This window comes from Oreochromis niloticus, linkage group LG6 (genome assembly GCF_001858045.2).
Source record: "Oreochromis niloticus isolate F11D_XX linkage group LG6, O_niloticus_UMD_NMBU, whole genome shotgun sequence".
Taxonomy (NCBI): Eukaryota; Metazoa; Chordata; class Actinopteri; order Cichliformes; family Cichlidae; genus Oreochromis; species Oreochromis niloticus.
This window is the reverse complement of record NC_031971.2, coordinates 33,249,478-33,369,551: the sequence shown is the minus strand read 5'-3', so window position 1 is coordinate 33,369,551 and position 120,074 is coordinate 33,249,478. Positions and strand designations below refer to the sequence as shown.

Sequence of the window (120,074 nt, the reverse complement as noted above, 5' to 3'; positions counted from 1 at the left end):
TCTTTCCAGCTGGTTCACACCCAGCAAATCCACATCAACCCAAAAAGGACAAATGCCCAGGTTTACCTTCCAGATTTTGCAGATTTCTTAGAGTTTGAGTCCGTTCTCGTCTTTATAAGCATTCGCGTTTACTTAAGTATTTCTTTAAACATTATGCTTTATGCTTTAAAGCTGTGAAACCTGACTGAAACTCTTCAAATATACCATTCCCCTGCAGATGATCTGTTAGCTGTTTTACAATTGATCAAGAAATTTTTGAGATAAAAGGAATGTTGGAGATTGGCCTATAACTACCCAAGACAGCTGGTTCAAGTGAAGGCTTTTTAAGTAACAGTTTAACTGCTGCTAGCTTCAAGGCCTATGGTAGCCGATAAATAGAGATAGGTTGAAATCACATGATGAGGGATGAGGTGCAAATAAGGAATTATCCAAAAAGGGAAAAGTAAGCTATGCAATGGCTTTTCCCTTTAGAAGACACCACACTGAATCATCTGCCTCAATCTTACTCCATCTCTGGCATCATCCTCGGCCACACCAACCCTCTGCATGTCCTCCTTCACTTTCCATGAATCTTCCTCTTTCCCCCTGTTAGTTTCATATCAATGTACAATGCCAGTATATCCAGTATCCCACATCTGCACATGTTCAAACCATCTCAGTCATGCTTCTCTAACTTTATCTCCAAACCACTTAACTTAAGCTGATAGCTTCTTATAGACTAATTTCTAATCCTGTCCATCCTGGTCACTGCCTATGAAAATCTTAATATCTTCACCTATGCTACCTCCAGCTTGGTGGCTGGATAAATATCAATCTGATATGTGTCTCTGACCATTTTATGTGTTAGCATTTTTCACAAAAAGGGAAAAATGTCTAATATTTCTAATTCATCTTAAAGCCTTGCACCATTACTCCCAGCACAGTTCTGTTGCACAGAATTTTAACTCAGGATCTAATCTTTCCAGACATGACTTAGATCCAATTAGGAGGCCAATTAGATCTTCGGCAGCCAGTTAATATACTAAAAATATTGAGCAGAATTGATGAAGGTATGCATTTACTGAGTGTTTTGTAATCCTTCCAAGAGATACACTTACCTTATTTCCCTGTTTATAAGCAGCAGAATGGTATAAAGCCATTTTTCTCTACATCCCCTTTCCTATTGCTGTAAATTGTCCATCATAGCATAAAAAATCCACTTTATCTGCATTTCAGTAACTTAAATACCCACTGAGATATTGTTGTTACATTTAAGAGAATTGTCAAGAAAAACTAGCTAATCCTGTTCTCATTCATGTAGTAATGAAGCCAAAATGTGTGTACGGCAAGGTTTTTAAATCATCATAATTACACATACTAATGTGTTAGCACTGTGTGGCTCTTAAATACGAGACTATTAATTAGTTCTTTGTGTTGGAGGACTCTACTGCACATTATAAGAAAATGTCCTTTACAGAGAGACAGGAAGGGACGAAGTGTAAAGTTTGCTGTGACCTCTGAAGCTTCCTGCAGAAAGCATTTCTTCAAAAGAGAGCATGTGAAGCATCACCATTATTAATCAGCACTCCCAAGAAACTGACTGGTACATATTCAATACATTAGTAAACAAACTTCCATTACTGGTAAATTGTAAACAGTTTACTGGAATGACTGCTGCTGACCATTACCTTGAGATCTTGATCATTTTGTATTAAGCAAATTCTTGGTCATGAAAAAAAAAGTTAAACATTAACTGATTGTCTGACTTTTAACCATGTGGCCTGTTAGCTGAAGAGAACTAGTAAACCCAGTGCTCTGCTGGGGACAGACAATTACTGATAGAGTGAGACAACCTAACAGGATCATTTTTCATTGCTGGATCCCTATCTGCACCCCATCCACGGTCCCTTTGGCATGTGGCCTAGCTGTCTCCCATGGCGCTGTGCCCAGTCAGCTTTCACTCAGCACATCACCCTGACTATGACGTTAGAAAACGCCACGTCCTGTGCGCTCATGGAAAACCTGCTGTTGAGCTTTCGGTGTGAAGGTGAAACACCTATACACAGAAGCGTTCTTCACAGGCGATCACAGGGGGGGTGTTTTAACGGGAGGGGAGGTCACCTTAATTAATGTGGAGCTAGTAAAAGGAGACAAGATGTCATATAGAGTAATTATAAATGTAAGCCTCAAAGGACAGTACAGATGGCCTGTTAAAAAGTAATAAAGCATTTTAAATTGAGTTTAAAAAGCAGGTGCTTTAAATGCATCTTGAAACATTTAATTCTAACATATAGAAAGGACAAAAGAATTTGAAGAAATTCAGGATCCAGTTCCTGTTTTGTAGAATAGAAGCAATAAAGCTAGCTGAAACATTTACACCCCAAGATAATTTCACCATCATCATTTTTCACACATATCTCTACTGCTATAGAACCCTTATATTTGGATCATTTGCTCATTGTTGCTCACTTGGTAGGTATTTCATGCCTTACTATTCAAAAGTCTATCAGTGACATGACTGTGCAGTTACTAAATTGTTTATGTCAACAGTTTTCTGTCATGACCGCCAGCGACTCACTTTGTTGCTGAGCTATAAATTGCCCTTTATAACTCCGTCTGAGGTTGTGATGGTTGGGAACACTGAAAATCCAATTCGGCATGTCACTTTGTTTCTTTCTCAGTTTGAAAGTGTGATTGTATGACCCCATGTGTGCAGCTTTAGGAACATTCACCTCTCCTGGGAAGTGACTCAAATAGTTTTGTTGACCCATCCCTTTCTCTCTCTCTCTCTCTCTCACACACACACACACACACACACACACACACACATACAAAGGCAGTTTGACGTCCAGAGGGCACCTGTCCTAGACAGGCAAAGCAATTTTCCCTGTTAAGTTTTTATTCCACTACTACAAGATCTCTTCTTGATATGTCTTTTTTTTAGTTAAAATTCGAACTTTGTACTCTGTATACTTTTGGGGTATTAATGTATTTGAAACTTTGAAGAAAAAATGTATTCATTAGTATTAGTTGTATTAAAGGAGTCAAATCAAAATTATTTTAAATGTGTAATTTAAAGTAGCAGCTAAATACATCAAAAGGCTAGTTACATCAGGTTGTAGGAACAGCTGATACCAACACTCTACAGCACAAATTGCTTGTTTGATGGGTTAATTTGTGATAAACAGTCCACAAAGTTATGGAATGCTACCACTGTTGCAATTTTTTGCTGTGTGTAGCCTACAGAGTCTGCACATAAATGTTACTTCAAGCAGTTCTATCTTACTATATCAGTAGCGTAATTTACTGACCTGTCTCATAGAGTCATTCTTATTTGCTCCCAGCCATGCAAATACATCTGTTTTTGCCTAAGAGAGTGAATGTAGCAAAGACTCCTCCAGCCTCTGTGGCATAGCTAAATGCTAATACTTTTGTGGCAAGAATGTTACTAACATGCATCTATATAAATGCTGAGTGAGACAACTGCATCTGCTGATTAGCACAGCTGAGGTACACCTCAGGCTGATGGGAGTTTTATTTTTGCAGGTATTTGTTCATCAATTAAACAATGTTTAAATTAAAAATTGCACCGGATGATGGCTCTGCATAAGATTTCAGGGAGTGGCTAAAGTTACTACAGTTCATCATGAAGGAGATATGAAATTTAAAGCATTTTTTTTTTACTGATGAAATTGTTGGTATGTATAACTTAAAATTAGAAAAACTAACACATTTCTTTAAAGTTTACTTAAATGCAGTAGTGCATACAGATGCCTCTTTTATCCGTTTTTGACCTCATATACAGGTCTCATAAACATAACAGACGCTTACCTGCAGTTTGGAGCATATGTTGTTTTGTTGCCATTAGGCATATATTCATCTGTGAGGAAAGAGTTGGGGGCAAAAACAGGAAGGAAAAAGGATTTTACATATTTCATTTTTTCCCCACTGAGACCCTTCTGTGCAATAATATGAGGAGCTCTTAAAGCTATAGCAGAATTGAAACATGGTTCATTCCCCTGGAATAAAGCAAATCTACTGCAGTGATTTAAACAAAGTGGGAATTAAAGAAGACAATTATGCCGACTTCCATTTATATCAATTATTAATGGGAGCTATAGGGCTTTTGTAGATGCCTCAATATTTTCTGAGAGTAGCTGTGAATGCTGTGTGTGTGTGTGCACGCCCGTATGTGTGTGTGTGCCTGCATACAGTATGGCGGGCAGGCATGTGTGATCTACTGAGTCCAAAATATTTGGGGGAGTTTTGCTGCAGCTGTCACATTTACTAATGGCATGTTTCAGCATCGCTCCCTTCTAAGCAAAGACCAACTGCTTGCTGCCAGATGAGTTTTATTCACTTGGCAGATAAAGGAGGGAAATACAGCTGGAAAAGGAAGAGAAGAGGGAAAGTGAGGGAGGGGGAGGAGGGCACTCAAAGCTACGGCTCTTTATTGGCCATTTTGAACAAGAGGGGGTTGGTCTTTCATCTTCTCTCTCACCGCTTCGACTGTAAGGCAGACAGTGAGCAGCACACACAGTTGACACACAAGTACACACACACACACAATCAGCTGCTAGAAGAACCATGTCAGGACACATAACAGACCAGAAGCTGATGCCCACACAGACAGACCTTTCGGGACACTGAGGAACCTGCAGGATGAAGACAAGGACCAAGAGTGAAGACATTAGATTTGAACAGGCTGAGGGCTGGGTGCAAAAGAGAGGCAAAGATGTGTGACTGAGCTCCTGTTTCCCACCTTGTAGTTTAAAGGAATGCTGCTCTCATGGCAGGACCAACCCCACAGGAGCCATTAAAGGTGATGTTTTTCAGCTCTTTCTATATTTAATAGGCAATGTTAGTCTCCCTTTGGTCATAGGTGGATTGTAATGCATGTTTTTTCTTGGGCTTTTTTCTCTAGGTTTCAGTACACCAATGTTTCACTGCCTGATTGATTAAACTGAATTCTTAAATTCCTTATCTTTTTAAACCATATTAAAACTAAAAGCTCATATGTATATCAAAACTTTAGGTTTTCGTCAAAGTGCTTTTAACTATCCAAGATTTTTTTAATATAAATCAGTCTCTCCTTTAGTCTTTAAATGATGCAAAACGGCAAATAACACACCCATCCTTATAGCTCGGTGCACAGTAGTTGCAGTTGCTACCAAAAAACATCTGATGTAAAATTATTTTGAAAAAGAGACTATTATTATTTAAGAGCTGGAAATGTTGCTTTTTTTTTTCAACACATTTGTGAGATAAGTTTATTAATTACAAACATTGTTTTAAATGGAGTAGCAAACATTACAAAAGTTAAGAAAATAACTTAAAAAATTACCGAAGCAATTGCCCAGAACCCAATCAAATGTGTCCAAACTGGAAGTTTTCAGAAGTTGTAACCACTCACATAATATTTGCTTGATAAATAGTTATTTTATCAATAATTCAAATTATTTAGAGCAGCACGGTGGTTAGCACTGTTGCCTCACAGCAAGAAGGTCCTGAGTTTAATTCCACCATCAGGCCAGCGTCTTTCTGTGTGGAGTTTGCATGTTCTCCCCATGTGGGGTTAGGTTAAATGGAAACAATAAATTGCTCATAGGTCTGAATGCAGGAGTGAATGTGAGCGCGAATGGTTGTCTCTGTCTATGTGTTAGCCCTGCAACAGACTGGTGACCTGTCCAGGGTGTACCCTACTTCTCGCCCTAAGACAGCTGGGATAGGCTCCAGCGCCACCCGCAACCCTAAAAAGGATAAACGGAAGTGAATGGACGAATGGATCAAATTATTTAGTAGTTATTGGAACAGCTATCTATTCACTCTTTGCCATATTAGGCTATTTCTTCCTGTATATTAGATGTGTTGTTGTCCTTTTACAGTGACATACTGCATCAGTACCTTCTGTAAGTGGCTGACCTATCTCACACTGTCAGGTCTGTTCATTTCCTCCCAGCCATGTGCACATCCACAAGTTAAGCATGGTCCTTGACTCTGCTAAATGTAATGAAGAGCTCGGTGGCCTCAGAAGCCAACAGAAGAGTGTATGGTGCACCCAGCTAGCACCTGTCTTTCAGCCTCACTGCCCGAGGCAATATTTGAGTCCACAAACCTCCTGCTGTTCATATTTCTATATTTTGATGCTGAATTGCATTTTTTTTTATAAAAGCTGTAGAATTTTTTTCTTTTTAAGGAAAACCCCCTGCTTATGCTGCCAAGCTTATCAGTGGGATGCAATTCATTTGACTGATAGAACACAACAAAAGAGAATATGTAATGTGATGTTGACAGCTCACCAACTGACAAAGCCAAACAGGGCAGAGAATGAGGTGGTGAAAATGTGCAGTCGTAAGCAAAACAGAAACGCCTAAGTGCACTTTTAAAACTGTGAAAATCAAGACTCCTCAGGCTGGATCAGGGCTCCAACATTACAACCTCTGACCACACTGACCGACTGTCACTCTACCTATATTACAAACCCTACAGACATATACTGCACACACATACATGCGCACAAATATTGCCTGCAATATTGCTTAACATAAATGTAACGTTGGCTGCCACCTTGACACAGAGGTCATAAAACCCCTTTTCAGATGGGAATTGCATGGACAACAAAGCAGCTGGCATGACGAGAAGCAAAAACTTGCACTTTCCAATATACCTTATAGACTGGCTTTAGTGTGCATCAATTTGCTGTCAGCTGGAGAATGTTCCACTTCACTTGTCCGGCTCTGTGGCATAAAGTGGAATCGTTGAAGCTGGGGGATTTTTTGCTCCAGAGCATTGAAATCTGCAGTATACTGGTTATCAAAGCAAGGTTTCTGCTGTCAAACGAAGGCCATAGTTTTTATTTTGATCATCATTATTCACATTGCATCAGTGTTAATGTTCCCACAGTGCACAAAAGGGACACAAAAAAAGCTTTAAAAAGTTACTGCAGCGTTGTTCACAAAAAAACCTCCAGAAATAAAACATTGTGTCAGACATTTGTTAGTGTCATGTGTGTTTCTAACGTATCTTCCAGACCCAGCAGAAGTGCATTGCCATCTTTGCCCTTGTTTGCTGCTTTGCTGTTCTGGTAGCACTGATCTTCTCATCTGTGGACATTTGGGGCGACGATGAAGATGGAATCACAGAGGAAAACTGCAGCAAAGACTGCCAGTAGGATATTTTGCAAGATTAAAGGAAATTGTAGAGGTTTCATTCGTCTATAGCACAATGTATTCACAGCGACAGTCTCTACTAACTCAACATAGTCTTAATCTAGACTCATTCATTACCAATTCAGAATTACGTATTACCATTAAATTATTTAATTCTGGTAGAGATTTCTGATGTGGATCTGTACCTCACTTTTTATTGTTAAAATCTAGAGCCATAAAAGGATTTATGTGTAAAGGCTTTGAGCTGCTGGGTTGTTGTGTTGGTGGTGTTAGTCTTTAAAGCTCCAGACACTGAAGGAATCTGTTATTTTCAGCATTGTACTTGTGGAGAACATTCCAGACGACCTCTCTTTCTCCATGGATGGCAGACCCCACCTTCCTGTCTTTGTTGGCTTTCACACACTGTTGGACCAGGCGAAGCACTCAGTTGAAGTGGTGTCATCTGCCTGGGACTTAAACTCCTGGGACCTGGAGACAATCCCAAGCCCTGCAAAACAGGTACAAAGTCATGGTAACCAGTCCGGTAGAACAATGAGCCAATTGCATTTCTCATTTGATCTGTAAAACCAAATGCAATTTAATAGGGTTATTCATGCAATGAAATAAGAGCTGCCCTTCTAAAAGAAATGCAGAAACATTGGTCAGACGCTGCGCCACAGTAATGCAGAACATCATTCTCTTCCTCAGGGTCAGCTTTTGTTCCAGAGACTGCTCAGGCTAAAGTCTCGTGGGGTTAAGCTGAAGATTGCCAGCAGTCTGACAAACTCAACTGAGCTGAAGGCCTTGGCAACACACAGTGAGTGGATGTGGCATTTTTATGTGGCAAACAACAATGAAGATATATATTTACAATTTACCCGACAACCCTATAGAGATTCTCATCCTTGAAGACACGTTTAGTTGAGTTTCTTAAGCATCCCATTTTAGGACAGCAGTATCACACTGTAGGTACGGCATGAAATATCAATAACCTGCCTCAAGGAAAACAGATGCATTTACAGCATGCAGCAGCACCCAGGAGCTCTACACCATATGCATCTGCCAGACTTCACAATCAAGGCCAAAAAACCTTGAATGGATATGAAAATGTACAGCCTGGTTTCCTGTCAAAGACTTTGCCTTTCAGACTGCCTGCGTTGCCCCCCGTTCCTGTCAGACAGTACAAGGCCAACTGTCAGATTTACACAATTTTCTCTTTCTTTTTCTTTTAAACTTTTCATTTTCTCTCTTTTCTGTCTCTTTTTATCCCTCACATGGATTAGATGCAGAGGTTCATTATGTTAACATGACAGTTTTTACCAGAGGCGGACTGCATTCCTCATTCTGGATAGTGGATCGGAAACACATTTACATAGGGAGCGCTGATATGGACTGGAGGTCACTCTCCAAGGTAAAAGCACACATGAACATCTGGTTTGTTGGGGTCTTTAAAGAGTAACACATAATGTAAATTAGCCACGCTTTCCTCTTATACTTCTTTATGCAGGTACTCCAGCACTCCCAACAGAAATCAGGAATGATTTAAGGTTGCTGTCTGAGATGGTCAGAAAGACAAGTAGCATTTCACTTTTCATTTAGTATGTAATTCATAATAGAGCAGGAACCAGAATGTATTAGCATACTGTAACCTGAAGTGATTGCCCGGCCCTTTTTGGTGCTTCAGCACTGGTTGGAGGTAGGACTGCTGTATGAGTGTAAGTCACAATGAGCCAGAAGGAATAAAAGAATAGCACACATACACTGGATGTGTGTAGTAAACACTGCAAGCCAGACAAGTATGTCTGAAATTGACCCTCTGTGGTAACAAACTGAAACCTCTATGTTCCTCCTTCAGGGGCACATATTAAAAAAAGAAACAGACAAAAAACAGAAACACCAAACACAAAAGGAATTTTCTGCCATCTATTTAATGAGCAGACAAGAATGTATTTAGGACATCTGTCTCTTCTTCTTTCGTTTTGTTGTTTTTACCCACATTAGCAGCTCTGTGGATTGCAGTGTTAGTCTGCTTGTGCTCCAGTTATTTAAATTCTTTGGTAGGACTGGAATAATATCCAGTTTATTCCCTTTTAGACAGATTCCTTTGAAATGATTATATATCTGTGATGACATCCAGCTTATTGACTTTGCTATTGTCTTGACTTTTCCTCTTTTTTCTCTTTTAGCATCATTTTATCATATATTATTCTTGGCTAAATATCTTTAAATTAGTGATATTCTATAATAGTACCTTTTGCTCTTCATTCTTATCCTATTTAATCTGAAAATGAATAGAAGATCATCAATCCATGAAACGTTACTATTATCTCTCTGAACTTCTTTTATACCCTCTAAAACGTCTACAGAGCACACTCAATATTTTAACTTTTCTGCTGCATCACCTCTTCCTACTTCTTTCTCACACACCACAGAGGAAAGAACTGGGGGTGGTGGTGTATAACTGCAGCTGTCTGGCTCTGGACCTCCACCGAGTCTTTTCATTTTACTGGCAGCTCCACGAAAGGGACTACATCCCCTCCATCTGGTCAAAGAGAGTAACTGCTCTCTATGGAAAGAACAATGCCCTGCAGCTACAACTTAACTCTACCCCCGCCACCGCTTATGTGTCTGTGAGTTACAGCTTTGTTATGTTACAGGACTTAGTGCCTACATAATTCAATTCTACACAAAATGCCAAAAAAAATAAAAAATAAACTGCACCAAAAACAGCTTTGGTGCTTTCAGTGGTTCATGTACTTCTTGAGGCACCAATTTCCAGCCTCTGGGCTTACAGTGAATATCTTTATAAGAGTTTCATTACATATTAATAACAAACATAAACAGAAAATGATTAATCATCCTAATATCGCACTAAGGAGCAACTTGAGTCTGAATATCTCACTACATTAGCCGAATTTGAGAGTAATGAATCTTGTTGCTCTCAAAGCGACAAGACATTTATCGGTTACCTTTAAGACATTTATCATCTTATAGGAAACTAATGGAGCCATACTGTCAAGGCTGTCGGCAACTCAACCTTGATCTTTTGCCCCACTTATTCTAGTAATGATAATGGTTGTTGAAATTTGCTTTCTTTTTTTCTTTCCCTTTTCTCTGCAGAAATGTTACATTGAAATGTATATACCTATTTTTATTAGTGGGTTGTGCATTCTTTGTTGAATTGAAACACACACATTTTTGAAAGTTATCCTAAACTTTAACCGTGTGTGTCAGTTGTTTCATTTTTGTGATCTTTACATCATTTTGAAGACCAAACATGCCTTGTCCTTTCTGTAGACCTCTCCCGAGCTCTTCTGCTCCAAAGATCGCACCCGAGACGTAGATGCCATCTACCAAGTCATTCAGAGTGCAAAGACATTTATCTTCATATCAGTGACAGACTACCTCCCTCTGGTGAAAAGGAGTTTCAGAGGAACCTCAGTCACAAGGTGTGTGCCGGGGCAAGCTTTGACATTTAAATCCTTTTTACAGGAACACTTTTGAGGTTGTTTTACATTCATATTGTATATGTGTGTCTGTATCAGAGGACATAATTCATGACAAACTAGCCAAAAAAAAAACAAGAATATACCCAGAATATAGCAACTTGGAATTTTTTTGAACTCTATGCCCTTCAGTATCTTTAGACTCAAAAGCATTGTCCACAATAATAACACTAGTTGGATTTTTAGGTATTGGTCGTCTATCGATGAAGTCATCAGAGAAGCTGTGGTATTAAGAGGGGTCAAAGTTCGTCTGCTCATTAGCTTCTGGAAGAAAACTCATCCACTCACCTTTAATTTTGTGACCTCCCTCAAGTCACTCTGCGTTCAGCTTTACAATTGTTCCCTGGAAGTGGTAAGCGAATCACTTACACCTGTAGTTTTAACTACTCATGGACAAGTTTTGATTCATACTGCACTTATTTTCTTTGTTTTTATTGTATATTATACATGCTTTTTGTTAAATCATTGTTTTTTCTAGAGGTTTTTTAGTCACAAGGAGCAGAACGATGACATTCAGCTTGGGCTCAACCACAACAAGTACATGGTGACCGACAATGCCGTCTACATTGGTAGGCAATATAATGTGTGTTTTGGGTTTTTTATTGAGGTACAGGTTTCAAAGTATCCTAATATAAAGTTTTTTATACTGACAACAAAAATACGCATAGACTAACTGGCCACTTCATTAAGTACACATTTCTAGTATGGGGGTGGACCCCTTTTGCCTTCAAAACAACCTTAATTCTTGATGTTAACATTTCCCAAAGGCTTTTGTCCATAATGACATAAAAGCATCAAACAGCTGGTGTAGATTTATCAAGCAGCAAGTGATAAGAATGTCCTGTTCCACGACTTCCCAAGAGGTGCACTACTTTATTTAGAATAGTGACTGTGAAGGAGATTTGAGTACAGTGAACTCACTGTCATGTTCAAGAAGATTTGAGCTTTGTGACATGGTGAGTGCTGCTGGAAACTGCTTTAAAAGCTGGGTACACTGTGGTCATGACGGGATGAAGAAGGTCAGCAAGCATACTAAGTTAGGGTTGGCATTTAACAGATGCTCAACTGGAAAATGCTATGAGGTACATAAGAATGTTGTTACCACTCTCCTTTTGTTTTTATTACTTATAGCCAGGAGGAATCTATCTTATCATAGCTTTATCCAAAAACTGATATGGGACAACGAGCCTGTCTGTCCAAAGGGAAATAAAAGATCATCGTGCATTGCATTTGTTAATTCAATATAAAACAAAACAGTGGGAAATAAATTTTTTGAGGTACAGATTTTTATTGGCTTTTTTGGTAGCTGGGATTAGTGAGTCATACTATTAAAATAAACTTGCAAATACCAAAGCAAAATGTATAAAACTTGAACATTTTAACTTGAGCAATAGCTCAAACATGGTTGTATTGGCTTGCTTTATGTGCATATAGACAAGAGAAGACAAAGAGCAAGGTGAGAAGAAAATAAAAGAGTGTGATTTTCTAATGTCCTCTTTAAGTCAAAGGACAAGTCACACCCACAGGAGTCTCACATATGGCTAGTTCAATCCTTACAGCTACAGCACAGGTTATGGGAAATCATATCATCACAGAGGTCTGTGAGAAAATTCCAGAAAGTTACTGTGCTTTTCCAAGAAACAGTTCAGGACAGGACGTTTTGTGAAACAGGTGACTGCTAAACTAAACTAGCACTGCTATATTTGATTCTTACTCACTCATCCAAAGACACACAAGCACCAAGTGGTACATACACACGCAGACACATATAAAGATTCAAGATACAGTAATGTAAAGCTATTTCTATTTAAATAATGACTTTTACAGGCGCTATCTGACACTGTTGTCTTTGTTGCTCACAGGGAACCATGACTGGGTTGGCAGTGATTTTGCTATTAATGCAGGAGTTGGATTGGTGGTCAAAATGAACGGTAGTTCTGGAGACAGAGGAGTGACAATCCTGGAACATGTCAAAGCTACTTTTGAAAGGGACTGGAGGTCACGCTACGCTCAGAGCCGACATGGAGTCAAAGACCAGCAGGGAAAATACAGAAACTTGCAACAGGGAAAAAAATATATGGAAACTAAGGAGGAAAATGAATGGAACTACCCTTTATATTTATAAGCACAAAATGTCTTTTCCCAGTATGTCTTAAAGCCTCATAAGCCTAAATATGCTAGATCTTACAAATATGTACACAAATAAGAATGTAGACCTACTCTATACTGTATGACTTGCCAAAGTATTGCTTTGACTCAGTATTATAATAATATATGTTTAATTGTTGACTGTTATATAAGCATGTAATACTGCATGCATACCAAAAGCAATATCTCAGTATTAACTCAGTATTAACTATATACTAGCACAAGCAATGTGACAAAAACAATTCTCTCTGTGCGTAACCCACCGGAACAGTTTACATACATCCACTATTTTTTAAGTCTTCATTGCATTTTATATGTTTTTAAATGTTACAGTTTGGCTGCAACTGTAATCAGGTCAGATCCTGAAATGGCACACACCGGCATATGCAGTAGTTTTATTCTGTTCATCATATCACTTAAATTATTCATCTGTCTTCATAAAACATAGCTTTTTCCTTGTTGGTGTTGTTTTTATTTCAGTCTGCTGGTATGTTTAGTGCCCAAAAGGTTTCACTATACAAATTTGTATTGCTGACAGAACAAAAGTATTTATAGGTATGTTTTGCCTTATCCTGTCTTTCCATCCAAGCCAGTAATAAGCTGCAAGTTAAATGCTCAAAAGCCTGCAGACAAAAAAATAAGCCTTGAATGGTACTAGTTTGGTTTAAAAATGTATGATTTAAATAAAGGATTTGAGAGTTCTCAAGTGACTCATCTTACCAGCACTTCACAGTTAATAACTGGAAAAAGTCAAATGTACTAACGAATCCAAGTTTGAGATTTGGGTCAGCAACAGAAGGGTGTTTGATGTTGAACTGGCGAGATAATGGCACAGCAGTGTATCAAACCCACATTTTTTTAACATGACAGCAGGAGCATTCAGGACTGGGATTGTTTTGCCTTGAGCTGGACCATTGGCGTAACTTTGTGCTGAACATTGGGGGGTGTCAAGATCTCTGTCTAAATAAATAAATAAATCTGGGTAAATTCCCAGATGATTAAACATGCAACTATTTTGTTGGTAATACCTGAAATGAGTAAAGAAAATCAACAGCCTATTTATGCAAGATACTTCAAATTTTATTGGGTGTGATTATTGGGGGGGTCAAAAAAACATCTAACCCACCTGGAAATTATGCCCCTGAGCTGGACCTATATCGACTGAGCAAGAGGAATTTCAGTTCTTCAAACACGTCTGAGGTTTACATCTTTAAGGAGATGCATTCTTACTGCAGCAGGTTAGTAATTCCCAACACACAGCTCAGAGTGGATCTAGTATGCTGTATTTTTTTGTTCTGGAAGTCCATTTGAGCAGCCATGTGGGATTTACAGTTCAAAATAAAACATATCTTCTACATGACACTGGTTCAGCCCCCTCAGTCTTTCATTATCTGAAAAAAATTACTCTTCACCCTTTAATCCCACATTTCCTCTAACTGAAGGCCCCATCACGAACAGGACGATAGTGCTGCCATGCTCACAGACAGAGCTTTGTCTGAAAGCCCTGCTAAAGAGATTCTCTGGCTCAAAGGAATTACTTCTACTATATATTAATTAATATATCTAATATTACAATGGGCATCCTGCATTGTAACAGATGATATATATATATATATATATATATGTATATATATAAGACTAATGAACATCGGGGATGGGTACAAAGTAACCTTGTCATCACCCATGATTTTGCTATTTTGAGTTCTTAGTTTGAGGGGTTTTTTTTATTAGAGTTTATTAGTTTCCTCAGTTCTTTCTCTTTGTTTTCCCTCGGTGTCTTTTCCCTTTATTAAATTTACTTTTGTGTCTGAGGTTCCCAGTTTAGGTATTATTATTTACTTCCTGAATTACTTTACTCGTTAATTGTCTTCTGTGTTCAGTTCTTCTTCCTCCCCTGTGATTGTGTTGATTCTGTGCACCAGTGTCTCATTTCCTCCCAGCTGTGTCTCATTCCCTTGATTGTGTGAGTATATATAGTGCTGCCTTCCCTTTGTCTGTGGTTGCAGTTTTTGTTTACTCGCCTAGTGTGTTTGCTTGTATCGCCTGTATTGTTGGATTTATGTAACTTATTGTTTATTGGGCTTTTATCCACCAATAAAGTTGCATTTTTGTTTATTCCACCTGCGTCCTGAGTCTATATTTGGGTCCTTAACCTAAAAACTGTGGCATATCTGACCTCAGCATTGAGCTGGGGCACTTAAAGACTGACAAAGCCAAGCTTGTTGAAACACTGTCAGATCATGCTTGGATAAGACGGGTTATAAGGCTTAATCTATCCATCATTTACTGCTTGTCCAATTCAGGGTCATGGGGTGACTGAAGCCTTTCCCAGCTGTCATAGGGTGAGAGGCCACATTTGAGCTATGGCCAAATAAAACTCCATCTATCCTCTGAGATCAAGTCAGGCTTTGTGGAAAAAGGAAAATATTTTTCAGAATATTTTTGGCCACTCAAGGGTGGACAGACAAACAGCAAACTTACAAGCAAATACCCAAAAAGGAGAGAGAAAAGTGTTACCTGCACACTGAAAACAAAAGTATTTGTTCCTAGGCAATGTATTAAAGGCCAAGTTGTTTTCATTTCTCCTGTTTATTTGAGCCATTTAAAGATTTCTTCCTTAAGCAAAAGTCTGAAATTGAACCCATGGTACTGTGAGTGATGGGAGACAAGAAGAAAAATTCTTCTGTATAAAAATGTATGATAATGTTTATTTGTAAGTAAATGTGGAGGATCAAATATCAGATAGAGTAATTAATTTTCTATATCTTTCTGTAGCAGGAATGACTAAAGTCAAGAGTGCTGCAGCCCACTCAAAAATCAGAAAATTAAATTTGTTTCCTTGAACATTTTACTCAAAAAACATAAACAACACAGGCTGTTGGCTATAAATTGCTAATGCTACCAAGTGCAAAGTGTTAAGGCCAATGTGTGACCCACTTTCAGTACAAGAGCAATAAATTTAGGTCAGATTAATGAGTCATACCACAAACTAACCACCTGCTATTACCGATTTGAATTCTGTCTTATAAATCAAACTGTCTACCTGTACATACTCACTTGAGTGAGTACTTTCAACCACAATTTCTCTTATTTCTGCGGCCAGCCTGCAGTACTTTTGAGGCCTAGCAGGGCGCCTCAACCCACACTTTAGAAACCACCGTTCTACTGTTCTAAAGCAGTAATATAGACTTGTACACATTTAAATTTATTGTTGGAATCATAAATGGAAAAAAAAACATATAGAAAGATCAATTGCACAATTGTTCATGGTGTATCTTACGAGTAATATTGACCAGATATCAATATCACTCAGGGTTATTGTGACACTCTTAATATATGCACAACTTTTCGATTTTAAATTTATAAACTTCAATTTATCTAGAAATTGTGCACAAAAATGTATCACTTAAACACGAGGTGGTGCTGTTACGCCATTATGGTCTTTTGAGTGCCAAAGTTTTGTACTGTGAGTTTATTTTGGAGGTATTCTGATGTATTCAGAGATAAGAACCTCAACGACTTCTCTGATATCTTACTAGATGAGTCTGGCAACCTTTTGAATTTAGATTAACGCTTTTAGTGATTGCTGTGCTTTCTGGGTTGGACTGTGTCTTTCTGTGTAAAATTACCGATGGGATGCATTTTTTTTTTCTTTTTGGGGGGGTGGGGGGATTTAATAGCTCCTACGAGCCACTTAGCATCTACGCGCAATGCTAAATGGCTACAGCTGAAGTGGGAGTATCAGCAGCAGCAGCCTTATTTCTGCTGCCCGCTGGAAAAGAGGCTACTGCTGCTGCTGCTGATATGGAGGGGTGGGGGTGCTGTCACCATGGTAACAGATTAAAGGCAAAGCTATTTCGGCGTTTCTGCTGCAGTAACTTCAAAATATGAACCCAAGGGGAAATATTTTTTTTATTTTCTAGAGTTAAATTATATCAGGGAGGGGATATTTCTATTTGGCTGAAATGCCACTTTTTCCAACTTCTTTGCTCCTTTAAACATCCCTAATACAGCAGTGCCAACTCTTTCAGTGCGACGAGCAGAGAGCAGGGGGGAGGAGGAGGAGGATTGACAGCAGATGCCTTTGCAGCAGAGGACCAGAGAGGATGTATGTCCGTGTGTGCTGTTCCGGGACAAAATCCGCACATGTTTAAACGTTCACTTATCGAAATTTCAACCGCGAGATTTTACGAGTTTGTGAGCGAAAGCATAGACAATTCAAAGCGCAGTGTCAGAGGGAATTCTTCTCTAAAGGAGATGGACGGGACGACCTGAATAGACGATTGGATCACTTCATTTAAAAGATGTATTTCGTGCTACGTGCTATCAGTTTTTTTCTTGATTAAATCAACTTGGATGTTCTATTGAGACCAGTCACTCAAAGCCTAGCTAACGATGGAGAGTGGAGTTTTTCTGCCCTGTCTGGATCAGTTCATGCTGAGCCCACTTGTCACTTGGGTAAGTGATGTACAATGCTCAGGTCTCCTCACAGATACTGTGATATCGACCTCAAATCCCATATTCTCTTTGCTGTTTAGGTGAGGACATTCGTGCCAAATGATGGGGGCATGCACTTGGATTTTTCTGAACTGCTGGATGGAGTCTTTCTAAACGACATAATGACTCAAATGTAAGTAATTTCATCCCAGTTTCAGCCTCTTGTTCATCTATCAGATTTTCAATCTGAGTTGTGTCAAGATAAATTCAGATTTTTTGGCTGGCTGTGGTCAATAAAGAATCTTTTTTTTTTTTTTTTTGCTGATTTCTGATCCTCTTGCTTTATGTTGTAGCATCCACTGATACTGTATGAAGCATCTGCTAACATTCTTATCCAGGGATCAACAGTACCAGCTTTGTTACTCTGCAGTAATAAAGGGGATCTTTGTAGCCAGCAGCAGACTTCCTCATTACTGACAGGTTCGGGTGTCTGACATAAATGTTAGAATTAGCATAAAAGTTACCCAGAGATGTACAGCTTGAGACAGACCAGACTGAAGGCAAGAGATTAACCAAAACATGAGAGACCTCTCATACTGGCAAGATGCTACTTAAGAGATTATGATAGTTTTGCCTTATGTTCTGAGGGAATTACCCTCGTCCTTAGCAAACACTACCAAACATTGCCAGTGTGTTAAGCCTTCATGTGCAAGTTAAATGACACTTCAGAGATTGATAGATGACTCCTAACTAAAACTGAAGCACTCCAAAGAAAGAGGAAAAAAACTATGATCGAGTGCACTTGTGGATAATGCTCTTTAGCCATTGCAAATCTATAGTATCCATTCACCCCACTTATCTCCCCAGGGTCACAATAACCAGTTCTACATGAAAAAACAAAGTTGCACTGAAGGGAGGGGAAGAGGCGGGATAATCTCCTGGATTGGGAAGACCCTCTGGGATTAGGGCCTGGTGTTTAGTGCCACTGGGACACAGATGGGAGGGAGAACGAGTACAGCAACAGGACAAACGGCACACAGAGGGAGACTCGGCAGCTCAGCATTATATTTGTGTCTGTTTCATTAATTATGTCTGACTCTTTTTACTCTTTTTCCGCCTTCTTTTTATCAGCGTTTATAAATCTATTACTTTCTCAGTAATGAAATCTTACCTCTATAACAACCTATAACAACATCAAGCTTTAGAAACACAACAAAACAAAACTCCAGTTTGTTGGCAGGAAGGAATGATGTCACCCAGGCTAAAGTTGGGAATGAATAGGGATCTTGTGAATGTTTCCGAGTCAAGATTTCTATCAGTTGCAGCTTCTTCTTATCTAAACATGTTAATTATGTTTGACTGCTTGTTGGTTGGTTTGAAAATGGCAGTATTGTCAAGTAAAACACTTTTATGTTACATTTTCAGAAATCCTTCAGCTGCGTCTCAGGGTGCAAAGAAAATGAGCAAGGATCCAAGTCAGAGGATCCAGAACCTGAACTTTCTCGTGCAGCAGATCAAGACATTTTACCTGGTGAGTTCCCATGTTTTTTAGAGATACAGCAGGAGCTAAGCTTTCAATCTCCCTTAACATCAGATTATAATATAGTCTGGGTTTACTTTAACTTCAGCATACTGGATGACTTAGTAGCATTTGTACCCTAGCAGATCAACTAGTTCGTCTTAAGATGCATGGCCTAAATTTCAGTCATGTGAACATCTGTGTAATCGGCACAGGAACGGCATTAGAGCACAGCCAGAGCCAGAGTAAAGCGGCAGTCAGAGCCACAGACAGAGCTTTAGACTGACGTATATAGTTTCAAGATTCATGGGCAGACACCAGTGGTGTTAAAATCTTGGATTTTCTGTCTGTGTCAGAGTAATTAAGTACAATTTAACCCATGAAATCAGTCAGAATCACCAGAGAAGCAATTTCACAGAGAACAGGACAATGAAGTTGCGTAGATTATCTCAAGGAAGAAATAGTTTTTTGTTTGTTACCACACAAATGAAACCACAGTAGCAGTATTTCTACTGTAGTTAGCTTTTTGAATACATACAGTTATGTCTGCTAGTTATGTTATTAATAGTACCTCTGCACACCAACACAATGCATTTTAAATCAAAGAGTCAACATTCAATGAAGTTCAGACTTTCATCTTTAATTCAAGGAATCAAAAAAATGCATTCATTGTTTAGGAATTACACTCAGTTTTATACAGATCGTCTATTTTTATACTAATCTTAGAGGCTGAAAAGTAACAGAACAATTGACAAGCTCAGTAATGAGGTCCAAAGGGATGTTCATGCAAGTGAAGATAATCCTTAGACTGAAAAACTAGAATAAATCTGTCAAAAACTTTAAGAGTGGACAAATTATTCTTAAAAAAGGGTGCGTTCTGAACTATACTGGGCTATGATCTCTACTCTGATGTAGCTAAATGCTGCAAAACTGATTGAACAGCACTTCACAGCATAAATAGATAGTGACCCAAACACACTGTAAAAGCAAACCAAGAGTTTATCAAGGCAGAGAAGTGGGATATCCTTCAATGGCCAAATCAGTTATCTTATCTCAACTCAGTAGAACAGGCTTTTCAGTTATTGAGGACATAACTGACGGAGGAGAGAACCAACAGAAGGCAGGCAGGAGTAATGCTCTGTCCTCATGGAGGAAACAGCATTTCATGATCTCCATGGGTTCTAGACTTAAGACTTGCTGTAAATGATTTTTATCCAAATGTTAGAACAATCCTTAAGTATTTAAAATTATGTCAGTTTGTCCACTTACTTTTGAAACTTTGAAAATGAGGAACTATGTATAAAAATGGCTGCAGTTCAGTTAATGCTATACTTACGTTAAACTCATCGAGTTAAAGCTGAAACTCTGCACTCTACTTCTCTATACAGTAACATTTACACAAACTGTGTCACTATCCAAAGTCTTGGGGACCTAACTGTACACATTTTAAGCTGTTTGTCCCCAGTGAATGGAAACAGAGACAGTTTGAGATGAACTGCAGCTTGCCATGTTTATTTCTGCATTAAAATTATTATTAATAAAGCACTGTAGATCTAGGGCATCTAGAAGTGTTGCAGTCTATTTGTGGTTATTTTCATTTTCTAAGATCAGTTAAAAGACTTGACTGCTCCACTGGTTTAACTGGAACTTTCAGCTAAATGTCAGTGTGTGAACATGGTTCAAAGTTACAGGGCTAACATGTTTAATATGTATGACGCTGTCTACAATTACAACACGAGTATAGCATCTAGCTTGCTGTCATTTAATAATTTGTGCTAAACAAATAGTGCAGCTGTTTGAATAAGTGTATTTTTGTTTGATTTGACCTAATGGAGCTAAAGCTTACATTAAGGAGATGCAGTGATTCAATATGAAAGAGACAGAATTCTAACAAGTGCAGTTCTATAGAGGAGCTTTCGCATAAGGTTCAAAAAGAAAGGATGATGGGAAACTTAGGCAGGGACAAGGCTGCACCATGCAGTTTTACAGGATTTCACCACAGCACCAGGGAAACTGGCTCTGTCATTTACCCATTCAGAGCACTCACCATTTGTTGGCAGTGTTTCTATACATGTATTTGAGCAGGTCCTATGTGCTGTACATACTTACATCTCCATCTATTCAAACACTTTGGCTAGAATGCAAGAAGTGTTTTGTCCTTGTTTCACTTTACCCCAAATGTGGTTTTTTTCTCTAACCATCTCTCTTCTCTTTTCTGTCTCTTCTTTTGTAGGATAATCTGAGACAATTAATCATGACTCCTTTGCCAAATGTGTTGCTGCTTGGCAGGACTCCTTACTGTGGTATGCTCTTTAAAACAATTATACATTCCCAATATGCACCGCTTGATTTTCAGTGGTTAGTTATTTCTGAATAGTTAACAATGAAAACCTTTGAGTCTGTAAAATGAAACAGACTCTTTTCAGCTCCTTCTGATAGCATTTTAATTCAATTGCACACCGCTATCAGTCTGATAGCTGCTCTAACTTCTGATGGCAATGCTTCGGCAAGTGATGACCCAAATACACCAACCAGCGCTGTGTTCAGTTTAAATCCATGACAGCAGTCCTACTTCGATCCAGTGGGTTTGTTTTCCAATAATTCCATTTCTTTACTCTCATAGAACAAAGCCTGGATGAAATGAAGAAACTTTTGCTATTACTATTGGGATGTGCAGTCCAGGTAAATACTGAGTGATTCATATTTAAGAATCATGTTTATGGTAAGTTTCTGGGTCAAATTTGTGTGCATTTTTGCATTTTTACAGTGTGAGAAGAAAGAGGAGTACATTGAGAGAATCCAGACACTTGACTTTGAGACAAAAGCAGCAATAGCTGCTCATATTCAGGAGGTATTTGACTTTATATGACATATGCTTTGAATGCTACAGTGCTTTTGTACAGGTAATCATTTGTTTTTGTGCAGTGGTTTGTGAAGTTGCTGTGTTTTGTATTATTCTTTCCTCAACTACGCTGATTGTCATGTCCCGTGTTTAACAGTTTACTCACAGTCAAGAGAATGTGCTGGATCTGCAGTGGTTGGAGTCAAGTGAGCTGCACCCCGATGAGATGGAGGCAGTAGTAAGGAACATGACCACACACCTCCAACACCTGCTGGATCAGAGGGATGCCCATCTGGAGGTACTTAATTTTCATATTTACAAACAGTATTAGCTACATATTTTTATAGGAACAAAGGATATTATTTTATTAAGATGCTTTTCATTTTAGACTGAGCTCAGATATTGCACACTCATCACTAATGTTCAACCTGTAGTATTAATCCTGCTTCCTATCTGCAGACTATAGCAGAGCTAATGCAGGAGAAAGAGGGTGTGGTAAGTGTGCTCAGTAGCCCCTCCAGCCCACAGTCTGCCAGCTACTCTCCTACAATTCAGCAGCAGCAGGTGGGGACCCAGCAACACCTTGCAGTGGAACTGGCTGACTCCAAGGCAAAGATCAGACGACTTAGACAAGAACTGTAAGTATGTGATAGGTGGAAAAAATAATTGTTTTCTTTGTTTGTTGACTAAAATGAGCTTAAAAAGTTAAGATATATTTTACACTAACTGGAGATCAGAACATTTTCATATCAAAGTTACTATATAGATTGGATCAACGTAAAAAAAAAAAAAAAAAAAAAAAAAAGCCAAACTAATACAAAAGAGCTTCTAGTAAGTTGGCATTTTTGTAGCACTTTTCTGCCCAAATTTATTTCGTCTGTTGTCCCCTTCATGTCACCAAAATGTTTGCAGAGTAAAGTGTTTGCTTTTCTCCCACATTAAAAGATTATTAGGTTAAGCATTGTAGAGTTCCTCCTAACGGTGCTGATTGGTAAATAGGTTTCCTCTGTGTAACTGCCAGTAGGGAATAAATAGGAGGCAGAGAGAGAGAGAGAGAGAGAGAGAGAGAGATAGTACAGGATAAGAGATGCCCTGCAGAGTTTGGCCCACATTACTGCCTGCTTGGCAGGTTCAATGCCTATGCACTACCACTGACCCATATTTGCTCTGCATATCTGCAGATACTGCACACACGAACACACGCACGCTAAAGCTGATCCAATCAAGATCTCAGTTCCATCATTGCTGTCCATCCCATCAGGCTCACATACTGTTCAGAAACACAATGTCACATAAAGCCATGCTCTGATTTTTTTGAATGGCCTTAGACTATTCTTTTTTATATAAGAAAATGAACACACTGTTTTTTTCATCAGCATGTGGGAAGGAAAGAAATGGAGCTTAACAGCTAATGCTTGAACCATTTTGTCAGAATTGCTTATATTTCTGTTATGCTTACTTATTATTTAAACATTTTCCATTCATGTTTAAAATGTAGTGCATGCTAACCTCCCAACTTTATGTCTCTCTGTGCTCCACACCTGACACCAGAGAGGAGAAGAGTGAACAAATGCTGGACTGCAGACATGAGTTGGAGAACATGGAGGCTGAGCTGAAGAGAATCCAGCAGGAGGTCTGAAGTTTAAAAAAAAAATCACAGCTAATGGTGACAAACAGTAACCTCCTGACCTCTCTGCAGCTTATGCAGATTATTGAACGCTGTACTTTGCTGCAGCTCCATGCTTAATAACTACTAACTTAAACCTCTGAACACTGACTCAAATGTACAGCTAAAGCCCCTGTGGATTTGTCTGACCGGGAAATCTCAATTTGCATTTGTGGCTTAGATGGTCACACTAGTTAACATGGTTCATATATTTATAACAACTAAATATGTAGTGAAAATAAAAGGAGTATTTAATTTCCTATAGCCATTGGCTTGGCTTTCCCTGATAAAGTTATAACATGACAACAGATTGGATGTTCACACCTTATCATACCAAAAACACAAATCTACCATTCATGTTTACAACTAAAATAAGTCAGTGTTCTCTGCTGTTTTAGCTATTTGATGTTGAACTGATGTTTGATGATGAACTTTAGAGTTTGTGGTGGAAATTTCTGACTATAAAAAGCTATATCAAGCTTAAGACTTTTTTGTTATAAATCATTCCTTTCTCTTAACTTTAACAGAATTCCCAGTTGCTTCTGGATGCACGCACAGCCCGCACTTACCGTGATGAACTTGATGCCCTGAGAGAGAGAGCCATCAAGGCGGACAAGCTGGAGAGTGAAGTGGGACGCTACAGGGAGCAACTGCACAAGATGGAGTTCTACAAAGCCAAAGTGGAGGTTGAGGCAGAATAAATACATACATAACATACATACATACATACATTACAAACATACGATAGACTTTTAATTAACTATTGTAGTGAAAGATTCAAATAAAGAGTAATATGATGGTTGTGTGGGCTTCAGTGTGGTTTAGTATTTAAGGTGAATTTAACTATTTTTTCATGTTTCAGGAGCTAAAGGAGGATAATAGGGTACTCCAGGAGACTAAAGAGGTTTTGGAGGATCAGCTGGAAGGCTGGAGGGCACGCTCAGATAAAATCCACCAGCTGGAGAAACACAATCTGCTGTTGAAGGCCCAGGTTCATGACATGGAACAGGTCAGACATCTCCACAGAGTTTACCAGAAATATCATTTAAAATATCTTTAATGTTCATCTAGCTTGTTCACCAGCTGGACAGGTAGCGCTCTTATACCACCGCTTATAGTTTGGGTTTTCACTTAAGGAGAGGGAGGCAGATCGGCGGCGCGTTGAGGAATTGCAAACGGACAACTTGGCTTTGTGTTTGGCACAGAGGAGGAGTATGGAGGAGTCCCAGCACCTAGGCTGGGAGTTAGAGCAACTCTCCAAGACCACAGAAAGCTCCCAGGGTAAGAGTTGGTGTAAAGAAGGAATAATGAGAGCTTAGGTTAATCTACAATATATTGCCAAAAGTATTCACTTACCCATCCAAATCACTGAATTCAGGTAGTGTGCAGAGGTCACCAACTTTCCGCAGAGTCAGTCGCTACAGACCTCCAAACGTCATGTGGTCTCCAGATTAGCTCAAGAACAGTGTGTAGAGAACTTCATGGAATGGGTTTCCATGGTTGAAGAGCTGTATCCAAGCCTTACATCTCCAAGTGCAATGCTTTATACTGGATACAGCAGTATAAAGCACGGCCCCCACTGGACCTTAGAGAATTGGAGACATGTTCTCTGGAGTGATGCATCACACTTTCCCATCTGCCAATCCAATGGATAAATCTAGGTTTTGTAGTTTTCCAGGAGAACATTACTATTATGACTATATTATCCCAAATGTAAAGTTTGGTGGAGGATGGATTATGGCACGGGATTGCTTTTCATTTGGGCTCGACCCTGTCGCGGCTGCGTAGCCGGTGTGTCTGAGGTGCGGGCACAAAAGCAGACACAGAAGAGTAAACTCAGTATATCAAAAGGCGAGCCATTTATTTGGCTGAAAATACATGAACATAAAACAAGGCAAAGCGAGCTGGGGAAAAGAACTAAACTGAAACCTAAACTGGGAATAAACTAAGATTAACTATGAAAACTGTGAACATTAACATGAATCTGAAAAGGTGCATGCAGAACTATAACGTGAAAAAAACAATGAACATGCACCTGATCAGAAAGCATGAAATCAACCTGAAACCCAGAGTGACGTAATACAAGACAAACAGATAACCCGACACTGAACAGTGGAAGACAGAGGACTTAAATACACAGAAGGGTAATGAGGGAAGTAGAAACACCCGAGGAAACACAGCTAACACAAATGAACCTGACCCCACAGGGAAAACTAAACTAAACTCACTGAACATGGAAATACAAGACTTTCAAAGTAAAACAGGAAACATGGAGAGACGTAGACATGATAACACAAGCTTGACACTGTAAAACAGAGACAAAAAAACACATGACAGACTGACACAGAAGACAGGAAAAGACTCAAACCAGGAGACATAGATAAAGCAAAAACTAGAATAAACTCAACTATATCCTAACTAATAATAGCAACACAAGAACTTACATATTTCCAATATAACATAAGGCACCAAAAATACAAAATAAACTCAAAATGTCAGGTTACAGACCCAGGCCCTGACAGACCCCTTAGTTCCAGTGAAAAGAATCAAGACATATTGGACAATTTAATGCTCCTAACCTATGGGAACAGTTTGGAGATAGCCCAATGCACTCAGATGAGCAGTGCACAAGACAAAGTCCTAAAAGAAATGGATCACCAGGTTTGACCTGAAAGAACTTGACTGGCCTGCACAGAGTCCTGAGACTACAAGCCAGGCATTCTCGTCCAACATCATGTCCAACCTCACAAATGCGTTTCTGGATGAATGGTCAAAATGTTCCATAAACACACACCTAAAACTGGTGGAAAGGCTTCCCAGAAAAATGTGAAGCTGTTATTGCAGGAAAGGATGGGCCGACATCATATTAAACCCTGTGAGTTAAGAATGCTGTGTCATTCAAGTTCATATGCGTGACTACTTTTTGGCAATATAGTGTACTTTCCAGTGAGAGTAGATAAGGATAAGTTATGTAAAGGTGTGCATGCATTATTGTGCTATCTCTTAAATATGTTATTTACTTGAAATACTCAACAATCAAGCTTAAGATGTGACTTTTATTGTCTTTGTTAAATGAATCTCTGTTACAAAAAGTGAATCAGAGGCATGTCTGTACCTTTGAGTGGCGCTTCTACTGATACCAAACTTATTTTTAATTATATTTTTGTAAATAGCAGCATTGCAGAATGTGAAAAGTGAGCTATTTTCATTCGTTTCTCTCAAGCTTCTTGCAAACTAACTGTGTGTTTGTGTGTTTGTCAAAAGGCCAGCAGACCCTGAGTGAGGAAGTCAGTGAGAGGGCCTGCAGTCGATTGCTGAAACTGGAGAAAGAGAACAAACATCTCCTGAAGACCATAGAGGAGCTCAGAGCTTCTGTTAATAACATCACACAAACCAAACATAGCTACCTGGCGATGTGTAGTAACAACTGTACCTCATCAACAGACGAGTCCTCAGTGTTGCAGACCTCCTGCTCAAATGCTAAAAATCACTCTAATGGAGTCTCCCTCAGTATTGTAACAGAGTCGATGCTAAATGGGGATTTAAGCTGCCATCAGCAGCTAGACACCGAGGAGTTGGAGCGAGTCCAGAGTGTGAACCATCTCCCAGATAATCCAGAGCGTAATATCCAGGAGAAAGGACAGCTAGAGGATGGAGACAGTGGAGACCATTTCAAAGAAAGGATGTCCGATTTGGAAGTCTTAGAAAACAATCACAATAGGCGTCATTGTTTTGTGAGGTCACATGATCACTCGCCTGGCTCAAAGAACAGCAGTCCCCGCCATGAAAGCATCTTCACAGGTCTGCCAACACGCTCCTCCTATGCCAGCAAGCACACACAGCGGCTAGAGGCCAAGTGCAGGGCTCTGGACACAGTAAATCAGCATCTACAAACTTCACTTGACAACACTGGTAGGTCCCATAGAAAATAAGTAATGTTTTTGTACTTATATAGCAAAAAACTTCCAGATTAATTTATTTCTTATATAATTCTCCATCTTCAAGACCGAAAGGTTCAGCGTCTAGAGGCAGAGGTTGAGGAGCTGGAAGCAGAGAATCAGAGCCTGCAGGCCTCTTTAGAGGAACTTCGCATCTCTGCAAGACGCCTGGAGCAGTTAGAAACAGAGAAGCAGACCCTGGAGCGTGAAACAACTGCCCTGGAGAGAGACAAGAGGCAGCTAGAGAAAGAGAATCGACGACTCCGGCAACAGGTGGACAATCTTTTTTTACTTTCTTTTTTAAGATAAAAGATATCAGTTTTCTAGCATTAGATAATGTTTGGAAACCTTATCGACTGTTCTACTTTCCTGTATTTCAGGCTGAAATCCAAGAAGCCAAATTAGACAGCAGTAATGTCTGTATGGCTAGCTTGGAAAGGGAGATGCGTTTTCTTGTAAAGGAAGTGGAGGGATTAAGGGAAACTGCTGAGAGGGTCAAAGGCCTGGAGAGAGACAACAGAGAACTGACCAAGCAGGCTGCTATCGACCAGAGAACCCTGGCAACCCTCAGAGAAGTGAGGACTGACTGGATGCATAACATGACCTACAGCGTTTAATACATTTATTAGACCGTCACCCAATCTAAGGTTTATGCCAAAGCTGGCCTAACAGTACTGGTAATTACTAAAATGATTTTATTTTGTGCTTCTGTAATCATTAATACACCAGAAGCACAAGCTTTTTATATCAACATTAAATTTTTAACATCCATCCATCCATCTTCATCCGCTTTATCCGGATGAATTTTAACACTAAAATAAAAATATTGTTGTTATTCATGAATTTTCACATTTACAGTTTTACTAAAAAAACTGAAAAAATAGTAAAGAACATCATTATGTTTTTTACTAAGTTCCCAAATTTTAATTGTTTACTTGCAGTAAAAATGGTCTACTTTGCTGGCTCAAATTTGGGTTTAAGCACATGAATTCATATTGTTATTTACCTAATAAATAACAATATAATTTTTGTTTTACACAAGCTTTTTACAGATTTCTAAAATATTTGTATTTTCTTTATTTTTTATGAGTGGTGGTCTAATAAATGTGTTAAGCACCTTAACGTTTCTTGGCAGTCTTCATATAACTACTTCAAGCCAACTAAATGACATTGCCATCCCTTACATCATTTCCTTAGGGATTAATAAAGTATTCTGATTTTGATTCTGATTAAGCAATACTGCTTTGTCTATTTTTAGGAGCTAGTTAGTGAGAAGCTGAGAACCCAGCAAAGAGACAATGAACTAGAGAGGCTTTCCCATGAGCTGGAAATGAAGGTCCTGAACCAGGAGAGTGCACATCAGGCTGAACTAGAGAGACCAGATAACAGGTCTGTGCATACTCTTTGGAGCGTTCTGTTCCCATCACGTAACTATTTAAGAGAATGTTTTAACACATGCAAAGTTTTATAACGCAAAATAATTTTCTATACACAGCAGGTTCAAAATGCTTGAGTCTGAGCTGGAGACATCTCTGAAAAGGTCTCTGCAGATAAAAGACGACAAGTTGGCTTCTTTGGAGGCCCGTCTGCAGGAATCCTCCTCTCTGAATCAGCAGCTGCGCCAGGAACTAAAGAGTGTAAGGAGTAAAGTTAAGCTTTCCAGACCTGCTAGTTTCTCTGGATCCACATGAACGACTGTCTTCCATCACACAGGTGAAGCTGAGCTATGAAGCCCTGCAACAGAGGCAGGAGGAGGAGAGGACAACATCAAGTTCTACACCTCCAAGAGAAACTGGCAAAGCCATGAGTGAATGGCTACGTGAAAGTCAGGAAGCTACCAAAGAACTGCTGAAGCTAAAAGATCGCCTCATTGAAGTCGAGAGAAATGTAAGTGACATTGTGTGTGTGAGAGAGATTGGGTGAATGAGACTCGTAGTAAAAAGTGCTTTGAGTGCTCAGTTAAAATAGAAAAGTGTCTAAATAAGTAGCAGTCCATTTACATTTCTGTAAACACATAAAGAGGAACATAGAACACATAAAGCTGTACAATATTAAATTACATCATGGGTTCCTGTACACAGAGCTTCCCTATTTTTGATAATGGCACACAAATTATCCTAAAGCTAATACCAAGCTACAGTTTGTCATAATATCTTTCTGCCCTCTTATGCAGAATGCGACACTGGAGGCAGAACGCCAGGCTTTACAAGCCCAGCTAAAACAGCTGGAAAGTCAGTCTGACAGCCAGCAGGCTCAGGTCCTTGCCCTGCAGCGGCAGGCTGCCTCACTGCAGGAGAACAACACAGCATTGCAGACACACAATGCAACCCTGCAGGTGTCATTACAATACACACTAGTCTCTGTAACAGAATTCACATAAAAGCTTCTGTAATTTCCTCTGGTAAGCTTCTGCTCTTGTAAACAGCATACACAAACTATTTATGTTACATTAATTCCTTGGTGTTTTTCTCCAGGTGGAAAAGTCAACACTGAATTCACAGAGCGCCTCCCTTATGGCCCAAAACACTCAGCTGCAGCAGCAGCAGTCTAAGGCAGAAAGTGAACGGGACAGTGCTATACATGAACGTGAAGAGCTGCGTGGTGCTCAAGAGCAGCTGTTACGAGATCATGAGCGCCTGGCAGTTCTGCATGAGCGACAAGCCATGGAGTATGAGGCCCTGATGGGCAAGCACGGCTGTCTGAAAAATGCCCACCGCACACTGGAACTGGAGCATCGCACTCTTCAAGACAGGTAGGTCACAAGAGAGCTGTGGACGATGGTAAAATTTTGCATACAAGTTCATTTAAACCACTTGTCTTAAGGATCATTCATATCTTTAAGCTGAGCACTGTCAACTAACCTAACGCAAACACGAACTTCATATTCATGTTTGGATTTGTTTTTGTATTGGGGAAATATTTAGATACAACAGCCTGCTGCAGCAACGTAGCAAATTAGAAGACCTGGAAAAAGCCCTCAAGGAGGAGCAGATGAGGATGGCTTTGGAGAAAGAACAGCACAGGACAACCGCTGCTGAGTGCTGCAGGCTCCGTGATGAGAAAGACTGGTGAGAACGTGCATGCACACAAACCTACACACACAAATACACTCCAGAGCATGTATATATATGTGGATATATCAACAAAGGAATTTTTTCTCATGATGCATAATTTTTTAAGGCTGAACCAGACATACCGCCAGCTTCTTAACGATAACGAGGCGCTGACATCAGATCACAAGCAGCTCAAGAGCCAGCTGAATGAGGCCAAGCTGGAGCACACGTGGCTAGAGGCAGACTTTTCGAAGCTCAAAAAGGACTATCAGCAGCTCGACATCACGTGCACAAAACTCACAAATCAGTGTGAGGTATGCTTTCAAATCCTGTGAACAATCTGATGGTTGCATTAAAAAACAACTTTCAACCATTTTTTTCAAATGCTTAACCAATTCAGAATTCCAAAGGGGCTGAAACCTATCAAACCTATTTTCACAATTGCATATCAGTGCGTGCTTTTGATGTTTATTTATAAGCATGCATGTTCATCTGACGCTTAGCTGCTGAGCCAGTTGAAGGGCAACCTCGAGGAAGAGAACCGCCACCTGCTCGCCCAGATTGAGACCCTGATGCTACAGAACCGGACTTTGCTGGAGCAGACTATGGAGAGCAAAGATCTCTTTCATGTTGAAGAACGCCAGTATATGTAAGTGCACAGGACAATAGTAAGTTTACCATGATCAAATCTTCATGCTATAGTATTTTGCTAATGGACTTAACAATGTTTGGTACCTGCATATCGCTAATTAGGATATCAAAAATGCCACTTTAGTGAGACCAAAATTCTATTGATGATTAACCTATATTCTCTCTTTTTAGTGACAAGCTTAATCATTTGAGGAGGCAGAAAGAGAAGCTGGAGGAAAAGATAATGGACCAGTATAAGTTTTATGAGCCCTCGCCTCCTCGCAGGTAAGGGGACACCTTTAGTTTCATGTTAATGTTGATGAAACAAGTTTTGTAACTTTTTACATAAATTCCAGTTCATATAGACAGTTATTTGATCAATCAAGGCAATTTCTTAGCAGGGTACATGATTCATTTGTATGTAGTCATATTTCTGGCATGTGGCATGTGAATGCATAAGGATAATGCAAAGTGAAATGTTCAGTGCATCCTGGCAAGACCCTCAGCAGCCTGAGCCTATAGCTGCATAACTAGCTTCAGGCTCACCTGAGCCGCTTAGCCTTGACTTATACTAATTAGAGGATCCTCATACCTGAAGGCTCTACCTCCTGTTCAACTTTTGGAAACCATTGGAACTGGAAGTAAGCCTGCACACTGAGAGTGAGGGTCTCTGTTGCGATACATCTTTAAGATATTCCTGAATGAACTTCAGGTATTGAATGTTTAATCTGATCACAAGAATTTCAAGCTTAATTCGATGGGTAAATGGTGACACTTAACCACCTTGATGCCCAGTGCATTTTCTGTGCAGACCATCCTCTGTGTTATGTCCGTAGAGTATTTTATTTCCCTTGAATTATCTGCTCTTCCACAGACGTGGGAACTGGATCACTTTGAAGCTGAAGAAGCTGATGAAATCCAATAGCCGCGAGCATGGGCCTGAACGCCCACCCACACCCACACACTCAGGCGTTCCTGAGCCTCAGCTCTCCTGTCACGACAACAGTTCTTTCATCAGCTCAGATGGCTCTGGAGGCTCAGCCTCCACATCAGCATGTGATGTCATCTCACCCCAACGTAACAGCAGTGAGTATTTCCTTCTCAAATTCAAAAAATCATCATCAGAGCTGAAACATGCAGATCATACAGGTACGTTCATGTAAGATCCAATTCACAGCCACTATACAGAGATGCATGAGTGAAGTGATGGACAAATCAGGTTCATGTACATCTACATGTGATGGACGCTCATCTTCCCAGAATTTGACAAAAAAGCCATTTTCTGCCTTAAGATTTTCCATCAAGGTGCAAAAACTTAAATAAATATGTGTATTTTAAACTAAACCTGTTTCCACATCATTTATATGTGCATTTTGGTAACTATACATATACCAACGGCAGTGTGTAAACAAATTAGTTATCAGTAATTCAGAAGGAAAACTTACAGAAGCGTACTTAGTATATTAAAAATCAGAATATGTTGTGTGTGTCATGTTCAAAGCATCATTCTTTCCAGTGCATGAGGTGTGTCAAGTTTCTTGAGGAATCCTCAGTATTTCTCCTCTTTGTCTTTCTCTTGTCTTTATATTTTTATTCACTCCTCCCAACACCCTCGGCTCTCTTTTCCCCTTGTCTTTGCCCTTCCTGCTTCTCCCCTCTCTTTCTTTCCCCTTACTCTCTGCTGGCATCCACACTCTCCCTTCTATCTGTTCTGCGTGTCTCCCATGTGGTCACACTTAAAAAGCCACTCTGAAAATGTTTCCCCGTATGAGGAACCGGCTGAAGGACAGAGACAAAGTCAAGTCCCTGTTTTGGCGTTCCATATGTAAGAAAGACTGTGGTCCGTTGTCTGGCTTCATGTTGCCCTTTTTACTCTCTTACTTCAGTAATTCCAACAGCTTTGTGCTTTATGCTTTTTTTAATGCTAGCATACCACTAACTCATATCTGATTTGTCATTGTCCCCAAGTTCTAAAATAACTGGGTAATGTGTTAGCAGTGTGGACATCATTGGCAACCTCATTTCACCAGCCTAATTTAAAGTTATTTGTTATGATATTGCATGTTCTTGCAGATACAGCCTGCTGCAGAACTTATTTTCTAACAGAGTGGCTATATTTGGAACAGTGTGGGGTATTTTATTAGAACCACAGAGGTCAAAGAAATGCTGCATTGCAGGAAGAGACTTTTGTGGCAGTAGCTTTGTAATCCCAGGCTGCAGTGAGAGCGAAACAGATTGAGATTATAATGTAAAAGCGCCATCCTTTACATCTGTTTATATAGTGACCACACTACTGAAAAAAAAAAACCTCATAATCTTCACGGCCGTTTCATCTTTCTGTTCCTTTACGTCATCCACATCCCACTTCTTCCATTCTTTCATCCAACAATGAAGCCCTCAGTAGCTTAGTCTGTCCCTCGCCCCCCATTAGAGGTAAACTGCTTGCCTGACAGCTCAGTACAGCTGGAAGAGTCAGAAGCTGATGTGGAGGAAAGCAGTAAAGACCCACTGACCTCATCATTTACCGACTCCATCTTGTCCATCCTCCCCCTTCCTCATACCACCACTCTGCCATCTGTCCATCTCGACAGCACCACCACTGACATTGTTCCAGATGTTTCTGAGCTCTGGGTGACAGGTAGAGGCATCCATTAACCAGTGTTTGTTTTGTTTTTGTTTTTTCTTTTGTTAATTTTAATTGATTATATAGTAAAATAAAGTGCAGCGTAATTAAATGAAAACACTGTCACGCGCTGTTCTTGCCTAAGCATAGAAAAGTGTCATTCACACAATAATTGTTTTATTTTTTGCCCCACAGATAACCATTCAAATGACAGCAATTTGCCATCTGGACTTGAGGACAATGATGAGCTGCAAAATCACGGTAAAACCTTTGGGATACTCATTTAGAGGATTCAGCAAACGTGCAGGAATTAAGACTAAATCCATCAAATCGCAATCATGACCTTGTTTCATATTAATCTCTATGTTGATCCTTAGTGCCAGCAACTGTTAACTGCTGCTCCCTATTGGTCATTTAGCATATCAAGATGAAAGAGCAGAGAGATGTTTTTTAAAGTTTTTTAAAATGATTTTCATATAAATTTTAGCTCTGAAAAAACATTGTAATCTCTTTTCAGGGCTGAATTGCGCTGAGAGCAGAGCCCAAAGTGAGAGCAGTGTCGAGTTCAGCCTAAGCCTGGAGAATGAGCCGTGGTCAAATGGAAGCAGCCCTGTCCAGCACCCTCCATCACGTCGTTCCTCCTCCTCCTCCTACCAACCACCCAGTGATGCCTCAACCCCCCAGCACACAAAGCAGCAGCACAAAGAGAAAGCCTCTACCATGCCCACTGCTAACAGTAAGATTTTAGATATCCAATGTGAACCAAAACAGAGAGATCCTGTTCTGCCTCAGGACTTCTGGCTTAGAAGGGGCACAAAAAGTATTCGAAGAGGGTCAAGGGGGAAGATGACAAGGCGCGCATCAGATTCAGGAGGTACAGGCAAAATCAATCCAGGACTCAATGGGATGAATCCTAAACTGAGCACAAGCAAAGCTGAAACTACCAAAGCCTCTGCTTGTTCACCAATCACAGTGTTGTATGTTCAGGGCAAGTCATCCTCAATGTCTGGCTGCCTCAACTGCTTCTCTTCCCCGATGGGAAAAGAAGGGCGACTGAAAGGGCCGTGGTCTCCCAAAAGTCTCCCTCGCGCAAGCAGTGTCATTTCAACAGCAGAGGGCTCGTCCCGACGCTCCAGTGTCAGCAGTGACTACAAGGTGATAGTCAAGACTGACCTGCTCCCTGTCCAGGTTTCAGAGTATTCAGAGAGCAATATTAAGGAAGAAGCAGCAAGCCCGAATCAACAACCAGAGCCAGAGATTAAGAGCAGTGAGCCTGCGCCCATTCCTCCTGTCAAACCTCCAAGAGACCCAGCAGCTGTGCAGGAGCCACTTTTTGACTCCTCATTCACTTTCAAATCTGTCTTTTCCAATACAATCTTTGGTGATTCTGTGGCTACCACCACAACTAGTCTAGATGGGCTTGACACCAACCAAACCGTCCTCTGTCAAAATTCACCTCTGGATCAAATCTGTTCACGAGAAGTCTCAAAATCTGTCGAAAACACACCTCAAACAGTTCTTAATATGGCAGATGAGCAAAATTCAGAGCATGCAGCTGGGCTGGAAGGGAAAGACGAGCAGCTCACAATTGCATGAAAGCAGCCGTCACTGTCACATCACTGTACAATTAGTCACTCAAATAAAGCAGGTGGCTATGAAGCAATTATTCATCACAGCACACAAGGATTTTAAGCAATCAGTATGTTTGCACTGTATTACACTGGCTACCTAAGTACATAACTCTTATAAAAGTGTGTTCAATAAAAAGACATTCAGATATTTTTTTTTACATTGCTTTAGTAATCAACCTGAGCAGCAGATCAAAAGTGTTATAGTATTATTTACACATTGGTTATTGTTTTGCACAAATGATGTTTAATTTCATTCAGTGATGCGTAGATAGATCTCCTGTTTAACCTCTAATTAATTAGATTTGTGCGTGTTATTCAGACCTTAGCCATACTTGTAAATATATTCGTGTTTGCCAAAAATATTCTATTCATTTTTGTAACTTCTATTTATGTTCTGTTCCTCATACATGAGTTATAACTTATTATGCACTGCTTTTAGAGTCTCTTTTATTTTGTATTTGAATCTGAGGTGGGAAGTGTTGTTCATATGTAAGACGTGTATATCTTCTACCACGTGAACGCTATTTTCCCTTAAATAAAGAAACCTGCGCAAAATGTGAACATTTTTTGCTCGTCATTCTTTTGTAACCTGGGCCCGCCCCGTGCTCTTATTGGATGTGAGATCAGTCACGTGAGGACATGCGGAACTGGACCATTTTCGGTCGAAAAGCAAAACATTCGGGGGCGGTGAGTTGAGTGACTCAGTCTGCTGTAACGTTACGCCGACCTGCTGGAGTGGTTTCATAAACTACGCCGTATAAGTCGACTGTTATACCCGGGGTTTGGCACGATGCTGAGCGCCGCCGCCGCGGAGAGGAACAAGGAGCCCATCCTGGCGGTGCTCCGGGATAGTGTGCACACCGGGAGACCCCTGCTGGCTCTGGAGATCTCCTCCGGTACTGGGCAGCATGTCACACACTTTGCTCAGGCCCTGCCGAATATAACCTGGCAGCCATCTGAGTATGATCGCCAGTCTATAGTCAGGTAAACCAGAGATGTGTGTATGCGTATAAACTATGAAATACAGATAATATACTGGGACATCTGTGCACCTATATTAGCTGTTAATATCCAAGAAACGTTAGTGTTAATATTTATCTCTTATATTTATATCTGTTTTTTATTCATCTATTTATATCTGTGTTTATAATCGTACTTTTTATATACGATTGTTTTGTTGTATGTTGAATGAAAACTCACATTTCTCCTCGGGTCAATAAAGTTTCTCTGATCTGATCTAATGCAGGAAATTATAATTAATTTAATTGTGTTTTCACAGCAGTTCTTATCTGATGGAAAGTTTTATACTTCGTATTTCTAATACCACTCTACCTGCTACAGAATGATGGCCTGGAGGGTTCCCATAATGTCTTTTGTTTCCATTAGTATAGAAGCATATAGAGCTCGCTACCGGCTGAACAATGTGAAGCCTGCCATCCACCTGGATGCTTCTCTGCCCTATCAATACTGGGGAGGAATCCAGCCAGAGAGCCTCGACCTGGTGCTCAACATCAACATGATCCACATTTCTCCTTTGGCTTGTACAGAGGTAGGACTGCTGATTCAGTGGTTCTCTCAAACTGTGTGGCATGGAGCCACTACTATAGGCATGGAGGACTAAGGGGAAAATGGAGTGATATGATTTATGAAGAGAAAAAAAACAAAACAAAGAAACGTTTGATAATGCCATCCTGCTAACTCGTTTTCCACTGATATTCAACTTGAATCTTTTATTATTTCTCTTAATTAAAAAATAGGGGTTCTGGGATTTTGAAGATTTTTCAGCCTGTTCACCACTTAAGTGAACTGTTGTCTCTGGGTTTATAAGTAAGGGGGATTTTATAGCACCTTTCAACATAACAAAAAAATGCTAAAACATTAAAACAAACAGTTACTCAAAATCAAGTTAAAAACTATGAGTTTTTAGCAGTTTTTTAATAGAGATCCCTGAGTCCACAGATCTCAGGCTCAGAGGGAGAGTTCCAGAATCACCGTTACAAAAGCTCTGCTTCCTTTAGTTCTCAGCCTTGTATGATGCACATCCAGCAGGTCCTGATGACATGACCTTGGGATTATAATTTAATCCTATGGACCTACAAAAGGATCATAAGTTAAAATGTGGTTGATTCCTTTATTAGTAGTAGTAGTAGTAGTAATATCGATGTATTTTGTGCTTTTCAAATGCATATATAAACACATTTCTACTAAAGAAACTCAGCACAATTCCTGAAAGGAGAAGCTTAAATTGCTAACATAGTCAAGACATTTTTCATATTTGCTTAAACTGACTCTTTGTAACCTTTGCTGAAGAGAGACCCCTGTGACCACGAGAGGCAGTTGCAGGTTAAAGATAATTAGTGAAACAAAATGTAATAGTAGCCTAAATGTAGAAGGCTCTCAATCTCATACATACCAGCCACACAACACATTGAAGTTAGCTATAACTGGCTACTATGAAGTGAGGTTCAGTTATGATTAAAGCTGCAGCAGCAAAACTGTTTTGCTCCATTTTATGATTGTTTTAGATAAATAATTTGCTATTTCTACTATAAAATTCACCTAGTTTGGCTTGACATTGTACTCACTGGCCCTGATATTTATGGTGCCATAAGTGTAAATAATACCACCTTAAGTATGATTGCACCACAACCCTTCAGATAATCACTTTAAGCCTGCTTCTGCACAATATCTGCCTCACTTATTTCAGTAAAACAGAAACCAAAAACAAAATGTCCTCCTGCCTGCGATGTGATTCTCAAGATGTTATCTTCTCTTAGGGTTTATTCAAAGGGGCTGGAGTAGTGTTGAAACCTCAGGGCCTTCTACTGACTTATGGGGTGAGTAGCAAAACGATTGCTGTCACAAAACATGACATAGATCACAAGCCATTATCAAGTCTAAACTTAGCGTGTAATAGTAACATGTTTTATTGCTTTTCTCAGCCATATGCAGTGAATGGTCAGATTGTCCCTCAAAGCAATGTGGACTTTGACTACAGCCTACGGCAGAGGTAATGTCATCTGTATTTTATGGCTCTTTTAGAGTTTTGTTTAAGCCAGTCATCTTATGAGGAGGCTTCGGTGGTGGACTGCCTGTCAGAACTACCAGAACATTTCCTGTTGGCCCACGGTTTTTAGCCTGCTGTGCAAAGTAAACCTGAGCAGTGATATTATAGGTCAACAGGAGTGAGGGCTCAGAATTCATGCATCATTTGCGACTCTGTCACGCTTGCTTAAATACACTGCTTTCATCACAGCATCTGAGATAGGGTGCCATAATTGACAGTGAAAAGAATGGTGGACGAGAGAGGATGAGATTAAAAGGAAATGCAGCTAAATGTGCTAAAATAAGTGTTTACTGATGGTCTGACTGCTGATACAAGTAGCAGATGAATTCTGAAGCGTACAGGGCTCTACTGATTGGACAGCACTTAACAGTGGAAATGGTTAATGAATTAGAGCATACTGCGTTAGACATTAGATTTTTTTTTCAGTGGGCTAGGCCTTCACTTGATCTCAACCCACTTAAGCATGTTTTTCATTTACTGAGGACAACACAGTAAAGTAAAAGTGTGGCAGACGATGTCCAGGGAAGAAACGCAGCATTTAACGATTTCTATGGGTTGTTCAGGTTCTTTCGTCAAAACAACAAAAAGAACACTTACTATAAAACTGTTCAATATAAAGCTTGTCTAATGACGTGTATATATATATATATATATATATATATACATATATATATATATATATATATATATATATATGTATACATCCAGGTGGATGGTAGGCTGTAGTACAATAAGGTGAACCCTTATTGTACTTACTGGTATTGATATTTGTGATATTTAAAAATCAAATGTTAGATGTCATGTTATTAATATGAATAACTGTTCCTTTTGCACAGCTTTTGTAGAGATGTGGATCAGAATTTGTCCACCCTCCTACACTCTTATTTTGAATGTAATTCATTTGCCAGATAGAGACAAAATACACTGCTGACAGCACTGCTGTTCTGTTTAAAATTGTGTAGTGAGCCAGTAACATACTGCAACAGAAAAATAGGATTCTTGTTTCTTGGTGGTAAGGGGTATATCCAGATTGCTTAGGACTCAAAAGTAGATAAAATATATATTATTCTTTTCAGAATTTGCTTTTGTTACAACCATTAACTTGTAACTGATTTATAAATAAGAAGAATAGATTTTTTCTACCTTTCAAGCATAAGCAATCAGGATTTAACACTTATTGCACAGGAAGAAAAACTGTGTTACATAGTGTAATATCAGTAAAGGGAATTCTTTGGCGGTTTACTGTCATAGTGAAGATGACAGTGAAAATTTTGTGGCAGCCCTAAATAACACATGGGTAGTCTATTGTTTCTGTGTGAGCAAAGTGACTTGAGAAGGAGTCGGTTTGACAGCCTGAATTATTGTGTCAGTTTGCTCATAGAAGGCTTTACACAGTATATTTAAAACTAACTAAGATCATCATAGTCTTTTGAAAATGTTTTTCCTTAAGCACACAGTAGAATTAATAAACGTGTATAATGTGTGAAGCCAAACTCACAAAATACATGCAAAGAAAAAATGTTGATTGTTTTTGTAATTACATAATAAAGATAAGCAAAAGTGACCAGGGGATTTTAAAAATTGTTGTTTAATTTTGCAGAAACCCAGAATGGGGACTCAGGGATATCTCGCTCCTCAATTCTCTGGCACAAAGCAATGGTTTGTACCTGGAGAGAATAGTAAGTAATGAACCCATTTAAGCAACCAGCATATCTTAAGTCAGCATGTGAAATATGAGAACAGTTTTGTAGTATACTGATTTACTGATGCCATTTTTTTCCAGGTGGACATGCCAGCAAACAACAAATGTCTTCTTTTCAGGAAGGAAAGTTTGGTGTGAAGTATCCTGATGCAGGATGGTCAAAATGCCTTAACTCGGAGCTCAGATACATTGCCAAATTTTCAAGAGCCGTAAACGGATCATGTTTTCTCCACATTTTAATACATGCTGGTATTAGATTAACTAAGTTAATGTAAACTGTTGTGCTCTAACCTATAACCTATATTCTTATGTATTGCACATGAGTTAAATTAATAAATCTCACAAACACATTGCCTTTGTGCTATATAATCTTTAAGACAATGACCTATTCTTCTTTTTCTGTTTTTTAAGCGTGAAACTGACTTAGCAGAAGTGCATTGAAGAGGGAAATAATAAGAGAATATACTGTACTTTATATAAAACAAAAGAAAAATTTTATAAAACAAAGATGGAGAAACTAAAGTGAAGAGCAGAAAAAAATAACATTAGCAAAAGTAATTATAATACAAATGTCTATTTGTTTAGTATTACAAGCTAGGGATTTTTGCAACATGATCAACATGTGTGTCTGTTATCCTGGCTGCTGTTTTCACAATGCAAAGTTCACAAATAAGAAAAAAACATCTTAAACTTATTTGAAAACAGCAATTCAGCATTAGTATTAATACAATGGGAATCAACACATCTGGAATGTTATTATATCTGTGTTGGGATAAAAAGAAACCTCTCATACCTACATCAGCATGCAGTATTTGACTTGTTCTATTCTGTTTTGATAAATAGTTATTAAATATCAGCTTTTCTGTTGCAATTCTGATGCTTGTCTTCATTTCGAAAACATATACATCACTACAACCGTTCTGTGGACAGAATGAGTCTAATTCATAGTTTCATGAGCTGTCACAGGCTTTTTTACCCAGAGCATCACGCAGCTTTTTCAGTTTGCGTTCATTTATGGCTCTTACATAGCTGTCTGAGTGGATGATAGCCATGCCGTCCTGCACCATACCCATCACCAGCAAAGGGTTTTCCTCAACAGTGATGTTGGGACAGGGACAGCTCCAGTCTATCTTAGCAATAGTCACCTCCAAATGTTTGGTATTGAAGAAAGTCAAGCCCATCTTCTCGTCCCTCAACACTTCTTCCAAGCTAAATCGAGCTAACCCAGAGTCCAGATCCTCAACAAGCTCTGTCAGTCGGCCCACAATAGCAAAGTCACTGCGGCATAAGCTGGGCACCATTTTCCCCTTCACGCGACAGGTCTTGCAAGGTTTCCTTTTTGGTTGCGGGCAGTTGGCCTCACACTCCTTTTTGGTGTGGAAGTTGTTGGCATTCCCATGGCAGCCGCCATAGACAAACGCTTGGCACTGTTTTGTTATGGAATTCCAGGACCAGCGTGCCTCCCAAGCTTTACAGGGACCTTGAACAGCAGGCAGAGAGCAGATCCCCATGTCTTCTCTCTGGCAAGAGGCTTTGCACTCTTCATAAGTCTCAAATCGGTTTCGGCTGTCTTCGCATCCACCACTGCTAAAGGTCACACAGGAGCCCAGCTTGCTGTCATAATACCAGTCAACATGACGCTCTCCACTGCACACACTCAGGTCGACTTCCGCCAGGCAGTCTGCTGGAGAGAAAGGCCGTCCCATGGGCATCTCAGGATCTTCAGAGAAGTCATCATCTGACCGGCGAATAACAGACAGAGGATAGTCTGCGCGAAGAACTCCTGCAGAATTCCGTGCTATACAGGTGTAGATGCCGGTATCCCAAACCTGGGCATTATAAATTACTAGCTGTCCAATATTGGTTATAACCACATTGCCATACATCTGATCAGGCCTCATGACAAGGCGTTCACGCCGGTCACTTTGCTTTTCCCATGTAACATCTGGTCTGGGGACTCCAATGACATCGCAGTGGAAGTTGACTGTGCCTCCAACATAGATGGACTGGTGGTGAGGGTTGGAGTACAGCGTGGGAGGCATGGGATCCTCCTGGGAGGATGCTGGGGTTGGGTGAACTGTAGTGTCTTGAGGTAGGGGGCTGGTGGGGGGGCCAGCGAGGTAGAATCGACAGGGGACCACAGTTAGCGTCACCCCCCGGATGCAGGCTTCTGCATCCATATAGCAGCGGTTGAAATAGGTGAGGCCATCTGATGCACAGGTGAAGTTGGGTTCCTTCTCACACCGATCCTGGCACTTACAGATGGGCTGTCCATCCCAGATGTCACAGGTTGCTCCCTGCTGGCTGCAGATAAAGCCCTCACAGGTAGCTGTGGAGGCGGAGGTAGCATCACCTTGCCCTTCACCCTGTTCATGTGGCTGAGCAGGGGTGCCATCAGAGAAACGAGCAGCAACACAACTGTTGAAGCCGCACACATTGGTGCAGCATTTCTCAAAGTCAGCACAGTCCTGAACATACAATATATAAATCAATACGCATTTTAACATTTAAATGAACAAATCGCAAAATGTTTTGATTAATAAAAGATTTTCTTATATTAAAATTAACATTTATAGATTAACTCACCTCATCGATGTCGCATTCCCTCTCACATGTGCTTTGTGCATCAACCCAAAGATTAGCGTTCAGCTTGTTTGGACAAAACCCTTCGTGTTCAACTTTGGTTCCTGCCACACTTGCACACAAAGAGACCTCGAGTAAATCGCAAAAAAGGAGAGTCAACAAATATGCACGTGTCCATCGTACTTTGCTTGAGTTTGGTGCACTATGGCAATTTGCACCCTTTATATGCCTATCCGCGAGGAACTGTAGGGGAAAATTACGCATATTTGATCTTTTGTATGAGTAGACCACCAAGTAATTCCATTCCAACTTTGGGTCTTCACAACAGGAATACGATTATTGTCGATTTTCAAATGCGTCCGCCCTTTTTGTGCGTAAACGTGCACTGAGTCACTTTTCTTTGCGCAGAGAGAAAAGTTGTATTCCCAATGATCAAGACGAGTTCCCGTGCGCTGGACATTAAATTACCCAAATGTTTCCAAGTAATAATTAATAGGCTGTATAAAATATTCGCCTTGGTAATCAAAACTTGTGCAATACTGAGGAAAAATCGACGTGCGTTTTGTCGAGCAGCTAGACAAACGAACTGAACTGCACAATGAGCGGATAACGCAATATCAGCTTTAAAGCGTGTGAATGGAGGTGGAAAGGGCAGTCCCTCTATCCGCCCCCATGGTCATCCAGTGTCTCAAACCTTTATGAAGCAGCACTATGCGCTAAGCAACTGGACAAACATTGTAAAAACATCAAAGAAAACGTGTAGCCGTGGTTTCAAGCTGTCTCAACAAGCGTGCGCACAGACATACACATTCCGGTGAGAAATCCAATGTTAAATGTGTCCAGACGGAATTTATAGAGATGGCAATTGTAAAAAAAAAAAAAAAAGTTAACTTGCTGTTTAATTTCATGGGAGCCGGTAGTTATGGTTCTTCTTCTTTGCTTTTTTGTTAGTTACATTCAGATGTTATACACATTGTATTTAAGCAGGTTCCCTGCACAAATGAAAAGGAGTAAAATGTAATAAGTCGTCGGTGGCGCAAGGCGGAAAGCGTGAAAACCAAACACGGGGCGTGTCGCATCATGTCTCGCAAAACATGTTGTTCACGTCCTCCTTGTCTAGACTTGGGTCAGTTTACTACCATCCCTCATTTACGCGGAGTTCAGAGATGCCACGGTCAGGTGGGAAGACATAAAGCGCCACATTTTCATCTGTGTGCGAATCATCTTTGTCTCGCCCCAGCTCAGGGGCAATGAGAAGCAGCTCCCCTCGTCTTTTCATTGGAAATGACCCTGAAACCTTTGGGTGACATTTGACCGCTGTGCATTCATGCGCTCCTAGCCATGTTAGACCGATATCCAAAGCTGGCCAATACCAAGAGAGCAGCTAATCAATTCAACCCCCCCACGGGATTTAATGCCTCTGACCTGACAAAGAGGACAAAAATACTCCCACAATTCCCACAGTGAACTTGATAAATGTCTGAATGAAAAATTTTCCCCAATCTAGAGCACACAAGTAAGTGAAAATAAAAATGCAACTCCTTAGTTTTACCCTTTATTTTGACTGTTTTTGATGGAGACAAAATAAGAATTAAGGCTTCATCCCAATACACAGCGCTGATAGCAACAATCATTATCAAACATTTACATATAGTGCTTTAGATGTTCACCCAAGAGTTGTTAATCCATTGTTCTGGTCTCAATAAATCACATAGAACAGGAGCCAACAGCAAACATGCACCCCATTAGCCGAATACATGTATTTAACCATGAAAATGTTGAAGTGGGAATTCAGCAATGTTCTTTGAACGTGGAACAAAAATGAGAGTACAGATTATAATTAAAATATTTGTTTCAATTATTCAATTAATAAAAGAAAATATCAGTAGCCATGGTTAAAATACTTAACATCCTTTCTGAAATCTTTATCCAACCTTACATTGTGCTTCCATTGTATCGACAGTACATCTGTAAAGAATGACTGTAAGTTCTTCTAGTATTCACACACATTTAAAAATGCTGGAAAACTGCAGAAGTGCAACCAAATGTATGAAACTACTAAAGAAAATTCCAACCACCAATTCTTACAATCTCAAATATAACCACATGGCCACAGAAAGGTAGGTGAATAAAGTTTTACATTCAGAAATACATATCATGTATATAAAATATCTGCAAAGCAACCAAATTAAAAGATTCTTCTCACCAACGCCCGTTACTTTTATGAAATATTAAGAACCAAGACACAAATGTTTAATGTTTTTTAAGATTAAACCCCTAAAATGAGCAAACAATCTGTACATGTTTTTGTACAAGGTTTCCTAATGAGCACAGAGCAATTGTTTAATAAGTTAAAAGATTAAACCTGATCACGCTCTGGATGGTTTAATCCAGTTAAGCAGTGATCCAAGAAAGAAAACAAGCTTTAGAGGTGTAAATTGTCAGAGCAAGTGACAGTTGCTGAAAAAAATGACTGATGGAGATGCAGGATTATTTCATTTGGGCTGAAATTTAAGTCTTGCCAACAAACCAACTTGGCTTGAATTTTTTCAGACAGTTTTACAGATTAAGTAATGGCTCGACTAACATCGTCTTTCAGTTAATAGATCCTAAATTCTCTTTAAGCCCTTGGCTGCTTGTAAAAAGATTTTCTCATGACATTCAATCTTATTTTAGAAACTATGTGAATTTTGAATAAGTTATGACAACTGAGGCTGGAAAAAAAATGTCAATGACAGACAACACTGAAGCAAGTCTCCCCAAAACATTCAAAACAAAACAAGCATAAGAAATTCCTCCCCAAGACATTCACCACAGAACATAACAAGAGCACGTAATGTATTTACAGTTTCAAGTCCGATTTTAAATACCAATAAACAATCCTTAAAAAAGAAGCCCCTCTATTTGTTTGTAGTGTTAACCGGTGAGTTGTAATCCTCGATTCACATGTGTTGGTCCCAGGGAAATCTTATTCTACTCGATCACAGTGAGCCTCTGTAGTAGAGTACAGGTAAACGAACATCCACAAGATGGCACCAGCACGCGGAAAGAGATAACAGAAACCAACCATCCAAGTCAGTTCCCAAAAGGTCAAGGAAAGTTCACAGCTATATCCATTGCTGGCAGGCCTCCGTACTTTTCTCTGGCCTCATGACCTCTTGGAGCAACAACACTTTTAACACTGGCTCTATGGAGGAACCATCAGTCTGCTCTTTCACTATGATATCTTACAGTTTCCTTTAGGGGACAACGACGAGCTCTTTGGAGGACTCTGTGGAGGCCTGAAGGACTTTGAGCGCTTCAGGCTGTTAGCTTTGCTTCCACCACTGCTACCACCTGAGGCGGCACTGTTAGCCACAGAGTAAGAGCGTCCATGCATCATGACTGCATTCATGCCATTGGCCATGGAGAAAGACTTGAGGTGGGACTTGATGGCCACAGGGAGGGGCAGTTTGTCAATGAGGTGCACCGGTGTGCAGGAGACGATAGAACGGCAGCACAGATCTTGCAGACTGAAGACTGTGGAAACACAGGAATATGGATGAGCACGTGTCAGAGATCTGCAGTACTTATTAAGGCTCTTCATTGTATCCATAAAATCTACTAAGTAAGTGAATATTCTGCGTAAGAAGAGATAGTAGTAAAGCTTTTCACCCCTGCAAACTTCTGTGTAAATTGTGAATATACACAAACCAGACTATTCCGAGTAGTTTACCCAGAATTAGTATCTTAACTAAGAATACTTTTAAAATAATAATCTTATATTTTCTCCATTTGGGAAAAAACACACTTGTGATGTCATGACATTCAAAAAAAAAAAGAAAAAAGAAACCCACTATAAGCAAAAACGTATTTATGTAAATGAGAGTATATTTAATAAAACAATAAAAACTTTACAACAGAGAGTGTTTTAAATACAACAAAAATAAAAATATTAGTTTTCTTATCAAAGAGCTAGCTTGATTTATGTAAGGGCACAGTAGAGACTACCCTGCAGTAAATGCTATGAAAACAACTGGCAGAAATGCAGACTGCAGATGACAAGGTAGAGATCACTTCTTAAGTCTTATCTCTTCTGCCTTTGAGGAAAATTAATGGCTGCCTAATATTTATTAGGTCCAAGTCCCTATGATATGCAGAGTTTAACCTTTGATCAAAAAGTAATCCAGACACACCAGGCACAAGGATAAATGCAAACAATGATGATGTCCACTACAGTGTATGATGTTCTGGGATTCAACACAGGATTCAGTAATGAAACTGATTTATTCACATCTGAGTAATAGAAGAAGAAATCTTGTAGCAATGCATCTACATAATTCACTTTCTGGAAGGATTTGTGTAACTATTACACAAAGAAAAAAACAAAACAAAAAAAACCAAACATGTTTTCTCCCAAGTCTGGTTAGAAATAAATAAATAAATAAATAAATGAAAAATTAGTAACCAGCTCACCTCTATTGGGCCTCCAGAATTTCTCCATCCCATGCCTCATCAGCACGATGCGTGAAAGCTCTGTGAAGGACTCGATGACGTTGAAGTTGCAGAGCGGACTGACCTCGAAAAACGTCATGCTGTTCTTTTCTGCGTAAGCTCTCGCCTGCTCCGTTGGAACCTGCCGCTTGAAAGCCAGGTGAAGCCGGTTTCCCACAAGAATCCGGGGCACACCCGGGGCATGCTGAAGAAAACAATATAATGTCACTGTAAAAATTGACCTGTAACGTGATACATGTGGACCAACATTAATAGTGGGTGCTGCAGTGATAGGCTAACTGTAGCTTGCATGCTTGGATAAAACACTGTCTGCAAGTTCCACAGATTTACAAACCAATGAGACAGATGGTTTGTTACACAGAACCATCGAGGAGACATCTATCTATTGTAATACCTAAAGACCTTATTATCTAGGTCCTCATAATTAACTCAACTGCCCACATCAACTGTGATTTGGCAGCAAGTACATGGTTTTCAACATGGATTCTCTCTGGACCACCCTTACAAAGTAATAATTTAAAAATCTACACACAAATTCAAAAGTATTTTGAAGCCAGGCTTCTTTTAATTGCTTGAAATGCAAGTCACTTTCTCTCCAGTCCAGCTGAGTTGTGAAATATCTGTCCCATTACCACAGGTTTTTGCTGAAAATCATGTAATGATGTTGTTGCTCTACCATCAGTCAAGTTGGGTTGTGAAACGTCCGCTATATTACCACATGGTTTTGCTGAAATACTGGTTTGTTTAAGCTTGAGCTACATTAAAGTTTTCTTCAATTGAAAAACTCAATAAATAAACACGTTATGCTGTCATACCCGTCATCAGTGCAGAGACTGAGATAGATGGCCTTGTCAGTGCTGCTCCTTTTCCTAAAATTCATTTTTAAATTTGCCATTTGCCATAAATTTGCCATTTTTTGCCATCATTTGTTTTTTAATTACCAATATAAGTGAAGTTAATTTTGGTGCCTAGTTGCCTGAGGTTAAGGTTAGTTGTTGGCACTTGCATAACAGACGGTACATGAAGTACACTTTGTCCTATTGAAAGAGGCTGTAACAATTGGCCTGCACAACTCTGATACACACTCTGTACCAGAGATTTTCTCACACACTGCTGCTCTCAAATACTGCTTTGAGTATTTTTTTCTACTCCAGAGATTAGCTGAAGGAAATTACCTCATCAATTTCTCTGATCCAACGGTCAATGCCATCAAATGACCAGCCATTTGTGATGTCATACACCAGCAGGATGCCCTGTAGAAGAAATGTATTAACATAAATATTGAATTCCACAATAAGAAAAAAAAATATATTTCTAATGGCTTTTCCAGTCACCTGTGCTCCGCGAGAGTAGGACCTGAAGATGGTGCAGAATCTGCCTTGACCTGATGTGTCCCTGTTGAAGAGGCACATAAGCACAAACTAGAAAAATAGGCCTACTCCAGGTTTGTTCATTTCTACAGCCATTACCAGCTTAAAACACTCTGCAGAACTCTTGAAATGCCTCTTATTTCTTTATATTTTCCAAGAGAAATGGGAAATGGATGCAGTGATTTTTTGTAAGGTGCATACATGGAAATACAGTGCACAATATAATGAGTTTGAAAGTCAACGTTTGGCATGACCACCTTTACTCTTAAACATAGCCTGAACTCTCTTAGGGAGATTTCTTGTAATTCCTTTAGTTCGGGTATAGTTCTCCAGGCATTTTAAGAACATCCCAAAGCTCGTCTTTGGATGCTGGCTGCCTTTTGTTCATTTCTCTGTCAACATGATCCCACACTGCTGATGACAATTTGAACAAAATATCTACATTAATCCCTCTATGAGCCTTGTTGGCACCGATTTTTAGTGCAGTTCTTGTGTAATGTGGCACACTTCAGCCTTATCTCCATTTTCCTGACAGCCACCCTTCCACTAAGCCCATTTCAGAGTAGGTTTTGGTGAAAAATAAATGGATCAACTGAAAGGCCAAATGCATATATCATGTAATGTGCCAGGTCTTTGCTGATTTTTTCCATTTATTTCTTAAAGACATAACTTTCAGATATTGTTCATCAGGTGAAAATATTTTTCAGGCCTGCTACTCCTTCTTTTGTCCTACACTGGTTTAACTCCCTGAATGTTTTAAAGAAGTACTACACAACATGCTCTGATATGCAAGGTTTTCATCTAATCACTTTTGGAACCACCTTGTTGGTGAGAAAAATACTACTGTATGCCTGTCAAAATGTATTCTCTGGCATCTCTGGCATTTTTGGTAGATTACTAAAGACATTGATTAAATTCTGTGTGTTTTGCAACAGGCTACTAATTTTTTAAAAAAGTGTCTAACGATACAGTTTAAAATCACTTCTTTAGCAAGTTGTCAGTTGTGGAGACATAACATTAGTTCAACCCTTTAGTTAAAAGGCTTTTTCATGCTTGGATGATTCATAAATCAGTTTTAAATGGCTTGACATACAAAAAAAACAACAACAAAACAAAACAAAGAACAACATTCCTCTAAAAATGTTTCGGCACAAGGAGTGGAATAAACACGAGTGAAAAAGCAGCCAGTGTTTAAAGAAAACTTTGAAAGACCCTCTGAAAGCCTAGAAAACTACTGCCAAAAAATACTCAGAATTTTGGCTCATTTAAAGCAAAATATAAAGAACTGAGTGGTTGCTCAATAATTTTTTACATCATTATTCTTAATATTATATATTTATGTTAAAATAGTAATAATAAAAATAAAGAAATAAAAAACTTACCATAGCTCAAGTTTCACTCTCCTCCCATCCAAAAGAATTGTGGTGGTCTTGTAATCAATTCCTAATATCACAAATCAGATTATCCTTGGTCATATTTGGCTTTAAAGTCATCTCAAAACAATTAAGAAAAATGGATATTGATATTTACCACTGCTATATGCATAGGGAGATTCTACTGATCCGTCTTGCAAGCTGTCCAAGATTTCTCCCTTTCCAACATCGCTGTCTCCGACCAGTAGAAATTTCAGGAGATAATCGTAGCTCTTGACAGGACTACTCTGAGTTCCCATCATCCCACGCATTGGATCCGCTTTGCAGAGAGCCTTTTAAGCTCACCAGGCATCCACTGGAGAAACCAAGCGGTCCCCGAGTGTGGTACCGAAGGGAAGACGACCGCGGCTGGGCTTAGCTAATGAGTTAGCTTGTGCACTACTCACGATTTAAATTAACGATTACCTTTTACTTCGCACACACTTTGACAAATCCAGCTATTTCGTTATTCCACTGAATGTAATGGAAAATCAACCCCGCGATTTAGCACTAGAACCCCAACGTAGATCCCGTTGATGTAACGTCAATATTAACTGATCCAAACAACCACGGGTGCTAGCTGGCTTGTTAGCTAGCCAGCTAACAAAAACGACAGTAACGCATTCTACTACAAACTACAAGTACAAAATAAAAACTACTGTTTTGTCCTACATATAAATGTACTCTAATAAAATCAAATAGCGATTGCTTCCCTTTGTTTATAAAGTAAATACCTACGAGGACTATTCCGCCTGAAAACGTACATCCACAGTGTACTGTACTATGTACTATGTTGGAACTTCCTGGTAAGGAACTGCGTCAGCATCATCAACTGCGTCACATCCTTGCACGATTTAGAGTTATAAAATAACAACAACAACAAAATTCTATGTTAAATCACCATTTCCTAAATACGATACGGTTATGAATCAGCCAAACATGTGGACTGGTAAAAAGTAGGATATACATCTGTATGAATACTATGAATTGATTGAACATAGGCAACTCCTGCCAAGCTGTAGCCTGTGTTGATTTAGCCAGAAGCTAAATAAAAGCCAGAAGTTAAATGAACACCGTTTCCCTGTATGTAACAATTTGGTTGTGGCTATAGTTTAGCTTTCAATTGGGGGAAATCCCCAAAAGACCAACATTTAAAAAAAAAAAACATAATAAAGAAAAATGGTGTCAAACTGTCAACCAGAAAAAATGGTGAGAAATGTAATTGAATGTGTGGCTTTATTTTGACTATGTTTAAATAATATAAAAATAAATAAACAAAAAACACAAGCAAACAAAACAAAACAAATCATAACAAAACATTATCATCATAAAAACATCAAAAGGGATTAGGAAGAAGCATAATTTAACACCACCTGCTTTCCACTAAAAAAAGATGATTATTGCTGGCCACCACTCATTGGTTGGTACTGATTGTCATTTCTAGCAGGTGTGTGAATTCTTTCTGAACTGAAGAATACAAAAGCAGGGTGAAACACTGCTATCTGGCTGAACTTTATTAGGTGAAGGACCAGCAGTGCGAGGCAGCCACTGGAATTTAAAATAATAATAATGGGGCTGATGCATGCTGGGTTTTTATTTCTGCTGTTTTGGTCTGCCTGTTTTCAGTTTATAGACAAAGCTGAGTATGGTGTGTTTGGGCAAGATCCTGAATTAGACCAGGAAAAAATGGAGACAGTGGCAGATAAAGACGAAACAGAAGATTCTGCACCTACAGATAAACTCAAGAGGAGCGCGTCAGATGGCGATTTTTCAACACCTGAAGCAATGAAGTTACCCAAGTATCTCAATGTCCCAGCTTCCTATGACCAAAAACAGATTTTCAAGCCGGAAAGAGGAGTCCGGCCCCTTCCTGAATTGGCCAGGAAAATATTGCTTGCTAGTGCTCCTGCTGCTCCTGTAACTGGAGGAGCAGAAACGGGCAGAGACAAGTTGGTTGAAATTTTGTGCCATGTGGATAAAATGTATGTAAGAATCAGGAAAGAGGTCTTTAAATCCAGAGATGCATACAAATATTTGAAACTAGGTACATGCCCTGTTAACCAAGAAAATGAACACTATTACTACTTACTCTACTCTTTTGTAACTGGCTGTGGATTCAAGCAAGAGGTTGGTGAATGTCGTAATGTATGTGTTTCATATTTTACTATGACAAACCAAATGGAAATGTTTATGTTCCAGAGTCATGCAGATTACTTGTCCATCAGCAATGTTCTCCGCTTCAGACAAACCACTCCAGTTTTAAGGGAAATGCCATTTGAAATTCCTCTGCAGTGTCGGTTTCCCAGGTAAGACTTTTTTTTTTCCCTTTTTTTAAGATTATAAAAGACTTCTAATCAGCCATGTGTCCTTAATTTTGAATGGTCTCCAGTTAATTAGTTTTAACTATTGCAGGTTCTTTCACTCGTACAAAGTTGGCTTCCACCCCAAACTGCGAGGAGGAACAGTTTTCAGAGCACTGAAACCAAAAAGAATTTTCAGCCTCATCCTTGTAGATGGTAAACATTCTAGATTAAATTTCATTGCTGTCCAGAATTTGAATTCTTCAAATGGTAGGCCTTAAGTATGTTTTAAAGTAAAGACTTTCAAATATGGCTGGTAACACTAAATATTAAACTCCCAAAGTCTTCTATCAAAGTGGAAAGTAGCATCTAAACCACAGGTGTCAAACTCCAGGCCTCGAGGGCCGGTGTCCTGCAAGCTTTAGATGTGTCCTTGATCCAACACAGCTAATTTGAATGGCTAAATGACCTCCTCAACATTACCAGGCCTCATTACCAGAGGCCTGGTAATGAACTAATCATCTGATTCAGGTGTGCTGACCCAGGGTGAGCTCTAACACCTGCAGGACACCAGCCCTCGAGGCCTGGAGTTCGATACCCCTGATCTAAACCTTTTAATTTCTACGTATGAAGGAGGAAACAGAGATTTGACAAGCCTTTCTGTACAAGGACATTTTTAGAAAGTACACCAGAGACAAGTTTAAGTTCAAGCAATTGTTTATTTCATATACCACAACAGCTGGCTGTTTTTTATTTTGGCATGCAAATGTACACTATAGAGCTACAACAGCATCCATACTGGTAAAAGCTTAGGGAAGCATAAAATGTTCCACAAACATTTTTTCAGAACTCATCACAATTCACTCAGTTAGCCAAACATATGCAGCAGCCTGATTTATTTTTGCCTTATATTGTGCTTTGCCACTTTCACCCTACTAAAGCATCTGGAAATAATGTCACTGGGACCAAAATCTACAGCTTGGGACAGTCGATGTACTTTGAGGCCAGTGTACTTTACCACACAGCAAGCTCTAGAAATAAAAGGCTCTACATCAACAAGTGCTTCATGACCCCTTCCAGCAACCCAGACTCAAATCCTAAATATACAGTCGTTGACAACCATGGGTAATATTTTTACAGTATCATAATTAACACTGAGGTGACTTGCTGGGAGTGGATAAACCTGTCTGATCTCCAATTCTAGCTGTATGATTGATGGCAAGGTGATGCTACAGTCAAAGTTCCTTATTGGTAGCTCGAAGATGGTCCAGAGAGTGACTGTGGGAGCTGTCCTCTTTAAGGACCCTACTTCCATGATCTCATCACAGGTACCCCCAATAGGTTGTATAGAAATGGATGCCATGAAATGCATTATGTAAACACTAAATGCAATGTCTCTTTAGGAACAGTACTTGCACTGTGAGATCTTTATGGGGTCACCTACTCCAACTCGGAATTCGAAGGCTTGTAACTATGATCCAGTTACTGGAAGGTGAGTTGGCTAAACTGAAATTCTACAAGGTGTTACGTTTGTGCTTGCTGTCACCAAATTTTTTTTTTTTTTTTTTTTGACCCCCACTTTGTGTTTTAGCTGGAAAGAGCTCTACGGGTATGACACTGTGTGCGCGTGTTGTGAATCAACTTGCTCGTCACCACAACAAAGGGGTAATTTTTAAATTTACATGAGATGCAATAGCTTTTCACTCAGCTAAGCTTGGCTCAGTGCAAGCTGAATGAAGTCTTTTTGAAGCAAACTGACAACCAGACTGTCTTGCAGAACACTGAAGGCATGAAAGTGGTCTCACACGTGAACAAATAAAACTTCAAACTTTTTTTCCTCATCAGCTTCTAGGAAGATAATTTCAAGTCACTCTTGGATGGTTGACTTGACCAGTGAAGATGAACATGTAAAGTCTGAGCCCAAGATGAAGTCCCGTGATGCTGGCATGTTCAACTTGGATGATCCAGATACAGAAAAATGAGGACTTCCTAAACCATTGGGACCAGTAATTTAATGTTTAAATGATCAGAATTGTTTTAAAAATAGCTGCTTTATTTCTTGAACTCTGCACAGTATGCCATTACTTTATGAATGTACAACAATTTGTTTACTGTCAACGGTTCAATTGAAAATTAAAACTCTAAATTACACTGTCTTCAAATTTTTCAATTTGCTCTTTCAGTATATTTTGCGTAATCATCAACCATCATGTATGCATTTCTAAGCATCTCCTGGAAATGTGTCATAGCATTCCTGTACATGCAGTTATGTACCACAAGAGGATGGAAGAGATTCACTGGCTTTGCTCTGATTAATTCAACAGGAAGTTCAATAACTTCAGTTAAAGGATTGCCAATGAGAATGTGTTTGAGTACCTTTTTCTCAAGACTTCTTTCTATAAAGGATAGCAAGTCTCGTAACCTAGAATCAACACAGTTTGCGTTCCAGTGTCTTGGGTCTGTGGTGAGAAGCAGATGCATTAGGGCCGTTTTGAAATGAAAATCCTTCAGAGCACTACTTCCCGTCATTGCCGTCTGCCTCTTGTGAAGGAAACGTGCAATTTCAAGTGCTTGAATATGACAAGCATTTTCAGGCAGGCGTTTCGAGAGATGTTCTAGGAGATGGTCTTCATAGCTGGTTAAGGATAGTCTCCAGAAAGTATCTAAATCACTTGAGGACAAAGGTGTAATGAAAAAATAAGCATCATTATTAAATGTAACCACAGGATTCATACTGAAGGTGATCTTCTTGCCTGACTTGAATCTGATCACTAGAGCACCAGGAGCATCAATATAGTGAATGTTGAGCTCAAACTCATACTTGTGTGAAATCAGTCTCCATGCTTGTTTTATAGTGCTCTGAAACCATCTGGAGACCAGTGATTTTGACAAGAAAGGAGTGTTCTTTGAGCACAGAAAACCATCACAAACCTCAGTAATTTCTGTCCTTATGTTCTCATTGTGGTCAGAATGCAGCAGGCAAACCATATCCTCATCTGCATCAGAGTTCTGACAGTGGCAGTCTTGGGTTTTCTTATTTTCCAAAAGTTTTATTTGACCGCACACTGGCATATTTGAAAAATCCCTCCCTTTGTGGTTACAGAGCTGAATGTGAAAACTAAATGGCTTAGGTGGGGTCAAAGGGACAATGATATTACAGGCACTGAGCATCTGAAAGTCCTCAATCACCATACTGCTATTTCTACCACATATGGTCCTCATAGCATCTAGCAGGTCATTTGCAAATCCTTCCAGAAACTCATCCTTCCTCCACTTCTTTTGAGATGATTCTTGAACATATTTAGCATAAAAATCGTGAAGAGTACCAATGTCTGGTAGCTCCACTTTATCAGCAGCGCACGTCACAGGGGAGGCTGCTACTTGTGTCGTTTGGGAATTCCTATTCAGGTATTTCCAACAGAAACGGATCATGGAAATGACTGAGAATGTGTTCCAAATGTACCAGAGGTAATCTCTTTCCCATTCTGCAATTGATTTCTCTGAGGTTTCATTTTCTGATGTCTTGACATTTTTAAAAGGTGTGTCTTGTCCTTTGGAACTTGATATTTCCTTCTCAGGTCTTGCATGCTGGCCCTGTGGTCTGCCAGGGTCTCCAAAAGGGCTGTCAGTATGGATATCTTTTCCCTTTAGCTCATTAGCATCTTGTGATGTCTTTAAAGCAGCCTCAGTGACATTTTGATCAGACTTCTTCTGTTCATCATGAATGTTTCTGTCATCTTCAGTCTCATTTTTGTCTGTGTGTATTTTCTCACTGACAGGTGGCATTTCCTGGTCGAGTTTCTCTTCCTCTCTCGGCGGCAGCTCTTCATGCCTTTGCATGTCCTTGTTGACAATATCGTCCCATTCCTCAACTCCAGGGTCATCCCTTGGACACATTAAGAGACCGAGACCCACCACAAACACTCTCAGCAGAGTGTCTTGCATCGTCAGTATTGTCTATGAGTGAATTAAATGGCAGCATTCAGTCAATTATAAAAATGCATGTGATTAATTAGTGATTAATAAAACAAAACGCTACTGAATCTAAAACCTTGCAATTATCCATTAAAATAATTCAAAACCAATGTTCCTGCTAGCAAATTTTACAGTGATGTCAGAAAACAGAGAACGAAGCAACTTCCTCTCTTTACTTATTTCTTTCTGTTGTTACTTTATATGCTAAATACTAGATTACTTTTTGCACATGACATTAAATGAGAAGAAGAATACGCACCAGAAAGTGTGTTTATCTCAATAATGCAACGCACTGAATAGGTATAAAGACGGAAGAGAGATCAACCTTGCACAGCCACAGGTTCTGTGATCTCTTCCTATTTTAGATGTAGGTTGCCTTCTGTGACTTATTTCCTGCACACCCTGCCCATGTGCTCTGCTGTGACATTTTCCTGTGCAATAGACAGAAGAAAAGATAGCACAGACTTCCTGTAATTTCAACGGCAATTTCAAAATGTCAGAATTGAGCAATTACTTTGAATCGTTTAGACAGTTTTTACCAGTAAGCAGTATGAGGTTGTTTAGATCATTTCATAGTATACTATGAAATGAAAGCATTTAGCCACCTACCTTTGTTCAAATAAAAACAATGGTGTTTTATATGCATGAATAGCAGAGAGTGCCTCTGTCTTTTATCTTCTTGTGGGTTTCTAACTGGTTTGTCAAGCTCTATTACATTCAGTGGGTCCAGGTGCTCTGAAAGAGTTATGTGAAATAAAGTAATCAATATGTGATAACATTAGTAGTTATATTTTAAAAGTGAAGCTGTTGATTTGATTCTTCTGGTTTTGATTACACAAGTGAAAACAGGCTGAACCCTCACCTCTTAGACAACTACATTTTCCAGCCAAAGCCACAGATATTTGAATGGGTTGAAAGTGTTTTTGCATGTCTTCGTTGTTACGACTGCACATTAACACAACTACACCCTCGAAGTTCGGGTTTCTCGAATAAACCTCACCACACACTGCATGCATATAGCAAATAAAGGCACTCCCAGAAATGATGGAAACTATATTTTCCCTTTGACAGGTGTACTTTTGAGAATGTGGGGTGAATCAGAATTTGTTTTGACATCACACTAAAGACAGGGGCCTACGAAGGGAGGGGCATGATGACAGATGATGTGGCTCGCTTTGGACAGAGAGTTCGAGAAGCACCTTTCAGTTGGTCAGGGCTATGATGATTGCTAAGTACAACAGCAAAACTTTTATTATGGACACTGTCCTTATATGATTTTTTTAAACCTTTGATCTATTCATCGACTCTTGTTTAAAGAGGTAAGTGTATTTTATGTATCTTTTGTATTTATTCCTCTATATTAAACCGATAACCCAGTCCACATTAAAGCTGATTTAAGGTAGAAGTCATAGTTTACAGAGATTATAATATCACTTTTTAACATGGTGTCTTTAATAAAATACGTTTTATGGCCTAATTAATGAATATGCAGTGAGTTACAAATGCTTTAAAGATAAGTAATAACCACTTTTAATAAACTTTGAGAGTCCAGTGTTGTGATATTTCTCTACCTACTAAGCCTCTAATTCAATAGAAAAAGGAATGCAGAACCAAAAGTCTATTTATTACTTACTTGACTGCTTAATAACACATATAGCTTTTGGCCTCATTTTCTCTTAATAAGAACTGGTTCAATACAAACTGGTTCAAAGTTTCACAGTATGGCACTCCAAAAGTTGTTCTTTGCCATCTTTGATAGCTTTCTATACCATATGTAAAATATTTGCAATTATTTTTTAACCATTAATGAAGATTTTACTAAAACCTATAATAATTTCTCATAAAAATCAGATTTTATGCGTTTTTTTGCATTATCTTAAACATGTTACTGTACTTTTTTTTTAATAGGTTTAAGTACTTGTGAACTAAAGACCCAACACATCTCTCAAGATGGATAAGTTTCGTATGATGTTCCAGTTTCTCCAATCCAACCAGGAGTCTTTTATGAATGGAATCTGTGGTATCATGGCACTAGCTAGTGCTCAAATGTACTCAGCGTTTGAGTTCAGCTGTCCCTGTATGCCAGAATATAACTACACCTATGGGATCGGACTGCTTCTTATTCCTCCCATATGGTTCTTTTTGTTAGGTTTTGTATTGAACAATAATGTGTCAGTGTTGGCAGAGGAGTGGAAAAGACCCACTGGGAAAAGAACGAAGGATCCAACAATCCTGCGCTACATGTTTTGCTCAATCACACAGAGATCTTTGATTGCCCCTGCAGTGTGGGTGTCTGTCACTCTCATGGATGGGAAGAGCTTCCTCTGCGCTTTCAGCATCAACTTGGATATTGACAGGTTTGGGAATTCCAGTGTCATTCAAGGAATGTCAGAGACGGAGAAGTTAAAATTCCTGGCACGTATCCCTTGCAAAGACCTGTTTGAGGATAAGGAATTAAGAGAGGCAGCATCAAGATACATCAAGTGTATATCTCAGGTATCCCATTGTTTATTTGCAACACTGTGTGGGTGGTTTCTAGATATGACTTTCTGACAAAATCAAGCAAGATGTGCAATTTCCCTCACCACATTTATGAAAAATATTAATAGTAGCTAAGCTGGTGGCTATATGCCGTGATGGTTGTTTGGTAAGCCACTTCGATAGCAAACAAAGAACTTAACTTGTATAGCACTTTTCCAAACACATAGTTACAAAGTGTTTATCAGTTTGAAAAAAAAGGCAGATACCACATGATCCAACATAGAGACAGTCAGGCATTCATTCCAACATACACACTTCCATACACGCAAATAGATGCAAACTATGGCCCAAATAATGGGAGAAAGATTAGGGAAAGCTACCCTCAATCAAGACTTTTCTGCAGTGGTTGAAAAGAAATCACTGAATCGGCTGACCTCGTAGGCTGACAAAGGCTGTACCAAGGTTGTAAGCTAGATCACCTCTGGTTTTAATGTAAAGCACACGGAACAAATAGGAGACCTTGATCAAATGATCTGAGTAAGCTCCAGTGATGAGGTCTCACCAGCTTTGATATACGCACTGTATATCAAAGCTGGTGAGACCTCATCACTGGACCATAAAGTATCCTTTACTTGTTCCACATTTTTTCATATTAGTCTTATTCCAAAATGGATTAAGTTTATTTTTCAGTTCAATATTCTGCACACGATATCCCATAGTGACAAAGTGGAAAATTGCTTCATATGTTTAGCAAATTTATTAAAAATAAAAAAACAAAAAATATAACATGCACACAAGTATCCGCAGCCTTTCCTATGTCATTCAAAATTCAGCTCAGGTGTATCCTATTTCCACTGATCCTTTGTTAGACGTTTCTACAAGTTGATTGAAGGCCACCTGTTGTAAATTCAGTTGATTGGACATGAAATGGAAAGGCACACACCTGTTAAGCCAATGAAGAGAAGCCACTGTGGGAGAAATATTGACTTTTCTCCATTGGCTCGCTGTCAAATCTAGAATGAATTAAAAAAATCCTTTAACTCACGTACAAGGTCTTGATTAATCAGGGCTAATCTTATCTTAAAGATCTCAGAGTACCACCCCCCCCCCCAGTAAAGCACTTTGCTTTCAGACTGCTAGACTACTTTTGTTACCTAGCATTTTTAAAAGTAGAATGGGAGCCAGAGAATTCAGCTTGGTTCTTCTGTGAAATCAGCTCCCAGTTTGGATTCAGGAGACAGACACCCTCTCTACTTTTAATATTAGGCTTAAAACTACTCTTTTATATAAAGCATATAGTTAGGGTTGGATCAGCTGACCCTGAATCCTCCCTTAGTTATGCTGCAATAGGCCGCGGTTACTGAAGTGATGATGCACTGAGTGTTATTTATTGTAGGGTCTTTATCTTACAATATAAAATGCCTTGCAGTGACTCTCATTGTGATTTGGTGCTATATAAATACCCAGAGACAGGATTCTGTCGAGGCACAGATCTGGGGAAGCGTACAGAAAAAAGGTCCAAATGGGCAAAGTAGATCCCATCATCCATAAATGGAAGAAGTTTGGAACCACCAGGACTCTTTGTGGAGATGGCCACATGGTCAATCTGAGCAATCGGGGTAGAAGGACCTTAGTCATGGAGGTGCCCAAGAGCCCAATAGTCACTCCACAGAGCTTCAGCCTTGCTCTTTCCCTCAACCCTGACTAGATTAAACAAATATGAAACAAATATTGAACTCTTTGGCCTGAATGCCAAGGATTATGTCTGGCAGAAACCAGGAACCACGTATCACCTGGCAAATGCCATCCCTACAGTGAAGCATGGTGGTGGTAGCATCATGCTGTGGGGTGTTTTTTGGCAGCAGGAATTGGGAGACTAGTCAGGGTCAAGGGAAGGATGAGTGCAGCAATCTAGAGAGACATTCTTGACAATAACCTGCTCCAGAATGTTCTGGACCTTGGACTCGGTTGAAGGTTCATCTTCAGAAAAGATAACTACCTTAAACACAGCCAAGATAAAAAAAAAAAAAAAAAAACAAGTGCCAAGCTTGTAGCATTTTACTCAAAAACACTTGAGACTGTAAATGCTGCCAAATGTGCTTCAACAAATTATTGAGCAAAGGCTGTGAATACTTATGTATATTGTATATTTTTTTAATGTATTTATTTATTGTGATAAATTTGCAAAAAATTCAAGCAATTTGTTTCACTTTATCATTAAGGGGTGGGTAGAATTGTGTGTTGAAAATGAATTTAACGAAATGTGGAACAAGTGAAAAGCTGTAAATACTTTCCTGATGCACTGCATAAGCAGGGGCCTGCTCATGTAGAGCTTTATATGTTAATAATAGGACTTGTTATGAAGAACTGAGAGATACAAGTGAAAAGTGACTTAAAATAATCAAGGCGAGAGAAAATTAAAGTGTCGACTAAAAGTTCCAGATGACTGAATCATAGTTAAGGTCTGACTTTTGAAATAGACTGGACTGGATGAGTTTAGACATTCTTAGAGAATCAGAGATTAGACAGCTTAGAGATTCAAAGTTTAGATGTTGTTCAAAGATGATACCAAAAGGCTCTTAGAAGATGATCTAATGTTAGTAGAATTGAGAAAAAAAGATAACATTAAATATACAAGTGTGAAATAAACAGTGAAAACACTGCATTTAGAGAACACACTAATATATCTTCACCCAAAAAGCATATTAATAGCCAAAATGGGAACTATACAACGATCAGCCATAATATTATGACCAACTAATATTGTGTTGATTCCTCCTTTGCTGGTAAAAAAGCCCTGACCTGTGGATACATGGACTCCATTAGACCCCTGAAGTTCTGCTTTGGTATATGGCACCATGATGTTAGCAACAGACCCTTTAAATCCTGTAAGATGAGAGGTGTGGCCTCCGTGGATCAGATATGTTTGTCCAACACATCTCACAGATGCTTGATTGGTCAACACCTCAAACTCCTTAATCTATCCCTGAACCATTTTTGCTTTTTAGTAGGGCTCATTATCCTGCTGAAAGAGGCCACAGACATCAGGGAATACTCTTTTCATGACAGGGTGCATCAATGCTTAGGTTGGTAATATCAAAGTAACACCCACGTGGTTGGCAGGGCCCAAGGTTTCCCAGCAGAGCATTATCAAAGCATTACACTGCCTCTGCCAGCTATCCTTCTTCATAGTGAATCCTGGTGCCAGGTGTTCCCCAGGTAAGCAATTCACATGCACCTGGCCATCCCAGTGATGTCAAAGAAAATGTGACTCATCACACCAGGCTAGCTTCTTCCATTGCTCTGCGGTCCAGTTCTGATCCACACATTTTTGGTGGTCGACAGGTCTCAGCAATAATAATAACAATAATAATAATAATAACAATAATAATAATAATAATAATAATAATGATAATAATAATAATGTGAGGCACTGTGTAACTGTGTATTCTGACACCTTTCTATCAGAATCAGCATTAAGTTTTTTGAGCTACAGCAGCTCATCTGTGGGATTTGCCCACATGGGCCAGCCTCCCCATCCTAAACTCATCAGTGAGCCTTCGTTGCCCGTGACCCTTGTTCACAACTCTTCTTTCATTGAACTTTTAATAGATACTGACCACTGCAGACCAATAACACCCCACAAGAGCTGCATTTTTGGAGATGCTCTGACCCAGTGGCCTACCCATCACAATTCGGCCCTTGTCAAACTTGCTCAAATACTAACACTTGCCCATTCTTCCTGCTTCTAAAACTTAGCTTTGAGAACACTAATATATCTCGCTCACTAAAGGGTGAGACGATGAAGAGATAATCAGCCTCAAATGTCAGCTAGCTAAATGTTATGTCTGATCAGTGTATGAGCCGATCATGTTATTCCATTGACACAAGTGCACAATAGAGGCTCCTGAAAGTTTTAACATATTATTTTTTTTCGGTTTACTGTAACAACAACATGAATTTTATTCTGTGCTCTAGTGCCATAATCCAAAGATGTTAACTGAGTCAACACTTTGGACACTTTTGCATACTTAGCAGCCTTAGTTGTTAGGTTGTTTTTTTTTTCAGGTTTGTCCCTATGACCTTAAAAATAATAACTTTTATGGCATTCTCTCCAGTCTTGGTAGCCGGGGATCAGTCCGCCAGGGCCTCCGCTCCTGGCCGCCGCCCAGCACACAATGCACCCGACCCCTACGGCGCCTCCTGCGGCTGGTGGGCCTGCGGGAGGATGGGCCCATGTCCCCTTTTTGGGCTGTGCCTGGCCACCAGACGCTCGCCCTAGGGCACCCTCCCTGGGCCTGGCTCCAGGGCGGGGCCCCGGTAACCCTATCCCGGGCAGGGTAAACTGTTCCCTCGATGTTTTTCTCATAAGGAGCCAGTTGAGGTGGTTCGGGCATCTGACAAGGATGCCTCCTGGGCACCTCCTGGGTGAGGTGTTCCGGGCATGTCCCACCAGGAGGAGGCCCCGGGGCAGACCCAGGACACGCTGGAGAGATTATATCTCTCGGCTGGCCTGCCGGATAAGCTGGAGGAGGTGGCTGGGGAGAGGGAGGTCTGGGCTTCTCTGCTTAGGCTGCTGCCCCTGCGACCCGGCCCCGGATAAAGCGGAAGAAGATGGATGGATGGATGGATGGATGGATGGATGGCATTCTCTCCATTCATTTAGCCATTTAAAAATAAATCCCCACATACCTGCCTAAAGAGTTTGCTAAGATGGGAGCCAAGCGGTGAGCTTTGCTTCTTGAAGGACTTTGGTATCATCCTTGTTGATTTACACCAACAGTAAATAAAAAGACATTTATCATTGTGAGTGGCCAATGTTTGTGCTGACTACATCTTCAAACACAGCAGAATGAAGAGCTGAAAGATTTCAAGCTGTTTTAAGGGATCTTTTAAGGGAAGGCTGTCTCATGTGGTCCAGTTTTTAATTATGCAGATTTCTTTTGTTTTCCTGGCAGAAAAAATGTGGATAAACAGGCCAAAGCCAAAATAAATAGAACACAAAATGTTGGTACTGTCCAGCTGCTTGGTAGAAACGCTGGTATCAGTCAATAATTTCTCAATTAAAAAGTAATGGTAGCTGAATTCCACAGTTTTGGTATTGTTCATGCTGACTCATTGTCACGGGTGACTGGAGTAGCTGAATAGAAAAGATGTATTGTTACTGTTATTAGTACCACCTGCAGTTTTTCTCCATGGAAAGTCAAAATGACTGACAACAAAATGACAACACTGCCCTTAGCTGACAATATTTAATAAAAAAAAAAAAACATTTGGTGAGTTTGTAATTGGCTGTTTCAAGTATTGTTAGGCTGAACAGATTTAGATTTGACTCTTAAGCCAGATAAATGAATAGCTAAATAAGGAACCAAAGATTCACCATCTTTGTACAGTGTAGAGAGTTGTCCTTTAAAAAGCATTTACGCATTCAAATTAAATTCACAAAAAAATTATAATATGAATAATCTAATTAAATAAAACCATCAAAAGAGTACCAATGTGGGCCCTTGTGACCTCAGTGTCTCCAAAATCCTGGCTTCAGCCCTGGCTGTCATTTCACTGAACTATTTTAACTTCAAAACAAGGAAAACTAATTTTAGTTTCCTCGCTTTATTCCTCAAAGACTGCTCTTAACTTAAATCTCCCTGCCAGACTATAATTCACTTTACAGTTTGAGCTCACTGAAGCTTTCCTGCTGGCTTATTAGAGCAATAGATAAGCCTTGAAATTTATTATTCATGGAACTGGGACCTCTTCCACTTCTTCCAAAAACACCCACACTGTTATTTAGGTCTTTGATCAGCTGAAGGGCAATTATACAGGCTTAAAAGTAAGATATCTCTAAAAAGTCAGTTGATATACAGATTCTGTTAATGAGCTATGACACTGTCAAGAAGCTGCTAAATATGCCTTCTTCACCACATCTGATTTTCAGTATCTGCACGAGCACAGATAAACCAGAAGGAGTCAAGATTAGCAGGATGTCTATGTGTGATCCTTCTATCTAACATCTATAGTTTGTTCATAGAGCATCATTAGAGAGCTCAAAATAGTGGTCATTTTGCTAGATTTATCATTTCTGCATTTCACAGGCATGCGGATGGATGGTTTTGCTCATGATGACCTTCACTGCCTTCCTGATCCGAGCTATTCGGCCGTGCTTCACCCAGGCCGCCTTCCTCAAAACCAAATACTGGTCCCATTATATTGACATTGAACGCAAGATGTTCGATGAAACCTGTAAAGAGCACGCCAAGAGCTTTGCCAAGGTTTGCATCCAGCAATACTTTGAGAACATCAGCGGAGAGATGCGAAGCTTCCACCGCCATCACAGCAAACATGACAGCGACAACGAAGATGAAGACGCGTGGAAGAGTGATGAGGAAAAGCTGTTGGGTATCAGAGCCCAGGATGATATGAACAAAGTTTTGTGGAACTGGCACACCTGTAAGCCACCTCTGGCTCTGAGAAAAGAACATGAAGATGGTGAAAAAGAGGGGGAAATGAATGGAAACATTAATGGGGAAGTAAATGGGTTTGTAAAGAGCCACACTCACGATGTGGAGAAAAAAGAGTGGGCGGTGTATTACAGTAAGGTCTAAAGAGTTCAAAGAGAAATTATTTTTTTCCAGAGTATTTTATTTGCGAAAGATAGAATATATATTATTGCATTCTGCACTGCAGTTTAAGCTTTATTTAAATGCACACTATTTTAACTGACTGGTTGACTGATGGTATAATGTATATGTATGTAGCTATGTATAATAGATTTTAAGAAAACAAAAAGTGACATATTTCTGGTTCACACACAGTTCAGTTTACACAGAACATGTCTGGCACTGGGTGTAATCCAAAGTCTGTTGTTTTCATTTCTGTGTTTTATCTGTTTGTCATGAATTATTGTCGAAAACACACTCTCATCGTTTCCCAAGAGACTGAGCTTGGCGGAAATCTGAAGTCTGTAAATTCTAGGCTGCTAATAAGTGCTGCTTTATCAGGCTGATAGTAAAGCATTATTAGAGCACACTGGAGAGTTCTCATTGATAACACTAATGAATGTTTGTATTGCACTCAAGTGCAAGGCCACCATAAATACTCCCAGAGCAGAACTAGACAGAAATTAAAACATAGCTCAGAAGAGCTCCGTGTACGTCAAGCACCCACTGTGTCTCGTGCAACCTCTATCTTAAAAAACAATGAAAAGTTGATCTTGTTAGTGATAAAGGACACTTCTTGCTTATTTCTGTGTACACAGAGATTTTTCTGATTGCTCTGATGCTTCTTGCCTTTTCTGCTGTGGCCTGTAGACTAATAATGGCAGCTAACTGAGGCTGCTGTGCACCTGAGATTACTACGTGTATTTTCTCTGAATATAACGCTACAGAGATACTGCATTTGCAATAAAGCAAACCTAAGATTTATGCAAAAACTAAAGGTTGCCGCAGTCAAAACAATTTACATGTCACTGCGAAAACAAGGTCTACATTTGCATCTTCTTTATTTGCTTGCTCAGCCCCAATTCTGTCACTCACTCCTTGGTAAACCCACTTTTACAATCACTGAGCAAACACTTTGCTTCTGTTCTATTTGAAAAGGCTTTTAAATATTTATTTTAGAAAAATGTAATTAAAGCTGAATATGTAACCTTTTTGATATACTTACCTATATAAAGATGGGTAATAAAAACCAACATGAAGTGTCTTATTACAGTCTTTGGCTATCATATGCCACTAAGACAGCATTAATGGAGCTTCCAATGCTGCTGGAAAGCTGGGTTAACTTTCTTTGTATATTGTTGTCCTGATGGCAGTGGTAGAAATGGTATCTACAACACTGGTCCAACATCTCCAAAATGGTTTAATTGCATTGTGATCCGGTAACTATGAAAATATGTACAAAAAACATCTAATTCGCATAATTTTCACATAGGGTAAGGGTTAGGGTTAGTGACCCCTCGTGCCCTGTGTGGGTACTGTCATCCCTGAAGAGACCATTCCCTTAGAACAACAGAAATTTCCATAATTTCAGAAAATCTGTCAAGATGGAGTGACCCTTCTCCCTAAAGGGATAAGCAGGTCAACGCAATAGCAGGAAAATGCTCCAAACATCCTAACAGAGCTGCTGGACTCCCTCATTGTAGAGGTGAAGAGTTCACGTTTTTCCTTTAATTTGTCTCCTGTCCATATCTTCAGCAAGCTGTCAACACAATGGTGTTTTCCCCATATTTCACAAGAGGGCGTCCTGTTACCAAAAGCGCCACCTTTCACATGCCTACAGTGGCAACACAACCTTTAGCTACAACACATCGGGTCAGTCAAACTTGTAAGAACCCAACAATACACGCACTGTATTAAAGAGAGTATTTAGGCTCGTGCTTCTGTGCAGCCAATCCAGCTGTTCCCCTGTACTCAGGAGTAATGCCATTTCTAGAGCATTGTGGAGGAAGGAGGAGAGGAGGGGTAAATGAAAATGGCATGTATCCTATTGAACTCCCCTCCCTTTTCCCCTGCCCTTAGGGATTAGAGGAACCGCACTCCCCTTGACCGCCTCGCAGCTTGCCCAGTAGCCCAGCAGCTGTTCTCTCCCTCAGCGAATTGGCAGCCAGGGCTCCTGGTGTGGGGGTGGCATGAACACAACGTCTTTGTCTGTCATTTTTCTCTTCCCACTTTTTTATCTGATCTATACAGTCTCATATGCAGACGTACTTCCTGATTCATGTTCTTTCTATTGGTTCTCTGGTCGCAAAGCAGTGACATCATCATTTATATATACATGTATAATATTAGATCAAACAAAGGAAATATTCAAAACAAAAACGGGTATCACACTATTACAAAAATACCGTTTGAGTATGTGTGAAGTGAGGAATGACGATGAATCATTTCTTCTTTTTCTGACCTCCATTTCACACAAATGGCTTTGTTTTGGTTGTCAGGACATCAGCCATGCGCATATCACTGACCGGGGCCTCCCTTGACTTTGCTGCAAGTGTCTCTTTTCTCTCCCTCTCACATATACATGCACAGGGGTGTGCGCATACAGACACATACACATCAGCATGCTTGCAGGAGCCCTATTCGTCAGTGTCTGGCTCATTCTGCCTTCCTTCTGCCTACAGATTGGAGGACAGAGGTAGCAAGGGAGGGCTGAGGGAGAGGAGAGTTGCGAGGCAAAACGGCTGGTCACATGAGCAGAGATCTGTTTACAAACCCAAGGCAGAGCAGAGCAAGAGGAGGAAGGGAAAGGCAAATCGCAGGCTCTCTCTGAGCACCATTATGGATTGAAAGAGGAAGAAGGGAAGCCTGCCATGACAAAGCCAGCTGGAGGTGCAAGAGGCTGAATGCGACACACGCAGACACACTCTTGCGCACACACCGCCTTTGTCTCAGATTTTTTTCTTCTCAATTGAAGCAGCAGATGGTTAGAGGGAGAGTAGGATCCCCCCCTACGCGCACACACATCCACTGACTGAAACACAAACACACACTCGCAAGCAAAACACCAAACCCAGCAAGAGGACTGTTGTTGACTGCATGGAGCTGTCCTCACTTTGTTTGGGCTTTGAAGGAAGCATATCTTTGCCTTCTGTGCTGAGGAGAAATATCAACTGCAAGATCAGAAGACTGGAGGAGGAGACAACAGAGGAGACAAGAGGGGGATGAGACTTGTGAAAATCCCCTGTTAAAAAAAGCAGCTTTTCAAGGAAGACAAAGCACAGATTAATGTCAGATAATTGCCTTCACTGGGTGAGGACTGTCATTTTGAAAGCTAGCTGTTACTGAGTTTCGTGAAGGGACGACACTGCAGACACAAAGTGAAGTCAAAGAGGCCCCTTTCTGGTGGAAATGTAAGTATTTCCTGTTACAAAGCAGCCCGTGTTGTTTACCACACTGCGATCAAGCGAGAATCAGTTTCTCACAGTAGCAACTGCTGAACTGCACATGGTGTGAGATATATGAGAAACAATCATGTCACCTAAACAGGTTTTCTTTGTCTCTTTTCTCCTCTGTGATGACATCATTCTCACTGGGATCCAGGAGCACATGAGGTCTCCAGTCCCGGTCCAAACCTCAGTCCCAAATCTCCCAATCTTAACACGGAGCGGTTAATCCAGATTTGGGAATGTTGGGCAGCACAGATTGCTGAGCCAACAAAACCACACCTCCAGAGGATTTGTGGAATCTGAGCAAATCTGAGAATCTTGATGGTTGTTGTTTGCGGGAGCTAGCACAACCCAACAAAAAGAGCAATCCAGCTCAGTGTAACTGAATCTAGACTCCAAAACAGATTTCAGTGGCCGAAGCTCCAGCCCACGAGTTTGGCTTGTCTCCAGCCTTTTCCTGACAGGGCCTGAATTTACTGCGGCTGCCTTGGGAGTCACATTTCATGCAACCATTCCAATGGTGTAACGGTAAGTGAGTGGATTCCTTGGCACTTCTCTAAATATATGAGAGATGGAAGCACATGTACTTACTTCATAAACTAAGTTACTTAGTTGCTGGCTGTTGGCTAATGGGATTCAGATAATGGATGTGCTTGTGAATGGGCAAATTGCTGAGAGTGGAGGCCTCAGATAGTGTTTTGAAGAGTGAGCTGAGAGCACTTAAAATAAGCTGCTTTCCAGAACATGTTGTTTCATTTTGGGGTTTTTTGTTGTTGTTGACAACTGTATCCTGTGACATTTTATTCTGTTACCTTGCTCCATATTTTCATTTTCTTTCTTTGGGGTGATTCCTAATTGTATCTTTCATTATGCTACAATAGGTCTTTCCTATGAAACCCTCCACCCGGCTCTTGTAAATCCCCCAACCCCCAGCCATGTCAAATTACCCTTCCCATACCCCCCACAGTGTGCAAGCTGTACCCATTCATTCACTCTAAAGAGAGACACATGGACATTTAGAGGCTGGCAAAGAGCATCCTCGCTACAAATTAATAGGAACACATGTGGCCTGTGGAAGTGGGGCTTCCTCTGCTATTGTTTTACCAAATGGCCCTTGTCCCCCAAGTTCATTCTGTTTAGTGCATCACACCCCCCGCCACCTGCAACGCACACATATTTCGATTGTACCACACAGACACCACGCAGCTTTGCTTTTCCATCCCCGAGCGCTGCCTCTCTTAAACGCACACACACACACACACACGCTCACACTCTACCAGTCATCTCTGTAGAGTCTGTGGAACAGATGGTGGTGTGGCGGAAGTGATGTCTGCCCTTCATGTTTGTCTTGTTCACAGCAAATTAACGCACACTCCTATGAGCGTCTCAGTTGCCACCACAGTGCCAGTCACAGTTCCCCAGACACACCTGCAACTAAGCACTTACTAAATTTGAAGCGTTAACAAATGCTGTGAGTAAAGCTTGTGATTTTTGTGGAGTTTACCTAGAGTGTCACATGCGTTTGCAATTTATAGTTCCATATCAGCAGACACACTCAGTTTTACTGGCACTAGAAGCTTGTCCATGTTCTTGTTAATGATCGACGTTTGTGTACTTTTCTTCAATGATTAATCTTTCTTTTCATTTTATATTGGAAATAAAGTGTTTATGATTTGCCAATAAGAGTTTGGGCGTTCCCCTTATTCCTTAGAAAGGAAAATTGCCTTCAGCTGTCTACCAGAGTAATTGCTCGAACAAACTGCACGGTCTAATGTTTATGCTATCAGTTTCACTTTAAACTGTCGGTGCTAACGGCTGCATACTTTAAATCTTTGTAGATAGCTGAATATAGTGGGAGATTAAACAATGCTGCAGTCTCTTTTTCAGCGTCTCTCTATTTAAAACTGAAGAAATGCAGCTTAAAAAAGACAGCAACCCTAAACCAATTTCAAATTTATGACCTATAAAAGAAAACAGGATTTTATTATGTTTTTCTGTGTCATGGGCATCCCATCAAAGAGTTGAAATGAGAAAGTCCTCTAATTCCTCAAACTTGATTTTACATGTTGGACTTTTACCTTAGAAGGTGGCAAACAAGTTAAGTATATCATCTGTTATTTCAAAACTCTTCCTGGCAGGATGCCAGTGTGGTTTGGGTTCTCAGCGTTCTGAACACTACTGCAGCATGGGGTCGGACATCTATCACCTGCCGCTCAATGTCTATGTCATTGTTCTGGGCATCGGCCTCTTCGTCTTCATGCTCAGCCTCATCTTCTGCTGCTACCTTTTCAGGTAGGTTGGGCGAGTCTGAGATAAACAAACCAGTAGTTCGAGATTTTTGGGCAAGTTTGAGCAAGCTTTGGAACACACTACACACCACAGCAGCTTCAAATTAATTCCTAACCACCCTGGCAGTCAGCTATCTTCACGTATTGATGTGTTAATGTTAGCAGCGAATGTCATGCAAGTTTACCAAGCAAGTGTTGAGCTGCCAAAGGTGTGACATGTAGTTTAGGACTGTTAAAACACAATTTATGCTTGGATTTCTTGTGTAGAACATCAGATATTCTCTATATAAGGCAAAAGCAAAGCACTTAGAAAAAAAAGGTTGCTGCTATTCATGAACTCCGATCATTTTTACTAACTCTGCAGTTCACCGCAGAATATTTTAGCACATTCTACCTCATGTCTTTCTTTTTTTTGGTGGGGACGTTCAGATGAAGCTGTTTTTAGTGGGGGTAGGGGAAATAATACAGCAAAATACTGCATTGCTCTCTTTTGTTTATTGATACATTATACCCATATATTGATTGGTTTATTATATATTGTGGGCAACATACTCTAACAGCATTCTATCATTACTTACCCTCTGATTCCCTAGATTTCAGGGACAGGCTGTTAAAGCCACTATATACCACGTGTCCAGCACCGGTGCAGAAACCTTAGTGACCACTGGCCATCTAAAGCAAAACAGAGAAACAAAGTTACTGGAGTTTCATTTACAACATTCCAAATCAATATGAATGCTGTGTGTTGTATATAGTTCATGTGTTTGTTAAAGCAAAGCGTATTTCCTTATGCTTAGTGTATTACATTCATGAAATGATATTGTCAGGATGTCAGCACTGTATTTATGGACCATTGTGCTACACCCGATAAATGCAGTTAGTGTCTTTTTAAAAACAAATAATTTTTAAAAAGACATAAATAGTACAACTAATACTGTTATCAGATTTTCTTCAGATAGTAATGAACATCCTGCTAGGCTCAACATGATTATAAGTAACATTTTGAAATATTAGTCGAGAATAAAATTGCAAACAAGTTTCTATAAATGTTGCTAATTTAACCACAGTAATGGACTGGAGGAACAGGAAATGTGAGCAGTTCTGTGAAATTAAGTTAGGATTGAGTGATGTGTGTGTGTGTGTGTGTGTGTGTGTGTGTGTGTGTGTGTGTGTGTGTGTGTGTGTGAGTGAGAGAGAGAGGCAGAATTGAGATTTATCTTGCAATCACAGGTCAGGATCCACAGAACTTACGTTACAGTTGTTACAGATGTTGTTTTCTTTGTGTCTCCCAGGTTGAAACAACAAGGAACTAGGGAGCAGTTCAGTTACAATGAGGTATGTCAATGCAGTATCTGCCACTGTGGGTGCACATGTAACACCAGCTTCCTAGGCCTGTTATAAATACAAGTCTAACATCTTAGGCCGATATCGCCAACTGTGAAATCTAACACCCCCTTTTTTAGATGACCTTGAATCCATCTACGTCTCGCTACGTTCTGGTTTTAAAATGGTAATCCAGTTGCGGTGTGATGAGGCCCCATACACTAAACTGGTAGCAGAGTGTTAACAGTGTAGCGTGTTGACAGTTGGTAATAATGCTTTCAGACAGGGAAGGTTGAACAGGAACTGCAGGTTTTTTTTGTTTTCTCTGCATTTATAATGATTTTTTCACCATGTAGGAGTAAATCAACACATATCAGTTATGTTTTCAGCAAAATGCCGTTTTACACTGTATCTTTCCTGCTGTGTAACACCACCATGGACCCATGATGCTGACACATAGATCACATGACCCAACACATTTCTTCTTTCTCTCCCCTTTTATTCTGCAGGTGGTGCTGAAGGGGGCAAGCAAAAAATTAAGCCTTCTTGGAGTAAGTCATAGTTTCTGCAGACGCTTATAAAATGTGAACCAGACCTATGTTAAACAATGTCAGCTGTTTGTTGCCCACATTGTTTATGTGCCAGTTTAGATGAGATCATTATGTGCTGGGAAGGTTTGGCTGGTTCATTCAATCAGTTTCTCCTTCAGACGTTATTAGCATGCTGCACGTACTCAGGGTGGAGATGTGCTGAAAATATCTTAAATACTGTCAGTGTGAGAGTGCCTGCAGAATGTAGGGCTCCAGGAATAACTGCACTCATTCAAAATGCATTATAAAAAACATCTCTTTCCTGCCTCTTGTGATTTTGTTTTAAAAAAAAACCCAACTTCTAAGTATTTTGTTTAAAACCAAGGCTTAGGGCTAATTTTGGTTTTAAATTCAATGTCCAATTTCTCTTTTTAGTTTGAAATAGCCCTGCTGCCTGAAAACGCAGTTAAGATAAAAGCACAGTTTCACAACACTGACATACTTGCACTTTAAAGTAAAACTGAAATTAATTTACCACTTAAATTTAGCTACAAAAAGGCAAGTGCATTAGGTTTGTGGAGATATATATGATGTCTATAACAAGAAAAAAGCCAACCAAACTAACCCCGTGTTGTTTGTGCTCTGCAGCAAACCTGTGCAGTGTGTCTGGAAGAATTCAGGACCCGAGATGAGCTGGGAGTGTGTCCGTGCTCACATGCATTTCACAAGAAGTGAGTGTTAATAAAACAGTGATGTGAAAAGTTCAGTAGAAATAGTAGCTACAATTATTTGCTGTTCTCTTCGGTTAAGTTTAATTAATGTCATTCTCATCAGGCGTGGCGAGATCACAACAAACTAAATGCTTTTGTGTGGGACACACTGAGAGGCAGCCTTTAGTTTAATCTTAACGAAAAGAATAAACACAAACAGGTTGCAATGTCACAGTGATCCTCTGAGTACAAATCTACTTAATTTGAATTTAATTTCCGCACTAGATTAATAAAATAGGCATCAGATAAAGCTACAGGTTGTTTTGCAATAGCATTTACACAACTGTTTATTTCCCCTTTTTATTCCAATAACTGTAAAACTGTTTTTTAACTGTTAGCTTGGCTGCTTGTCTGTATGGTTTGCAGTATGGGTGTAAATATGATGACTATAATCAAATATCGATACTATCGATTGATATTAGTGTGATTGGATCAATGCTTTGTTTCTGTTCTCTCAGTTCAAAATGCAGCCCTCTGAATTGTGCTAAATAAATTATTCATTTATTTTTTGGAAATAAAAAAAATATACCTCAAACCAAACCTTACTTCACAACCCCGCTTTAGAGACAGGCACATTTACATTCCATGCCTTTTTAAAAAAATCCAGTTTCGTAGTACAGGAGAATCTAGAAGGTGTGTTTTGCTAACAACTTATTGTGGAAAGTAAAAAGCCAAGTGATTTAGTTGTCATTAAAATGAGCCCAAAATTTGCAGATTGTGAAATTCTACTTATGGAAGGTTGACTTCAAAGTCAGTGGGCATAAAGTTTTCAGATTCTTCTAGAAACACACAAAGAAAAAAAGACGTAAAACCAAACACTGGATGTAAAATTTTAATTGGGGGGATTTTAGTGTTACTTAATATTCTCACCTGAGGACAGAGCCAACCTGGTGGACTGGTTTTCCCAGCTTCCTGTTTTTGTATAACATTGGTTAAGCTGTTTTCAGGTTAACCAGTGTTACACTAAAGCAGTGGTTCTTTAACTTTCTCTTTTTTCTGGCGTGCACCACACTGCCCATTCTGTCATCAATAATTAACTCTAAAAAGGATCCAGTTAGAATTTTTGTGTGAGTGTTGTTTCACCACTCTTAGAACTTAGATGGCACAAACAAAACGCTGCTTCACAGTATTTAGACATGGTCACAAAATTTGGTAGCAGTGAGATTATTTTACTCAATCCAACAGCTTCATATAATTTGGTAGAAAATTTGACAAATTACAGATTATATTTGCGATCATATCTAAATACTTTAGTATTGATGTGTGCAAATGCAAAAATTATGTGAAAAACATTTGCAGCAGTTTAAAATCTCAAGGAAGTAGAGCAAGAGAGTACTGTGTGACATCTGCTGGTGGCACTTTTAAATGACAAAAGTTACTTTACTTTCTCCAAAGATTGCGGGGGCGTCAATTTAGCTCAGTGGGTGAACAGGTTACAACATGATGCATGGCTGAGATGCAGCAGCCTGGGTTCGAGTTAAACCTGCGCCCCTTTGCTGCATGTCTTACCCCTCTCACTCCACTCATGATCCACTACAGCAGTATGAAAACTCCTGCTGTAGGAGATGTTAGCATTTTTCATTTAAACAGGAAACAAAGTTCTTTTCAGCTATTTTAAGCTTTAAAAGTTAACTTGATAGGTTTGAAAAAAAATCCCCCAAAACTAAACCAAACTCAAGCAACAACAATAGTGTCCAGCTAACGAAGCCTGAGTAATAAAAAAACAGCAATGCAGTATTATTTCAGACTGTTATTTTTCTTGTCCTGTCAGGTGCCTGCTTAAGTGGCTAGAGATCCGCAGCGTGTGCCCCATGTGTAACAAGCCCATCCTGCGGCTACACTCGGACGCTCCCCAGGGTGCCGAGGGGCCTATGGACCCAGAGGAGGTGTGAACGAGCCGAGGAAGAAGAGAAAAGACTCCCTTTACAGAAAACACACACATTAAATACACTAGAGAAGATGAACAAAAGGGTCATCTTGAAGAAATGTTAAAGAGCCCCAAGTAGCAGCGTTGCTGCTGACCTTTGAGCAGTTATGCTTTCATGGGAACTGAATATTGATAGCACCAACATGATTTGGTCAAATCAGTCAGAAAGGGTGAATGAATAGGATCTTTCATTAAAATGCTCCTAGTTCTACTTCCATGTTGCACTGTTCACCAAAAAAAGAAAAAAAAAAGACAGGAAAAGGAGCAGCAATAGAAAGTTGGATATCATTGCCACTGTCACTGGACGACTGGTGCAACACTGCCGGAGAGAAATGACTCTACTGGTATTGAGCAGGACATCAAATTACAGGATCAGTATGGATACCTCTAATATCTCAGGGGTGTTACCAATACAGCCAGCACAAACCATGTCAATCACCCTATAACCCTGTGCCATACATGCATCTTCAATACTGCCAACTTAGGTGAAATGCTCCAGGAGCCAGAGGCAGCTACCCCCTCTGGCTGAAACAGACCAGCCGGATTACAACCACGACGATTTAAGTAGATGATGTTGTTACCGATTGTGTCCCAGGCCCTTTTCCCTTTTAAAAAGAGACTGATAGAAAACTAGTCTTGCCTGTATGTATTGTATGTAATGTCTCCCTATATATATTGTTCTTTTGTATTTTAAATAAAGCGTCATGTAATGTATTGTAACAGCGTTGGATTTATTGAAAGGTCAACAAGTCAACTGACAAAGGTTTTATTGAACCTTTTATAAATCTGTTCAAACAGTCAGCAATCATCGTGACATGAATGACTCATTATCATACAAAACTGTTGTTTTATAGACCCACAGTATTGTAGCACACAAGTTCAACACTCATGAGTCCACAACTATTAGAAAAAACTTAATTACAAGCTAAAATATTGGTCATTTTGAGGAAAATGCTCCTCCTCATCTGAGGATACAAATACACTGCAGTCACATGTGGCAGACTGAAGTCCACCTGCATTTATAAGGTGTTTGCCTGCATATATTTGGACTTTACTTGGTGCCCTCTGTGCCTTTAGCCTCCACAAACTCAATGGCCTTTTCTTTTACTGCTTGGACGCTCTGAGGGGTGCCATGTGTCTTCTCATATTCCAGGTAACGCTTGAAGAAGAACTTGATCTTCTTCACAGAAACACTCAGGTGGATCACTCGATCAAAGAGCGCTCTGAAAGAGGTAGGAGTTAGAATACGATATTACACACTTCACACACTTATCCATCTCACATGTCAGTTTTTATGAGTGTGTAACTGTTTAGGAACACAGACGCTACAGCATATGGAATAACATATGGTAACCATGACGATGAAAAGAACGTTTCTGTTCACCTGATTTCCTTCTGCGATCCATGTTTGACCATGAGGTCGATGAAAACAGACCACAGGTCGGTACGTTTTGGGTAGGTGGTCAGGACTTTGTCAAACATGTTGCGACCTCTCTCAACATCACCGTAACGAAACTCCAGCTGAGCGAACTTGGCGATCACATCCACACCTGAGAGAAAAAGATGAGAACACATAAAAGGTTACTTCCTGTAGATAAACACAGCTTTGGCAGGTGAAAAGAATGGGAATTGTTAAAAATATTGCATTAGTTTCAGTGCTAGTGGTGGTGTTGGGTGGTGGGATGCAACTGTACTAACAGCCACCCTAATATTTAAGAATAACTGCAAAAACCATGAGCGTTAAGTTATTGGTGGACAACATACATTAAATGTACATAGGAGGTATTGCACATACAGATGCTAAACAGATCCACTTACTTTCTTTTGGAGGGAGACTCTTCAACGCCCTCTGCAGGAGAGTACTGGCAACATCACTCTGACCCTGCTGAAGCAGGAAGGTCCCGTAGCTAAACCATACTTCCTTATTCTGACGGAAGCGCTTCACCATCGTCTTATACAGGCCCTCTGCCTCCTGAGTACAAAAAAAAACAAAAAACACAATGAGTCAACAACACACAGATCATGCATATATCAGATGCTTATTTAAATATGCGCACCTAAACATTTTGGTATTTTCTGACAAAGTACCTTGATTTTGTTGGACTTGGCGTAGATCTCAGCCAGCTTCTGGTATACAGGCATGGGCTCACAGAACTGCACTGCCCGCTCAAACACCTTCTTGAGACTCTCCTCTGTGCCATACATATTCTCCAGGTTCAGCAGGGCCACCCACACATTCAGCTTCTCCTGCTCCTCCCTGAACCACAACAGGCACAATTTTACACATCTAACAATCTTTAGTTAAATTGTATACTGGATGTATAATTGTATATAACTGGATGCAGAGATCGCTTTATTAGTTAAACAAATTCAACTACTCATTGTTGTAGCTGACTAGTTGACTAAACTACGATTACTTAGTCAACCATTTTTAGAACAGACTTGCAGCATTTGGGCATGTAAATATAGTTCAAAAGATCTGCTGCAGTTAAAAGTGAACATCAAAGTGCAGAAAAAAGGTGATCTGAATGCAGAAAGGTGCTCACGTGAGAAAGGCTGGTTTGAGTATTTTAGAAAGCACTGGAGTTTTTACAAACAACTATCTACAATTAAGGTGGTGGCTTGTTGCAAGTAACCATGTCTTGCACTTTAAACCGCAGCTGGCCTATTATTAAATACCTAACACTAAGCAGTGAGTCAAGAGAGGACTTGCAATCAGAGAGAGGAAAGCCCCTGTGCAAGAGAGTCACTGTTTTAATAGCATGTCAGTGTGTTTGTGGCCACTTCATCCTTGTGCATATGAGTGTGCTTGATAACTTCTGTTTAACTTGTTTCTTTTTTTGACTAGTTCCTACGTCTCTCTGTTTAGGTGGTGGCAGCAGGGGTTAAAGTCAAAAAGATAGCTAAAGCTTTAACAAAACCTTCACTTGTTCCTGATTCTGCCTCCCTACTTCCACACATCTCCTTGTCTTCCTTGGGAACCCTGCTAGGAGTAAAGTTCTTGAAGCTCTTTTTTGAACTGAGGAGTTCCTGCCATATTTCAGGCCTGCTAATTGGATAAAATGACTGGTTTTGCATCAGATGTTAGTGAGATGGTCTCTGCCTATACACATGCCCGTTGGGGAAAACCCTTAAACTGTTCTAAAGGTTGTCAAACCACATGTTTATCATTATATACTAAGGTGTCAAAACTCATCAGGTGAAGTCGTCAAATATCTCCTATATGAGAGAAAGCATTAGCATGAATTGACTGCACTCAAACTGCTTCTAAATCCAACAGAAAGCCTTTGGGATGAGGTGGATTAAAAGAACTGCACCATAATAAAAGAACTTCTTATAAATAAGCAGCACTTGAGTAACACTATGATGTCAGTACCGCAATGTTTCCAGCACCTTCCTGAATCTCTATCATACAGACTTAAGCCAGCAGTACTGTGCGCCACGTGTAACTAATAAAGTTGCTAAGTGCGTGTATTCGTCTACAAGTCTACCATTACCTGAAGGAGATAGTTTTCAGGGCTCTTTCAGCGACACTGCGGGCCTGCTCGATCTGTGTAGCCTGCAGATGGTGAGCCATGAACTGGAGCCACAGCAGCGAGCTGTTGGGTGACGCAAGGAGCAGACGCTCGAAGGCAGCTGCATCCTTTGGCCGCAGGTTTGGATCCATCAGCTCAGCCTCTCTCTGTATCAAAGCCTTCTCTGCTTCCTTTTTCTCCTGCTCTTGCTCATGACGAGACTTCTTCTGGGGCTGGGAGGTGGAAAGAGCACATTTAAGGTAAAACACAGGAAAGAAAAGGAGACGGGATAGAGCCGAGAAAGGTTGAGAATGGATAAATAATGAATGAGGTCTTTTAAGGGCTAAACTGATGTGCTGAAAGTTCTTTCTCCACTAACTCTAAGAATGTACATCTTTTTTTTTTCACCTTAGTGCTTCCCTCTTGGTCTTCTCCATCACTCGAGTCCTCCTCCTGCACTGCAGAGGCAGGCTTCAGGGAGCTAAGACCCACATCCCAGGAGAAACCTGCTGTCACCTGCAGCCTAGATGGACACGATGCACTGGATATAACCTGCTGAGGGAGAGAACGTATTCATAAGATTGTGGTTAAGTGTATTCAAATCACCCAATCTACGGAGATTTACAAGACTGGAAAAGTTTATGAGCAGTTGCTTACTTTTGCAGGTTTTCCTTCATCTTCCTTATCCTCTTCTTCTCTGAAGTACACCTCTACTCCACTATCATTATCATCAGTTCTTGCCTTCTTTGATTCCTTCTTCTTTTTCTTTGGGATCTGCCAATGAAGGACCATTAAGACACAAATAAACCACAATTCAGTACATGCATAAAGTCACCAAGGCAAATATCAGTGCAGGATTTATTATTGTCACACCCAGAGATGATAAATGGAAGATGAAAAATGGCCTTGTTTTTGGCAAAAATGCAAAGTGATGATTCAAAAATGTCAAAATATAAAATGAAAGAGTTAACTATGTAATAGAAAACACAAGGAAATGAGATAAATTTAGATGTGAAAGTAAAAAAGAAACTGAATGCGCCTTTTCACCTCTTCGCTCTCAGACGCTGGGCGTTTCTTGCTCTTCTTATCTTGTTTCTTCTTCTCCTCTCCGACGAGACGCAGCGGCAGACCGAGCGATTCTGGAAGGACGTCTGGCTTCCCGGTGTCCTCAGGGAGAAGCGAGAGGTTGATAAACTCCTCCTCCTCGTCAATACTGAAGACAAGAATAGCAAAAACTAAAATGGTAGGATGGCAGTTTGGAGTCTGAAAATAGTCCCTACCTGAAGCTGTCCCAGATAACTTCTGAAACTTGCTATGATTATGAATTTTTTCCCTTTTATTTTTAAATGCTACATCAATGGCAGTTAAGATATAATTCTAAGCTGGATCAGTGTATAAAATTGGAAACAAAGCATAAATTCTGAAGAGTGATTTCTGAACTCTGAGCTGACTTTACCTGAGAATTTTGGTGGTGAGCAGGGTGTTGGGAGGCAGGTGCTCAGAGACGATTTTGTGATTTTTAACAAAGTATTTGGTGGTTTGTTGGAGCTCAGCTCTTCCAATGATGCTTCTTGACAACCTGAAAGACAATTATATAGAACAGTAAGAAGATATAACAAGTAAGAACATAAATGTTAGAATAAATGTTGAAATTTTTCTAAAAACAATCATTAGCATGCTGTGGATGGATCTCTTTACCTGATGAAGACCCCCTGCTCTCCAACAGACTTGACATAGCCTCTGATGATCTGGCCTGCCTTCAGTTTGTTTACGGACAACACTTCTGGGTCTTTTGCTGGCTTGGCCTTCTCTGGGTTCAGCCTGGAGGAGCACGTTGTAACAAGATACATTTTTAGTGCTTTATTAAAAAAACGTCCCAAATCAAACTTTTACAACGATGCCTTGTCATACCTCGATGGTCGCAGAGACAACTGCCACTTGTCATTTTCATTATCTAGAAGGTAACACCTGAAAAAATATTTAAAAAATATAAATATAATAAACATATTAAAAAATAATCAATATTTACTTCACAGTCACTAAACATTTTTAATCAGAAAGTTTTGGGATTAAAGTTGTGACGATATTTTAATATTTTCATATTAGTGACACATAACTGAATTCTGCAGACTGAATTTCGACTCCAATTCAAACAAAAAATGTATTTGTATCGACTAAACCACTGAAAAAAGGTCTTTTCTATTTAAGCTGGCACAGCAATATTACAGCTAATAAAAAAGAGAAATCCACAAGGTAAAGTGTGGGTTGATATACTGAATTTAAAAAAAAGCTGAAGGGAAAACAGAACTTCCAGGTGCTGCTCCAAAAGAAAAGTTCTCTCATTTTTTCTCTGATAGAAAAAAAACATTTTTTTAGATCTAACTTTAGGTTTTCAGATTTTTGCTCCACAGATGTGGGCCAACGAGTGTCACATTACTGTAACAGCTGGACAGAGAGAACTGAACACTGCAGCAGACATCACAGCTATAATGTTGAAAAATCGGTTTTATAAGAGAAGAAACCAGGTTACAGTTAAATCTACTGCTGCTGCAACACTTGCATTGTTTTATCATGGAAGCTGATGGGAGCTGTAGTGTTTCAGTGCCCACAAAATAAATATAGTTTAACTTTGTTACACTCAAAAAGTTTTAACTCTTAATTTGCTTACTGGTAATTTAGAAAAACAATGAAATAAATGCAAAATTAAAGTTTGCACTGGATTACAGAAGCGAGTGCACATCAGGGTAGCCTAAAACTATTCTTTTCTGCACAAGGTCTATAACAGAGATCATCCACACTCACCTGAGAAACTGATCCTTGTTGTAAACAGCCAGTGGGTTTGGCCTGTAGGCATCAGCAAGGTCTGTGACAGCAACAGTCCCCATCCCCCCAAAGGGAAGTTTGACCAGCAGGCCAGTTTGTGGCTGAATATTTGTTACTATCCCCAAAGTAATGCTGCCTTTCTCCAGTTTATGGACACCTGGAAAAAATAAAAGGAATCCAGAAATTAAATTAACCCAATTTTATGTGATACAAATTTCAAAACTAGCAGATCCAACAACAATAACATAACACAAAGACACACGCTCTTACTAGTCATGTAGAAATTTTCATGTGATATGTAAGGATTATATCATTGTATGAGAGATAATAGTGATGCAATGTGTTTAAGTTCCCCAAGTTCCCTTGCACAACGACGATACAAAGCTAAGCACGTCTGAGAGCAGCGTGTCAGACAGATATGTTCATTTAGTAGCTAAAAATGGAGCTACATCAACAATGAAGTTAAGTTACTTCAGTTACTGCTAACTAAAGTGTTGAGCTGTTATGTTACACTTTCACTAAAAATTCTAGGTAGGCTACTTTTGTGCTTATATTGGACTTATACTGTGTCACTACTACTGCTATAATGTTGCCGCTGCTGCCACCTTGTGGCAATAGATTCAAACTGTGACTTCAGTAGTCTGATAGCAGCTTATTGGAAGAGGAGGATGCAAAATGCCCTTTATTTTGTTTGCAGATATTTTTTCAATAAAATAACATTTTTTCGTTATCATTATAAATGTCATTATTGCACATTTCCTAGAAACATCTTAATCTATATGTTGAGGCTATATGGTGCTCGTGTAGCTCTTACCTGTGAGTGACAGCACAAAGCGATGAGGAGTGAAGCTCACTTCTACCACTCTGGCACGGACTGCTTGGCCCAGCTTGTGCAGTTTCTCTGGGTGGCCGATATCCTCGAATAAGCACAAAGTGTTAGATGATTGACCTTTTACAAATACCATTTGCTCTTCCTATACATTTGCAAAGACAGAAACTTACTTTAGGATCAGTGGTCATTGCCAGCAGTTCAACCGTTCCAGTAACACTGGGATCAGTCGTGACTTCCAAAGACTTTCTGTCTGAGTTAAACTGGAGAGAGAAACATGCAGACATTGAAGAAAAAGCAAAGAGGACATAAATTCCAAGCTTCCTTTTTGGCTTTCTTTTTCCTTTGAAATTGTTTTTGGATTTTTTCAATGTGCCATCACTTCAAGTTTAGCGGAAAACTTGTAAAATAATATAAAGCCAGCCATCTCGATCTTCAAAGCTTACCTTTGATACAAAGCATGTAATTTCCTCCCCAGCCTTATAGCTGCTCAGTTTTTCTTTTGCTGTAACTGGTTTGAAATCTACACTCTCGTTCAGTTTGCTGCAGAGAGGAAAAAAAGACCACAAAGATGAAAAACAGAAAAAGCACAAAATATGCACGAGTGATAGTCCCAAACAAATTATAGTGCAACGAATTTTATTCATTTTAAACACCTGTGCAATATTTTATTAACAGAATGATGGTTGTTTTGATATTTTAGGATTAAATAATGATCAGGCTCAGGTGATGCAATATAAGAACCAGAATGCAAGTTTATTTGTGTTATACATTTACCTGGGTATCAGCGTAAGCTCGGAAATGGTGTATGTGAATTTTGGATGGGAGAATGGCAAGAATCTGAAACAGAAACAGTTGCGATTACATCTACATTATTACATAACACAAAGAAAGTGAATACACATCATAAAGAAGGAGAAATGTCTACTCCAGTGGGTAAAATGAGGCACAACAGCCATCATTACCTGTGACTGGAAGCTTCTCGTCCTCCGATAACCCTGGCGGTGACCACGCTGCCCACTTTTACTGATGACGTGGGGAAAGATCCCAGGCGCACTTCTGCAGGCTCCACCACTTCAGACACATGCACGCTACCTGAGCTTCCATCCTCTAAGGTAACCTGGATGCAGGTAGGTTTTACTGTCCGCACCGTGCCCTGCAGGATTTCACCAAAGCAGTGGCCCTTGCGGCCAGTCTGGTTTTCTGAAGCTGTGCGCTTTCGTTCTGGCATACTGCGCTCCCACGACACCAAAGGGAGCCCTTGCAGCTCTTGACAGCTGGGTTCAATAACTTCAGCTGACAAAGTCATGCCCACCTTCAGCTTCTCTGACTCAGACAGGAATATCTCGTTCAGGTGGCTGTAAGTCTGGATCACAGTCAGCTGTGCCGTGTCACCCAATGAGATGACGGCAAAGTCTTTGTCTATGTACTGCACCATTGCTGTGTGTTTCAACCCTTCAGCCAGCTATAAAAAAAATTAAAAACATTACAATCAAATGGTGGATTTATATTTTTATATATCTGATTTAAAAATATATATATATAAATATGAACACTCACAGATTTCTTCTTCCCCATCAGCTTGGAAAGGATAGAGACATGGACACAAGCAGAAAGCATGTCAACATGAAGGACGACTGCACCGACTTTCTGTCCTTCGGTCAGTTTAACACCTGCAAAAAATACAGTTTTTGGTTACATATAAGCTCATCTTTCATACAAAATAACTTCTCTGTAACCTCCTGATGTTATGAATCGGTAAACTTCATACTTCCCTTCATCTGTTATTAGATATAATATAATATTGTTTTGAATATTGTGAAAACAACATACACACTAAACAGCCCACTCGTCTCTTTGACCTTGTGCTTTTGGCCCACAAGTTCCACTCTATTTAATATTTTCTTCAAAATTAAAAGCTTCACTGACCAAAGCAAAGCAAAAAATAATAATAATGATATGATAAATATTTAGTTTTTTCCTGTTCAGTACATACCCATCATGTGGTGCTTATTGGCCAGAATGGTAGCACCAATCAAGCCATCAGACTTAAATCTGGCACCGGTGTCATTCACAGTATCCACAGTCAGCTTCAGTTTCTGTCCAACAGACAGAGCAGCCAACTGCTGCTGAAGTTCACTGTTATCTAGAAAAAAAAATAGATACAAAGTGAACAAAAAAAGGGAACTTAAGTCTCACTTAATGTCTGGAATTCTGCAACTCAAATCTTATTTGGCCTTTTGTTTAACTAGCTCCCAGCATTTATTTATCACACATACCCTTCAAAACCAACATTTCAGTCACTGCTCTTCTCTCCTGAAGACCATTAATGAGTCTTGTCTGGGCATCCCCCTGTGGTGATATGACCTCTGAAATCTTCAGTGTGACCAGGAATCGCCGCTTCTCCTCATCGAGGTTTGTCACTTTAGCAATGACCGTCTGGCCAACCTGGAAGCTGTTTGTCGCATCTCTGATGAACTTGTCAGTCATAGCCTGGAAAAGCAGAAAAATTGGAAAATTTAACCAGGAAAATATATAACTGTTGTACACATATGCGCCTTTCGGTTTACAAATTAAAAGTTCTTTACTTACTGATTTGGGTGCAAGTCCAACAAGGCCATATGGAAACTCCACAAAGACACCATAGGACATGATATTCTTGATCCAGCCAACCAACTGAAGTCCAACAGTGATCTCAGAGAAATCTTTGGCAACCACTCCTTCCTCCAGTGACCATCTCACTGTTGGTTTCTTGGTGAGAGTCTTTAAATGAGAAGCAGCTAAGGAAAAACACATTTTTTCAAATAGAAGATGTATGAATTTCCCAAGAGGACACAGTGAATCAATCAAACCTGAGTAAAGGTTATCGGGTGGTCAGATCTGCAAAATATCTGCAGGCTACTCAAAAAAAGGATACAAGATTCTGCTTGTTCTTGCTTGAACAGATGAGTTTTGAGATGATATCTCCTTCCTGCAGGCTCTCCCACAGCAGAGGGCAGTTGGACATGTGATCAGACAGGTGGATCATAGGCAGTACAGCACGGATCTCATCCGGGAGGATGGCCACTTCCAAACCGTTGAGTGACTTTTTCAGCACCTTTGCATCCAGCCTCTACAATAAATAAGACAAATTAATAAGAATAAGACAAAAGATTATATTTTCAATGGAACAAGCCACAGAGACGACTTCTTACCTTCCCCACTTCACAGTCAAACTCAGGTTTTTCAGTCTCCTCATTTTCTTTTTCGCCCACTGCCTTAAATGAAAGCACCATCTTTCCCCTTTCAGGATCACACTGAAGAACTTTAGCCTTTACCACCTGGATTATCAATCAACACGAGCAAACTTGTGAGATACATCACAGAAACAACACAAATCAAGACCATAAGACCACCATGACCATACAGGAATCTCAGTGTACATGACATTAGATCACCTTACCTGCCCAACATAGAAGATGTCCCCAGGACGAACGATGGGCTCAGAGCTCAGCTCACTGAGCGGCACCAGACCCTTGACGCCATTGTAAAAACGGACAATGCAGCCAAAGTCTTTTACGCTCACGATATAGCCGTGGGACACACGACCAGGACGAGTGTCATTATAGCTCAGGAACAACGGCAAGGAGCTTTCAACCAGAGTCTTTTTTCTGGTCAGGTACAGCTTCTTATTCTCTGCATCTACTGACAGCACCTGAAGACAAAGTGTGCAGACACAAATATTCAGTGGAACAATAAAAAGCAAATCAGTGCTCACAGCTGAAACTTCACATCAGAAGTTTTATAGCTGTTTGTTAGCGTAGAAGTGCACTTACCCGACATTTGACCTTCATGCCCTCCATGTACTTTTTCTCCGGATTCTGCAGAACAATGTCAGACAGATGGGTTCGAGGCACCAAACCTTTAATGTGGTCAGACAGATGCACCACCATCCCATGACTCAGCAGGACTGACACTGTCCCCTTGGAGAAAGAGAAACATTGAGAGAAAATGTAACACAGACAACAGGGAACAATAAAGAGAGGTGAGGATTTAACTGTGCACAGTTTAAACCTTCTGTTTTAGGCTCATTTACAGCAATTCTAACTAATGTTCGTCATCTCTCCATTCAGCATCACTATTTTAAATTATTAAACTGGAGTTCCTAAGTCAACGATATTTTTAACATGTCTGCCAAGGAGAGTTTCCATTCCTGGTTTGACGCAATGAAAAATTAAATCAAACTGACTAGACGGATTTTTTTAAAAGGGATATTTTGGGAAATACACGTAGTTGCTTTCTTGCAAAGACAAGTTCCAAAGTAACCTCACAGCAACACCACAGGTGTGGTCAAGAAATAGAAACAAGTGATATTTGTACCATTTGCTTCTGTATAGAAGCAAACTTATTGTGTAAGACTTAATACGTTACATAAGGAGTTCATTTGAGTGAGTGTTAATTTAAGTTTTCTCCAAAAACAAACTAAAATTTGTCCCAATAAATAACACACCATGATTTTGCCTTTTGCCTAATAAAGTCCATGTTATCCTCTTAATGCACTGAAAGACTTCATTGACACAAACTTTCATAATCAAAAGTTACATGTAAGTCAAGTTTCCAACAAAAGATGATTCTGTGTTCCTACCTCCACAACCTGACCGGCCTGAAGATCATGGTATCTGTAAAAAGGCTTCCCAATCACACTCCTAAAATCAAAAGAAGAGAGTCATGCAAAGATTAGAGCAGTGAGGTCTACATTTACTGTGGACACTCAAATGAAGTGTAACATACCTGCGTAAAGTAGCAAAATGAATTTGCTCCATGGGGCTGAAGTCCAGGATCCTGCAGGTGTGCTCAGGCTGGGCAAACACTCTGTTTTCATTAGCTTCCTCATTAGACTCCTTCAGGTGGTTCCGCTGTCAACACAGACAATAAAATTATGTTAATCTCATCTTATGATGAAAAAATATAGAAATACAAGACTTATAAAAGTTAAAGTTTGTCCAAAGCATCACGCTGACTTACATGAACAAAGGCCAACGTTTTGTCCGGAAGTTCCAACACTCCTCCAGACAGGTGGTGCATAGCAGTCATCTTGCACTCCTTCACCACCTCTCCAATCCGTTCCCCACCTGCAGGAACGGGGTCAATCCCAGTCTCAAGATGAATAAGGTGGCTGCGCAGGCTCATTCCCACCAGACGAGTCTGTGGCTCGATGTACAGCACGCGCGCATTCACCTGAATGGGTGGATACAAAAGGAGGTTTGTACTCTCAAATTATCACATGGCATCAAAATTTCTAAACCCTTATTTATCATAGACGCTGTGTTAAACATGCCAGGTCTAGTTTACCTTAAGTCCCTTAGTGTAGCTGGAAGCCTGTTCTGGCTCCATGTGGAGAAAATCCACCTGGCCATTAAACGAGGACAGGAAGTCCAGGATCAGGCCGTGTTTGGTCACCTGCAATACCAACATACTGGCTTTTACATGCAGTTCAGAGGTTATATTTCAATGGTGATTGTTTCATGTTGTATTAATAACAGAACACATATAGCAGATAACATAAAAACACTGTCTTTACCTCCTTGATGGTAGCTTTGACCAGAAGGCCAGGAAGAAGTGTTGTGAGGTTCCAGCCCTGCTTGGGTTCAGCACAAGTCTGAGCAATCGTAGTCAGGTTAGCAGAAAGCTGGACCACGCGACCATCATTCTTCACCTCTTCTACTTGGGAAGTCAAATACTGACCCACTTTCAGCTCTGTACATGTGGAGAAACCACAAATGCTTGAGAGATCCTTTTTTTAAAAAACTGATTACATTTGTTTCACAAAAACTGAAAACATCTGCAATGTCCTGATGAAACACAACCAAATGATGCATGAAAAACAAAACAACTATTTCCCAAAATGAGCGACAAGTTATTTTTTCATACCTTGAGCATTGTTGTGTTTGAATTTCAGGGATTCCTTAGACAGAAAGGCCTTGGTTCCACTGACACCAATGTCAATGATGTAGCCGTAATCCTCTACGCTCTCCACACACGCACTCAAGACCTACACAAAAGATACAACCATTTATGTAAATGCAGGTTTGATGGATGTTTTTAAATAGTTACTCTCACTAATGGCTCACCATGCCAGTTTTCAGTGCACTCGGGGTCAGATTTTTGTTGACCAGTTTTGGATTGATCGACAGCTGGATGCTAAGCGAGCCTCTCTTCGTTACATCCAACTTGGCAACCACACACCTGAGCACCATGCCGGGGTAGAAAAGGTGTGGCAAAGAGCAGATTTCCTACAAAGTATAAAGTAATTAATATGGCACTTTTCACAGACCTAAAAGTCACAAAACGCTGCACAACAATTAAAATACAGTTAATACAGAGTTACTATGTATGAGGGTCAGCTAATACATTTTGAGTATGTGAGCGAAGACAGTGTTATAGAATATACAAATATAGAAATGTTGTCTTGATTTTTTAAAAAGATTTTATGAATATTGTGGAGCGAATTACACTGTTGCACACTCACAAGCAGAAATGTCCTCAACACCAAGCCCAATTCAAATCTCCTACAACATTCAGTTCATTACTATATAGGCCAACCTCTGTGTCAGTTGAGTCCAGTTGCTCACTCAGCAGCTTGGTGTATGAATCGCAGATGTTCTTAATGCTGAGAAAGCCTTGCAGGCCACTAGGCAGGCTGACGGTCACCTCAAAGTCTGTCACCTCTTTCACACAGCCTAGCATCAGCATGCCCTCCTTCACATCCTGGGAAAAACACACACAAGCTGTTACTGAGACGAGCACCTCCCAAGAGCTTAAAAAAATTGCTTATGTGTGTTATTTTTTTAGATGCAGAAAACACTGAGGAAATTAATCTATCCAACACATAAAAAAAACATTCAAATACTGTATATGTACTGTATAGGTTATTGGGAGATCGATTACCTTAACATGCAGAATTTCCACACATTTGACTGGAGCGTTAAGTGTCAGGCCAACTTTCTTTTCCTCTGCTTTTTGCTTCTTGAGCTTTTTGCTGTCATCTTTGGCTCCTGCCTTTCTTTTCTTGGTTTCAGTTTGTTCATTAGACTGCAAGAGACAAGCAAATTATTGCCAAATGTGAAATATGTTTTAATAATACACTCTAGTGTTGTAGTATACAATAGCCTATTTAAGACCAGGTGATATCAAGGGATTTTTTTTTTTACAATATTGGCCTAACCTCATAGCTAAGAAGCTCAGGTGTGGCAAAGAGCAGATTTCTTTGCCAGGTCTGTCCTGTGCTAGATACATCAGGGGCAGTAACGATCAATTCTGCCTCACTGATGTCTGTTTCATTTATAATTTGATTTGCAGTGGAAGCCAAAGAGTTTCTGAGCCAAAACAGAGCCAACTTTGAGTTTTTGTGAAGTACTTCTGTGCGGAAGTGATTCCAGATGCAGAGTTGGAGCCAGAAGGGCTGGGATCGTGATATGGATGGCTTCACTGTACATCTGGCAATGCCTCTCCACAGGATGTAGGCAGCAACACATTCGGGTCAACAAAAGATAAATTCCAATTTAATTCTCATTTGTACATGCCATTGTCACATTACACAAAAGAAACTCAGACATGAAATCGATTAACTAAAAAGATTTGATTTGTTGTGAAAAACATACCTGTGGTTATTAACTTTGATCACTTTTGTCTGCACTCTGAACCCAGATCAACTCTTTTTACACTCAGCAGGACAGACAAAAACACACAGAAGTGAAACTCTACCTGAAACAGATTGTCCGCTTCTGTTCGATGAACCACTGTCTTACTCCCAGTGGACTTCTTTGCTGTCCCTCCTCGAGGGAAGTCCTCCTCCACCGATGCCATCTATGAAGTTCTTTAAGACGTCTAAGAAAAATAATGTCGCCATTATAAAAGAGATCTAATTGTTATTAGTTCACATGTGCACAAATTTCAAATCATTGAGACTGCGAGAGCCAGATTATTTTATTTAGTGATAAAAGTACATCTGTATTCGTGGATCTAATCACTCAAAATGCACGACATAACGAGCTAAATAATACCAGGTATAAAACGAACAAACACTAGCAAAAACCTCCACCAGACTGAAGATTTAAATATCTGATGTATTGCCGAAAACGTACATTTAAATATACTACCGGAATTATGAAAAGTTTCTTACATTAAATCTCCGGTTTGTGGCTATCCAAACTCACATGCTGTTCAGCAACACGCCATGACCTTAACCCGGAAGAAAAACTCAGGTGGGCGTTTCAAATTTTGTCCAATGACCGCGAAGAACGAATAATTGTCACCGACATTAGCCATTCAGTGAACGCGCTCGACCTTAAATTTGAGTGACAGTATTTTTAACAAATAATGCCGCAGTCCGAGATCACTGACCATGGGCGGGACTTCCTAGCGAGTTTAGCATTGCGGCCTCTGCTGAAGGGCACCTGTCTCATTCTGGTTGTACGGGGGTCGAGTGTTTAAGGTAAGCCTCAAGACCTTGAGAAAGAAGTTAGACCAGTTACTTTGCTTTGAGCAGTTATGAGTAGAGTCAAGTTGTCTTTACAATGCATTTGTGATGTTGTACTGCTTAAGCCATTGATCTGAATCTAATAAACTACCTAGCAGGCTAACCTAGCAAGCTAACGTTAACGACTATAGAGTGTGCATTACTCGCTAAAATGTCTCGTATTAATGCATTTGAATTGCAGCGTTGTTTTACCAGAAGCAGAACCTGGCATTCTAGGTGTTCATGCGAAGACATGTCCTTCACGTCGGTCATATTTTAATGACGTACCATGTTGGGCTAGCAACTATAAAGGCTGTAACGTCTCTTATGTAACTATGATGGTACTAACTTTAAGTAGCTACTTTACCGATAGGTTTTTTTTTTGTTGTGCATCAGAGTAGTAGTTGCATAGCACCCATAAAGTCTACCCAGTACTAGGAATTAATTTATTTTAGCTATAGTTTCTGTTAGGACCTTGATTATTTCTGAATTCACCTCTCTCTACATTTACAGAAAATGATAATATATCATGTCGTGTCATGCCTTCTCTGATCAATAGCTCCCAACCAAATCACTACCATAAAATGTACCTAAAATATTAAATAGAGACATGATTTGCTTACAAAGTGTAGTAATCATTTGGGAGAACTTGTTCTTTCAGCAAGAGTGAAAAAGGGGTTTTAGACGATGGTGGTGAGATGGTTGCGTTAACAGAAAGACAGGTGGGCAACCTGGAAGTGGCAGTGTTAAAGATGTTAACATTTTCATTGGGCGTAACCAGGATTTACAGAATTAGAAATGAATATATCAGAGGGACAGCTCAGGTCAAGCGCTTTGAATGCAAAGTTCAAGAGGCGAGGATGGGATGGTTTGAGTGTAGAGAAGAGAGTGGTTAAATTGGGGAAAAGATGCTAGAGCTGCCAGACAGGAAGAAAAGAGGAAGATCACAGAGAAGATTCACAGATGTAGTGAAGGAGGTTATCCAGAGGGTTGGTGAGATGGAGGCAGGTGATGCACAGTGGCAACCCCTAAAGGGAGCAACTGGAAGATGTTATTTTTCTGTACAGTCACTATATCTGCTTTTCATATAGTATACTAATTATTTATTTGCCATTTTTCTTGTGTAGGACCATCTGATATCCATCATGGCAGGACATGACGCTGGAACCCAGCACCAGTTCACTGGAATTGCCAAGTACTTCAATGCATACACAATCACAGGAAGGAGGAATGTGAGTTGTGTATATAAACTGCATAATTGTATAGCTGTTTAAAAGCAAGAAGCTCTACGTCCCTGCTGCTGTCATACTTTGTCATACTGCATTGCTCACAGCACTTATATACTTTCTCCCCCCGCCCCTTTTTAGTGTGTTTTGGCCACATATGCTAGCCTAGCAGCCATCGCCCTTTTCTTCAAATTGAAGCCTAAGAAAAAGCCTGCTGTCACCGAAAAGTGATTATGTAAGTATGTTAGTCTTTCTGCATTTCAGTGTTTACACTGTCTGTAGGCAAGCAACAAGATTTTGGGGACAGAAAGCCACCAGCTTTCCAAGTACTATGGTCGAGTCAAATTTTAGCAGAATGTTACGGTTGTGTCTATCCATTTCTCATTAGGTGATTTATTTCTTTTAAATATATCTGATTTTCATAATCGTGATTGTGACTCTTCTCTACTGCTTGCTAAACCAAAACATTAATGAAATTCTGATTGTTAGCTTTAATTATGTTTTATTACACAAGATTTTATTCTGCTCTTAATGGTAGAATTTGACCCATATTTATATGGGAATATGGAGCTGTAGTGAAGGAGGATATGCAGAGGGTTGGTGTGACAAAGGAGGATGCTAGGGTGGGGTGAGGTGGAGGCTGGTAATCCACTGTGGTGACTCCTGAAGGAAGCAGCTGAAAGAAGAGTTATGATCCATATTTATCACCCATGCTTATTCTGCTTGTCTATTATTGCACTTACATGTTTGCACTAAATGTGTATTTTGCCTGTAGTATGCAAACAATGTTTCTGCTGTGCATAAAAATGATAAATTACTAAAGAATAAAAATACATCTCTTGCCGTTTTGAAAACTATTGGGGAGGCAACTGTGGCTTGCGTGGCAAAGCAGGTCGTTTACTCTGCCACATGTGAAAGTGTTCTTTGGCACCATGTTGTAGTTATTCAGTTGAATTGATTGACTCTCTTTTGTCCTTACAGGCTTCCATTTGCCCATCATTTCCAACAGCTTGGAATGGAAAGAGCAGCTGGACATGCTTGTAATGAAATTTGAGTGTTTGGTTTTCCAATGTTAACAATAAAAACATCTATGCCCAAAACATAGAAAACACTTTTCTTTATTTACAGTGTGCACCAGTATAAAAGACTATAGTACAGAAATGTCAGCCATGTATTCAGTAAGGCTGTACTCAACACAACGACTTAAACATACAGTCCTCTGTTTGGCTCTCATAGTTGGCTAACCTAATTGTTATGCTAGCCAGATGTAAACTGATAAATAGTTATTTTCACTGTGCCATAACCTTCCTCAGTTACTTGTGGCAGTCAAAGTTTTGCATAATTTCTAGCTTCCATTGATTATGTTCTCAGAGGGAAATGGTCTCAAGGATTGAAGGCTCCAGCAGCCAGAAGCAGGTTCCTCCGGGTGAAGTGAAGGTGTATAACAGGTGTTGATTTAGTCGTGTAGGTGCCTAGCAGAAGCTCCTGGGAGTTATCTTGTAAATGGATGTGTCCTGTAGCTGCCGTGAAGTCATCTGTTTCCAAGTCATCGAATGCTTTCATTGCATCCCACAGGCGAACCGTGTTGTCCATAGAACCTAGAAAACATTACACTTTGTCACTCCGGCTATAGTGCATTTTTGAGCCGTGATCACGCTGTATATTTGTTTGAGGTTAATCACTTAATGGAAAAGTATAAAGAAACCTGGAACACTCACCAGAAGCAAGGATTTCGCCATCCCTGCTGAACCTGAGGGAATAGATGGTATCTGTATGGCCCTTGAGCTCTCCCACCATCAATCCATGGCCAATGTCCCACAGGAGGACTCTGCCATCAGTGGCCCCTGATGCCAAAAACTTCCCATTGGGGGAAAAAGCGAGTGAATGGATGGGACCCTGGAAGATGACATTAAAATATTAGACTCACAGATGTTTAAACAGCATTTACTATTTCTAACTGTGCTGCACTATACAGCATTACATGAACAATTATGCACATTTCAATATAATGTGATTAAAATGACATTTTCTAAATGATGTCTGTTGAACTCTAACCTTATGACCAGTGAAGATGCGCACACAGTTTCCACTTAGGACATCCCACAGGCGGATGGTACGGTCAGATGATCCTGTGGCCACATAATTGGAGTTTGGGTGAAAACGAGTGCAAGTGATGTCAGCCAGGTGACCAGAAAATATCCGCAGAGGCTGGTAGTGATCTGTCGCCCACAGTCTGTTTAAAAAGAAAAAAAACCCCAAAAGAGCAGAAGGTGAACCAATGAAAAGCACCTCTAGAATGAGCCAATGAGGATCAACAACAACATGATGTTCCAATATGCTATCACACAATGACAAAACAAGGTCTGTAGTTTCTTACCGGGCTACCCTGTCGTGTCCTCCAGACACAAAATAGTAGCCATAGGGAGAAAACTGTGTGTCCCACACTGGGTAGTTGTGCCCTTTGTAGGCCACCAGACAGGTAAACGTTAGGAGACTCCATAACCTCACAGTACCATCTTCTGAACTGGACAACAAGTAGTTTCTGAAAAGAAAAAAACATTTTCATGACATATACAGCTTGACCTGTTGTATCAATAAATAAATAGTGTAATTATTAAAGGATTTTACAAAAAACATGTAATTTCCATTATCGTCAGGTAGACGAGTGGCTCTACCTGTCCGGGCTGAAGCTGATGCCATACACTGGTCCACTGTGTCCATACATTATCTTTGATTCGCTGGCCGTTTTCTCATCCATGATCCTTTCCAGCACATCGTCTGACTCTTTGTCAATCAGGTTCAAGTCTTAAGAGAAAATAGGAAAAAATTCAAAGGCAATGTTTTAGAAAAATAAGCATTTTATATCTGCAAGTAAAGATGTTGTCAGTATAAAATAGTGTACCTGCTGCAGACTTGACTTTGCGGAGCTTTTTCGGTGTGACACTCCACACTCGTACTGTGGAGTCAGCAAAGCCTCCTGCGATCAGGCTGGAGTCATCAGTTAAGTCCACTGCAGTCAGACCCTTAAGAAAATAAATACAATTAATTTATGTCATAGTTTTCACTGCTACAATGCACAAACATTAGACGTATGAAAATTCAGAAACTACGACCGATATCATATCCAAACATCCACAATCAGAACGCAATCCTACATATTTCCCTACACTGGAAACATGGAAATATGTCAGAATAATGAGGTTTTTTTGCTTATTAAATTCATCATCACTCATGAACAAGTCTCCAGGTGTGGGATAAAATAATTTTTCCCCCATTTTTATTTGTCCCCTCTATGGGAAAACGTAAGTCAACTGAAACTATGGCCAAAAAAATAGGTATTGACTAACCATCGTTTTGGAGAATAGCCGCTCCTCTGGCAAACAAATGAAATGCATCATAAAACTTTACCTGGTATGCATTGAGAAAAGTGTAGAAGCAGACGGAGGGGAGGTTATCTGGTCCTAGACGAATCCTTTTTGTGGCCTCCTTCATGTACATGATCTTGTCCAGCTTGTCTGAGTCTTTGAGTTCTGGCAGGGGTATCCTAAATAGGACACATTTTATCAGACTTCTTTCTGAGTTGATTTAAAAAGTATGACATTCAAAATATATCTGACCAAGAAGATTAGATTAGCCTCTACAGTAGTGTGCAACAAACCCACAGTACAGTACTGTGTAAACAATCCCTACCTATTCTGGGAAGGAGCATTTGGATCCTGCTTTTTGCTCTTGGAGCCCACGCTGTCCTTTTTTGGCTTCTTCTTCTTGGGTTTACCCTCCTCATTCTCTGCCTCCTCATCCTCATCATCAAGGGGCAGCTCAATTTCTGGTTCCTTCAGCAAACCATAGTAAACCTGCACATGATGAGTGACAAAGGAACAAGGACATGTCATTTCAAAAGGTCTGGTATATAGGGGAAAGAAATAAAGTAATTGCTCAAACTGGCGGCAGATACATGTGAGGCTATCTTAATTTTAAAAAGCTTTTGGATGCCCTCAGTCTAGGGGTCAAGGGTTCAAAATTCGAGTTGTCAAACGTCCAAATGTGTGGTGTATAAATCCAACCTTAGTTTTATTGGCTTCACGCTTGGCCTCTCCTGCCAAGCTGCCAGACATTGCATCTATCTGGCTCTTGCTGCGTGGCATGCCATCAAAGATATCAATGTAGAGGTGCTCTTGGATAATATTCCAGATCTGGTTGTTCTGACGCTCCTGCAGGTGTCTCTTCAGCAGCTGATAAGAGTCACGGGAGATACGCAGGACAAACTTGCTGGTGCGGAAGTCCAACAAAGTCTCGTTGCCTCTCATGTGCTCCTTCTTGGTCAAGCCAGATAAAATGCGCAAGTCCTCTTCATAGTAGCACTCCTGGTCCCCACTGAACCTGAGAGGGAGGTGAACATAAAGAAATAAAGTCATTAAAGTGCACGGAAAATAGAGTGTGGCTGATATTTGGAAATATGTACAATTAGACTCACTTTTCAAAGAAGGCCTTAGCCTCGCTTTCATGGTTGTTGTACACCAGCTCCAGATACATGTGGACAAAAAGTGGGTAGAAGACCTGGGACAGTTCGGCTCTGTGACAGTCCAATACTGTTTCTATGAACTTCTTGAGGTCCCTGTAGTAGACCTTATACAGAGTTGGATCTCCCTGCTGGCTGTAAGCTGACAGTACCACACTGACATCTGGCTGGTCCTCTGCAACTGCTGCTGAAAAAGTCCCAATGAGATGGGTTGTATTAGCAGTGTGTTGGTTTTATCCACGTGGGAAAAAAACATTTTTAAGATTATCTAAACTGTCAGTGTAACTACAAAGTAAATACAACTTTGCCTTTTTCAAAACTTTTTTTACTAACAATGCACGACCACTGCTCTGAGGTCAATGATCCCGCTTTATACTGGTGATTGCTTTTTAACTGACTGATAATAGTAAAAACAGTAAAAATCCATCCTCCTTTTGTCCTGTGTCATCTAACTAGTCGCCCAAATAGAATGTCTTGCATGATTTGGGTATTCCATATGCTAAAGCTTTGCACATTTTATTCCACAACCCCTATATCTTTTGGCATGAGCAAAATACATGTGCACAATCTACATCAATTTGTCCACACAGTCTCCAGCATGCAGCATTCCTCCAAGTTTTTGGAGTTTTAAAAAAACAAAACAACAACAACAACAACAACAATAGATCATATTTCCAGTTAAATTCTCTCTTTATCCTGGAGCTAGTGGCCATGCACTGTGTTTTACAAATTAAAGTTATTTGTTCTTTCTTTTCTTTTATCCTATTTGTCTTTAATATACAGAAAGGAGGTCTTTCTGCATGACCTTAAATCTCTGTACAAAGCAGAGATTTCCCTGCATTTTCTTCTGAAATACCTCAATAATCTCATTTTATTTTATCAGTTTTAACCTTCTCATAATAATACCTTATTTATCTTAGGTATCAAAATTCTTCATGTTCACCTAGTTCAAATTTTTCCTTCAGTCTTTCAAAACCCAACATATTTTCATCCTTAACCATTGTGCATATTGCTGTGATGCCTTTATTTGCCCAGTGCTTGAACTTTCTGTCATGATTGCCAGCTATAAATCTCGAGTTTGATGCGAACCACCATAAAAATTCCCTGTTTCCAAACTTTTCGATTTTGCAGTGTGTCCATCCCATCACCAATATATCAAAGGTCTGATTTGTGCTGTTTTTAAATACACTTTGATGCTTGGTAAAGCTAAACCTCCTTTTTCTTTAGAGAACTGCAGAGTTTGTATCTGACCCTGGCTTTCTTTCCACCGCATATAAACTCAAGTTTACCTCTCTTTTTTTAAACTTGAAAGGGTATTAATCAGTTAATTACAGTTAATACATTTAACTTTTACTTTCTATTTGCAATTACAATTTCACATCCTATAATGGTACCAATACATTAAAAACACATTATCACTGCAATCGCTTCACTGAATGAACACGAAGTAACCCTGCCGTAAAACGTAAGGCTATATAAACATATAAATATGTTAGTACTCGAAGTTAACACACCCTGTAGTATAAAAGTGCTTAACTCTTAGCGCTCTGAGCATTATCCCTAACTGATACCACTATATTAGGCTGTTGTGTCAAACTCGTGGTTGATCAGGAGACGTTTGTTAAGTGTTTTCATACATAAAAGCGGCAGCACCCCGACTGTACTGTACCTTTGGTTGGCGCCTGGGCTCCGGCGGAGGATGATCCGGTAACTCGGCTGAGAAGAGAGCTCGCATCCCCGCCTTCTAAGTCCACAATACCGGCTGCACCTCCCGATCCTGCCCCGGCCGATTCATTCGCCTTCGGGTCCAGTGAATTTTCCGGTAATCCCGCCTCACGACGCAAAATCTCGACGGACTCGCTGAGTTTGTTCTTTTTGAGGAATTGCAGGACTGCCAGCAATGTCTGCTGGTCCTCCGGGGTAACCGCGGCTGTTTGTTTGTTGCTTCCAGTCGAAGAGCTGGAGCCGGGAGACGCAGAGAGCACTCTACCATCGTTAGCATTGTTATTTCCAAAGCCATCGGCTGATGGTTCTGTTTTAATGTCTGTTTTTATGTCCGCGTCGCCCATACCACCTTGTACGGCCGCCATTTTCAGAATGAATTGCGCATGTGCGACGTGAATCAACGGAAAACACAAACCGTACAAGACCAAGACATATGATTGGTTCTTACCAGTGAGCGCGATCATTTACGTTACAGAAGTCCCGCCCTTCGAGTGAATATGGTAGTGTAGCGGTTTACGCATTAAGGAGCGAAAGGTCCCCGGTTCGATTCCAGCCCAAGATGAGAAACTATTTTATGGTTTGTGTTTGGAGGAGCAGCTGACGTCAAAAGTCTGCCAAATCAAACACGTGGAATTACCTCCTGTGACACAGCCCTCTTCATAACTTGATGCTATAATAATATAAATATCTAATTGTACCCCAGCATAAAGACTGCATTCACAAGTGCATAGGTTTCACTTGAGAAACGTTTTGTGTATAAAGTGACAAAATAATCAGTACTTTGTTTTGCCAAAGACATATCTATAACTATCTATAACAATATAATATCTATAACTAATGATATATATGTTGTTTTATAAGAACAGCAGTCCAAATTTCAAAGACACTATATAGATTGTAATTTATATCAAACGCAAGCATTTGATCCCCACATGAAAACCTAGAAAAAACAAAGTTGTGCATGATTTAATCTTACAATCCAATTTATATCATTTTTTACCAGGTGGTGGCACTTAGTTCCCACACAACAGCTGGCCAGCGTCCCAGCCACCTCCTTGGACACTGTGTTGCTGCTATGAATAAAATCAGACATTTTTTTAATAAAATCTATAAAACATGGTGAATGAAAACAAAAAGAAAATTACTTTGCAAATTTCTATGTCATCTCCTCAGTTATACTGTTAATATAGAAGTTTATTGACACATCAGTCTTCTGCACCTTTAAATTATCTTATGGACCATCTGCCTCTTTCAGTGCCATACAATATTTTATGAGTCTTCAGGAAATGTGTGAGACAGTAAGATGAGGTATAAGTAGCATTTTCATAATAAGTGACAACTTGTACCAGTGAGGAAACACAAGAAGGACAGTAACTGTGTATGAGTATGAGTGGTGTTTACTTTGCATTCTGCTGAGTCCGAATTTTTGTCCATACAATACAGCACACCTTGCTTGAGCGAACAGTCTGTCAAATACATTCATGTACAGCTGACTTTGCATCTTTTGAGGCAGTTCGGCATTTGTTTTTATTTCAAGGAGCCTGTCAGTAAAAAATTCGAACTTGATCTTATTTCATTGTGTCTCTGCTGGAAATAGTGCAAAACCTGGATTTGTTTTTTGTTTTTTTATTTGACCCCACCCTCAAGTATAATACATGTACTGTAAATACAATAATACTGAGTTCTAACAAAAATTCACACAAACATATACTTGCAGTGTATTATTGAGTATAGCTCCGGTTGTAACTGATCTCCACTCTATAAACCTGGTTAATACATTCTCGACATTAAGACTGTGATAACTCAGCAGCAGGTTCAGCACGCAGGCTGCAGTCGATTTTAAAGACTGGGACAAAAGAAGGGTTCACGGCACAAGAAGCGTTGTATAACACTGCGGCTATGTTGCCCCTCGTGGAGGAGAGATGGGGGTGGGGTTAGCTGGTGAAAGTGGGAGACATACATGTGAACACCAGCAGCTCAGGGTGTGGTCATCAGCGCAGGGTCATTGTAAAGCTGCTAATTAGAGAGAAAATCCATTCCTTTCCTTGGTGTAAAGATATCAACAACATTACTCTGTACGGCTGACATATTTATGTTTTCATTTTCACTTTAAAACACATGTCAGACTAAAGGTTTTTGATCTGTAAGTGACTCCTTCATATAGCAAGTTACAAAGCGCCTGCCTGATTACTTATGCACAACCATATGGCCTAAATTTCCAGTGTCTGCATGTCTATAAAGGAAACAGCGGCATGTGCTTTTGTACTTGTATTGAATCACTACAGTTTGTGGTTGTGCGTTTTTTCTTTTCTGTTTTTTTTTTTTCAAATGACAGAATAATAGTTCTACTAGGATTGCTAGGATTACTGTGATCTGACTGAAAATCAAATTAGGATTTGTAAAAAGTAATAAAGAGAGAAATCTCCTCTAGCTGTTTTGATACTTTATTATTCTTTACAAATGTTGACACTGATGCGATTACATGAGGCTAATTTGTGTAAAAGTGCCTATTTTTATATACTGAAGCTTTATGGTAAACTGTCTCTGAAATAGGTACGATACATCACCTAACATTATTATTTTTATGCTCACACAAAGCATAACAGAAATTTTCTTCACAATGAGAGCTGTTTTACTGCAAAAAAATGCATTTATATTGCATTTGTCTACCCTTTCTGTTATTTAGCCACACATAATATGAGTAAAAAAGGTTTAGTAGTGTTTATAAGACTGTGTTTACTCATTAAAAAATTTTTCATGCTCAGTTCCAGTTTATTTTTGATAAGTTTCAGTGTTATTTTTATTTTCTGTTGTTTTAATAATGGCGTTATTTGTCAGATTGTAAGATTTAAGAAATTCAGAACAGTACTATCGTACAATACAGCAATACTTATATTTGACATAGTCGTGTAGGTATCCCAGTCTCAGTAAATAAGTGTACCAAACCCTACTAGTTGTCAAAAATGTCCCATATGTTGTCATTTTGGTATAAATTTTTAAGTGCAAAATATCAACTAATGCTTTTTTCACATCTAGTTCTAGTTTTTACCTCACAAAAATCACCCTGGTGAGGATATCTGAAACAGTTCTAAACAAAGAAGCTTCCTGTGTTTCCATTATTTTTCACGTGTCAGTGTTTCACAGCGTGATCTTTTTGTGCCCCGCCCTGATCCACATGAACCTCGGTTCCCCAGTGTTGCCAGGTTAGCAAATGCAGCTGGGGATAAGAAGCCACTTGTTTTCTTGCCCAATTTTCCCTTTTTAAAATTTTATTTTAATGACTTAAATGACCACATTCGAGTGAAAACCCCACTTTTCAAGCCATTCGTTTGATTAAGTGGTCTTTTATTCATTTTATGTGAAGCTGCTCTAGAGCTCTTTGCAGTGATAATGAAATGGGTGAGTGAGGTGAAAAGAGACGCGTGTTCAGTCTCATCCTCTCTTCACACCTCAGTGATGACTTTGCTCAGTTGTCTCTCTCGCTTTCTCTCTCTCGCCATAGTGTGTGTGTGTGCTGTGTTGGTGTGTATGCTGGAGGACTCTTCCACCATCCCCAGTTTCTCTGTCACGAGGCAGCAGGGTGTGGCTTCCCCCAACAGAGACAGGTTTTCTGGAGCGAACACAGACCCTCAAAGAAAAAGCGACTGTTTCATGTGCACTTTAAAGTCTGATATTCACACTGCTTTAGTGCCATGATATACTATTTGAATTAAAAAGCTTACCATAAAATCTAGTCAGTTGCAGCATTTAGCAATATTTATGCTGTATTTCATCATTATTTCGACTGCTCTGGTTTTCTCTACTTGCTATAAACCCTTACATTTCTATGGCACTAATAAGCAGAGTGCTGATACGACTGACATGCATCAGTGAGTTAAATTAAAAGGGCGTTGGAGTGCGTTTGCATGGTTACTGCACACAAACAGAAGATGTGCTTTATGTTTATATAACCCAATAAAACTGGGGAGGGTGTTGGGGGGTGTTTGATGTGATAATTACAATTGGAGGCACCAGCAAATTCAAAAAAAGAATCTGCAGGTTTGCAGGTTCAGTGATGGTGTTAGCAGATGAAAGTTTCAGTCACATTTGATTTATATTAATTTATTCCAAAAAAAGATTTATGGCAAAGGCCATCATTAAAAAGGCATTCACTTTGCAGGGAAGTGTGTATGTGCATGTTCATGCGATGCAGTCCTGCAAGTGCGGAGAGGGGCGAGGCAGATTTCTAATCACTTTCTTTCTTTCTTTTTTGTTAATATTTCATTTCGGTGGATGTGTGTGGAGGATATCTGTTTCTTGAGATTTACTTAAATGAATCCAACTACATGAACATTACTATTTATGCATAAATTATCCAAATGATGATGTAATTTTGGCTTGATCACTGTTCTTTCACCTTGAATGTCCTTATGGCTAACACTTTGTGCTCCTGCGGGTTTCACTGTTAATCTTTCCTTAATTTTTTTTGACAAGTATTCTGCTGTCAGCTGGGGAGAGAGAGAGAGTGTGACTGAAAGGACATCCAATGATCACCTTTATTAAAAGAACCATTAGTTTTCTTCCGCTGACAAAACACTGCCTTCCTGTCTTTGAGCAATAAACGGTCAAGAAACGGATTTAAATCCCCCACTGACATGCACGAGTAAATAATTCATGAGGTGTGACTCTCAGAAGAGGTGGAAAATACCCAAAGAGATGGAAAGCGAAAGAGAAAGAGAGAGAGCGAAAGAGAGAGTAAGGGAGGGATGAAAGGAGAAAGCAGAGAAGAGGAGGGTGGAGGTAGAAGCACGGTGTGTGGGATGGGGAGAGGGTCGGGAACCAAGAGGGGTGGGGCAGCACTTGGGGAGCGGTAACAACGCAGGAAAGATGGTAAAATGAGAGTCTGTATGGCTGAGACAGGGTCGAGGGAAAAACATTACATGATCGTGAATGTGAAAAGTGACATATACAGGTGAGAGGCAGGTGCAGAATAAGGTGTGAAACATATGAAGTATAAAATGAATCTGAAGCAGGCTTGATACAGTAGGTATGAAGTAAGATTTCTTAGTAGCTATTGGCAACAGATAAGAACTTCATTTTTATCTGGTTTAATTACACAGATATGATACAAAACATAAAAAGCTGCAGTGTTTGATGCCCCTAATAAAAGGCTGATAAGTGCTAACTGAATATAGTTATTTGTCACAATAACTATTCCCTCAGAAACACTAAAGTCTCCATTTGAGAAGACTGGATAAACATTGTTTTACACCCAGTGTGCAACAAGCTTTGAGATGGCTACACATGCACCACATTAGGTAGCTAACAATTGCCCTGAAATCCATCTTTTTGTCAGAGTAACGCCTTCAAAGTACCAACTAGCCTGTCATTCCTTGTCTGGCAGAGGCCCTGAATTTATTTGGCCTGTGTCAGGAAAGTTTGTGTGTGCGTGCATGAATGCACCGTGGACCTTTTGCCTATCCAAGCGGAATAATGGGTGTGATTGCAGAGATGTGGCGCTAGAGATCTCCATTTCAGGGAAAGGAAATATGGGGAGTCTGCATTATTCAATACTGACCTAACTGGAGAGCTGGATTCTGCACGCAGACATCAGCTTTGCTGGATATATGCTTTATTGTCTTGTAGTGTTGTTTCTGGTTTTTGTGTAGATAAATCTCAATAACAGGGTTAATTTAGCAGTAGCTTGATATTTAACATTAAAACAAACATGCAGTAAAAGTGAATAAATATATTTCCCAAAATGCTGAACTGCACTTTTAAGATAGTTTCACTTATTAATGACGTGCTGAATGTAAAGTTAAAGGTTTTAGAAAAGCTTTCCAACATTTTGCATATGACCTGTATGTCAGATGTAACTGCAGCCAGTCATCACATACAGATGAAATGTGACCAAGCAAGATTTTAAAAAGAAAGTCAGTTGGAAACAGGAAGTCTAATGAAGTCCCAACAAATTCTTTTCCAGACTATTTAGAAGTGATTTTATTTGGAAGTAAAACGAAGTCTGAAGTTGCTCTCTAAATTATGATTTAGAATGTTTTATTTTTCAATCAATGGAAAGAGAGCATATTTATCCTTAGGCTTCTAATACCACATATTAGGGGTGTACAATTATGGCCAAAATCAATATCATAATTACTTTGATCAGCTTTGAGATCCCTTTTTTTCATGAATATTCATTGATTTTTAGCGAAAAAAACGTTTTAATTGCCCTGTCAGGTAAACACAAAACTGCATTCCCATTCATGTTGTGCATTCCTGTTAATGCACAAGTCTATGCAGCAAAATAAAATTCCCCTAAATTCAATGCATGTAAAGGAAAATTAATAAATATTGAAATAAAAAATGTACCAAAACTTTACACAAAATTTAATCAACAGGGCGCTGCTTTCAACTTTATGTTGCTCCTTTTTCCTGTTAACTAAAACCTTTTTTCAGACAAATAAGGTGCCTTGAAACATGATATAGTCTTTTTGCTCAAAGAGCATTTGCTTGTTTCAGTATTTTTTAATCATAGTTGTGATTAATCACGTTCATTTAGATGTGGGAAGCCAAAATTGTGACTGACATTAAAATTCACTTAATTTTGCAGCCCCGCTATGTCTACTAATCACTGTCATCATTATCGTTCTCACCATCCTAGCATGTTAGTAATTATTGCATTCTCATCTAGTGGCTGAGATTTCAGCTAAACAGTTAAACAACCTGATTTTTGTTTAGCTGGATAAAAATTCTTTCTGTATTTTGTAAATAAAGTTGTCATCCACAGTATTCTTGTAACAGGAAAGTTTGGACATTCATTGGATATGAAGCACACGTACGAACCAGTGATTTTCCAAAATGCTTGTAGTCCTATCATTTAACTAGATAACTATTAAAAATGAGTTATGTTTTATACTAGCAAGCCCCAAAGTCAGTCCAACTTTTTTAATGTGGTGGCATTGAGGCAGTTATTTTCCGCAAAATCTGATATCTTTGGTTTTGTTCCTAACTGACCAGTGATACTGCTTGAGCATTCAGTTTGCATTAGCCAAGAAGTTAGCTAATGCTTAAAAAACTATCACCAACAAAACAACAGAATTGACCTTAATGTGGCTAACAGCAAACATAACTTGATGATATATTTATCATATTGTATAAATTATTGAAGAAAACGCTTGAAACACTTACCTTTAGTTCCACAGGAGGGTTTTATATAAGGAAGGGCATTTTGTCCCTTTTTCCTCACCCTGCAAAGCTATGACATCACAATATCGTGAATGGTTGGTTACAATGTTGATCCTGCATTAACAGTATTATGATGATGCAGAACAAACCAACACGGGGATACTAGAAACACTGTTGTTGTCTGGTGGATATGGTACAAATGTTGGTCTCAGGACGACATCCACATGGTAAAATATGCATATGAACCATATGCCCAGTCTCACCTGGGGGGAGGTGCTTAGAACAGAGAGGAGAGAGCTGCAGGTGGAAGGTGTTTTTTTCTTTTGCCTTTTCTAGACTTTTTTTTTCTTTTGGAACTTTATGCTTTAGTTACAACCACACAAAGGATGCAGTTCTATAAATAGCACCGGAATTACAATAAAGTTGAATTATACATAAGATGTGCATTCCTGTCGGTGTGTGCCTGTAGCCACTGGATGCTGTTCAATACAAGGCTTAAGCAGAGATTATAATTCTTTGCTAGATAAAAAAAAAAGAAAAGAAAAAATGTGTGGAAAATGCTGTAATTACTTTTGATATTTTACCAAATAACATGTTGATTTTATATTTGAACTTTTTTTTTTCCTCTTCACAGCTCACACTGTCTCCTTCCTGTTTCTCCTTGTTCCCTCCCACACATTTTCTGTCAGTAGAGGTCTAACTAGGTGCTTAAACAACCCCCTGCTCCAGGCCCCTCACAACACGGTGCTGTACATTACAGTTTCTCCATCACTATAAATAACACAGGTTCTAATTAACCAGCACAACACAGTGAGGCAAAGAAATCGGTTCTATTAAAGCAGTTGATGATTCAAGTTGTTTTATACACTCTAAGCTGTATGTCTTTATATATCATAAAACATTACACATGATTGTTGACTCGAATGTTATTCTCACAGAATGAAAAATCCTTTGTTCTGCAACCCAGACGTCTTTACATTACATTATCCCTCTCTGTGGTCCAGTGACTACATATAAAGATTATCACACACACACACACACACACACACACACACACACACACACACACACACACACACACACGCACACTGACACAATGAATGACAGGGTAAGATAAAGGGATGACTTCTAATTTGCTAAAGGTCACAGCCTTGGTACTCAGAGCACCTTTTGAGAAAAATACCAAATCAATAATTGCATTTGCTAAACAGCAACATACATTTTAAAGACAAATAGCTTGCATAATTTTATAATTTACTTATGTAATGTGCTTTTGAAAGTGCAAGGTGACTGTCTTCTGTTTTAAACTAAAGGTAAAGTAGCAGTTAGTTTTTTGTGAGAGGATATGCACATTGATACTAATGTGGATAACCAAAAAAGATTCGATACAGTAGCAGAGGTTGCCTTTCTATAGTTTCATATTTGTGAGAGGTACAGTATGCTCCATAACACCTGGTATGAGCCTCATTGGCAGGGAATTTTCTCCTAGGACATTAAGGACAATAGAGCAGCTGATAAAGATCCCTTCCCGTATGGATAGCAAGCTTTAGTAAAGTCCTAAGATCTGTCAATAAGACGTGAACTAAATCACAACCTGCTCTGTAAGCCCAAGTGTTCTGGAGGACCTTGTTATTGTACTTTATCAGTTAATTTGTCATTTGAAAGGATACATTGATTTTCATTCAGCTGTCTTTTTTCTTGGCACAAGAGGACTGAGGTTGCTGTACAGTCAAGCTGATGCCCTCATTTTCTCTCTAACTTAAGAACATATAAATATATAGAAAAATGGCATGGTGAAGAAAAGCCTTTATTCACCTTGAGGTGTGTCTGTATGTGTGTCTGAGACACAAAAGAACAAATGGGGGAGGACCCGGTTTTCTTTTGTTACCACTATGCCATGTCACCAGGAGGGGAGGGTGGACAGGATGATGGGAATGTCCTTGGGGACTGGCCAACCTGTGCAAAACAAAACAATCGACAGACGCGGTGTTGCCGAAGCCCACACTGTAAAATTCACATGAAAAGACAGTAATAGCCAGATTTCATGCACAGGCTTATGTGTGCTTATATTCAAATATCCTGGAGCCAATATGTAAATTGCCGTCATCATCAGTAATGGGTCAAATTCTCACACCTGAAGTTACAGACAATTTTTTTTAATACTAAACTGCTGAGTAAAAAAAAAAAAGAAAAGTCAATTAATGTCTTTTTATTGCTTAAAGACATTTGCATAAAGCTGCTTATCTCCAGTGGAATCTGAATCTACTCAGTTTCCATTTATTACAGGATTCAGATTAAGGAAGCAAATTATTCAGTGGAATTAACATGACATTTCTTTGCCAATAACAGGGCGTTTTCACACCCAGACAGCCTGTAATTATGATGCTTGATGAAAAAAGACAGGCTCGCTGAGAACCAATTGGAGAGTCAATTAGGTTATTATCTCATACAGCATGTGGAGGTACAGTTCATGTAACATTCTGGCACAAAACATCTTAACCTTGCAGACCTCTCTGCCCCCCTTAAAATATAGCTAAGAACCTTTAGCTTGAGGTTCTGGTGTTTCATTGGACCAATGCGTTCTTATCCGTGAGCGTAAAATGATGCCATTTTGTCAGATTCTGTACGTGTGTCTCTTCTTTACACACAAGGTGTCCTTTGGCACTGGAGCCCATCAGCTGCAGCAGTACTGGCTGCAGAAGCATTATGACATTGCTCTGCTTTGATCACTGAGCTCTGAGCTGTTCATATTGGACTAAAAAATCTTGAACAGTTTCTTTTATTCAAATACAGGATGAAGAAATGGCTAAAACTGATTGAGCCAGTTTTAAAACGGAGAAAAACAACATATATTTGCACTGGCCAAATAACTACAGCGATATAGTTACAATAACTTTTAATTTTGTTTCACAGAGGTTTCATTCCTGTGCTAATTAAAAGTGTTTGCATTGTGTGTTAACAACTAAACAGACCTATCTGTGCTGCCAGGACATGTAGTAACATTTCTGCAAAGGCGCATAGGTCATGTGGTAGAGTATTAGGCCACCTCCAATGGACACACGTGTGCTTCAGTGTAGCACTCTTTATATACTCTCTATTTTAGGAACATTAAAAAGGCCATTACACACAAAAATAAACATGCAAACCAATAAGTAAAGCAATACACTGTAGATTCTTTCCAGAAATAGAATTTACAGTAGAACTGCTGTATTGGATTCCAGCATGTTCCTAATAAAGTGGTCTGTGTGTGTATTTTCTCTCAGTCTACACACAATGAGACCACAAAAGCCTCTAAACTGCTTTTTAATTAATAGCTCATGATGCTCCATCGATTGTCTCTCTAATTATGGGGCCATTGATTACTATAGGTTAGCTGCCTTTGCACACACACACGCACACTCCAGCACAACCACATATACAACACAAAGACACTTCTATGAATGCCTCCACACTACTTAGCCGGATGTTTTTTGTGTCCACTTAATTGTGGCTGGTAAATATTTTAACAGATTACCAGTCAGAAGCATTGCCTGAATGAGTCCTGCATCTCAAGTCCCTCAGGCTGAGCATGAGCTGACATCTTTAAATATGGCCATGCCAGGATAATGGAATACTTTGGCTGTTTTCTATCCGATCAATAGTTGTTTATATGTGTACTGTGACACAGTATATCAGGGTCTGGGCAGACTGCCAGCAGGTGGGGAATGGCTTCAGTCAGCACTTTGGGAGATGTGGGATTGGGGGAGGAGGGAGGACCAAGTACACACACACACATAGAAACCCATGCAGACAGACTGTGGGCCTAGAGGCAGGGTACCCTGGGATTGCATGTATTTGTGAGGCTGATGAAGAGCAGCAGTAAGGGTGGAGCCAAGAGCGCTGAAGTATTGACGTTCAGTGCATTGTGAATTTGAAATCTATGATGGAGCTGCAACCTGCAACACTGCAGTGAGAATATGAGGCAGACACACAAAGACAGGAAGAAAGATGCAAGCAATGCTTTTATTTTGATCAGTTGTACCTGAGTGTTTATGCCATCTAAATCCAGACACTGTTTAAAGTTTATTTTTTAACATGATTCATATGTATATTTCCAGATTTCTATCAGGCTTTGCCTTCACAGCCTGGCTGCAGATACAGATGCTCATGGTTCAAAGATATTCAAACCTTTCATCAAAAATAAAGTAACTAACATGTCATAAATAACATGTTTTTCTATACACATGCCCACTATAGAAAAACCCTTCATTTCTTTTTTATCCTTCGTAGCTGGTGCAGCCATATAGTATTTTTCACATCTGTCACACTGTCTGTGCAGCACTGCCAAAATTAATTGACCCAATGATCCAACAAAACATCTGTCCAGAGGTTTCTCTCACTCCACCGCTGTCAGTAAGGCAATGTCTTTGATTAATGACAACATTTGATTAATGAAAACAGCCATCATCTTCCACTAACTGTCTCTGTTTTTATTAAGAGAGCAACCGCTCCGCTAATTTAAGCTAGCCATTTCATCTACGTGGAATGACAATGTTATAAAATCATAACACCGTGAAGCCATTCTTTGCTGCCTTCGTAATGATGAGATTTTGAATTATGTCTTGTAATCACCCTGCACTCACCAGTGGCTGGCAGGTTAGAGTGAAAGACTCGGCAGCGGTCTATAAATCCATCTTTGCAGCCTTCAAGTTTGAAATAGCTTTTGCTACTCAAATGGGCTTAGGAGACTAAGGTGATGATGACAACTAACCACACATCACATGCAAAGACTAACCTGGATGAGGGCTGACAGTATGTAACATTAAAAACTTGGTAAGCATGTCATGGCAAGCCCCCCTAAATGTTAAGATGAGAAGAAATGTAACAACATAATTACGGGAAAAGTCTATTTATGTCAAACTGAAACAGAAATCTGACTCTGAGAGTCCTCTTATTACTGTGCAGAGAAAGTCTTTTGTTTTTTCCACTCCATTCACAACACTGTTTGCTCTACAGAGATTTAAAAGGGACCTAGCGGCATTAAAGGCGAAAGCTGAACAAATTTGCAAATATGCAAATTTCCTCTCAAGCTATACAGCGACAGCTCTGTAAGAGCCGACCGTGCTTCCATTTAATGCTTGAAGAAACAGAAAAATTATGTTGTTTACTACTGAACTCAGCTACAGGAGAATGGAATATTGGACCAAACTGCTAATGAGATTTACACCTCAGGATTCAATATATATTGCTTTAAAAAAGAACCAATGAAAATGCAAAAACTGAAAACAAAGTAGATGAAGAGGTGAAGAAGTTCATTGTAGTGTTCGACATAAAAACAGGAGTGGATGGAGTTAATGTATCCAGTCTTTATGCTAAGCTAAGCTACTGTAAGTAAACCTGCTGGCTTTATATTTAGAGTACAAACATGAAAGTGCTGTCTTCTCATGTAACCCAAAGCGAGAAAGCAAACAAGCCTATTTCTCAAAATTAAGCAATATAATCACTTGGTTTTGGTAGGGTTATGTTGTAGCTCTTCTCCACTGAAAATATTTACTGGTCAAAAATACGCCAGCAAGTTTTATGTTTCATTGTTGTACCAATTTTGATCTGAGAAACCCATTAGAAAATATTTAAAAATCTGTTTGTATCATGTGTGCATATCATTTTTCTCTGCTTGTCCTAAAGCATTTTACTTTGTCAGGAGGACATTTTCAGTCATGACTGACCTTCATGCTTTAAACAGCAGTGATGTGCCTTGCATTTTGATGAACTGCAATAGAGAAATAAGCTAGAGTAATTTCAGATTTCAGCCTGGTGTAGGGATTCTCTATTAGGTGTTACTGCTTTTTAGCAAATGAGCATGGTAAAGGACACTCGTGTGTATTCAGGTGCCAGTGAAAAAGAACTGAGAGAAGGTGGGATAATGCGTATACACAAAAAGAAGTGCAGAGGAGCCATTATGTATACACTAACAAAAGACTAAGATTCCTAAGATTATCCTGTAAGTCTGCCTACATATAAGTGCTTCAGTCAGTCATTGCTAGGGGAAGGTTGACTTGCAGCAGCTGACAATCCAATATCTTACCCTCACCTCTCATTAAGGGCACATGTCACTATTATTCCTGCACCTAATAGATGAATGGTAGAAACAGAGAACTGAGAGGATTAGGGACGAGACCTGCATCTTTCTGCCAGCCCCCAGCCCCCACCTCAAAGCTCCCCAGTGTGTGCCTGCATGTTTGAAGACTGCAAAGGCCTGTACTCTGTGGAGCATGGGAGATTTGTCAATAATTTGGCCTCTGGAGGAAGGTAATCTTTACTCTGCCAGCCTTCAGGCTCCACAGCATTTTGTGGGGGGAGGAGAGTGTCCCTTTGTGTCCCTTTTATGTGTTTACCTCCTCTGTTGACATCCCTACAAAACCACGGAGACACTCTAAGGATTCATGTATGTCTCATACAGTAATCTCCTTCTTAGTGTGATACCGGACAAGAAGACAACCTCAAAGCTGTTCTATCGTGTGGTAAAGAGAAAAACCACCTTATGATGTTTACTCTGTAAGTAGAGCTGCTGTATCACAGGAGTTTAAGCCACAGTTACAGCTTCAGTTTTAATAAGTAAGAAATGTCTATTTGACCAGATCTGTAAGAAAGCTGCAATGAAAAGATTAACAGACAAATAAATCAATCTTATGAGGGCTTCCCAAGGTTGCACAGTAATCCTTTCCCACATATCAGGACTTTAGAGGGAGCTGTGAAAGAAATAACTGAACTATTCAGTATTTTTTATTTGAACTTTGAGTCAAATTATATATTAGGAAAACCAAAAGCTGGTTTAAAAAACAACTACCAGTAGCGTTTCTCTGCGTATCCCTCGGGTTTCTATAAGCACTGTACACCAGCTCAAACCTTCTATGCTGCCAATTGTACTTTACTAATGAGCTGACCTTTGCATAAAACTCACTTTCAAGAGAGTATGAATGAGTAAATGATCTCAGATGCAACCAAGGTATGTATCTCTAATGTGACTTGCCTTTATAATATGTAACTTCTACACAGGGATACAGTAATAGTGACATTTTATTAACATATTCCTGATGTTCTGTTATTAATGGTGACCATAATATAATCAGTCCTGTTTTTGTAAGTCATCTGGATAGAGAGCCTGAAGATTAATGATAGAAATTTGCTCTTTCTGACCCTATTTCCACACCTGTTCAGCTGCAAAGGAAATCAATGCTCTCTGATGAGACCCAATTATGCTAAGCAAAGGCTATTATTAAACTACCTGATTTAATGAGTGCATCTTTTAATATTACCTCTGGAAATATGTTCATGGTTTTCTTCGCCTTTTCTTTTCTTTTCCTTTCTTTTTTGAACCAGATTTAAAGAAGGCATTCAATATCCAGACTTTGATGATGTAATTTTAATATTTCATCACTAGGGCTGAGAAACAAGAAAGAGAAAAAAATAGAATACATTTCTGAGAAAATTTGATCTTTTATGAAAACTTTAAACCGATCAGACCATCTGAGTATATCCTTAAAGCTCCCGGATAAGTAAGAAAGGGAATTCTCAGCAACAGTCACAGGAAACGATTCGTCTGAAACTGATCAGAGGCATCGTCCTCACTCGTGCTTTGAGCTTCTTATGATTAACTATTCCATTTGACACCCTCACTTCTCTGACTGATCTTATGGCTCGAGGATGGTCTTCTTAACATCAGGTTTACTTCATCTTTGTTGCATTTTTCTGCCTTTCTTTTTCTCTAAATGCTGTGTCATACACTGTAGGATAGATATTGAATGAAGCCCCTGTAAGGGCGCGGCTGCTCTATTATGGATTAGATGGCGGCAGCACATAGCTCTTACCTCATAAATAGCTGAGGGAACATTTTAGGACACTGGAACATTGTGCACACTCTTCAGAGATGTGCATTTTTCTAAAAATGTTGTAAATATACTCTTCTGTGTTATACAGGGCCAAAGAATGCAGATAATGAATTGCTTTGTCGTTAGAATTGGTCCTTTGTATGATGATTATTAAATGCAGTAAAGCAGCCTCGAAATGGTGCTGCCAGGAGAAGAATTATTTTTGAAATTGGCAACAATTTTATGGGTATATTGATTTGTTATAAATAGAAACCAGAGGATCATCATCGTAATTGTTGTCTTGCTCTGTAAAAGGCTGCTGACCAAGGTTACCTTACGGACACATCCCTGTGGGGTGCACATGTTTTGCTGCACCTCCACATCCTCCCTGACCTAATCCAAAATAATCAGCCGTATTTGAATAGAGCACCTTGCTTCAGTGAGGTATAGAGTAGATCACAATAGATTCCATTAGTGTATTACTCTATTTTCTGTTCTTTTTTGTTCTTTAGATTTTGAAATCTAGCAAAAAGAGGCACAAAAAGCAGTAAACAAAATCTCAAGATTTTTAAAAATATTCCTGTGTGGTTTCAAATTTCTGAAGGGCATACACATTTCTTATTTATTTATTTACTAGATGTATCTCCACAGTGACATTTTGTGCCTAAGGTGCATCCAGTGCAGCATCAGTAGCAGTCTGCAGAGCTTCAGTTCAGCTACTTATGATGCACACATCAGCTTCTCCAAGTACCTTCTCCTCCTCCTCCGTCTTTTGATCCAGCCGCCTGAAAGCTAAATATAGACAAATTTTACCATTTCATCTCAAGTTTTCCTGTCTTATCTGTGAAACTTTTTTTTTCTCCTTATATCCTTTTAATCACTGAAGGAAGTGATGAATCACACCTGAAGAAAAGAGAAAGTGATTTCACACAAACAGGAAGAAAGAAGAGACTCGTGGTGTAATGCTTTTTATTGTGTGTTATTTTTGGCTGTTTGATAGACAACTTCTTTCTTTAAAAACAAAAAAAGTAGGAAGGTTTGAATTTTGAAAGCCGCTATGAAAATGTAATCGATCTTATTTGATCTTGGTTTTGTATCTTTCTTTTATGTATATACATACATTATATCAAAAGAGATGTTGTAATTGCTTGATTTATTAGGCTTTCCTAGAGTTGTATTTAATGTATAAATACCTTTACTGTCAGATATAGACACCAGCAATTATTCAGTACGTCGTATATAATTTAAAAATGAGCCAGACAAAGGTAGAGTGGTGTTCAAAGGGGCATGTCAGCATATTCAGCAAACAAGCACTAGTACTCTTGAAATCTTAAAATATATCATATATCAATATATCCTTATCCACCCTGTGACAGACTGGCGACCTGTCCAGCCTCTTGCCCTACAGCAGCAGGGATAGGCTTACTTATATCCAGTATCGTCAGTTTCTTCAAAAGGTGAACAACTGTGCAGTCTGTATACAAGAAGAAGTTAGTAATTTAGCCAGAATGTAGACTTAGGTGGTAGGTGTAAAATATAAACATTGATTGATATATATTTTTATGTAGGTTTTAAATACATTAAAAAATCAGTAAAAAAAAAACATGGAGCAATCTGTAAGAGACTAAGACAGTTAACCGTTACTTTATATATACAGTTTTTACCTGTAAAATAAGTAATCTTAAAATACCTGAGGAACACAGCCCATTCCGTTTTCTGATTACTGAAACAGACTTTGCACTTAATGTAATTATAGTCTCATGTTGAACATTCCCAGTACCACTCATCCATCCTCACAGAAGCTGAAAGTGAGGTCAAAAAAAGCTTCGACGTTCCTCTTTGTTCAGGGAAAAACATTTTCCTTCACCCTGTCTGTCTGGCTGTCTGGCTCTGTTGGCTGTGTCTCTGCTATTATTAGCACAGAGGAAGCGAGAGAAAAAATACGCTGTCATGGCTTGGTTAACAGAGAACGCCAGGGAATGATTCAGCAATTTGTGCCAGACAGGAAAATTGTTACATTTCAAGCAAAATTGAAATATATGTCTCCACTGAACATTAAGTTGTTTAATTAATTGCTAATTAATGAATTAATTGTTGCTGACATACAGTTTAGGATCACTCACTTGGTACCTACCTCAATGATCCATTATCCTAAATGTGGTAAAATTATGCTCAATAATTTGTTGATTTTCTTTGTCTTATTCACATTTTTTACTTGCTTTTCATCTGTATGCTCTATGCCTCTATTCTGTCTAGACGAGAGGAATCCTGTCTCTCTGAGAGCGGTCACTCCCTAAGGCTGCAGGAGCACAGCAAGATGCTAGCAACAAATTCCAAGGCAACAGCAGCACTAACTCAGATTAACACTTTGTTTACTGGTACAATAACTAGGATGTATGTGCATATCCACCATATTTTTTTTGAACGATAACCAATGCACTGACTCAGAAAAGGCAGAGATTGTGAGCATGGCACTGCATCTGCTTTTTGTGTTCATCTCACAAGAACAGGTGATGTTACTGCGTTACCTGCGACACTAAACCATAAAACAAACAGATCTGTCTGTACACATTGTAACAGATTTATTTAGAAATTGTAAATAAATAGGTCAATGCAATGCTGGTGATGTTTGGTTTTCTGGATGTCTATTTCTGTGTGAAAGGTCACACGCATACAGACTTCAATATGCCTGCAGAGCTGACACCACAGCCCAGTGAAGAGGAATGGCTTTGATCCAGAGAAGCTGACAAACTGGTGAAATTTATGGGCACAGCTCGCTTGCTGCACAGCCTGATTCTCATTTCCACTCCACACCACACCCCCTACAATCACCAGACAGTACATAAAACATGCCTCTCCCTCAGCAAGGGCCCTTCTATTCTTCAAGATTGCAAAGATGAAGGCATGAATAAGAAGAATTGCCAGTCAGTGAGGAATCTATATGTATATATAATATTTAGTAATACTTCTCAAATTAAATAATTCAGAGGGAGAGCCTAAAATGACTTTATATTAGAGGGTTGAATGATGAGTAGTGTCTAAAATGCTGTCTAAAAAGTGTCTAAAATGCTGTATGAGACATCTAGAGACATTTTTCTTCACAGAGAAAGGGTTTATTCAAGGTCCGCATTTCATAGCATTATATTTAATAAGTGTTTTACAGTCTCATTCATTCATTCAAACAAAAACTCAACAGCAACATCTTACAGGCATTGGCATCACATGGAGTGACTGGGAATCAAACTTTTAACCTTGCTCACAGCAAAGTTCTTTACCACATGAGTTATGTAAGTGATAATGTTTTAATAAACAATGGCACAATGGCAACAATGTACTATGTGTATTTTAAAACAAATAAAGAATTTGGAGACAATCAGATGCTTCCCTGATTGTACAGCATGATGGATGAGACTGTAATCTTTCTGTGCCTAAACTTTTCACAGCTTAACTCTATGTATTACTGGTGTATTAGTGATGCCATAATAAAATGTGAGGAATCACTGGAGGAACTGTCTTTTTCTGTGTATTGTAGGCTTTTTTAGTAAAACAAAGTTTAAACAGCACTGCAGGTATGTTAATATAAGCATGTGTTCAATCATTACAAAATGACACACTTGAGAAATCAGCCAACTGCAATGCTTATAGATTGCAGTGGGACTGCAGGCACAACCTGCTCTCATAGCATTCAGCAGTAAATTTCAAATTAATCCCAGATCGGACGCAGTTTCCACAAGAATCCTTTACACAATAGAAGGCAGTACAATATTTCACATGCTTTTATAGCCTCGTAAAGCTCTTATGGAAGGTTTTTTCTTTTTTTTGGTGGTTATGAAGTGGGGACAGGGTGGCTAAGGTGCATCTCAAAATAGAAAGTTGAAGCACTCTTGAAGTTTGAAGCAATCAGAGGGAGGGCTGTTTTGTAACAGGGCTTTTATAGTAGCATTTCACCTCAGGACTTCCATTCAGCAGCATTGCAGAGGTATAAATCTTTGAAGAACTGCAATGTGCATCATGCATGCACACGCAGTGCTGAAGCTGTCCCGCCCAATCAGTGCGCAAAAGGCGAGATGGGCTAATTAAGGACAATGCGTGAGGTCCAAAGACTCCAAGGTCAAAGGGTCTGGGTCTCTGTTTGTGTGAGTGTGTGGGGCAGGGATTGGGGGTACAAGGGTCAATGCACAGTACAGCCTTAGGTAATCCATCATATCTCTGTGATGCACAGCTTCCTGGTCCTGGGCCCCTTAAAAGCTTCAAGGTGACATTGCTTTCCAGCCAGACAGATAATCTTTTTTTTTTTCCTAAAGAAATATTTATAAAACAATACTGACCCTCAAAACTGATTTTCATCTGTCAGTCAGTTGTTGTTTTGGGATTTTTTTTCCTGTGATTTCCTTTTTTCCTTATTTGTTAGTTATTAAATTATTTGTTGATATATTTTGTATTAAATACCTACGTTGTAAGTGTAACTAGGATATAATTATGATATTTTTCCCACTAAAAATGCTGTGCAGAAAGAAAAATCTGACTTCCCATCAGGACTGTGTTTAAGAGCTTGTTATTGATCATAGATTATCACCAATTAAACTAGCATGGTATGGATCTAGGAAATCTCCAGTTCATCAATAGGGTGTATAAACAGTCATGAATGATGTGTGCATAGATCAATAATGGCAACTATGTGAGTAGAAATATTTTGTTTTCATCTTTTGCATACCTTCCAATATGAAACCCTTTCCCATCATTTTTAAGAGACATAATGAAATCACATGCCAAAATTATTTCAAGGTTTTATTGATATGGTGTCATACAGCAATACAATAATAATAATAGTAAAGAGAAAAGCATGTCAACTACATTCAATCCATATGCTTTTGTTGTCACTGCAGCTATAATAAACACTATGAAAGAGAATATAACGGTTAAACACCCCACTGAACAGAGTCGTACGCATCAAACACATGGTCAGAAGCTGCTGGTGTTTTAAGGCATTTTACATCCTACAGTTTTTCTTTTACAGTATGGCTAAATATTAATTGTTGGTTTTGAATCGGTGATGTACTGATCATCATTTTCCAGAGCATGTGCATTTAGAAAAGTTTGGCAGTGCTGCGGACGTGATATTTTTCTTTAGACATCCATGAAAGCTCTTTTGGTTTACAGTGTAAGGATAAAGGCTTGACGTTTGCAACCACTAGCAATTCATTCAGTGTGTTTATAACTTCTTCTGTTTGACGCTATAATTCGTACAATTCATTATTCTACGAAACAAAATCAAAATGCCCAGCTTTCAGACTTGCTGTTCTCACTCAACACATAATTCCAGTTATGATAGGCCACTGTGTAGAGACACGAACACACTTAGTACAGTACTATCAGTAGGTTTTGTTACCATTCTTAGTGTTAGTGCAGTTTGTCAGGGCATTATTCACCATGACCAGCAGCAAGAGAATAAAGATAGCTGTGTTAGAGTTGGCAGTGCACGAGCAGAGAAAACAAGCTACAAGTCTCTTTTAAGCTACTGAAGGATTTCTAGTGGTGAGGTCACACTACAACAGACGTTTTATCCAGTCATGGCCACAGTTAAAAAAAAGAAGTTGAGATGTTCTAAACACATCATGGCATGGCAAGTTTCAACTAAATCATCAGAGTTTTGTCAACACTGTTTTCTTCAGGGTGAGTGATATGGTATTAATTCTTGGGTTGTGCTTCATGGGAAATGTTGTTATGCAGCAAATGTGTAAAATTTATCACACCTCAATCGCTGGATCATTATGAAACTCATGCATTTGTGCTACAGCATAATTTATAATTCAGTCTTCAACTGACTTTATAAAAGACTCTTTTATTATATTTCCTCCATTCTCTAAAGTCTCAAATCTAACCTAAAGGCCTAACAAACACATGTCTAATGCGGTCATTAAAAGGTGTTGTACATGATGATGCTCGACATAGTCGGTAGTTTTAACTTCATACAAAAAAAAATCTGTTGAATGAGTAATTTGCTGATGAATTCCATGCAAGCATGACATCTTCATACACCATGCAAGTTATGCCTGAATAATATATTTTTGTCTTTGTCCTAAGTCTTGATCTCACTCAAAGAGCTACAATAATATATTGTTGTTAGTGAAACTTTTCCAGGAATTCGAAAAGGTTCGGTGCTCGACTCCTTCAGCCGTTTGGGTTGTGCTCAAATCCCTTGCGATGAAAAGTGAACTGTCTGTGCAAACATTTGATTTAAGCAGGATAGTATTTGCACTAAAAAGGCTCAAAATGTTGGCTCAGTAAGACATTATCATTTATTATTGTTCATATTATTAATTATTGTTATTATTGTTAGCTGGTTTCTTATGTAGACTGTGTGCTTACTTACTAAAGAGAAATCATTATATTCCTATTGTATGAGTGGGTAGAGACCCATACCAGCTGATGTGTTTTAGATCTTTTTGCCATAGTGTGGAATGTGTTGAGAATAATTCACAGTTTGTGGAAGAAATGCACAACCGGAGTTTTTATTATTATCTACTGTGTGTCCGTACATATTGATTAGTGAGAAAGACCATACTCCTGTAAGAGATGCTACCTAAGTGCTTGATATTGTTTGAAGCTGAGAACAAGAGAGAACAAGAGAGAACAGATGTACTGGACCTTTGCATGGTGTGTCGATTATAATAGCGGTATAATGGATTTCCCTTGACGGGGGG

At 39.5% G+C, this 120,074-nt stretch overlaps 13 protein-coding genes across 24 annotated transcripts in view; 7 read left to right on the top strand and 6 right to left on the bottom strand.

Annotated features, from left to right (window-relative positions):
• Positions 1-4,450: 4,450 nt before the first annotated feature.
• On the top strand, positions 4,451-13,483 carry pld5 (phospholipase D family member 5). The gene is made up of 10 exons (XM_005458547.4): positions 4,451-4,801; positions 7,010-7,146; positions 7,463-7,646; positions 7,836-7,944; positions 8,411-8,538; positions 9,560-9,757; positions 10,425-10,576; positions 10,820-10,985; positions 11,112-11,202; positions 12,496-13,483. The coding sequence occupies exons 1-10, from the start codon at positions 4,769-4,771 to the stop codon at positions 12,756-12,758; spliced, it is 1,461 nt and encodes a 486-aa protein (XP_005458604.1). The 5' UTR covers positions 4,451-4,768; the 3' UTR covers positions 12,759-13,483.
• A 2,761-nt stretch (positions 13,484-16,244) lies between these two features.
• Positions 16,245-35,681, top strand: ccdc88aa (coiled-coil domain containing 88Aa). 8 transcript variants are annotated; one of them, XM_025908172.1, is made up of 28 exons: positions 16,245-17,239; positions 17,320-17,411; positions 18,644-18,749; positions 20,971-21,040; positions 21,361-21,419; positions 21,505-21,588; positions 21,737-21,877; positions 22,039-22,217; positions 23,131-23,212; positions 23,773-23,931; positions 24,108-24,254; positions 24,451-24,526; positions 26,510-27,157; positions 27,251-27,456; positions 27,564-27,758; positions 28,442-28,572; positions 28,679-28,820; positions 28,897-29,070; positions 29,357-29,518; positions 29,658-29,935; positions 30,108-30,251; positions 30,364-30,550; positions 30,740-30,885; positions 31,059-31,151; positions 31,741-31,952; positions 33,298-33,504; positions 33,685-33,750; positions 34,007-35,681. In XM_025908172.1, exons 1-28 carry the CDS (start codon positions 17,177-17,179, stop codon positions 35,083-35,085), a joined length of 5,328 nt encoding a protein of 1,775 aa, XP_025763957.1. In that variant the 5' UTR covers positions 16,245-17,176; the 3' UTR covers positions 35,086-35,681. The 8 variants fall into 8 exon arrangements, with proteins under 8 accessions (XP_025763957.1, XP_019215153.1, XP_019215156.1 ...); XM_019359608.2 differs by having other exon boundaries at positions 16,246-17,239; positions 24,382-24,526; positions 28,682-28,820; XM_005458541.3 differs by having other exon boundaries at positions 16,247-17,239; positions 24,382-24,526.
• A 63-nt stretch (positions 35,682-35,744) lies between these two features.
• On the top strand, positions 35,745-40,591 carry mettl26 (methyltransferase like 26). Its single transcript, XM_003453835.4, has 6 exons — positions 35,745-36,104; positions 36,507-36,669; positions 37,898-37,957; positions 38,063-38,130; positions 39,788-39,866; positions 39,971-40,591. The coding sequence occupies exons 1-6, from the start codon at positions 35,911-35,913 to the stop codon at positions 40,025-40,027; spliced, it is 621 nt and encodes a 206-aa protein (XP_003453883.1). The 5' UTR covers positions 35,745-35,910; the 3' UTR covers positions 40,028-40,591.
• Positions 40,156-43,504, bottom strand: wfikkn1 (WAP, follistatin/kazal, immunoglobulin, kunitz and netrin domain containing 1). Its single transcript, XM_005458539.4, has 2 exons — positions 42,476-43,504; positions 40,156-42,357 (listed from the first exon to the last, which is right to left on the bottom strand). Exons 1-2 carry the CDS (start codon positions 42,734-42,736, stop codon positions 40,840-40,842), a joined length of 1,779 nt encoding a protein of 592 aa, XP_005458596.1. The 5' UTR covers positions 42,737-43,504; the 3' UTR covers positions 40,156-40,839.
• Positions 43,505-44,014: 510 nt separating this feature from the next.
• LOC100700672 (ras-related protein Rab-40C) lies at positions 44,015-50,576 on the bottom strand. The gene is made up of 6 exons (XM_003453833.5): positions 49,867-50,576; positions 49,719-49,779; positions 48,301-48,361; positions 48,142-48,219; positions 46,928-47,150; positions 44,015-45,991 (listed from the first exon to the last, which is right to left on the bottom strand). The coding sequence occupies exons 1-6, from the start codon at positions 50,018-50,020 to the stop codon at positions 45,690-45,692; spliced, it is 879 nt and encodes a 292-aa protein (XP_003453881.2). The 5' UTR covers positions 50,021-50,576; the 3' UTR covers positions 44,015-45,689.
• Positions 50,577-51,213: 637 nt separating this feature from the next.
• zp3c (zona pellucida glycoprotein 3c) lies at positions 51,214-54,199 on the top strand. Its single transcript, XM_013276650.3, has 8 exons — positions 51,214-51,875; positions 51,948-52,054; positions 52,161-52,264; positions 52,990-53,173; positions 53,253-53,376; positions 53,452-53,540; positions 53,640-53,713; positions 53,894-54,199. Exons 1-8 carry the CDS (start codon positions 51,318-51,320, stop codon positions 54,028-54,030), a joined length of 1,377 nt encoding a protein of 458 aa, XP_013132104.2. The 5' UTR covers positions 51,214-51,317; the 3' UTR covers positions 54,031-54,199.
• LOC100711228 (inositol 1,4,5-trisphosphate receptor-interacting protein) lies at positions 54,081-56,419 on the bottom strand. The gene is made up of 2 exons (XM_003453788.5): positions 56,283-56,419; positions 54,081-56,005 (listed from the first exon to the last, which is right to left on the bottom strand). Exon 2 carries the CDS (start codon positions 55,991-55,993, stop codon positions 54,215-54,217), a length of 1,779 nt encoding a protein of 592 aa, XP_003453836.1. The 5' UTR covers positions 55,994-56,005; positions 56,283-56,419; the 3' UTR covers positions 54,081-54,214.
• Positions 56,420-57,973: 1,554 nt separating this feature from the next.
• calhm1b (calcium homeostasis modulator 1b) lies at positions 57,974-65,127 on the top strand. Its single transcript, XM_003453787.2, has 2 exons — positions 57,974-58,519; positions 64,597-65,127. The coding sequence occupies exons 1-2, from the start codon at positions 57,974-57,976 to the stop codon at positions 65,104-65,106; spliced, it is 1,056 nt and encodes a 351-aa protein (XP_003453835.1). The 3' UTR covers positions 65,107-65,127.
• A 2,536-nt stretch (positions 65,128-67,663) lies between these two features.
• On the top strand, positions 67,664-75,939 carry zgc:175214 (RING finger protein 122). The gene is made up of 7 exons (XM_003453832.5): positions 67,664-68,351; positions 68,542-68,915; positions 70,526-70,679; positions 71,968-72,010; positions 72,508-72,549; positions 73,177-73,259; positions 75,070-75,939. Exons 2-7 carry the CDS (start codon positions 68,891-68,893, stop codon positions 75,188-75,190), a joined length of 468 nt encoding a protein of 155 aa, XP_003453880.1. The 5' UTR covers positions 67,664-68,351; positions 68,542-68,890; the 3' UTR covers positions 75,191-75,939.
• On the bottom strand, positions 75,936-90,661 carry pdcd11 (programmed cell death 11). 4 transcript variants are annotated; one of them, XM_005458535.4, is made up of 36 exons: positions 90,554-90,661; positions 90,136-90,258; positions 89,320-89,463; positions 88,975-89,139; positions 88,503-88,664; positions 88,303-88,423; positions 87,953-88,128; positions 87,724-87,831; positions 87,397-87,609; positions 87,163-87,287; positions 87,017-87,077; positions 86,208-86,354; positions 85,835-86,086; positions 85,587-85,712; positions 85,310-85,504; positions 84,985-85,155; positions 84,672-84,885; positions 84,389-84,538; positions 83,953-84,065; positions 83,358-83,857; positions 83,170-83,232; positions 82,839-82,935; positions 82,566-82,655; positions 82,378-82,480; positions 81,543-81,720; positions 80,652-80,708; positions 80,439-80,561; positions 80,197-80,319; positions 79,788-79,953; positions 79,398-79,514; positions 79,149-79,295; positions 78,723-78,973; positions 77,314-77,482; positions 77,044-77,197; positions 76,610-76,775; positions 75,936-76,448 (listed from the first exon to the last, which is right to left on the bottom strand). In XM_005458535.4, the coding sequence occupies exons 2-36, from the start codon at positions 90,235-90,237 to the stop codon at positions 76,277-76,279; spliced, it is 5,421 nt and encodes a 1,806-aa protein (XP_005458592.2). In that variant the 5' UTR covers positions 90,238-90,258; positions 90,554-90,661; the 3' UTR covers positions 75,936-76,276. The 4 variants fall into 4 exon arrangements, with proteins under 4 accessions (XP_005458592.2, XP_003453834.2, XP_005458593.2 ...); XM_003453786.5 differs by having other exon boundaries at positions 79,149-79,292; XM_005458536.4 differs by having other exon boundaries at positions 90,588-90,661.
• A 65-nt stretch (positions 90,662-90,726) lies between these two features.
• Positions 90,727-93,219, top strand: atp5md (ATP synthase membrane subunit k). The gene is made up of 4 exons (XM_003453830.5): positions 90,727-90,865; positions 92,017-92,121; positions 92,257-92,350; positions 93,097-93,219. Exons 2-3 carry the CDS (start codon positions 92,035-92,037, stop codon positions 92,344-92,346), a joined length of 177 nt encoding a protein of 58 aa, XP_003453878.1. The 5' UTR covers positions 90,727-90,865; positions 92,017-92,034; the 3' UTR covers positions 92,347-92,350; positions 93,097-93,219.
• taf5 (TAF5 RNA polymerase II, TATA box binding protein (TBP)-associated factor) lies at positions 93,218-98,759 on the bottom strand. 2 transcript variants are annotated; one of them, XM_019359613.2, is made up of 11 exons: positions 98,304-98,759; positions 96,590-96,821; positions 96,180-96,495; positions 95,806-95,969; positions 95,524-95,659; positions 95,018-95,138; positions 94,791-94,920; positions 94,493-94,657; positions 94,171-94,348; positions 93,834-94,011; positions 93,218-93,713 (listed from the first exon to the last, which is right to left on the bottom strand). In XM_019359613.2, the coding sequence occupies exons 1-11, from the start codon at positions 98,722-98,724 to the stop codon at positions 93,499-93,501; spliced, it is 2,256 nt and encodes a 751-aa protein (XP_019215158.1). In that variant the 5' UTR covers positions 98,725-98,759; the 3' UTR covers positions 93,218-93,498. The 2 variants fall into 2 exon arrangements, with proteins under 2 accessions (XP_019215158.1, XP_005458591.2); XM_005458534.4 differs by having other exon boundaries at positions 96,590-96,818; positions 98,304-98,758.
• A 19,386-nt stretch (positions 98,760-118,145) lies between these two features.
• inab (internexin neuronal intermediate filament protein, alpha b) overlaps positions 118,146-120,074 on the bottom strand; it is a 4,714-nt gene continuing 2,785 nt past the window's right edge. The window contains exon 3 of the mRNA XM_003453829.5: positions 118,146-120,074. This exon is cut by the window's right edge and continues 475 nt beyond it. The gene's annotated coding sequence lies outside the window, so the exon portion shown is untranslated.

Excerpts from the sequence above, each read along its gene's own strand:
- zgc:175214 (XM_003453832.5), top strand. The coding sequence starts at position 68,891 with ATGCAACCATTCCAATGGTGTAACG. Across the intron at positions 68,916-70,525 it reads ACCATTCCAATGGTGTAACG|GATGCCAGTGTGGTTTGGGT; the intron begins GTAAGTGAGTGG and ends TCTTCCTGGCAG. Across the intron at positions 70,680-71,967 it reads TTCTGCTGCTACCTTTTCAG|GTTGAAACAACAAGGAACTA; the intron begins GTAGGTTGGGCG and ends TGTGTCTCCCAG.
- ccdc88aa (XM_005458541.3), top strand. The coding sequence starts at position 17,177 with ATGGAGAGTGGAGTTTTTCTGCCCTGTCTGGATCAGTTCATGCTGAGC. Across the intron at positions 30,551-30,739 it reads AACTCACAAATCAGTGTGAG|CTGCTGAGCCAGTTGAAGGG; the intron begins GTATGCTTTCAA and ends TCTGACGCTTAG. Across the intron at positions 30,886-31,058 it reads GTTGAAGAACGCCAGTATAT|TGACAAGCTTAATCATTTGA; the intron begins GTAAGTGCACAG and ends CTCTCTTTTTAG.
- LOC100700672 (XM_003453833.5), bottom strand. The coding sequence starts at position 50,020 with ATGCGTGGGATGATGGGAACTCAGAGTAGTCCTGTCAAGAGCTACGAT. Across the intron at positions 49,780-49,866 it reads TCCCTATGCATATAGCAGTG|GAATTGATTACAAGACCACC; the intron begins GTAAATATCAAT and ends TTGTGATATTAG. Across the intron at positions 45,992-46,927 it reads ATTCTGGAGGCCCAATAGAG|TCTTCAGTCTGCAAGATCTG; the intron begins GTGAGCTGGTTA and ends GTGTTTCCACAG.
- atp5md (XM_003453830.5), top strand. The coding sequence starts at position 92,035 with ATGGCAGGACATGACGCTGGAACCCAGCACCAGTTCACTGGAATTGCC. Across the intron at positions 92,122-92,256 it reads CAATCACAGGAAGGAGGAAT|TGTGTTTTGGCCACATATGC; the intron begins GTGAGTTGTGTA and ends GCCCCTTTTTAG.
- pdcd11 (XM_005458535.4), bottom strand. The coding sequence starts at position 90,237 with ATGGCATCGGTGGAGGAGGACTTCCCTCGAGGAGGGACAGCAAAGAAG. Across the intron at positions 89,140-89,319 it reads TGGAAATTCTGCATGTTAAG|GATGTGAAGGAGGGCATGCT; the intron begins GTAATCGATCTC and ends TGTTTTTCCCAG. Across the intron at positions 85,713-85,834 it reads ACATCTTCTATGTTGGGCAG|GTGGTAAAGGCTAAAGTTCT; the intron begins GTAAGGTGATCT and ends TTGATAATCCAG.
- pld5 (XM_005458547.4), top strand. The coding sequence starts at position 4,769 with ATGGCAGGACCAACCCCACAGGAGCCATTAAAG. Across the intron at positions 10,577-10,819 it reads AGAGGAACCTCAGTCACAAG|GTATTGGTCGTCTATCGATG; the intron begins GTGTGTGCCGGG and ends TTGGATTTTTAG. Across the intron at positions 11,203-12,495 it reads CGACAATGCCGTCTACATTG|GGAACCATGACTGGGTTGGC; the intron begins GTAGGCAATATA and ends TGTTGCTCACAG.
- mettl26 (XM_003453835.4), top strand. The coding sequence starts at position 35,911 with ATGCTGAGCGCCGCCGCCGCGGAGAGGAACAAGGAGCCCATCCTGGCG. Across the intron at positions 36,670-37,897 it reads CTCCTTTGGCTTGTACAGAG|GGTTTATTCAAAGGGGCTGG; the intron begins GTAGGACTGCTG and ends ATCTTCTCTTAG. Across the intron at positions 39,867-39,970 it reads GTTTGTACCTGGAGAGAATA|GTGGACATGCCAGCAAACAA; the intron begins GTAAGTAATGAA and ends ATTTTTTTCCAG.
- LOC100711228 (XM_003453788.5), bottom strand. The coding sequence starts at position 55,993 with ATGCAAGACACTCTGCTGAGAGTGTTTGTGGTGGGTCTCGGTCTCTTA.
- wfikkn1 (XM_005458539.4), bottom strand. The coding sequence starts at position 42,736 with ATGCGTAATTTTCCCCTACAGTTCCTCGCGGATAGGCATATAAAGGGT. Across the intron at positions 42,358-42,475 it reads GGGAATGCGACATCGATGAG|GACTGTGCTGACTTTGAGAA; the intron begins GTGAGTTAATCT and ends TTGTATGTTCAG.
- taf5 (XM_019359613.2), bottom strand. The coding sequence starts at position 98,724 with ATGGCGGCCGTACAAGGTGGTATGGGCGACGCGGACATAAAAACAGAC. Across the intron at positions 94,921-95,017 it reads CAAAGTCAAGTCTGCAGCAG|ACTTGAACCTGATTGACAAA; the intron begins GTACACTATTTT and ends TTTTCTCTTAAG. Across the intron at positions 93,714-93,833 it reads TGGCGAAATCCTTGCTTCTG|GTTCTATGGACAACACGGTT; the intron begins GTGAGTGTTCCA and ends AATGTTTTCTAG.
- zp3c (XM_013276650.3), top strand. The coding sequence starts at position 51,318 with ATGGGGCTGATGCATGCTGGGTTTTTATTTCTGCTGTTTTGGTCTGCC. Across the intron at positions 53,174-53,252 it reads ACAGTCGTTGACAACCATGG|CTGTATGATTGATGGCAAGG; the intron begins GTAATATTTTTA and ends CTCCAATTCTAG. Across the intron at positions 53,541-53,639 it reads TATGATCCAGTTACTGGAAG|CTGGAAAGAGCTCTACGGGT; the intron begins GTGAGTTGGCTA and ends TTTGTGTTTTAG.
- calhm1b (XM_003453787.2), top strand. The coding sequence starts at position 57,974 with ATGGATAAGTTTCGTATGATGTTCCAGTTTCTCCAATCCAACCAGGAG. Across the intron at positions 58,520-64,596 it reads ACATCAAGTGTATATCTCAG|GCATGCGGATGGATGGTTTT; the intron begins GTATCCCATTGT and ends TGCATTTCACAG.